Source organism: Hypanus sabinus, chromosome 6 (assembly GCF_030144855.1).
Source record: "Hypanus sabinus isolate sHypSab1 chromosome 6, sHypSab1.hap1, whole genome shotgun sequence".
NCBI classification, from domain to species: domain Eukaryota; kingdom Metazoa; phylum Chordata; class Chondrichthyes; order Myliobatiformes; family Dasyatidae; genus Hypanus; species Hypanus sabinus.
Window position 1 is genome coordinate 27,804,239 of NC_082711.1, and position 144,179 is coordinate 27,948,417.

General features: G+C 40.3%; 1 protein-coding gene across 1 annotated transcript; it reads left to right on the forward strand.

Annotated features, from left to right (window-relative positions):
* Window positions 1–1,428: 1,428 nt before the first annotated feature.
* On the forward strand, window positions 1,429–101,161 carry dnajb6b (DnaJ heat shock protein family (Hsp40) member B6b). The gene is made up of 11 exons (XM_059971879.1): window positions 1,429–1,584; window positions 24,859–24,949; window positions 34,087–34,196; window positions 38,172–38,231; window positions 39,898–40,002; window positions 41,230–41,346; window positions 43,101–43,242; window positions 44,263–44,333; window positions 84,999–85,202; window positions 89,020–89,109; window positions 99,748–101,161. The coding sequence occupies exons 2-10, from the start codon at window positions 24,885–24,887 to the stop codon at window positions 89,100–89,102; spliced, it is 957 nt and encodes a 318-aa protein (XP_059827862.1). The 5' UTR covers window positions 1,429–1,584; window positions 24,859–24,884; the 3' UTR covers window positions 89,103–89,109; window positions 99,748–101,161.
* The last annotated feature ends 43,018 nt before the right edge of the window (window positions 101,162–144,179 follow it).

A 144,179-nucleotide genomic window follows, 5' to 3' on the forward strand; every position in this document is an offset into this window, starting at 1 on the left:
GCAGGTTAAAGACGTCACACAGATAAGGGAGTTTTGCTATCCACTCATCACGGAAGTGTGCTGCCAGTGGTGACTTTTTTCCTGAAAGATATCTCTGCAGCGGCTCTCTTAACTCAAAAACCCTGGCCAGGGCTCTCCCCCTTGATAGCCACCTGACTTCAGTGTGTAAGAGAAGGCGTTTGTGCATCCTTTTCCTCGCAAAGCTGCTCAAACTAACGTGAGTTAAGGGCTTTTGCTTTGATGTGATTGATAACTTCAACAACGTCACTAATATGCTGTTAAGATCAGGTGACATTTTTCAGCTAACTAGCATTTCCCTGTGTATGACACAGTGTGTAGTGAAACCAGACAGCTGTCTAGTCATAGCTGCAGCCCCATCTGTGCATATTCCAACACAGAATGACCAGTCCAGATTGCCTGACGTGTAGTAATTCAAAGACTTGAATAGTTCTGCCCCAGTTGTGTTAGTTGGCAGCGGCAGTGCACACAACATATCCTCGTGCACATCGTCTTGAAATATATATCGCAAATAAACCAGCAGTATTGCCTTGTTGTCCACATTGGTAGACTCATCAACGTGGGTAGCATACCATGGTGACTCGCTAAGCCGTTCCAACAGCTGTGCTTCGATGTCCTCTGCTAGGTCATCGATTCCCCTTGAAACTGTGGTAGCCGAAAGAGAAACCTGTGCCATCTTGTTAGCTGCAGCTTCTCCCAACAGTTCACAGAGCATGTCCCTGGCAGCAGGTGAATCAATTCTTCACCAACAGTGAAAGGCTTCTAGCCTTAGCAACACCGCTAGCCACTACGACGCTCTCAGAGCAGCAGCATTTGCGGAGGTGGTGGCTCTCAGCACTTGCTTCTGTCCCGCTTGTTCACGTTTTTTCCACTCAAAAAACTCAACGGGTTTGTCTTGTAAGTGCAGGGTGCTTGGACTCAAGGTGCCAAAGTAATTTTGAGGGCTTCATTGCCTCATTAGACAACTTGTCTCCATATGTCACACACAGAGGGCTTGGAGCATGTGGGTCACCAGTCAAATTAAAGCCATTATTTTATGTACGACTTGTCGTATTTTCTGTTGAAGGAAGGTTTTTTTTCCCCTTTGCAGTCTCTGCATTATCATCATCTTTAGGCCTTTTATGTCCCCTACCACCTCTTCCCAAGAAACTCAAGCGCCGTTTGTTTTTTACCCACCGAGTAGTTAGTGGATCTCCAACTTCCTCTCAGGGTGACCCAAGACGGAGAAGTGAACAGAAAGGGAAGGGGATGCTTCACTCTAATGAGCACATGAACAATGCAAGGAGACTAACACAGACCTACGATGAATGGGAGGTGATAAATGAACGAACGCTTTTCTCGCAATTTCTAGAAGTTTCCCTCACAACGTCACGGAGTGGCAGCGGCCCGGTGACAACGAGCTGACGTAATAAGAGAGGCGGAAGTGAGCGCAGAGGTTGCGTGTTTTCCCTCCCTCCCTCCCTCCTCTCTGGTTGCTGCTCAGCGGATGTTTTAGATCGGTCTGGAGGTGGCAGCGAGTGGAGGTTGAAGCGGTTGACTGTGGATAGGAGGGCACGGGCTCAGGAGGTGAGAGGATGACCGGGGCCCGGGCTCCGGGCTCCGCCATGGCGGACTGCGCGGCCGACGAGCCGCAGCGAAACAGCGGCCTGGGAGAACAAAATGGGGGTGACGGGTGCACTGGGGAAGCCGAGTCTTCACCTTCCCCGTCCGTGTAGGAGGTTTTGGGGGCGGTGGTAGGCACCCGAGAGGGGTTGGTGGGTGGCGAGAATCGCGGGCGGCGCGGCCTCTCGCTCGGTGTGTGCCGACCCTCGTCTTCCTAGCGGCGGCGGGCTCATGTGCCAGTTGAACTGTACCCTACCCTTCCACCGGGCACTGCGATTTCAGGGTTTGGCCTTGGCCTCCGACGGATGATCCCTGTCATAATGCTGTTTGCAGCGGTCTTATGACTGTGGTAAACTATCACCGCTTGATCCCCACCAGTCCGATCCATTCTGCTTCCATCTGGTACAGGCAGGCAGGAACACAGATTCCTTGTGTTTCCTCTCACCACCATATAATAAATAGTCACTTACTTATTTGTGTATCGAGTTTTGATCTGGTTTTAGATACAATCGGTGTATTTCGCCCGCGGTTGCCTAGTCAACGCGTTACTATTGCATAATGGTTCAGAACTGGTTAGTTGTTCAGAAGTCAGCATTCCACATTTGTTTCTTTCTGATTCATTAGTTCAGGAATGTAGTTATATAGAAAGTTGGTACAGTGTGTTCCTACGACTGTTAAAAGATCCAGGGCCACAACCATCTGAATTTTTAAAGCCTTGATAGTAATGGGATATGATTCGTTGATTTGTAAAATCGAACAATGGTTTGGTTCTAATAAATTGTGTGCTTCAGCTGATAACTTTAGCTGACGCACTGATATATTTTGCTTAACTTGTGAAATCTTAAAGGGCTCAAGGGAGGAGAGTATTTGTACAGAAATACTTTTTGAGATTGTAACAAACAATTCTAAATCTGTAGTTTTTAAAGAAGGTTTGAAAGCTAAGGACACAAACAAGGAAGTGTCTTTTGTACTTTGTTACATGGGGAGATGCAGTTTAGAATCATTTTGAAAGAAATTTTGAGAAAAGTGGATTGAATTGCTCCTTTAGGTATTTGAGCACTAATCTGGATCAAAATATATATAGCAGAGTGTCTTAGATGAGACTTTAAAATGAAATTGTTCCTCTTCAGTGAGATTCAAAACATATGCTTTCAAAGAACTGAGTGACAGTTATGCAGACAGATTTGTTCTTCCAGAGTAGAGATCTTAAGTATTAGAAGACCTGCATTTAAGGTAAAAAGGGGAAGGTTGATTTTGAGTGGCAGGTACCTAAAATAGGCTGCCGGGGTAGTGGTGGAGGTGTTTGAGGCTTTTAGATAGACTCGTGTAAATGCAAGGAATGGAAATATGGATTTTGTGCAGGCTTGAGACATTTAGTTTAATTTAGCATCATGTTTGGCGCCGGCATTGTGAGCTGAACAGGCTCTTCAGCTCTTAATGCCAGTGCCCGACATGACATGGACTCAGGCTCTTCTGCCCAACTCGTCTATGCCAGCCAATGTCCCAATGCAAGTTGGTTGCCTTTCCCTGTGTTTGGCCAACATTTCTAAGCCTTTCAAATCTATTACTCATTCAATTGTTTCTCAAGTATAATAATTGCACTCGTTTCTACCATTTCCTCAGTTTGCTTTTGCATATTGCCACCATTGCATATTGTGTGGCAAAACTTGCCTCTTGTGTCTCGGAGTCATTGATGGCTTTTGCCTGTACTTGCTGGAGCTTTGAAGAATGTGGGGTGGGGGAGCTCTCATTGAAACCTATTGAATATTGAATGATGCCGTTGGAGTGGTCATGGCTAGGATGTTTCCTACAGTCGGCAGTCTTGTACACCTTGAAGTACAAGGACATCCCTTTAGTAACAGAGATGAGGAATTTCTTTAGCCAGAGGGTGGTGAATCTGTGGAATTAAGATGGCTGTGAAAGCCAAGTCATTGTGTATATTTAAAACAAGTTCTTGATTAGTAAGGGTGTCAAAGATTACAGGGAAGAAAGCAGGAGAATGGGGTCGAGGGGAAAATAAATCTGCTGTGATAGAATGGTGGAGCAGACACAATGGTCCAAATTGCCTAATTCTGCTCCTATGTCTAATGTCCCCTTTGAATCTTTTTTGTCACTTTAAACACTTGGAGAAAAACTGACCATTCATATTATCTATATCCCTTACAATTTAAAAAATCCTCTAAGGTACAGAGTGGGGAATCATGGTTGGAAAAAGAGGAGAGGGAGGGAGCAGGATTACCGGAGAGACATTGTGTAATGATCAATAAACCACTTATTTGGAATCATATGACCTTGACTGTTGTCTCAGGGCTGGATGTGTCTGCACCTGCACTTCACCCCTGCCGCTGGCACTTATCTGCCAGCTGGCCCTCCTTGACCCTTGCTATTCCCAATAATCTTTGCTCCCACCAGATTTACAAACTTGCTTGCCGCTCCACTGTAGTGCCTAAGACTGTTGCTAGTACAGTACGTGTGAGAAAATGAAGAGTGGTGTTGAGGGATAATAAATCAGCCAGAATGGAATGCTAGTTCAGACTAGATAGGCCAAATGGTCTTATTCCAAAATAAAAGCTTCTGAAATTTAGACCAGCTTTGGTATGGAGTAATAGTTTGAAGTAATAGTTCAGGAGACCACTATGGCCCTGATAAATGTCATGCTTTAACAACCTTTCTGTACATTGATCTTTGAACCACAGGGTCAAACTCCTGCTTCAAGGAATTTTGCAAGTCAGTGTTTGCATATGGACTTCATCACAACATGTTTCATGGTCAAGGTTTATTTGAGAACTGAGCCTCCTCCATGTTAAGGCTTATAAATGTTGAAATTTTACCCTGGCCCTTTCTAGCTTATCACTATTATTTAAACTGGGAAAAACATCCAAACAACTTCGCAGGCATTACCAAAGTTAACACGCAGAGGATATAAGGAGACTCGGAAGGTTGTATGTCTTAAAGGCATTGAGAAAGTTTGAGGTATGGGGGAAATTTCAGAGCTTTGACACTAAAAGGTAAACCTATTAATTATGCAGTTGTATTTATCTAGCTGCTCTTTGCTGTTTTATACTGCTCTTTGCTGTGACTCATTTGGAATCACTGAAGTGAATCAGAAATGTGGATTGATTTCCTGCTTTAGCTATTTGAGTACTAATCTAGATCAACAGATTGTTGTGAGCATCACCCCTATAGCAAAAGTATCTTTTGGGGAGACTTTAAGATGAAATTATGTTCTTCACACAAATTCAAAAAATAGAACGTGGTGTCTTAAGTACATCAATAATAAATTTACTTTGAACATGATGGGAGTTGGTGAAATATTTTCATGTTCAAAGTAAATTTATTATCAAAATACGTATCAGTCACCTTGAGATTCATTTCCTTGTAGGCATTTAGAGGAAACTTAAATATGACATTGTAGCTAAGTGCAAATCCACAGTCATAGTCACAGTATAAAGCAAGTACAGCAGGCAGCTAAGCATACGGCCTTGTGGTGCAGCTGCGCTGGTGGTGATTGTGGAGGATATGTTACTTATTTTTTTGCTAATTTAATTTAACTATTTAATATATATTTATATACTTTTTTTCTGTTATGTATTGCACTATACTGCTGCCACAGGGACAGCATATTTCATAACATGCCAGTGATATTAAACCTGATTCTGACCTTCAGTCACATTTTTCCCTTTCAGACCTTTTCTGTGATTTCCTTCATTATCTTTTCCACCATCTTTTATTGTTCCTCAAGAGTGAAGCTGACTTCTGAGGCTCTTTTGTAATTGCCACTCTCCTGTTGGTCCAAGGGAGAATGCTGTCCAAAGTTTGTGGCTTACTTCAAAACCCCAGGTTCAGTCCTTGGCAGCATCTTCAGTCACCTGTCTGATGTCAACTGATTATCTTTTGGATTGCATCACATGATTTGTAAGCTGGCTTGGGTGAATGCGTCCTGCAGGAGGTGAAGTATTACCCTTGCCACCATTAGTGATCAGTGAATTCGTTGGAGATGGGCAATTATGATTTTTGGCTGGGCAGAAAGTCAGTTTGTGAAGAGGATATGAGGAGGTTAGTGGAATATTGTTAGTGTACGTAAAGATCTGGCATTTGGTGTAAAATTTGAAACTGCCCTTTTGGCAGGGAAGATATAAAAATGCTGACAGACTGCAGAACTTTTGAGTTGCAGAGAGCCTCGGAAATCCGATTGCTTGAATCACTTGGTTAGTATTAGCTGCTGTGTATAATGGCAGTGTAGCGCAGGTAGTGCAAGTGTGTCTCTTATCCTTAGACCAAGTTAAGTCCTCACTTCTGGTACTGTTTGTGCGAAGCTTGCATGTTCTCCCTGTGAACGTGTAGGCTTTGTTTTGGTGCTTCTGTTCACACCACATTTGAAATATATTCTGACTGTTGGGCTATTTACCTACTACAAACTAGCTCCAATGTGAGTGGTTGGAGAATTGTAAGGGGGAGGAGAAAGGTATTTATGATTGAATAGCCTGCAGGGAATTAAGTGGGTGAGGGAATAGCATTAAGGGCTTTGGTTTGAGAGCCAGCTTTTTCAATGGCATTTTGTAATGAAAAGTGCAAGAGGTAATATAATGTTACTGTTTTTTGCCAAGGGAATATAATAAAGGTTATGCTAGGTTGTATAGTACATTGGTGATATTATGTGAAGTACTTTGTATTGTCTCCTTACTTAAGGAAGTATGTAAATATGTTTGGATGGGAAGTGTGGAGCTATCTCTATCAAAGGAGATACTTCCCTCTAGTACCCTGCAGGTCACCTTGAGGAAGGTGTAGCATCTGCTTAGCCACCCTCCCTGATCAGGGTCATGTGAAGCAATGGAAACAGGTAGTGGACAGTTGTGAGCAGCTGATGCATGTCACAAATCCTGGTTACACGACCACTGATGCCAGCCAGCCAGTCTCTGAGGAGTATTGATAATAGCCAGGGTCGCCCATCGTGTAAACACTCTACCCAGAAGAAGGCGATGGCAAGCCATTTCTGTTTTATATATATATATATATATATATATACACATATATATAAAACACATCGCCAAGAATGGTCATGGAAAGACAATGATTGCCAGATCAAACGACACAGTGCACATAATGAACGAAAGTAAATATGTTTGAAGCAGTTTGGTGAAAGTTTGCTAGATTGCTATTGCAAGAGCCATGAAGGAAAATTTGGACAAACATGGCTTGTATTTGATGTAGCTATCGAGAAGCTTCTTTCATTAATCAAAAAAGATTTTGTGTAGGTTGTGATTGGATGGGGAGAGGATGTTTCCTCCTGTAGTAGAATCTAGGATTCGAATAATTGTTTAAGATGGATGAGGCAAAAGAATGAGGGTTGAGAATCTTGAGGAAAGTATTAAGTGATAATCTTTTCCATTTTTCTTATTTTGCTTAATGTTGCTCTGCTAATTTGCTTTAATTATTAGAATCAATGTGATTTCATCCATTGTCACCTTATTTGTGCCATACGTTAAGAGGGGTTGGGATGTGATTTAAAAAAAAATGAGTGGGATGTGGTGATATTTGATAACATGACTTTATCTGATTAGACTGTTTAGAATTCTTGAGCAGAATTTAAAATTATTTTCATAGTGGTCCTTTTTTCCTTCTGGAATTAAAGTAATTAAATCAGGAATAAATAGACCAAATCAATAAAAATAAAACTGGGTTGTTGTGTACATAGAAAATAGAACAGTATATCACAGTACTGGCCCTTCAGCCCACAATGTTATGCCAACCTTTTAACCTACTCCAAGATCAATCTAGCCCTTCCCCCCTGCATTGCTCTATTTTCTTTCCTCCATGTGCCTGTGTAAGAGACTTTTTTTCTTTTTAAATCTTTTTATTTATTTTAAACAAACATAAATGAAACATGAATACAGAGAGCTTGAGAGTGCATAATTAATAGGTTAAGGTATAAATACAAATAGATGATAATCCTTATATAATAACCTCCCAAACTCATAGTAATTATGAAAAATGGGGTAAATAAGAACCTCCCCCAAAAAAGAAAAAAAAACCTAACCAACATGGGCCATTGCATTATGTCAAATATACACAGTAGCGTCAATAACTCCGAACCTCTATCCAAATAATTAAGGATAATAAAAGTAAGGTTTAGGAAAAGTCAGTTCAGCTCGTATGAAAATGTTGAATAAATGGTCTCCAAGTTTCTTCAAATTTACTGAAGGGTCAAAGACAACACTTCTAGTCTTTTCTAAACTCAAACAAGAAATAGTTTGAGAAAACCATTGAAATATAGTTGGAGGATTAATTTCTTTCCAGTTCAATAGGATAGATCTTCTAGCCATTAATGTAACAAATGCAATCATCCGCCGGGCTGAGGGGGATAAACAACTATTATCCACCATTGGTAAACCGAAAATTGCAATTTGATATTCAGAACTGTTGAAATAGTACCGAAAATATCTTTCCAATAATTTTGCAAGCAAGGGCAAGACCAAAACATGTGGGTCAATGAAGCAACTTCAGAATGACATCTGTCACAGGTTGGATTAACATAAGAATAAAATCGAGCAAGTTTGTCCTTGGACATGTGAGCCCTATGTACAACCTTAAATTGTATTGGGGCATGTTTAGCACAAACAGAAGAAGAATTGACTAATTGTAAAATTTTCTCCCACTGCTCAGTGGGTATAAGACAGAGAAGTTCTTTTTCCCATTCCTTCTTAATTTTTTCTGATACTCCTGGTTGTATTTTCATGATCATATTTTAAATGATGGCTACTAAACCCTTCTGGCAAGGATTCAGAGCTTAAATTTTTCCGTAATGTCCATTGGACATAATTTCAGAAAAGACTGTAACATATTGTTCAAGAAATTTCTAACTTGCAAGTATCTTTTTAAAAAAAAGTTTTAGGCAAATTATATTTATTGGATAGCTGTTCAAAGGACATAAAACTGTTATCTAAAAATAGATCACAAAGACACGTTATACCTTTTGTTTTCCATAATACAAAGGCTTGATCCATAAAAGAGGGCTGAAAAAAAGTTAGATATAATAGGGCTTGATAAGATAAACTTATCTTATCACATAACCATATAACAATTACAGCACGGAAACAGGTCATCTCGGCCCTCCTACTCCGTGCCGAACTCTTAATCTCACCTAGTCCCACCTACCCACACTCAGCCCATAACCCTCCACTCCTTTCCTGTCCATATATCTATCCAGTTTTACCTTAAATGACACAACTGAACTGGCCTCTACTACTTCTACAGGAAGCTCATTCCACACAGCTATCACTCTCTGAGTAAAGAAATACCCCTTCGTGTTTCCCTTAAACTTCTGCCCCCTAACTCTCAAATCATGTCCTCTCGTTTGAATCTCCCCTACTCTCAATGGAAACGGCCTATTCACGTCAACTCTATCTATCCCTCTCAAAATTTTAAATACCTCTATCAAATCCCCCCTCAACCTTCTACGCTCCAATGAATAGAGACCTAACTTGTTCAACCTTTCTCTGTAACTTAAGTGCTGAAACCCAGGTAACATCCTAGTAAATCGTCTCTGCACTCTCTCTACTTTATTGATATCTTTCCTATAATTCAGTGACCAGAACTGTACACAATATTCCAAATTTGGCCTTACCAATGCCTTGTACAATCAAGTCAAAGAATTTACAAAATTGAAACCATATTCGTAATGTATGTTTAACTATAGGATTAGTTGTGTTTATTCAGTTTAGATAAAGCAAAAGGAAGCGAAGATTTTAAAATAGAAAACAATGAGAAATCTTGTACAGATTTACATTCTAAATTTACCCTTGCTCTGTTTAGTAGCTTTTCTGGCTACAAACTGAATTTTAATAAGAGTGAACTATTCCCATTAAATATGCAAGTTTCAATCTATAAACACTTACCATTTAAAGTTGTCACAGATCATTTTACTTATTTGGGTATTAAAATTACCAAGAAACATAAGGATTTATTTGAAGTTAATTTTTTACTTTTTATTGACCAAATCAAGCAACTTACTACCAGGTGGTCCCCATTATCTTTGTCATTGGTTGGTCGAATTAATGCTATTAAGATGATAGTATTACCCAAATTTTTATATTTATTCCAAGCATTACTAACTTTTATTCCTAATTTTTTTTGATATTATTGACTCCAAAATATCCTCGTATGTGTAGCAGAATAAAAATCCTAGATTAAGTAGAAAAAAGTTTACAGAAGCCTAAGAAGGAAGGTGGTTTGGCTTTGCCAAACCTGAGATTTTACTATTGGGCAGTTAATATTTAATATTTTGGACACAAGAATCGATTATAGCACCTTGCCCACAATGGGTAAATTTGGAATGTAAATCTGTACAAGAGACTCTTAAATGCACTTGGCATATCTGCTACCACAATCTTCAGCAGTGTGTTCTACATCACTCTGTGTAATAAAACCTACCTCTGATTTCCCCCATACTTTCAATCTCTTTAAAATTATACCCTCATGTATTATACAGTCCACCCTAGAAAAGGGCTTTGGCTGTCTTTATCAATGCCTCTTGTACACCTCTGTCAAGTCATCTCTCTTCTTACACTCCAAAGAGGAAAGCCCAATTTATTCAACCTTTCCTGATAAAACATGCTCTCTGAACCAGGCAGCATCCTCTTAAGAGCACCCTCTGTAAAGCTTCCACATTCTTCCTATGAGGAACACAGGAGCAGAACACAATACTCAGTGTTGCTCCTGATGTGGCCTCCTCTAAACTGGTGAGATCTGATGTAGATTGTGGGATTGCTTTGTCAAGCACCTTTGGCCCATCAGAAAGAAGCAGGATTTCCTGGTGGCCAACTATCTACATTCCAATCCCCATTCTAACATGCCGTCCAGGTAACCTCCAACCTGATGGTATGAATATAGATCTCGTTAATTTCTGATACTCCTCTTCTCCCCCCCCCCCCCCCCTTCAATTGACAACTCTGGCCCTTCTTTTCACCTCTTCTCACCTGTCTAATACCCCCTTTCTCTCATAGTCTACTTTCCTTTCAGATTCCTTTAGCTTATTTTATCCATGCTCCCACCCACCTGGCTTCACCTATCACTTTCTAGTTTATACTCCTTACTTTCCGCCTCATTCTGGCATCTTCCCCATTTCTGTCCAGTCCTGATGAAGGATCTCAGCCCAAAACTTTGGCTGTTTATTGATTTCCATAGATGCTACCTGCCCTGCTGAGTTTCTCTAGCATTTTGACTGGTTAATCCTGTACTCTGCCATCTAATTTTGACCTTTCAAGTTGCATTACTGCACCTTTTTGCCAACTTTTCAGCCCAGCCCTGCATCCTATCAATTGTCTGTTGTAGAAGAATTCAATCAGGCTTGTGAGGCATGACCTGGGTCTCTCAAATCAACTGACTATTCCCAATCAGACCATGCTCCTCCAAATTCTTGTAACCAGTTCTGGTTCCTTATGTCATTTGTATGAATATTCTTGAAGTCCAGCTTCGCCCAGTTTGGATTTGTCTCCTGAAATCTAATGCAATGGTCCACAGCAAAATGCTAGCAAACTACCTGGGAGTTATTGTGAATGGGCAATAAAATGTCGTATAATTGGAGACTTCCTCATTGTCTGAGCCTCACTTTTAAAAGTGAGGTAAGTGGAGTCTTATTTGCCAGCATTTGAATAGACTTCATAAAGCCACAATATCAATTAGCTTTCAGAAATAACTAAATTAAAAATAACGTCCTTCAGTGTCTTTGTAATAAGGTACTGCATTGTGGAGCAGTGTCTGATTTGTGCTTGTAATTCGAGTAACCCTCTAAAGAATTTTGCAGGTTAAAAGTGAAGGGTAAATATGACTTAGTTGTCTAAGAGTGCAGGTACCAAAACAATATTCTGCTTTTGTTTACTCTTGTGAAAACTCCAAGGAGTCTGAGGAAAGGGACTATAATTTGCTATTATTTGCTCAGGAACAGCTCCTCTGCCATCTGATTTCTGAATGGACATTGAACCCATGAACATGACCTCACTACTTTATTATCAGAATCAGGGTTATTATCACCAGCATGTGATGTTAAATTTGTTAACTTGGCAGCAGCAGTTCGGCCGGCTGGTGGCGCAATGGTATCAGCGCCAGACTCCAGAGCGAAGGCTCCCGAGTTTGAATCCAAGATGGGCCACCCCCGAGCATGCTTTCCGTCCATGCCAGGTTGAGTGTTGAGCTAGCCACTCGGCCTCATAAAAAAAAAATACAAGGGTCGAGTCAAGAATGTTCATATCGTGACCTGGCTAATCTGAAAGGAGACCAATCCTGACACCACGCGCCAGACAAGAATGGCTGACTGTCTGGTGCGACATGCTTAAAAAAAAGCAGCAGTTCAATGCAATGCATAATCTAGCAGAGAGAGTAAAAGATAATTAAAATAAAACATAATGCAATAACAAGTAAATCAATTACATATATTGAATAGATAATTAAAAATGTGCAAAAACAGAAATACTGTATATTTAAAGCAAAGTGAGGTAGTGTCTAAAGCTTCAAAGTCCATTTAGGAATTGGATGGCAGAGGGGAAGAAGTTGTTCTTGAATCACTGAGTGTGTGCCTTCAGGCTTCTGTATCTCCTACCTGATGGTAACAGTGAGAAAAAGGCAAGCCCTAGGTGCTGGAGGTCTTTAATAATGGACACTGCCTTTCTGAGACACTGCTCCCTAAAGATGTCCTGGGTAGTGCCCAAGATAGAGCTGACTAGATTTACAACCTTCTGCAGCTTCTTTTGGTCCTGTGCAGTAGCCCCTCCATACCAGACAGTGATGTAGCCTGTCAGAATGCTCTTCACGGTACAACTATAGAAGTTTTTTGCACTACTTACTTTAACTTTATAATAGACGATTGTTCTTAATGTAACTCAATTTATTCTCTATTTAATTGTGTGTACTTCTGCTGTAATAACAAATTTTACAGCATTTGCTGGTGATATTAAATATGATCCTGATATTGATAGTAGACTGGCTTGATATGTTGCCTGTTAGGTTCTTTGCCTGCTGTAAACTACCCCTAATGAGTATGATTGTGGAAGAATTAGGAGCGTGAGGATAATGGGTACAGGTGATTGAATATGATTAGCTATTAATGCCTTTCAAACCTGATTGAGTTCAAGGAAATGTGTGCAGTTCTTATCACTTAGTTTGGAAGGATGTAATTTAAGGTGGAAAAGGACAGCAGAAATTCAGAGGGATCATACTGCAACTGGAGGGCTTCAGTAATCAGAAGATGCTGGGTAGTAATCCACTCACAAACAAGGGAAAATCTGCAGATGCTGGAAATCCAAGCAACACACACAAAATGCTGAGGGAACTCAGCAGGCTGGACAGCCTCCGTCTCCAAGCCTGCCTCTTTGGCAAGGACTCTTTACCTACACTGAAGACCCCTTCTGCTGTTTTCAACCCTCCTCTGGATCTTTTTATTGCCAACTGCAAATGGGACATCAACTGTCTCAACTTCAACACTCTTCTCTCCAACTCCAACCTCATTCCTTTTGAATGCTCTGCTCTCCACTCCCTCTGTACTAACCCTAACCTCTCCATCAAACCTGCACATAAGGAGGCGGCTGTAGTAGTCTGGAATACTGACCTCTACCTTTCTGAGGCCCAGTGATAACTCAGACATCTCCTCTTACTTGCCATTTGAACAGGACCCTACTAAGGAGCACCAGGCCATTGTCTCCCACACCATCACTGACCTTATTAGCTCTGGGGTCTCCCATCCACTGTCACCAACCTCATAGTTCCCATGCTCTGCACCTTCCATTTCTACCTGCTACCCAAGATCCACAAACCTGGTTGTCCAGGAAAACCCATTGTTTCCGCTTGTCCCTGCCCCACTGAACTCATATCTGCATTCCTTGACCCTGTTTTATTTAACCCCCCCCCCACCCCCGGAGTTCAGTCCCTTCCTACCTATGTCATGACATTTCACACACTGGATCTTTTCCTTGGCCCCCATCCTGGTTTTTAATTGATGTCCAGTCCCTATATACCTCCATCCCGTATGAGGAAGGCCTCTAAGCTCCTTCTTTATGGATACTAGACCTGACTAGTTCTCCTCTACCATCACTCTCCTCTGTCTAGCAGAACTTGTCCTCACTCTTAATTTCTCCTTTGGCTCCTCCCACTTCAAACAAAAGGTGGTCATGTGCACTTGCATGGGTCCCAGCTATGCCTGTCTTTTTTTCGGCTACGTGGAACAGTCTGTGTTCCAGGCTTACACGGTGTCCATTCCCAACTTTCCCTACACTACATCAACTGCATTGGTGCTGCTTCCTGCACCCATTTGGAGCTCATCAATTTTATCCACTTTGCCTCCAACTTCTACTCTGCCCTCAAATTATGTGATCCATTTCCAACATCTCCCTCCCCTTTCTTGATCTCTCTCTCTCCACCTCTGGAGACAGCTTATCATTGCATTATAAGTCCACGGACTCTCACAGCTATCTGGACAATAGCTCTTCCCACCCTGTTACTTGTAAAAACACTATCCCCCTCTCTAAATTCCTTGGTCTCTGCCACATCTGCTCTTAGGAGACGTCCTCCTTTTTCAAAGAAAGGGGCTTCCCTTCCTCCACCCTCAACGCTGCCCATAGCAACAGCTCTTCCATTTCACACACATCTGTTCTTGCCTATCCTACTGCCACCCTACCAGGGAGAGGGTTCCTTTTGTCCTCGTTTACCACTCCACCAGCCTCTGCGTCCAGCACATAATTCTCCGCAACTTTTGCCATCTCTAACGGGATCCCGCCACCAAGCACATCTCTCCTTACCCCCCCCCCCCCCCGCTTTCCACAGGGACTCTACACGACTCCCTTTTCCATTCGTTCGTCCCTCCCCTCTCCCTCCTGGCACTTATCCTTGCAAGCAGAAAAAGTGCTACACCTGCCCCTACACCACCTCTCTCTCTACCATTCTGGGCTCCAAACAGATCTTCCAAGTGAGGCAGCAGTTGAGAATCTCTGGGGGTCATGCACTGTGTCCAGTGTTCCCGGTGTGGCCTTGTATTCTATCTGGGTAGCCTCCAACCTGATGGCATGAATATTGATTTCTTGAACTTCCGGTAATGCCACTGACCTCTCACCATTCTCCATCCCTTTTCCCTCTCTCTCCTTATCTCATTGCCTGCCCATCATCCCCCTCTGGTGCTCCAGTCCTGTATCTCTTTCACCAATTGACTTCCAAGTCTTTACTTCACCCTTCCTCCTCCCAGTCTCATCTATCACCTTGTTTCTCTCTCCCCTTCTCTCACCTTTTAAATCTACTCATCTTTTTTCTCCAGTCCTGCTAAAGAGTTTTAGCCCAACATGTCGACTGTACTTTTTTTTTTCCCATAGATGCTGCCTGGCTTGCTGAGTTCCTCCGGCATTTTGTGTTGTGATGCTAGGTATTGCTGGGATTTTTCCTTTGGAGGGTACAAGGCTGAAGAGTGACCTGGTAGAAGTATATAAAATCATTTGGGGCATAGATGGGATGAATGGCAATTACCCTTTTCCCAGGTAGGAGAGACTAAAGTTACAGGGCTTAGGTTTAAAATGAGGGTAAAGATTTAAAAGATCAGAGGGGGCAACTTTTTCCACAGTGTTGGGTTGAGCTGCCAGGAGATGCTGTTGAGGTGGGTGCAATTATATTGTTTAAAAGACATTTTAGGCTGCATCCACACTGGACAGGATAATTTTGAAAACGCCAGTTTTGTGTAAAAACGATAGGCGTCCACACTGTTTAAAAAAATATCTCTGTCCACATTGAAACGGAGGTTTTGATGAATCTCCTCCTCCTGCGCATGCGCAGGACACATCTATGGAAAACAAGCGATGTGTTTGGTGTCGAATCTCGCTGTGAAAGTGCAGTTACAGACTAGAAAAACTTAACTGATGGGCAGCTGTTGGCTCTCACGCAGGAGGACTTAAAAGTTTAAAAAAAACAAATACTGGAGCGTACGGAGGCAACCGACTGGGAGTTCACAGACAGTATGACCTGGCTGATGACGAACATTGAAAAACTGACTAACTCTGTTGCATTAATAAAGCACCTTGTTAAATGTGTAAAATATTTCTGCATCAATATTATCTTGTATTTCCATACAATGTTACATTAGGCTGTTACACATCCATTGTCAGAGAAGTACTTGCATAAATAGGTAAACCACCTTCATATGAGCAAGGACAGAAAACAGGGCAAAGTGAGTATACTTATTTATTTTTGGTAGCCTTCAACCTGATGGCATGAACATTGACTTCTCTAACTTCCATTAATGCCCCTCCTCCCCTTCTTACCCCATCCCTGACATGTTTAGTTGTTTGCCTGTTCTCCATCTCCCTCTGGTGCTCCCCCCCCCCCCCCCCTTTCTCCTGAGGTCTCCTGTCCCATGATCCTTTCCCTTCTCCAGCCCTGTATCACTTCTGCCAATTATCTTTCCAGCTTCATCCCACCCCCTCCGGTCTTCTATCATTTTGCATTCCCCCCTCCCCCCCACTACTTTCAAATCTCTTACTATCTTTCCTTTCGGTTAGTCCTGACGAAGGGTCTCGGCCCGAAACGTTGACAACGCTTCTCCCTATAGATGCTGCCTGGCCTGCTGTGTTCTACCAGCATTTTGTGTGTGTTGTTGTTTGAATTTACAGCATCTGCAGATTTCCTCGTGTTTGATACTTATTTATTCAGTAAGTTATGGGTCAAAGTTTTTGGTGAGTACATTTCTAACTTTTCTGGCTTCAGTCTTGTTGCCGTCTTCTGAAATTGTTAGTCTGCGTTCAAGAAAACAATGAAATGGCGCGCTGCAGTCTGACAGTGTTTTTAGGTTTCTCTGGTTACCCCATCCACACTGATCTGCCCAAGTGGCATTTTCAAAATTAAACGCCCTGGAAAGAGTTTCTGAAAGTTTCGGGGGATGAAAACGCCATTTTAGTGTGGATGGAAGGTAAAAACCAAGAGAAAAAGCTTCGGTTATGGATTTATCCGGTATAGTGTGGACGTAGCCTTAGACAGCTACATGCTTAAGAAAGGTTGAGGGTATGGACTATTTGCAGCAAAAATAGCTCGGGTGATTTGGGTTGAAGAAACTGTTTCCATGCTGTATAACTGAGTCTAATATCTAACGTGGAGCAAGTTCTCTGCAAAAATTGCATGCATAGACCTTAAAATATTAGACATCAGGGTTGACACACTCCCTGCTGAAGTAAAATTAACTAATATTTCCCTTTTCTATTTCCAGATTTAGATTAAATCCAAATAATATGTTGATGCTTCAAAAACAAAAATGATATAGAAAGGCAGGATAGTTGCTGATTAAATGGTGAAAACTATTGTGCTGTGTAAGTTATTCTTTCACCAGATATCACTCCGAAATGGGGTGAAATTGAAGTGGCAAAGTCCTGTTATTAAAATAACTGATCTGACCCAATTAAATTTATGCAGTACAGTAATTGGCACTTTCTAATGTCTGTGCTAGTAATGGTGCCTACCTGAGCATCATTTTTGCCTATGTTTGACCAAATGCCTCTCAATCTTTCTTATCCATGCTCCTTTCTAAATGTCTTTTAAACATTGTAATTAAGACCATCTGATGTAGGAGCAGAATTGAGCTATTTGGCCTATCAAATCTGCTCTACCATTCAATCAAGTTTGATTTTCTTCATCCTCTTTCTCCCAGTAATCTTTAAACCCTCTACTTGTCAGTCTCTGCACCCAATGACACCATTCACAGTCCTCAGACAACAAATTCTACAGATTGACCTAGATGTAGAAATTCCTCCTCATCTCAGTTCTAAATTATGAGCCCCTTCTTCTGACGCTGTGCCCTTGAATCCTAGGCTCTCCTACTAATGCAAACCTCCTCTCTGTGCACGCTGTCCAGGCCTTTTGAATATTCAGCAGATTTCAGAGACATTTGTGCCCCACCACCTCCCTAGCCTTCATCCTCCTGTACTCTACAAGTACAGGCCCAGAGGTGGAAAGCTTTTGTTTTTGTTTCCAGGATAATTTTTGTGAAAGCTTTCATTTTCATGATAATTTTTCTGAACCTCCTGGATTCTCTCCACATGCTTCCTTGGATATAGATTTCAAAATTGTTTGCAATGTTCCAAAAGTACTCACTTTTGCCACTTCCGGCTGCTTATCCACATACTCACTAACATCTGTTTGAAAGAATATGCCCTTTAGGCACCCTTTATGCTCTGGTTTTAGACAACCCATCCTTGGGAGCAAAAATTGCTTGCCTTTATCAGGTGGGTCACGCAGTGCCAGGCGTTGCCTTCATCACCTTTTTTACATGTCTCTCTTCCTACAGGGAGCTATGTTTGTATACCGAGATGTCCGTATAACAACATTCTCCAGGGTCCGGCCATTTTTTGTGTAGTGATAGTTGATGTATGGTATCCAAATCCCCAAAATCCAAAATGTTTTGAACGCTGAAATGACATCGTAAATGGAAAATTCCACAAGGTGCTTGGAAGGTAACCTTATCAAACATACTACCTGACTAAGCATTTAATAGTTGGGGGCTGTGAGGATCATATCACAAATTCGACTGACTTTGTAAAAATGATAACCAACATCCAGCTGACCCTGGAGGACGTAATGGTCAGTTTTGATGTAGTGTCCCTGTTCACGAGAGTTCCCAATTAGGACAGCTACAGTCAAGGTTTGATAAGGGTACAGCTGACCTTTCGAACACCCTTACATCAATGTACTTCCTCTGTAAGAGGAACTACTATGAACAGAAGTACAAAGTGGCCATAGGATTGCCCTTGTTGCCAGCTATTGGTATGTTTGAATTCATTGCCCTTGCGCCTCAAATGCTGCTTCAGATACCTCAATGGCACCTTCGTAATGTGGCTTCATAGTTTCCAGACACTGCAGCAGTTCCATGACTATATGAACAGCATACATCAATTTACAATGGAGCTGGAGAAGAATGGTTGATTTCCATTCTGGATGTTTTAACACTACAGAATGTCTGGCAGTTGCCTCGGACATAATGTCTATTGGAAACCCACTCATATTGACTTGTACCTCAACAATAACAGCCACTATCACGCCTTCCAAGGTAGACTGGTTCTTTCTACTATGATTAACCATGTGAAAACTAATTCAAACCTAGAGAGTCTGCATGAGGAAATAAGATGATTATGCACTATGTTCCTAACAATGGTTTCAAGGTGAGGGACATCAGTTGGCGCCCTTAAAAGGTTGACATAAAAAGCAGGAAACCTAATAATGAGGAGGAACCTATCATTACTGCCCGTCTTCCCTATATTTTCCTGGTTTCTGGAACGATCACCCAGATGCTGAAGAAACACTGGACTAATAGCATCCACAAACCCATAAAGAAGCTAATGCGGGTCAAAGATGACCTGGGACTCAGCACAGCTGGAGTTTCCAGGATTCCCTGTGAGTGCAGACCAGATGGGACGCATGGTGGAAAACCGCATCAAGGAGCACAGGAGGTGTATCTATTTGGGTTACCTGGAGAAATTGGTGGTAGCAGTCCCGACGAAGGGTCTCAGCCTGAAACGTCGACAGTGCTTCTTCCTATAGATGCTGCCTGGCCTGCTGCATTCCACCAGCATTCCACCAGCATTTTGAGAGTAATAATGGGGACCACTTAGAGCGGTGCTGAAGGACAGATATAACAAAAGAGAAGGGATCTCCTGTGTAGTGGTGAGTGTAACTATGAGGGACAAAAAGTGAATTATTTGCAAGACACTGTTCATAGAAGCATTTTACAGCATAGGGCTAAGAAGGGTCTGAAAATATAATCAATCAATTCAAAACTTGGGTCTTGTGGCTACAGGGCAGGGATACTGAAGCTGATTGATACAAAAAATCTTTATTCATCACAAGGAGAACTCTTGGAGATACTCTCAGTAGAGTACAAGTTTTTGTACTCGAGTACAAAGTTAACTCAGATGATTCAATACATTTTCAACAGCTACAATATTTGTTTCAGTATTTTCATGCATTTACAATAGGAGTTCAGTATAACTGAATTCAGTCCTCTAAGTCGGGACAGAATAATTCACATGGATGTTCTAAAAAGCTTCCTAAAACAGATCTCGGGCATCCAGAAAGAGCTAATACAAGAAAATTTGCAGATGCTGTAAATCCAAACAACGCGCACACAATGCTGGAAGAACTCAACAGGCCAGGCTGCATCTATGGGAAAAGAGTACGGTAAGCAATCGACATCTTAGTCCGAAGCATTGATTGTTTACTGTTTTCCATAGATATTGCCTAGGCTGCTGAGATCCTCCAGCATTTTATGTGTGCTATCCAGAACTAATGTGTGGGCTGACTGAATACAGAAGTATTCCAATTATTAAAGAGCATATGCATCTGTGATGGTTTTTTCCTGTTCTTGATGACTATCAGTCTGATCTGGAAGCTTCCATGTTCTCAGTCACAGTGATGGGAAAACAACCAACATTTTCTGGTTTGTTGTCAAGGAAACATCCCTCATTGGTTTGTTTGGCTGATGCATATGAGAAAGTTTCATAGTTTTATCACTTTGCAAACCATATCTGTGGAGCAGCTAGCCTCCACCTGTGGGCCAATGATCTGTAGATGACACTGTTTGTGTACAAAGCTGACCTTTCAATTCCAAATGGATCAATGCTTGTAATTTCCAAGTCCTGATGAATAATTTGTGCTTGAATTAATGCTGGTATAATTCATGTGATTACATAACTCCTGTGTCCCTAACAAGCCTTAACATTTTTTGAAATTATGAGGTCAGATCGTACAGGTTAATAAAAGGTGGAACAGCCAGAAGAAAGTGGTTTTGGGTTGAATGATCATGTTGGAGCCAGGTGAAGCCTATACAGATTACTTACCGGCTTTTGGGATTAATATGCATCATTGAACTAGCGCATTAATTGAAGTGTAACTTGAAGAAAACATAATGGGAAGCAGAGGATAGGGTGACCAGATGCTCAGAAGGTAAAGGGTGTGTGGATGAGAAGGATGGTGCTAGATTAAAAGTCTACTCTGGCTGCTGATTGGGGCAGAAGGTTTGTATAGTTTGTGATGTGAGCGAGGTCAGATTGATAGCCAAAGGAATGGGAAGGGAGATGTGACAATATTGCAATTATAGAAGGGAAGAAGTTAGAAGGGATTGAGAATGGTGGGTTTGAAAAGCCACTTTCTTAATTTCTATGAAATAGCTGAAAAGCCTGCCTGGTGATGGATTATACCATTTCTTGTATGATTTTTTCCAAGACCATTAAAATCTTGAATAGTTACATTAAAAGATAAGATGGAAAATAGTTGGAATTGAAGTAAGCAACACACAATACTGGAGGAACTCAGCAGGCTAGCATCTATGGAAAAGAGTACAGTTGACGTTTCAGGCCAAGACAGTTCATCAGGACTGGAGGGAAAAAGAGCCAGTAAGAAGGTGGGTGAGGGGAGGAGAGGAAGAAACACAAGGTGATAAGTGAAACTTGGAAGAGGGAGGGGTGAATTAAAGAGATGGGAAGTTGATTGGTGAAAGAGATACAGATCTAGAGAAGAGGGAAATCTGATACGAGAGGACAGAAGGCCATGGAAGAAAGAAAGGGGAGGAGCAACAGAGAGGTGATGGGCAGGTAAGGAGATGAGTTGAGGGAAATGGGAATGGTGAAGGTGGGGGGCATCACTGGAAGTTTGAGAAATCGATGCTCATACCATGAGGTTGGAGGCTATCCAGATGGAATATGAGGTGTTGCTCCTCCAGCCTGAGTGTGGCCTCATTGTGTTTCTTCCTCCCTTCCCCCACCTTACTTCAGGACACTTCAGTCCTGATGAAGGGTCTCAGCCTGAAATATCAACTGTACTCTTTTCCATAGATGCTACCTGGCCTGCTGAGTTCCTCCAGCATTGTATGTGTGTTGCTTGGACTTCCAGCATCTGCAGATTTTGTATTGTTTTTGGAATTGAACAAATATGGCTCATGGTCAGGAATAATTTGGTTTCTCTCAACACTGACATGCATTTAGCACAGTTTAGGTGGTATACAGAATCATAGAATGGTTATAATTTAGAAAAAGGCCATTCACCCGAAGTCTGAAGTGCCATCTAGTTATTCTATGCTTCTGCCTTATCACCATATCCTTTTAGAAATGTATAGCTATTTTCAGAACAAACTAATTGAATCTGCCATCACAACTATTTTGGCAGTCCATTCTCGACCATCACTATTAGATTGGTAAAAATGAAGTTGTCCTCGTGTCATTTTTGGTAATGCTGGCAAAGCACTTCAACGGACACTTCAGCTATTCCTATTGAATGTCTGAACAACTGGAAGACTGCACTATATGCACCAAATATTGATATCTTCACAAAATTAACTTTGACAGTAACATATGTACCATAAGCAATGTTCTATTTGCATCAAACTCCAGTGCATTTACTTCCAAAATGTTATCTGGCATGCTTGAATTCTTGCAAACCCTTTATAAATAGAACAATATGTCTTGCAGTTCTAAATTCATCCTTGGCACTTAGTCTTCCATGCTCCTATGACTAAATATCTCATTCATAGCTATCATTTATAAATAGACATAAGGTCACGATGGATGATTCACAGCCAGTTGGCCTAGTTTATGCAAGCAGACATGGGAATATTGGTAGTGTTGTAGCTCTTGTATCATTCAACAAGTAAGTAGTTTCGTCAATTTTGTGGGCAATTCATTGAATTTTTGCATCAGTTTTGAAAAATTACTTAAGTCACTAATGACACATTCCCAATTCAGTTAAGAATTCATGTAATAGCAAGTCAAAACAATATAACAGAAACAGTCTCTTCAGTCCATCTAGTCAGTGAAGAACTGTTCTGTCTAGTCCCATTAACCTGGACCTCAGTCCCAATACACTTCCCATTCATGTTCTTATCCAAGCTTATTTTAAAATGTTGCTATTGAACCCATCTCATTATTTCCTCTGGCAGCTCATTCCACACTCACCACTGAGTAAAGGAGTTTACCCTCTTGTCCCTTTAGATATTTCACCTTTCACCCTTAACCAATGATCTCTAATTCTAGTCTTATTCAGTATCAGTAGAAGAAAAAGCCTGCTTGCATTTGTCCTATCAATAGCTTTATCAAATTTCCCTTCAAGCTCCTACACTCCAGGGAATAAAGTTCTGACCTATTCAACATTTCCCTTTACTGGGGTCTTCAAGTCTCATTAACATCCTTGTAAAGTTTCTCTATATACTTTCAATCTTGTTGATAGTGGATACTGCTTCCAAATTGCTAAAGGGACTCTTTTTATTAACAGTCTTTCCTAACTTTCAAACTTCCTCATCATGTAGAAGATTGCAGAAGAGCTAGTAAGAATATAAAGTGAGGATTTTGAATATTCCTTTCTCCATGAAAACTTAGTTTTTCAACACTTATTTACCGAAAAACTCAGTTGTGCTTTTCCACATACACTTTTCACTTCGTTAGGTTCACCTGTACACCTTATTAATGCAAATCTCATCCACTCATGTGGCAACAACTCAGTGCATAAAAGCATGCAGCTTAGTCAAGAGGTTGTTGTTCAGACCAAACATCAGACAGGGGAAGAAATGTAATCTTAGTAACTTTGACCATGTTGGTATCAGATGGGGTGGTTGAGTGCTCTCCTGGAATTTTCATGCACAAGAGTCTCCAGAATTTACAGAGAATGGTGAAATTAAAAAAAAAATCCAACGGTGGCAGTTCTGTGAGCAATAATGTCTTGTTAATGAGAGAGGGGAAAGGCCAGACACTAACCATGTGTTGATATAGTGATGTGCAGAAGAGCATCTATGAATGCACATGTTGAACCTTGAAGTGCAAGGGCAGCAGACGCAACAAGCGTGCACTGCCTAATTTATTAAATGCAGGATGTACCTAATAAAGTGGCTACTAAGTGTTAAATGCATCTAAGCTCATGAAAAATTAAGGGACTCGCACATAAACCTTTGACTATTTAGAATAGCTCTGAGCAGTGCTAGAAATATCTCATTGATCTTCAATTAACTATAGTCTAGTTTTTCAAGAAGTCCTGTCTAGAAGATAAATTAATGAGCTAATTATTCTCTCCATACAATCATGAAATTTGTATTTAATTCTTAGTACATTATCCTTATTAGAAATTCTTTTTTGAGTTTCATTATTTTTGAGACTCTTGGGGAAAAATTGTTCTGGCTAACTTGATGTGCGTCACATTGTTCCTTTTAATCTAATATTTTTCACTTGTATCATTCTGCCCGACCTTTTCACATCAGTTTTGTTTTGGTGTTTTAGTCTGTGACTTGTTCTTGAAGTTAAGGTGCAAATAATAGCAATAAGGCAACTTTTACAATAGATTTGATACCTCCAAGTGTGGGGAGTAAATTTTGAGGTATTGCATATAAAAACATTTTTTTCCCTTTGTTAGCAATTGATCAGTTGGTGTTCATAGTTCAAGATAACTTTGGGGGGAAAAAAGTAGTGAGTTGATGAACCAATTGTTAGCAAACCAATTCAATAAATTCCACAGGATGATTGCTTTGAGTGATCAATTTTGGCCTCCTTGTGGTGTTAAGTTAAACTAGAATGTGATTTGAGCGGTTAGTTTTTAATGCTCGGGTGTCATTTTTGGTTTAATTTGATTGCATTCAAGTGCTGCTTAATTGATTAGGTCATATGCTTCCTGTGTTCTGCCTCAGGAGTGCTGGCCTTTGTCTTACAATCAAGGTCAACTGGAAATTAAGCTTCAGGTTTATTGCACTTCTTCCTTTATTCCTTTCTAAGTAGGAAAAAACTGGGAGTTTTTTTATTAGTATTTCATTAGACATCACATTGTGGCTTATCTGCATTATTTCTTGAACTGGAATGTTTTTTTAACCATATTCTAAATCATGTCTGGTTGCAGATGATGGTTGGGTATTTGAAAGTAAGTACGGTATATCAGTTGGGTAACTGATGATTTAAACTCGGTGTACTTAAATGTTTTTCAATACACTTGTAAATGATTGTTGCAATGCAAATTCAAATTGTTAATAGTTCAATAGATACCTTATTGCAATTCATAGTCTGATTTTGGAAACATGGCATTAGTGAACTTGAATAGTAATACAAACTTATGGCCATAATTGAACAGGATGGTTGTATAGATTTCTTAGGTGTTGCTTTTGTTTTGAAATGCGTGATCTGGAAAGAGAAGCTGAAAACGTGTCTCATTTTTTGATAATTAAAAATACATTATAAATCTGATTTCTTTGTTGTATCATTGTAGGGTTTTAAAGAACTGAGTCGTTAAAAATGGTGGACTACTACCAGGTACTAGGAGTACACAAACATGCTTCTCAAGAAGAAATTAAAAAAGCGTAAGTCTGAATTGTATGAATGCTAATTAATAACTTGGTAACAATCACAGCTGAGATTTATTCTAAGTAAGGATCTAGAAAGCAGAAAATGGTTGCTCATGATGCTGTAACGTAGATGTTTATTTCTTTAATCCAATTTTCTATTTTTTGTGCATCTAGTTCAGAGCAGAATTCTCCCATATTAATGTGGACTTCACAACCGTTTAGTATGTTTTTATCTGAACCTCCTTTTGTCATTTTGGAGTTTGAGTGCTGTGACTGTGGATTTACCAAATGTCCTTTTTTATATATATATTAAAAAAAAATATATAAAATATATATATATAAATAAATAAAAAAATCTATCCCTGACTTGGAAGCTTGCCTTCATAGGATGAAGGAATTCGCTGAGTAAAGAAACCATTCCTCATTTCTGATTGGCCAAACCCTACCCTGGAGATTTGACATCTGGACTCCAGTCTTTCGAAATACTTTTGTTTCCTCAAGCCTTTTTAAGAGTTTTAATGAGAATTAAGAATCTGTTTCTCAGGAATGTCCTAGTGAATCTTTGTAGTACTCCTTTGTAAGCAAATTTCTTTGCATCAGGAGACCAAAATACTACTACATTTGCAAACCTACTAATCATACTGACTGCATTCATATCTAAGAAAATCTGCGGATGCTAGAAATCAAAGCGGTGCACACAAAATGCTGGAGGAACTTGGCAGTCGAGACAGCATCTATGGAAAAGAGTAAACTGTTGTCGTTTCGGGCTGGGACCCTTCATGAAGGGTCACGAAGAGATCTGATGAAGGGTCTCAGCCCGATATGTCGACACTTTGTTCCATGGATGTTGCCTGGCCTGCTGAGTTCCTCCACCATTTTGAGTGTATTGCATTCAAATCTAACTCATTAATATCATAAATATCTAGGCTTCCAGGACCAGTGTTTGCTGTATACCCTTGGCCACAGACTTTTAATCAGAGAAAGCAATGCTTTGCTTCCTAATAACACAGCTCAGCATATAATAGGAACCAGCCTTGTTTCCATGGCCTCTGTCTGTATTTCTCACTGCCTCAGAGCAGGCAGTGTAATTGAAGACCCACCCATCCCAAACATTTTTTCTCTATTTCTCCCCCCCCCCCCCCCCACCCCAAACACCTCTGGGCAGAAGATACAGAAACCTGAAAGTATGTGCCACCAGGCTCAAGGACTACCTTGCGGTGTTATAAGCCTATTGAATTGTTCCCTAGTGTGTTCTGACAGACTGTTGACCCTATCTATCTTGCTATGACTTTCCCGCTTATTGTCTACCTACACTGCATTTCCTTTGTAGATATGTGCTTTATTCTGTTTTGTTGTTATTTTACCTTGTACTACCTCAAGTACACTGTGTAATGATCTGATCTGTATGAACAGTATGCAAGACAAGCTTTTCACTGTACCTTGGTACATGTAACAATAATAAAGCAATTCCAATACAGGTGGTCCCCGTTTTTCAAACGTTCGCTTTACGACAGCTCGCTGTTTCAAAAGACCTACATTAGTACCTGTTTTTGCTAACCAATGAGGATTTCCGCTTTTACGAAAAAAGGACGCCCGCTTTATATGTGTTTGTCCTGAGAAAGACTACCATGACTGTGAAGCTTTGTGTGGGCAGTTGTGTGCGTAGGCGTGTACATACTCATGTGTGTACGTGCTGATCCCCCCCCCCCCCCAATCGATTTTGGCTCACTGTCTTCCCGATTCTGATAAGTGAAACTACACCATGCATACAATATTTCTACTTTATATAGGCTGTATATTTATCATATTGTTCCTGCTTTTACTTGTATGTTCGTGTTATTTTAGGTTTTATGTGTTATTTGGTAAGTCATTTTTTGGGTCTGGGAACACTCAAAAAAATTTTCCCATATAAATTAATGGTAATTGCTTCTACACTTTACAACATTTCAGCTTACAAAGGGTTTCATAGGAACACTCTACCTTCGGATATTGGTGGAAACCTGTACAATGTTTAATCCATAAAAACACAAAATGCTGACAGAACTCAGCAGGCCAGACAGCATCAGGAGTGCACTCCTGATGAAGGGTTTCGGCCCGAAATGTCGTCACTACCTCCTCCCATAGATGCTGTCTGGCCTGCTGAGTTCCGCCAGCATTTTGTGTTTTTATTTATTTCCAGCATCTGCAGATTCACTGGTGTTGACAATATTTAATCCATTTCTTTTCCCCATAACTTTGTGCTAGGGTGACTTTTTTCATTTGATCATATTGCCACTTTTCTGCAACTTGCTATGAAAGAATTTAAACGCGAAGTATTTAGGTCAAGACTGACCCAAATGGTGTTTGACTGCAGCAGTTATTGTTAAATGCTGTAATGACATCTGTTGGCTGAAATTGGTATTACAACTTACAAGCTGCCCGACCTGCTGAGTTCATTCAGCTTTTTTGACCACAGCATCTGCAGTGTACTTTGTGTTTAAAATATTAGGATTTGGCTGCAGAGACAACATGCAGCGTGGAAAGGGGCCTTCAGCCCACCAACCCCATGCCATCCTCTAACTGTTTATATTAGTGCAGCAATAAACTTACGAAACTTCAATTTTTGAGTTGTGGAAACTGGAGCATCTGAAGGAATTCCACATAGTCATTGGGAAAGGTCTGCTCATCAGCACTGAAAACTGGAAGTGAATTTGGGTTGCCAGAAATGTCACTTTTTGTGATTTTAGATTAAATTTTACTAAGAAAGATAGTATAAAGACCATAGACCATAAGACATAGGAGCAGAATTTGGCACATCAAGTCTGCTCTGCCATCCAATCGCGGCTGATGCTTCTTTTTCCTCCCTCCACAGACCTACTCCCCAGTCTTCTCCCTGTAACAATGCACAACCATCCTTCGAAATTCCAGCGAGTACAGGCCCACAGTCGTTAAATGTTCCTCATATGCAAACAGTTTCATTCCTGGAATCAATTCTCGTGAACCTCCTCTGAACCCTCTCCGATGACAGCACATATTTTCTTAGATAAGGAGCTCAAAACTGTTCATAATACTCAAGGTGAAGCTTCACCAGTGCCTTATGAAACCTCAGCATCACGTCCATGCTCTTAATCTCTTGAAATGAATGCTAACATTGCATTTGCCTTCTTCACCACTGACTCTACCTGCAAGTTAACCTTTAGCATGTTCTGCACAAAGGACTCTTGCATCTCAGATTTTTGGATTTTCTCTCTGTTTAGAAAATAGTCTGCACGTTTATTTCTTCTACCAAAGTGCATGACAATACATTTTTCAACTATGTATTTGATTTGCCACTTTCTTGCTCATTTACCTAATCTAAGTCCTTCAGCCTTCTTGTTTCCTCGGCTCTCCCTGCCACATTTGTAGCATTCGCTGAAATATTTTGATGTTTCATCATTAATGAGGTGTCGTGCTTCTGGCACTGTAAGCAAAAATGAATTACTTGAACAGTAGACAACTTCTGTTGACTTGATTCATCAACTAGCTAAAGGTAAACCTGGAACACTAGGACTACCTCCTCTTCTTCATTTGAAAGCCTTCTGCAGGGTAGTAATCCATCCAGCCAAACTATTCTTACTTAGAAGTGGTAATGCAGTAAGAAATACCCAAGGTGACTTAAAAACTTGGTCAAAGTAGCAAATTGCCACAGTGTGATTTGCCTCCTCTTCAATGAGATATACTGATATATCAGTCCCTTCCTAGATGTGGATTTGTGTTTTAGAACTTTGGTAGAGATATCATCTTTTCCTGACATGGCTTTTTAAACATTTTAACAATTAACAGCAGCAGTAAGGTTGGTGTCGATAGCTGATTGGGGTAGAGAGTAGCATCACAATGTATCATGGTTAAGGGGGCCTTTGTAGTGTTCCATTTAGTGGCTGCTACCTTTCTTTCTGTCCTTGTTAAGTTTTTTCTGCTTGCTTTCACTGGATAGCATTTTGGGTGGATGGTGTTGCAGAACCCACATAGAGCAATGCTTCCTCTATGAAAACATTCTAAATTCAAAACAGGAGTCAAGAAATGAATCTCTCAGCCTTTCCCAGGCCAGAATCTCCAACATTAAGGCCTTGGATTCTGTTGGGCAGACCGTGTCTTAGACATGCCTGACACCACTCTTGAAATGTATTCCAGGCTCTGTTGCTGGAAGTTGTCAGCTGAATAGAGAAGCTGCAAGCATGTGCTGAAAGCCTCCTTGTTCATTACTGATTCTTGGGAGTGTCTGACCTTGGTGGAGAAAAAAACATTGGTATTGTGAACCTGCAATCTGAGTTGCGAGCACCCTATGTAAACAGGAAGGAGTGTAACATCTGATACTACATCCACACTAGACTGGATAATTTTGAAAATGCCAGTTTCGAGTAAAAACAATAGGCGTCCGCACTATGCGTTTTTGGAAATATCTCTATCCACACTGAAACGGAGATTTTAGCGAATCTTCTCCTCCTGTGCATGTGCAGGACACATCTACCGAAAACAAGCGACATGTTTGGTGTTGAATCTTGTCGTAAAAGTGCGCGTTTGTGTAGTTACAGACTAGAAAAACTTAAAATGACAGACAGCTGTTGGCTCTCACGCAGGAGAACTTAAATGTAAAAAAAAACATACTGGAGTGTACGGCGGCAACCGATGGAGTTCAATGACAAATTGACCCGGCTGGCGAGGAACATTGGAAAAACTGACTAATTCTGTTGCATTAATAAAGCACCTTGTTAAATGTATAAAACATGTCTGCTTCAGTGTTGTCTTGTATTTCCATACAATGTTACATTAGGCTGTTACACATCTATTGTCAGAAGTATTTGCATAAATAGGTAAACCACCTTCATATGAGCAAGGACAGAATACAGGGCAAAGTGAATACAGTATACTTATTTATTCAGTAAGTTATGGGTCAAAGTATTTGGTGAGTACATTTCTAATTCTTCTGGCTTCAGTCTCTTTGCCGTCTGTTCTGAAATTGTTCAGTTGCGTTCAGGAAAACAATGAAATAGCGCATTGCCGTCTGATAGCATTTTCAGAAGTCTCTGGTTACGCTGTCCACACTGATCTGCCCGAGCAGCGTTTTCAAAAATAACCCATCCTGGAACGCGTTTCTGAAAAGCTCAGTTTTCGGGGGATGAAAATGCTGTTTTAGTGTGGACAGAGGGTAAAAATGAAGAGAAAAAGCTTCTGTTATGGATTTATCCGGCATAGTGTGGATGTAGCCGGAGACTTTGTCCCATTTGGTACCTCTAGCTTCATCTGTGTAAGAGTTTGTGGTTTCTACATTAACCTCATCGGCCACCTCAGAACTTACAAAATTCGAGGCAGCAAGTCATGCTCAGTCCTGAGGGACTAGTTTAGATCTATGCATAGTGGCAGAGGGAATGGAGTAGAATACTGAAGAAATAGTTTGTTTCAAAGTATACAACACTGAAATTTTGCAATTTTCTGGGTGGCCATGAAACCAAGAAAGAAAGGCAACATGATAATCAACCCCTAAATCCTACCACCCTGCAAAAAAAAAATACGGAACAAGCATATCAGCCCCCAATTCCTTCCCCTACACCCAAAACAGATCAGGCACCTCAGCCCTCAAATCCATCCAACCACACAAAAGAAACAAATAAAGGGTCTCTTACTCTCCTTTTACTTAGACTTTATCTTATTTTTACCAAGAATGAGCAAGCAGTCAAATTATATGCAGAATGAAACATCTGGCAAGACATAGGTCTACCTTTACCCTCATTAGGGAAAAAATTTGTGTTTTTTTTTTGAGGTAAGATGATCAGGTCTTGCGGGCTGTTCAGACTATTGGTGAATAGATATTTAAGTTGCACTAAATACTTAAGCACATATTCTGTCAAATAAGACAGTTTCAGAAAAGTAACTTCTGCCAATTCATTTCCCTTCAGAGCAAACAATGAAGCAGTCTTGCTGGGATTTTTCATGGTATTTTGCTGTAGAATCACCTTTCCAATCCTGCAATAAACTCCATGAATTTTATTGGCTAAAATTTATTTACATTGTCTGGCAGTTCAGAAGAGAACCACTAATTAGGTGCCCTTCATGGATTAGTAGGCTCCAATGTCAGTGCTAATAAAGTTCAAAGGTTCATTTATTATTAAAGTATACAACTCTGAAATTCTTCAGGTTGCCATGAAACCGAGAAAGAAAAGAATGGCAACACGATCATCAACCCCAAAATTCCCCTCCCTGCACAAAAAGACCAGTTCAGGTGAAAAACACAGAATATAAAGAAACTATTAAGACTGGGGGGAAAAATAGTCCAAGTCCATATCCAAATGCAGAAAACCTGAGTAACATTCTGTGGGCAAAGCTGCAGGCTCTGCCTGCTTTGGTAGCATAGTAGAGTGATCCTCAGTGATCAAAAGGCAAGCAGCTGGTGTGCACCTACTTTCACCTCGATGTTTCAATCTCCCTCCGTTGCTTTAATCGACCAGTGATGGAAGCTGTAATTGGCGAAATGGAGTCAAACATCGCTGGCAGCCTTCCCACCATGAGGTTTGTGCATGTTGCCTCTGCCTCCCAGAATCCTCTTGGAGACAGCAGAGTGCTGAAGCACCCAAACAATCTCCAACTAAAGTGAACTGCATGGTGGTAGATTGTTAAGCTTGAGTTATTTGAGTGGCACTTGTGCAGACAAATTGAGAGTATTCCACCATAATCTTGAGTTGTGGCTTGTAGTTAATGAGGGGATTTATGTTGAGTGGTGATTTTTGTATACCTGTCAGTCAGTATGGCATTGGTGAAACACTACAATGTTTTGCAGGCAGCTGATGAAATGTCTAAATAAACTTCTGAACTTCTCTCATTGCAATCTGGAGCCTGTAATTTCCCTATAAGTAATGTACTTTCAAACCATCTTAATAAACTAATGATTTCACCAGCTTCTGAAGGACTCAACAGACTTAACTCTCAGGTGTGCAGGTCTGGCACCTTTAAGTGGTCAGAGTATACTGTCATGGCCAGGAAAGAGGGAGGAAGGGAGGACTCCAAGACAGACTAAAACAGTCTGTAAAACTTCCTCTATCCAGTGTCTTGTTAGCAAAGATTCAGTCACTGGAGAACAAGATTGCAGCATCAGAAGAAAATAAGGATTTGCTGTCTTGTGTTTCCTGGAGTCATGGCTTGCTGTGGATGCACTGGATATGTCAGTGAGTGCTGAGGGCTTCACAATACACTACAGACTGGACTATTGATTAGAAAAGTGTGAAATGGGGGGGTGGGGGTTCTCTGTTTCATGATAAAATCTTTGTGGTGTTCGGAACTTGGAGTCTCGTTCCATTCTTGTTCCCCTGACCTGACCTATCTTATGACTAAGTGCTGACTGTTCTACTTGTCAAGAGAGTTCTCCTTCATTCGTGATTCTGACCAGTTTACCTACTGCCAAAGGAGTGTAGCAAGTAGCAAACAAGAAACAATCTATCCCAATGCTTTTCAAATTATTGTTGAGGACTTCAATCAGGCTTGATGGAAGAAATCTTTGCCCAATTATCAACATGTCACCTGCAGCACAAGGGTTCCAAACACTCAACCACTGTTTATTACGATTAAGGATGCCTGTTGTTCCATGCCTGGACTACATTTTGGGAAATCTGACCATTGGTTGTCTTCCTGCCTGCATACTGGCAGTCTAAAGGGCAAGACTCAGATGAGGAGAGCAGAGAGGTGATTGTGGAAGGCAGAGCAGCAGCTATGGCATGGACTATGTTCAAGGACTCATCAGGAGATCTGAATGGATATTCCATGGTTGTCATGGACTTCAAGAACAGTTATAGACAAGTATGTCCCCACAAAATCATTGAGGCTTCTCCATCCAGAGGCACTGGATCAACAAAGAGATCCACAATCTGCTTTAGGGCCATATCAGGTACTAAGTAAAATACATGAGATCCAGGTACGCTCTCCAGAAAGGCATTTTGTATGCAAAATAGTAATTTCAGACTAAACGTGAATCTCTGAGTGAAAATCTTTGTCTCAATTTGAATGTGCAATGTACAGATTATAGTAATTTGTAATAAATAGTATGTGCAGTAAGATATACAGCATAATAGTCAATATAGGATAGAAATACAATTGTATCAGCATGAATCAGTCAGTCTGATGGCCTGGTGGAAGAAGCTGTCCTGGAGCATTTTGATCCTACTATTACAGAGACAGGCGCGAAAAAAAGGGCCCGAAGGATCACTGGCGACCTGAGTCACCCCAACCATAAACTGTTACAACTGCTACCATCTGGGAACCGGTACCACAGCATTAAAGCCAGGATCAAAATGCATTGTATTGCTGTTGTAATTCTGGTGGGGGATTTTCAGATTTCCTGATAAATTGCATGGAAATATAAAAGCCGGGTGTTGCCACTGGAAATGCAGTGTTTTTTTTACACTTTAATTCTTTGCATACTGAATTCTAATTTTGTCTTTTTAATGACTTTGGCTCCCAGTCTACCTGAAAGGCATGTCCAATCTTGTGTGTGGCAGTTGGCTAGAACTCTGACCTGTACAAACCATAATCGTAGGATAAAATAAATGGTACATAGCCGAATTAAATTTACAAGAGTTGGCTCCATTGCCCATAGTTGTAATCCTTTCAGCTTTATAATGCTGCAAATATGATCAGATTTGGTATTCAGAGTACATTAGGTTTGATCATATGGATAGATAACACACTGCTGCAGTGAGTAGTGCTAAATGCATGCACCCAACTGCAAATAAATTTGATAATGCAGTAACAAAATATCTGTTGTAACAGCATTGTTGAATAAAGTGCAATCAAAATGGGGATGGCTAAATTCTTGGGATTTCTGGCAAACTGCCATCCAAAAGGCCACTGCAACAATAAAATGGTGATGTATAACACATTATTGAGTCACTGAGATAAATTATACCTCAAGAAATTATTCACTGCAACTAATTACTTTGGTTATTGGTAATTTAGACATTTTCCTATTTCTAACTGAAAATTCTGTAAAAATGCCTGCTGTAATAATGGAAGTCAGATTTGGTGTGTACAATTTTAATGAAATGATCCTGTTATTGCATGTATTATTTTGTTTATCTACCTGTATGTTGGCTTACAAGGAATTTTCTGCATATTATTTATACTTAACTGAATGCTACATTTTTGGATAGATATCGCAAACTGGCACTGAAATGGCACCCTGATAAGAATCCTGACAATAAGGATGAAGCGGAATCAAAATTTAAGCAACTTTCAGAAGCCTATGAAGTTCTTTCTGATTGTAAGTTTTATTGAATGGAATACTTCATCTGAAATGTTACTTGAGCTATTGTTTTTAAAGCAATTTAAGGTCAACATGGAAGGATGTCGATTATTCTTGAAATGTAGCTTTAAATGTTCCCATCTGGAATGAAACTAACATTTATGAAAGCTTTCGAAAAATTCAAATTTCATACCAAAAATATTTTGGAAATATTACATTTTTTAATGACAACTAGTTTTAATGCTCATGATTTCTGATTTCTAGGGTATTATTTTGTAGCATTCTGCAGTGGTCAAGGAAACTTACCTGATGTCCCAAATTTAAAAAAAGACGAGTCAAGATTGGTACACTTCTAGATATTGTAGCTTCTACCAATTAATTTGCAAGCAATGTCACTGTTGTCTCTGGTCTGTATTTCTAACACTCTGTTAGATCACTGTGTGAATACCTTTATGCCTTTTCAGAATGCTCTGAAGCATTCACCAGTAACATTTTGCATCTTTAATAGACTGTTGCTTGTGAGTACATGTTCTTTCAGCTATTTTGTGTAGTCATATTCTTGAAATTTGGCCCTGTGGCTATTTCTTCACTCAAACTGGCATCCAGCTGCTTTATGTTTGTCTATTGACTTGAAGTAACTTATATGAATTTGCAAGTATTATTCAACAGTAAATGAGAAAGTAGCCTTACTCAAAGTGGTTTAGATTACGTTCCTTCACGGAACTCTTGCCTGGAAGTGAAAATATAACTGATGAATCAATTGAAAGTAATGATGAAGGCTACTTTTGATCTGAATATATATGTGAAAATGTGCATTATAAGCATGCAGAAAGAAAAAAGTCCAAATTTTCATGCTTATTGTTTACAAAAAGGCTTTTTAAAATTTTGTGGTGTTTCTATGACTTATAGAAACACAGAAACCAACAGCACAATACAGGCCCTTCGGACCACATCTATGCTGAACATGTCCTTACCCGAGAAACTGCCCTCTCGTGCTAGCCATTTCAGCCCTGGGAAAAAGCCTCTGACTATCCACACAATTAATGCGTCTCATCATCTTATACACTGTTATCAGGTCATCTGTCATCCTCTGTCGCTCCAAAGAAAAAAAGGGCAAGAGTTCACTCAACCTATTTCTCATAAGGCATGCACCCCAATCCAGGCAACATCCTTGAAAATCTCCTCTGCACACTTTCTATGGCTTCCACAATCCTTCCTGTAGTGAGGCGACCAGAACTGAGCACAGTACTCCAAGTGTGGTCTGACCAGGGTATAGCTATAGCATTAACTCTCAGCTCCTAAACTCAATCCCACGATTGATGAAGGCCAATGCACCGTATGCTTTCTTAACCACAGAGTTGACCTGCGCTGCAGCCTTGAGTGTCCTATGTAGTCGGATCCTAAGATCCCTCTGATCCTCCACACTGCCAATAGTCTGACCATTAATACTATTTTCTGTCGTCATATTTGACCTACCAAAAGGAACCACCTCACATTTACCTGGGTTGAACTCCATCTGCCACTTCTCAGCCCATTTTTGCATCCTATCAGTATCCCGCTGTAACCTTTGATAGCCCTCCACACTATCCACAACATGTCCAACCTTTGTGTCATCAGTAAATTTACTAACCCATCCCTCCACTTCATCCACATCATTTATAAAAATCACGAAGAATAGGGGTCCCAGAACAGATCTTTAAGGCACACCACTGGTGACTGACCTCCATGCAGAATATGACCCGTCTACAACCACTCTTTGCCTTCTGTGGGTAAGCCAGTTCTGGATCTACAAAGCAATGTCCCCTTGGATCCCATGCCTCCTTACTTTCTCAATAAGCCTTGTATGGGGTACCTTGTCAAATGCCTTGCTGAAATCCATATACACTACATCTACTGCTCTACCACCATCATCCTACTGATTAGATTATCTTTGCAAAGTCTTGCTAAGATTTGATGTACTGAGGTAAGCTTCTTGTACATCAGGGGAGTATTGTGTGTGTCTGCAGTGTGGTAGAACTGAGGCAGCTCTACAAGTTGCACTAGTGACCTGAGTTCAATCCAGACACGTACTACTGAAGTGAGAATTGCATGGGTTTCCTTGCACATAATCAAAGATGTACTAGTTGATGAATTGATTGGCAACTATAAGTTGTCCCTTGTCTGTTAGTGAATAGTAGAACCTGGAGGGAGTTGATAGGAATGTGGGGAGAATAGGTTTTAACGGAAATTAGTGGGGGAATGGGATTGCTGTGAGCTGGCGTAGACCTGGAAAATGGCATGCTGTATTGTATGGAAATACAGAAGTCAGTGTTAATGGTAAAAGTATGTTTTTTTTCCCTTGGGTTTTAAAATTTGTACTTTAGCTGAATAGTATTTGTTTCAAAATTAATTTACAGTCTAAAGTTTGGTACAGTTTATCAGCAGTGGTGTTTTATGATTTCAAAGTTTTAAGTAAATGATCAAAGTACATACATGCCACCATATACAACCCTGAAATTCATTTTTTGCAGGCATTCATAGTAAGTACAAAGAAGCAATAGAATCAATGAAAGACAGCATCCAACAAGACAGAAACGATTGTACAAAAGCGAACTAATTGCCAATACAAAGTAATAAATAAGTAAATATTGAGAACATGCTATGAAGAATCCTTGAAAGTGAGTGCATAGATGTTGGGATCAGCTCAGTGATGAGTTGAGTGAAGTCCAGTGTCCCAAAATATTCTACTTGGCTTTTACTGTTATTTTCATTTTTATAGGCATCCGTTAGTCTCGAGAGACCATGGGTTTGCACCTTGGAAAGTTTCTAGGGCACAAGCCTGGGCAGGGTTGTATGGGAGACTGGCAGTTGCCCATGCTGCAAGTCTCCCCTCTCCACACTACCGATGTTGTCCAAGGGAAGGGCAAGGGCCGATGCAGCTTGGCACCAGTGTTGTCACAGAGCAATGTGTGGTTAAGTGCCTTGCTCAAGGACACAATATACTGAGGCTCGAACTAGCAGCATTCAGATCATTAGACCAATGCCTTAACCACTTGGCCACGTGCTAACTTACTGTTATTAGTAGTAAATTAATTACAGCAGTCTTTGCTTATTTTCCTATATCTGCAGGCATTATTTTTCAGGAAAGTAGATATTCACATTGCCCATTAACTAACTCTGGTAGAGCTGTATGCATTTGATTTGCAGTTTGATTAGTGTCTTCTAACTTCTCTTGAGTCAAACTATGCTCTAACTTTCAAAGATTTTTGAAAAACATGGCAAAAGGGAATGCTTATATTGATAACTACCCATAAAGTAACACTTAGCCATTGGTGAAGAGATGGGTCATTCCAGAGCAGAATCTCTAGATTCTGATCAGTTGCTAGGGTATTCAGAACTATTCAAAAAGCAAGGGATGCAAAAGTGGGTATTAGCTGATTACTGACTTTCGAAAAAATGTTAACAATTATTAAAGAAGTAATAACAATGTAGTTGGGCAATATTAATCTAATCCATTAAGGCTTCTAATAAGGGAAAAGAATGTAATGGGGGGGGAAGGCAGGAAAGTGACTTTGAGGATTGTTGGATTAACAATGATATTCAATAGTAGAGAAAGCTTGAGGGACAGAATAACCTATTTTTCATGGTCTTAGCATATTTCTATGATAAGACATCTTGTCTTATCCAGACATCCAGCTAGAGCTACATTTTGTATCTCGACCGATACATCCAATTATATAGATTTAAAGTTTTTAAAAGTCTGATATTCAGGTATGCAAACCGAAAACCTCAGTTAAACTCTGCATCTATGTGCAAATCTAGTAGACATTTGATAGCTAAACTGGAACCATTGTCTACAGACAGCAGAGCTCAGCTTGATTTTAAAAAAAAAACAAGTATTAAAGTATCAAAACAATTTGTGGCTGATTTAAAAAAAAATCATCTGTATAAAAATACTTTGCATCAAAATCAACTTAATACTTTTGATATTAAAGTTATTTTTTCTTAACACAGCTTCAAAGCGTGACATCTATGATCGATATGGCAAAGAAGGTTTGACTAATGCTGGTGGAGGTAAGTTTAAAAATAGTTTTTTAAAAAAAAAGACAAATTACTATCTCCAGTCCAAATAGAGATTCTCAATCCAAGATGTTGACAATCCATTTCCTTCCAAAGTTGCTGCCTGACCTGCTATGTTCCTCCAGCATTTTGCTCATTGTTGCCAGATATTTAATGTGGTACAGACGTTATTATAGCTCGTGAGGACTTCATTTTTCTTTGGAATAGCTTCTTATTTGACCTCAAATTTACTTTCTGGGTGAAGGTGCAATACTTGTTTATTCCTTACAAACCATGTGGGGACTTGCACTTGATAGTTCAAACAGTCAGAAACATTACAGATGCATTACATTACTCTGTATTAACAAGGCCAACAAAATGAAGTGAATCTTCAGGGAGTGTGGACATATTGACAGGTGGGCACAGAACTGTACAATTTTAGAGCAGAGGCTGTGGTGCAGCATTCTACTTAGTGGGACTTCTGTGCTGCCTGGTTGAAATATGAGTTGGTGCAAACATCTGAAGATTTGCCAGTTATAGCCTCTGAATTATCTGTTGAAAATTAAGCATTAGTTGAGAGCAGTTGTATAGATTCCCTGTTAAGGAAAAGGTTAAGTGAAAGGCTTTATGAACATGAGAGGCAACAGCACAATGCTGGAGGAAGTCAGCAGGTCAGTGGAGAGAAATAGCCATTTCCTTTGTAGATGTCACCTGACTTGAATTCCTCCGGTGCTTTCTTGGAATGTTTTGGTTTTGTTTTACTGTTTACAAGTCTGCAATGATTATAAATATTTGAATATCAAAATGTTGACATTCATTCATTCATTCAGGACTGTTGTCACAAGCTTTCTTGTAGCTTCAGCAGTCATTTTTGTGAGGGGAGTACTATGTGCTGCTCTGGGCCTATGTGAATTTGAATTGGAAATGTTTTACTGAATTACTCAAATCTAAATTGGGGAGTTATTACTTCAAAATTCTTTTCAGAAATTGTAAGTGTGAGTGAAAGATGATTGGAAAAATTGGATTAAAATATTCTTAATAGAAATTTAGATATGAAGGAATGAGATTTCACTTGTGCAAGAACATTTTCAGGTGATAGCAGTTGATAGTTATGCTGTAAAAATGCAACTAAACATAATACATTCTGTGGTTTAGTAAGAATTATACACTGGAACTGCTTTCAAATGTGGATTTGCGCTAATTGTGATTCAGAAGTGAATGCTGTTTTTGAGCAATGAGGACAACCTTTTATTTAGAAGTGAGGTTAAGAAAGACAATGGCATGCATGTTCTTGTTTTTTAATGCATGAGAAGTCCAGGCCAAATTGTATACAACAGCCACCTGCGCACTACACAAAAATTTATAAAGTCTTACTGTAATTTAAATTTAAGCTCTTTAATTGCTTGAAGAAACTTGAAATAAAAATAGTGATTAACATATTATACCATGAATCACAAATGAGAGAAAATCTGCAACTGCTGGAAATCCAAGCAACACACACAAAGTGCTGGAGGAACTGAGCAGGCCAAGCAGCATCTGTGGAAAAGAGTAGATAGTCGATGTCTTGGCCCAAAACGTGGACTGTTTACTCCTTTCCTTGGATAGTACCATGAAGTTTTTGTGTATAATTTCTGATAACTTTTTACATTTTCTTCTGTTCTCCATTTTAAAACTAATGCAGGTGGTCGTCATGGTGAAGGCTTTGACTTCGGCTTCACATTCCGCAATCCTGAAGATGTTTTCAGGGAATTCTTCGGAGGAAGAGATCCATTTGCAGATTTCTTCTGTAAGTTATTTTTCATTATGAATCATTGGGATGCCAGCATTATACTTCACACAACACTTTGCACATGAAAGGTAGAATTTCCCTGAGAAATTGTAACTTTCAAGCAGTGTTGGCTTTTAGACTTTAGAGCTGTATGTGAGGCTTCTGTATTGCAATCAAGTAACTGTTAATTGAAGAAAATTCTTCTACCGGATCTTGTGCATGGATTTGTTTTGACTGGTGGAATATTTCATTAATGCATAACAAATTCCAATCTTTCATTAATGCATAACAAATTCCAATCATTTTGTTCAAGTCTAAATGTGTTGGAAACGTATCTAATTTTAATAGAGAGCTTGTAGCTCCATTTGACAGTTTGATCAAGTTTATCTAGTGTGGCTGGTGTACAAAACTAACTTATAATATTCTTCTGGGGTGTTACTTTTATCTTCCTTACCTGAAACATTGAAACGTTAAAAGGTGGTGGGGAACCATGGTAGCAAAGCAATTAGAACGACACTATTACAGATTGAGGGTGTCTGAATTCTGAGTTCAATTCTGATGCCTTTTGTAAGGAGTCTCTGTACATCCTCTTTTCAGAATGTATGGGTTTTCCCTGGGTGCTCCAGTTTCCACCCACAGTCCAAAGAGACACTGGGTAGGTTAACTTGGTCATTGTAAATTGTCCTGTGATTAGATTAGGGTTAATTGGGGTTGTTTCGGGCTGCTGGGAAAGTGTGGCTCAAAGGGCTGGAAGGGTTGTCTCGATTGACTTTGAATAAATGAATCCTCCTGAGTCTGTAATAGCATTCAATAATCTGTCTTTGATTCTTTACCTTGGTGAGTATCCCCTCTACCTACCAAGTTATACAACATCCTGAAATTTTAAAAAATCATCTTGTCATTGTCTCTTTTTGTGCTCCCTGGATTTCCTTATCCAACTGTATTGTGGGAGTAACTTTAACTAAAGGACCTGACATTTCAAGGTTCCTTATGAAGAGCACTTATGGTACGACAATAAATGATTTTGCCCACATCCTAAAAAAATTTAACTTGGGTTGAGCACTGATGCAAAATGTTTTTTGTTCTTGGAAAAGAGATTTAAGATTTGCTGGAATTGTTCACGCCATGCTTTCAGGAAAATTAATGCTTTATAAATGAATATGTAGTAAAGCATCAAATTCCAGAACTGTAATTATAACTATAAAGAGCACAATTGTTTCATTTTGTGGCTGTCTTGTTTAACAGCGGATGATCCCTTTGAAAGTTTTTTTGGACAACGACGTCGAAGGGGAGTTGAAAGAAGCAGGGGTGGAGGAGGGCCTTTCTTCTCTCCCTTTGGTGGATTTCCTGCTTTTGATACTGGTAAATATAAAATGTCAAGTTTTTGATTGTATAACCATTGCTCATGAGTTATGAACCTTGAAACGATTACTGATATGTAATGCTTCAGAGCTTACAAATTTGTAGTTAAAACCACTTTATAGTTTAAACACAAGTATCTGTATGTAAGAAAAAACGCTGACTTCATTAGCAATTGGCTGGCTACTTTTGACGAAGTTATTGTTTTGAAACTGATGTACACTACTGATATCTACTTTGGAAAATCAAACTTCTTGTTTTTGCTCAGGAATGGAGATTTGACTTGAAGGAATTGTTGACTGCAGGGCTAATCTAGCTGAATAAGTGTATGGGGACTGAAACACTACTTGACCAGTGACTATGTATCATTAAATCCTCTTAATCGGGTTCTTGGCTGTTAAACTAATTAGTGGAGCATATTGAAGGGCAAGTGAGGATATTGTAACAGGTTTTAAATGGAATGCAAATTCTGCCTATTTTTGGGTATAAATGGTTTTGAATTTGACATGAATTTTTTTCTGTACAGTATGTTTCAACTTGGCAAAAATGAACAAAATTATGAAGATATTTCTTCATTGTCTAATACAGAAATGAGTTGGAAGTGATTCACTTTTTCCTGCAAATTCTTAATTATTTTGGTTGCTTCTGCATTTGAGTAGTTTATTATTTTGTTAAAAATATGATGCAATGGAATTAAGTGTCTGTGGCCCAGAAACAGATTTTTCTGTATAATTCATCCATTTTGTTCAGTGCCTCAGTGACTTGGAACATCATTTATATGATTGCTCATTGACTGTGATGATACCAATAAATGTCTCTTGATAACCACCTGACCCAAAATTTTTGAAGGGAATTGCCTCCTAGAGCTGCCAAACCAATTATTTGATAATTTGTATGGCTTTGAGGGTAGTTAAGTTGTCTTTGAGGGCGAGGCCTGCAAGTGGATTAGGGCTGATAGACTTTTAACTTAATACATTTGGTTGTGAGCTAACATGTTGTGATCATTGTTTGTTAACATAAATGTACTGTGGGGAAAGTGGACCAAAAATGATAAATTCAGATTTGTATTCTTTTTAATAGTGAAGTAATACCATTAGACTTATCTGTTGAATTGCATAAGCAATCATTCTTTTCAAGTCTTTATCAATTTATCAAAGTAGTTGAGATTTAGTTGGATATTTGACACTTCAAGTCTGATTGCCATGATGATGCCCCTTTCCTGCTTTTTCTCTCCAACATCTCTTTATCCTGAAGAACTATATCCAACTTGTTGAATATATCTAATGATTTGGCTTTAGCTGCTTTCTTTGGTAAATTCCATGCACACACTAGTCTCAAAAATTTTTTTGTGTTAATCCCCTCTGGGATTCTCTCACTGTTCCTACATTTAGACTTCCGGTCCTATTGTAATTCTGTTGGTTTGAGAGCTTCTAAACTCTTAACTAGAAGCCTCATTCATCCAATCTCTGTATGTCTGCATCCCAGGATGGTGAACCTTTAGAAGTGCTTGCTCTATATTTCTCCTGAAGACTTGAAGTTGTACATAATACTGCTGGTAGAAATTGCATACAATCTATTCCGTTTTATAATTATTTCTGTTAGTATATGTCTCCCATGACTGAAAAGAGGCAGAATAATTTTTTCAAAACCTTTCGTTCCATGATCATTTAGCTTGCACTTAATGTTGCATCAACTTGCAAAGAAAATTTGATTTTTAGTGAATTTAAAGAAATTATTATATTGAATTGTTTCTATAGGTTTTACTTCATTCAGTTCATTTGGAAATCTCGGAACAGCATCATTTTCCTCCTCTTCATTTGGTGGTAGTGGAATGGGTAACTTCCGATCAGTATCAACATCCACAAAATTTATTAATGGCAGGAAAGTCACCACTAAGAGGTATTCTAAATTTTGTTACTCAGCATAAAATATCTGTTTAAATTTTCTGATAAGATGTACTGAGCTTATTCTTCTAACAAATTCTACATTTCCTCTTCTAAAGTTGCTTTATTTAATTTGGTAGAAATTCAGCTGGGGCAACTGATCTATCAATCCTGTTCCTTTGGCATGTTATTTTCTTATGGGCTTGCATTTGTACATAAGTAGACTTTATTAGCACATAAAGGCATAGACCATACACCCCTCAACTGTTTCTCTATTTAATAAGATCATTGCTTCTACATCAGATGCATTTAATTGTTCAAATTCCATACCCTTCCTTTAGTGTGCTCATTAGAGTACATTTCAAAATATTTTTGTGCTGTAAATTCCTTTTGTAAATGTAAAGAAATTCTTTTCACTGTTTCCTTATCACATGCTCAAACTAAATGGATTTCAAAATCCTCTGCATTACTGATTTCAGGCCAGCTGATCTGTACTGTACTGTTTTCCCTCCTTGACCATTAGTTTTAAACTTTTCCAAACAAATGGGGCCATTTTTTCTTTAAAAAAATAAATAAATCTGAAATTTTGTTAGACCATTACTAATGCTAACTGTATTGAGTCTTCGAAGTACAGGAGCTGCAAAGCTTTTGGTGCCTTTAGCCTCTCTCATATCACTAATATTTAACTTCCTGAATATTATGCTGCTTGGTCCTTTCTCTATTTGGAATTATTTTTGTTCTCCAAGCAAGTATTTGGATGTTTTCATAGTGATGATTGAGGCACTTGGCACTTGTTCCATGTTAGAATTTCCCTGGCTTTCCAAGAGTGCTGATTAACCCTGTTCTATTATACAAAGCAGAATCTAATACAGCCTGATTTCTGGTCAGTTGAACTATGGTGGGGTTTTGCAAATATTTCCTCTATCTATTCATTCCCTACTTTGAAATCATTTACTTTATTTTCAGATCAGCCACTCCTGTATGTTAGTTTTTCAAATTTATCTTTGAAGTTGATGCCTGACTTTTAAATTTTCAGGATTATAGAAAACGGCCAAGAAAGAGTGGAAGTAGAGGAAGATGGCCAATTAAAATCTTTAACGATAAATGGTAAGGAGCAGCTACTTCGGTTGGATAACAAGTAAATGTTCCCTCATATTTAACAATTGAAAATGGAGAGCATTCATGGGGAAAAGGTTTTTGGGAAAACCCAGAAGGAATTTTACATTATTTGTTATGTTTAGTTTAAATTAGTTCTGCTGCTCATGGCACCAATAATTCAATGATGTTTATGCCATACTTGGAGTTTACTTTGACGGGACCACAAAATAGGACCATCTAGTATTCTTTTGAATTGTTACAAATTTATTGATGCACTTTCTTGTATAAGTTTCCATTGAACATATTTACCTTGTGAATTTAAGAAAATTTGTCCACTCCAAATTTCTCGAGTTAAATGAACGCAGTTTAGTGTCGAACTTGCTGAACCTGTTAAATTTTCTAACGCTCTTTTGTACTTGTCAGTAATTATAATTAAGAATATTTAATGACATAGTTGCAATTTTGCTTTAAATTGTCTTTTTGTGGTTTTAGTTTGCATGTATGCCACATTAATTATGTTTTGGGACCTATTAGTGTTTATGCTGTTAATATCTGATCACATTGACAATTTAATATGTTGATGCTGGCAGAATGAAATCTTGATATTTGTTAACAAATGACATGAAAATGTTTGTGGCACAACCATTAAAAGGGCATGGAAAAATATAATGCGTCTATGTGGTGATTTGGTTTATTTGCAAATTTGCACATTTTATTTGTAGCTGTTTTAATGTGCAGTGCTTTCTTATAATCACAATATGGCTTAAAAGTCTTAATTGCCTTGTGGAATAATTCCTACTGAATTATTAGGCATGGCAAGATAACCGTCAGTTAAAATCCATTGTCTGTGGAGAGAATTTAAAGTTTGAAGAATTCAATGAAAATAAAATAAAATTTGAACAGAAGTATAAACATTTGATAACTAGTCATATTGTATTTAATTTCATTAATGGCTTTCTAGTGCAATCTTGGAAGAAAAGCATTATATAATAATATGCTTTTAACATTATTAGAGGTATTTCTTTGTTTAGCCAGCATTGGTCTCCTGCATAACAAAATATATGTTGCTTAGATGCCAGTTTCAGATTGGTTTCAAATGCTTGCTGTACTTGTACTGAATGTACATTATTTTCAGTAGCAGTGGCCAATGTTAATTCAGTGCTACAAGTCAAAAACCTGAACATAAATGACAAGTAGGCCTTAAGCTCATTTCCTTACAGCTTCCTTGACAACATGTTCAGCAAGTGCCACTTTCTGCCCAAAATGAATGAGCTAATTAAGTTAGTTCTCTTGAATTGTGTTGGCGATTAAAGATGACAAATAAATTACTTTCATTTGGCTAGTTGGCAATGAACCATTCCAGTTATTAGTAATAATCAAAATACTACCTAAACACTTGTTCAAATGCTGGGAAGCCTTTCATGTTTCCATGGCTATTGGTGTAAAGGAGTACTTGGAGACATCAATGTTTCTGATCAGGTTCTAATTTTAATGTTTCCTTTTTCTGAATTCCCTTTCACAATTTCGCTCTTAACCTTTTTATCTCTTTAATTATGTTCTCAATATCACTCAATTTTTTGAGGAAATACAAGTGTATTCAAGGATAACCTGTTAATTATGATTTAATCTTTTTAACAAAGGACCCAAATCTCTTAATCCATTGTGATAGCTCAGGGATTTTAAGATGGGTATAAATTTAATGATTGCCACCACACCTAAACTTTTACAGGCCTCTTATCGTCTGTTCTTAATGTATTTTAACCAGAGTATTGTTTATTGTCATGCTTTGTTTTGTATTGCTTCAGCCTGTCTACGTATCCTAATAAACTATTTGCTTTTGTTGTGGCCTAACAGCATTGGTTGTGGAGTTCGATGCACTGAATTATTGCACACATTTTCTTTCATCAATTTAACGTTTATAAGTAGTGTGACATGTATGTTCAATGTTGACTGGTTTGGGGTGCAACCTTGTAACTGAACAAGATTACAATTTTTAAGGTGTTGGAGCATTGACCGATTTTGATGATCTCTACAAATGGTAAACAATATTAACATTGCCCTTGTCTAATCATGTGAAGGATAATGATCCAAACATTTCAGGATTTCACTTGCCACTATTCCAGCTTCACTAATCTTTCCACCAATCCACAACTGATTGAGGTACTTCATCATGTTGAAGTTTAAATGCAGTGCCTAATTGTGATGTTATCTGTGAATATGAAAAATGGATTTGGCATGTTGGATAGGGAGGGTAAGGTCTCACCAGATCAGTAATACAAGACTGCATTTTCTTTATCAAAGTTGTGTTTGTTTTTTTTTGGGACCTCTGTCAATGTTGAGAATTGGTAAAGAGCATCCCTGATATACTCCAAACTTTCTTCCCACTGACACTAGATTAATAAGCCTACAATAGTGCTTTGTTTTTTGAATATTGAAGCGCCACCAAAATGATTCTATAGATGCTCGATGAAGTCCTTATGATCCTCACCAATATAACTTAGTTTGTTATTATGGCCATGATTATGCCAAAATCCAGATATGGACTATTCTTTATACTGATCTTTTGGCTGTTCAGAGGACTTGAGCACTTATCAGGTAGTTAATAAAACATCAGCATGTTAATAAAAAATCCTTTTTATTCACTGTGGTTAATAAGTTAGCTTGACTTAACAGTACTGTTTTTGAAACTGAGAATTTTTCATTTGGATAATTTTGAAATTTTATTTCATATTCCATAGCACTGTTTTAATGTCATTGGATTTATCCATTTGTCCAAGACTGTTGAATTTTTGGTGACTTCAGTCCTATGAAATCCAACTTTTTGTGAATCAACTAAATTAAATCACTTTGGTAATGTGTTTGCACATCATTGAGAAAGTTTTATCTTTGATCATGAGTTAATTATGAAGCTGTTTAATGTTACTCAAAACTATTTAAACTTTAAGTGATCCTTTCACTCAACTTTCCCTCCTTGCTTCATGGTACAATTTGAGTCCATTTTTATGCGCGAGGAGATGAGATCTTGTGCTTATTATAAAATGCTACTGACAGTACTTTAATGTAGCTTCATGTGATGCTTTGCTCATAATTAAGATCATTATAATTGATCTCTGTGTACACATTCCTGTTTGTTTCTGACTGAGGCACTCTTAAACATGTAGCCAACAATTACTAAAATTTGCTATTGTATCATTGTAAAGGAAATGCTAACATAAGCTACATTGAATACAACTCGAGCAAAATTTTAATTTGCTACTTTTTAAGAAGTTGCCTCGCAAAAATGAGGACTGAACTTGTTCGTACTTGTGTGCACCCAAGCCAGCCTTGTAATTATCTTGGCCTTGGTGTCTATTCCATGGGAGATTCATGGATTTGCATTCTTTGTGCAGGTAGTCACAGGTTCTGAGCTGTTTTGTACCAAGCTTGATTCCATACTGCACATGCAATTTCATTACTCCACCACCAATACCCAGCAAAACATTACCTTGCCTTTCCTGATCTTCACCTGTTTTTTTAAAAAAAGGTTCTGTATTCAGGTTCATTCAGAAATGCTTCTATTTGTGGGTTTGCTCAACACTTAAAATTAAGGTGCATTAATGGGATGAAGCAGTTACTTGTCAATCTTTCATCGTAAACCTGCATACAAACTGATGTGGTAGAATCAGACACAGGAAGTATGGAAGCAATATTGGGAAACATGTTGGGTTTTAGAATTAATGTGATTGTAAGAGAAAGGCGCTTTAACCAATGAAAGAATCTTATATGAATACCAAATAAAATACTTTGATAATAGAGCAGATAGTTTCAACCTAGTTTATAGAGTTAAAACAGCAAGTGTACAGGCCCATTGAAGCTAATCTCCTTCAACCTATGTGGCCCATGAAAGTAACCTTTCTGTCAATATATCTGTCCAAATGTCTTAAATGTACTCCTAACACCTCTGGTAACTCATCTAAATATCCACTGTCGGGTCCCCTCTGAATCTTTCCCCACTCAGATCCCCCTTAAATATTTCCACACTCACTTATGCCCTCTAATTTTTGACTCCCCTGGGCTGGGAAAAATATTGTGACTATCCTATCAATGACCTTCATAATTTTATAAATCTCTATATCACCCTTCAGCCTCTGCTGCAAGAAAGATGGTATTAGTTTATGTAGTCTCCTTGTAACCTAAGCACCATTCTTTTCTGCACACACTAGTTTAATCTAGTTGCCAAAATGTCTCACTTTGTACTTGAGTTAAATTCAGTTGATTTAGATCCTGTTGAAAGCTTAGAAAACCTCTTCACTGACCACTCTATCACCAGTTTTGTTGCCCTCGAAGCTTGCTTATCACACCACCTACATTCTATTTCAAATCCTTGTGACTAACAACAAAGAAATCCAGTATCATTCATTCATTGGCAAGTATATTCTGAAGCTACTTTTGGATATAGTCGATATTTTGTTGTATCTGGCCCCTATACATTTCATCTGGTGGTATTAATAGGTAGCTTCCAATTTTCCTTCATTATAGATTGGAATTGCCTTAGAACTTAATGTTTCTGAAATAACCTTTATGGAAGAATACTAAGAGGTTCTAAATCTATCTAAATTAAACAGCATTATGAATTAACTGTGAATTTAATGTTTCTGAAATATTGTAAATACATCTGCCTGTTACATAAACAGTTTAAATTGAATGTCTTTCCACATTGATATCAAGCAGCAGTTTGTGTACCTGCAAATTTTAGCGCGCGCTCTATTGCAACACAGCACAAACCATAGAGCTTCAAAGAATATCTTGTAGCCTAATGTGAAATGCCACTTAAGTGCTTTTTTTTTGTTTTTTTTATTTGACAAGAATATAGCATTTAGATTGGGTCACTGTACAGACAGCACATTAAAAGTTAGTACTGTACAAAATCATTCCACTCATTATCTTTTGAGCCTTTGTTTCAGCAATCCAAATCTCCAACCCACAACTGTACAGCTTAGTGTGGTTTTTGACTGTTTCTGTTACCTGGCATTTAAAAAAAAATGGTAATGATTCTGATAGTGTTTTATGCACCAAACAAACTATAAATTCCCCCAGCTCCTTCTCTCTCACAAATAGCTGCTTTAAAATGGTGACCTCTTATTGGAGAACTATAAATGTATGAAATCAATTGACTGGAAAAGACCAGCTAGTGCATCTAATCTGTAATGTTCAGTAATCAAGCTACAAGGCAGAATGAATTTAAACATGCTTACTGCATGAGTGCACAATTTTTTTTAACATCGGTACTCTTTTGAAAAGACTTTACTGATAACTAAGGTAATTGGATGCCTAGTAATTTGTACTTCCATATATTTGCAAGCTATTTCAACATGACCTGATTATTATTTAAAATACTTTAAATTAAAAAAGGGCTGGCTGATTACATATCAGAAAGTAGCAGTATCAGTCATAGAGCTGTACAGCACAGCAAAGTGCCCTTTGGACCAACTTGTCTATGCCGACTATAATGCCCATCTACACTAATCCCTTTTGATTGCATTTTGGCTGTATCCCTCAACTTCCTTTCCTATCCAAGTACATGTCTAAATACATTTTTAAAATTTGTCTTTACTACCACCCAATAGAAAAAAAACTTGCTTTTCAGTGTTTCTAAACCTTTCTCCCTTTTCACTGTAAACTTGCACTCAAATTTTGGATTCAAATGTCCGGGGGGGGGGGTGGTGGGGGGAGAAAATGGACAGGATTGATTATCTGTCACATTTATGCCTCTTGTTCTTAAAAGCCTTGAAGTCTACCGCTGACCCTGTGCCATTCCTGAGAGAACAATCTCTCCTTGTAGCTATAGCTGACCATTCCATGCAACACCTTAGTGAATCTCTTCTGCACTCTTTCTAATGCTACCACATTTTTAATGTGACATCTATCTAGAGCTGTACACAGGATTTTTAAGTAGTCTAGTCAAAAATTTGTAGATCTGCAACATTGGTAAACTGTTTTATCACCTACCAAAGTACAGTTTAAAAAAAAATCACTGTTTTGTGTGCCATCCCTACAGATCATTTAACCTATCTCATACTCAGTGCTTTAGCCTATGGAGACAAGCATTCAAAAGGCTGCCTTCACTACCCTAAACATCTCAATTGGCGTTTTCAAGGAATTTTATGAACTTGCACGTCAATGTCACTCTGTACTTCTGAGGTTGCTGCTGTTATAATAATTTGTAATGTATGTCCTGCCACCATTTGACATCCCACTATGTATTACTTCATTTAAATCCCTTCTGCCACTATTCTGCTCAACTTTCTAGCTGATATGTGTGCCTCCGTATTCTTAGATAGATACTTTATTGATCCCAAAGGAAATTGGTGTCACAATAGTTAAGTGCATAGATATAAATATTAGATGAGAGGTAAAAAGAATTAAAATTAATTTGCTGCAAACAGTCTTGCAGATGGGAGTCATCACTTCTCCAGCTGTAGGTTGACCCTAATTGCTGCGGAAGGTAAGAATGGCCTTGTATAGTGTTCTTTGGAGCAGTGCGGTTGGTCTTAGTCAATTGCTAAAAGTGTTCCCGTTCAGCCAAGGTGGCATGCAGAGGGTGAGAAACAGCATCCAGAATTGCCAGGATTTTTCACCGGGTCCTTTGTTCAAGATTGAAGACTAGAACAAAGCCAGCCTTTCTAATCAATTCATTGAGCCTGTTGGCATCGGCTGTGTTGATGCCTTTGCCCTAGCTCATCACCACATAGAAGTTTGTACTGACGACAACAGACTGGTAGAACATGTGAATGAGAGGCTTGCATACTCCAAAGGACCTCCGTCTCCTCAGCAGGTAGAGGTGACTCTGGCCCTTGCACATAGCCTCTGTGTTGCTGCTCCACTCAAGTTTGTCATCCTGGTGCATTGCATTCCAAGGTGGTTGTAGGTCCTCACCATCAATAATAATGGAGTAATGCAGGCTTTATCTTCCTGAAGGCCATTACAATCTCCTTTGTCTTACTGATGTTGAACTGCAGATTATTCAGCTTGCACCATTTGACAAAGTCCTCCACCAGGGCCCTGTATTCATCCTCCCATCCTCCCCTAATACATCCAACTATTGCTGAACCATTGGAGAATTTCAGCAGATGACATGATTCTGTATGTGGAGTCTCAGGTATACAGGGTAAACAGGAAGGAAGCTAATTTGGTCCCCAGTGGGACCCGTGTGCTGGTTACAGCCATGTCTTTCACACAGCTCTGAAGCCACGCAGACTGTGGCCTGCCCGTCAGGTAGTCCATTATCCAGGATACAATGGAAGTGCCGGTCTGCATTGAATGGAGCTTTTCCTTCAGCAATGAGGGCTGTATGATAGTGAAGGCACTCATTAAAAAAAAACATGGTCCTCACAGTGCTGCCCTGTTTATCCATATGGGGGTAGGCTCTGTTCAGCTGGGTAGACAACATTCTTCAAAATTTTGCCTACTAATTTTGTGTTGTCAGCAGCTTTACTATCAGCACCAAGAGCCTCACTGCAATTTTATATATCACAGACTACAAAGGTCCTGCCACCAATCCCTGTTTAACACCTCTAACTTGATTTCCAGTTAGAATAGCCATAGTTATCCTCTATCACTGAGCTAATTTTGGGTCTAGATTGCCTGCATACTTTGTTCTTTAACCTCCTCGATCAGTGTACCATGTAGAGTTTTGTCGAAAGCCCATATGTACTATATTTCCTGTTCTAGCTTCATCAATTTTTTTTTTGTTATCTTACCAAAAAGGTGGTCAGGTTTGTGAGATGTTTGGCTCAAAACTAGGCCAACTCCCCAAATTTTTCACCAAGATTCTGCAGTATATCAGAGCTATTAGCTTGGAATTTGGATCTTATTTGTAAGTTCTAGTTTTTTTTGAAAAGTTTTTTTGGATAGTTTGTGTATTTGAACTTTTTAGGGGCCAGAGGGATTAAGGTACATTAGGAAAAAGCTGGATTGGGGTATTGAATTAGGATGATTATCTATGATGGTTTTGAATAGAGGGGATGTTTGAAGGGCTGAATGGCCTTCTCTTGCTCTTGTTTTTGTCTATCTGGTTATTATTCAAGGGGGGGGGGATAAGACTTCAAATACCGAAAACCTAAAATAACAAATGGCGATTATCAGTAGGTCAGGTAGCATCTGAACTTTATACAGTTCTGGTAAATGCTCATCTACCTCAATCATTAATCTTGCATCTCCCTCTAGAAATGTTGCCTGACCTGAATATTTCCAGTATTTTTTGTTTTATCTCAGATTTCAAGACGTTGTAGTACTTTGCTTCTTGGCTGCCACTTATAGTATATTATTTGATTTCCCAAATGAGTACTTTTCCTACTCTTCCAACTTCTTTCAGGTTATGGAACCCGATGTAAAGCAACAAGAGTTGTCGGGTCTGCTGAGTTCCTCTAGCATTTTGTGTATGTTGCGAGAATTATCCGTAGTATTCTAACTAAACTTTTGTACAAGCACAGTGCATTTAGTGTAATTGTACAGTGAATTAATATTTTCAAAAGAAAAGGTACCTCTTGTAGTTTTGTGCCAAAGGTCATGAACTTTAGATGAATGCAATAGCATTTAAGAACTATCATTTTGCAAGCAATCTCTAGTGCATTTGATTTATCCCTCCGCCTTCCATTCTGTACAGCACCAACACCCACTTTATTACGCTGCTAATCAAATTTCAGTCCCAGTTGGACATTTTCCTTTTATACTAACTCGATACTACTTTTTTTTCTCTCTAGAGGGTATCGGATCACTGAACAGTTTTTGAGATCCAGTTCTTATTTCATGGATTGTGTCTTAGACATTTAACTTTACTGACTTACAACCAAAAGAAATGAATTTTCATCTTTAACGTTTCAACTTTACTTTCTTTTCACGCAGCTTCAGTGAAATTATAATGCTGCATCAGTTTTTTTTTTAAAAAAGCACAATTGTATTTGTATACCTATTTTTTTCCCCCAGAGCATTTTCAGTTCAATACTTTGTCACAAACAAGAGAAAATATGCAGATGCTGGCCTGAAACGTTGACTGTACGCCTCTCCATAGATGCTGTCTGGCTTACTGAGTTCTTTCTAGAATTTCGTGCCTATACTTTGTCATGCAGGGTTTGAATTCAGAACTATTGAGTTCGTCGTCCATCATTCAAACCAAATCCTTTTTAATAAAAATCAAAAGCCCTAATATAGCAGGAGCCATAGTTCATGAGCAATCTCTGTAGTGCATTTGATCTATCCCGTTCATTTTTAATTCTGCACAGCACTAACATCCATTTTGTTTGTTAATTTTCTATCCAACTTGGGACAATTTCCTTTTTCTGGAGGATTTCAGATCACAGAACAGCTTTTGAAATCCACATTCACTAGAGATTTGGTTCCTTTTCTATTCAAATGATCCCTTTTTGGGGGGGGGGTGCAGTGGTGTTGAAGTTCAGATTGAGTCAGCTATGGTACTTTGAATGGAGAAGCAAGCTTGTATTCCCCATACCTTATTTTCTTATGACGTGAATATGAAGCCCAAAACCTTTTGAGAGTTTTCAATCCTGTCAGCACAGCCAACAAAGTGAATATTTAAAAAATGTTTGTTATTAACAAACTTCATATGAAATGTGTTTGAACAATAAGCTCAATAGTTATCACCTACTAAATTTAAATCCATTTCTTGATTGTCTACTGGTTTCTCAACCATGAGGTAATGTTAAATTGGAATCAGGTTTATTATCACTGGCATGAAATTTGTTACTTTGTGGCTACAGTACAGTGCAATACATAAAAATTACTATAGGTTACAATAAAAAAAATAAATCAGTAGTGCAAAAAGAGAGCAAAATAGTGAAACACAAAATGCTGGAGGAACTCTGCCTCATGAACACTGCGTCACTGTTTTGCAATCAAGAAAATCTGCAGATGCTGGAATCCAAGCAACACACACAAGATGCTGGAGCAACTCAACGGGCCAGGCAGTATCTATGGAAAAGAGTACAGTCGTCATTTCAGGTGGAGACCCTTCAGTTGGATGCAGCAGAGATTACAGAAGAGAGCAGTGAGAGAGGGTTCATTGAACTCCCATTGAAGGGAAGATTTCAATAACTTCAGAGTAGGCAGCCCTGGAAGAGGCTTCACAGCATAGTAATCCAAACACAAACGAGAAAATCTGCAGATGCTGGAAATCCAAGCAGCACATGCAAAGTGTTGAAGGAACTCAGCAGATCAGGCAGCATCTGTGGGGGAAAAAAGCATGTGAAGGGTCTCTGCCTGACATGTTGACTGTACTCTTGTCTGTAGATACTGCCTGGCCGGCTGAGTTCCTCCAGCATCTTGTGTGTGTTGCTTGGATTTCCAGCATCTATAGATTTTCTCATTTGCAAAGTAGTGAGGCAGTGTTCATGGGTTCATGAACCTTCAGGTAATCTGGTGGTGGATGGAAAGAAGCTGTTCCAGAATGTTGCCTGTCTGCAGGTTCCTGTACCTCTTCTCTGATTGTAGTAATGGGAAGAAAGCATGTCCAGGATGGTTAGGGTCCTCAATAATGGATGCTGCTCTCTTGAGCCTTTGCTATTTGAAGATGTTCTCAATGCTGGGTAGGCAAGTGCCCATGATGGAACTGGTTGAGTTACAACCGTCTGTAGTTTTTTCCACTTCACTTCCATACCAGATGGAAATTAACCAGTTGCATTGCTTTCCAAGTTGTATTTGTAGAAATTTATTAGTGTTTGTTGATGTGCAAAATATCCTAATGAAATGTAGACCATAAGATATTAGGGTAGAATTAAGCCATTTGGTCCATCGAGTCTGCTTCACTATTCTATCATATCCCTCTCAACCCCATTCTCCTGCCTGCTCCCTGTAACTTTTGATGCCTCGACTAACCAAGAAAACTATCGATCCTCGCTTTAAATATACTCAATGACGGCCTCCACAGCAGTCCACAGATTCACCGTCTACTGGATAGAGGAATTTATCATCATCTGTTCCAAAAGGACATCTTGCTTTTGAGGCTGTGTCCTCTGATCCTAGACTGAACCACTCTAGGAAGGAAGCATTTTCTTCACATTCACCCTATCTTGGCCTTTCAATATTTGAAGGTTTCACTGAGATTCCCTCTCATTCCAGAGTCATCAAATGCTTCTCATACAGTAATCCTTTCTTTTCCAGAAACATTCTCCTTTACTTTGTCTGGACCCTCTCAATTGCCATCACATCTTTTAGATAAGGGGCCCCATACTGCTGACAATACTCCAAGCACGGTCTCTATATATATATATATAAAGTCTCTATATAACATTCTTTTTTCTTATATTCTAGTCCTCTCAAAATGCATGCTAACATTGCATTTGCCTTCCTCACCAGTGACTCAACCTGCAAGTTAACTTTTAGAAAACCCTGCATGAGGGCACCCAGGTCCCCTTGCACTTCTATTTTTTTTTGAATTGGCTCCCTGTTTAGAAAATGGTCTATGCCTTTATGCCTTCTACTGAAGTGCATGACCACACACTTCCCAAGACTACATTACAACTGCTACTACTTTGCCCATTCTCCCAATCTGTCAAAGTCCTGCAGGTTCCCTGTTTTCTCAACATTACCGGCCACAACGTTGCCAATTTCATCATTCAAATTGTTGACATATAACATGAAAAGCAGTCTGAATACTGACCCCTGTGGAACATCACGGGTCACCAGCACCCAGGCAGCATAGCCCCCCTCTATTTTGACTCTGCCTCCTACCAGTCAGCCAATCTTGTATCCGTTCTAGTATCTTTCCACTAATACCATGGCTCTTGTTAGGTAGCCTCATGTGTGTTAAGTAGCCTCTTGTCAAAGGCCTTATGAAAATCCAAGTACATTGTGACAACCATGGATCCAAATCCATTGACTCTACATAGTCTATCCTGCCTGTTATTTCCTCAAAGAATTCCAACAGATTTGTCAGGATAGATTTCCCCTTAAGGAAGCCATGCTGACTTTGGCTTATTTTAGTATGCACCTCCAAGAATCCCAAAGCCTCATTTTTGATAATGGACTTCATAATCTTCCCAGTCACTGAAGTCAGACTAACTGGCCTAAGATTTACTTATGCCTTCCTACTTCCTTGTAGCTGCTGGCTTGGCTCTTTGATTGCATTAATATTTTTGGCCTAGGATAGATATTCAGAGATGTTGACACCTACAACTTGAACTTGCTCATCTTCCCACTGCTGATCCCTCAATGAGGATTGGTGATAAGATCACAAGACATAAGACATTAGACTATTTGGCCCATCGAGCCTTCTCCGCCTTTCTATCATGGCTGATTTATTTATCCTTCTCAACCCCATTTGTCTATCTTCTCTTGACCTTTAATGCCCTTACTAATGAAAAACCTTATCAGCCTCCACTTTCAATATATTTTATTTTAAATATAAAGTGTGGGACATGCCTGTCTGACCCAAAGAGCCACACCACCCAACCTATTTAACACTAACCTAATCACAGAACAATTTACAATAACCATTTAACCTACTAACCGGTACATTTTTGGACAGTGGGTGGAAACCGGAGCACCTAGAGGAAACCCACACACTCACAGGGAAGAACGTACAAACAGTAGCAGAAATCGTGTTACTGTGTAAATTACCGAATGACCTTCAGTTTTCCACTTCTGATGTCTGTTGCTGTATACTTTTGTATGTGCTCCTGAACTTTGTCAGAAAACAACACCAGGCCTTTGTTTCTGTTTAGTGTTCAAAATTTTTCTGAATTTTACCCAATGCTACTTTATCAATATTCTTGCTAAAGCTGAGTGGCTTTTTTTTTTACCATCTTTTCAGTTAACCTGATGTGGCTTGCCTTAATTTCTTTTTACAAAGTATAAAATTATGCAGTTAGATGTTTGGTTTCATTATTATAGCTGTAATCTTATTTTGGTGATGGGTGATTCTGCTGACAATAGACAAAAGACTAAATACAACTTAACTATTAATATAAGCACTGTCTTGTGATAACTATGAGGAGAAAATGTTGAAGTTTGCTTATAGGGTTGACCTTGTGCCTGATTTTAATAGATTTGTCTCTGATGAAGAAAATTGTATGTGAAAAGGTGTATGCTGTAACATGTGTCCACCACCAGGGGATGCACTGCTTCTAAATTTAGGTCATTCTGGTGTACTCTGTTTATTTTCAGAGTTTGTTTCTTTTTTAATTAAACAAAAACATTATACACTCACAATATCAAAATTAATAGACTTGCAAAGATTATGCACCTTCCAGAGACCAAAAATAAAGTTGCCATTTTTTTTTCTCAGATGTTCCGGACTAACCATGTGTACCTAACAATTAGTTGTAATGAATTTGAAAAATAAGTAAAAAGTGGAGGTGTGGGAAAGGAGGCAAAACAGGTACTCTCAAGACCATTAATTTAGATCCATGTGGTGCTATATTTCATTAGAAGTTTGAGAGGATTTGGTATGTGACCAAAGATCAGCAAATTTCTACCAATATACTTTGGAGAGCAACCTGACTGGTGCATCATAGTCTGGTATGGAGGTTCTGGTGCACAGGCTAAACAAAAAGCTGCAGAGTGTTGTAGACTTAACCATCATGGGCACTAGCCTCTCCCACCATCAAAGATATCTTCAAAAGGCAATGACTCAAGAAATCAGCATCCATCATTAAGGATCCTCACCATCCAGAACATGCCCTCTTCTCATCCCTACCATAACAAAGGAGGTACCGGAACCTGAAGATGTGCACTCATCATTTTAGGAATAGCTCCTTCCCCTTCACCATCAGATTTTCAAATGTCCCATGAGCACTACCTCACTATTCTGCACTTTAAAAAAAAACTTTTATATATCTTAATGTAAATTATAGTAATTTTGAATGCATTGCACTGTACTGCTGCATTGCATGTCAGTAGCAGTAAATCTGATTCTGATTGTCATGAATGATAGTTGTAAACTGAACATCTGACAAAAGCAACATCCTCACTGTTGGTGATAGCAAGTTCTCAGACTAAGCTTGGATGTTCATAACTATGTGCAGCCAGAACTTCTGATTGAATGGTCCAGTTTGGTTTTCTTGTGTTATCACCTCAATTGTTAAAATCTACTGGGTGCCAAAAGGCTTTGGTTGAGTGGATACAGATGATGCTTCCATTTGTTGGAGAGTCTGGGACCGGATGTTGCAGCCTCAGATCCTATATGTCCCTTTAAAACTGATGAAACGTAATTTCTCCAGCCAGGGGATGGCAACTCTGTGGCATTTGTTACCAAGGAGGACAATGGAAGCTGAATCATTGGGTGTGCTTAAGGCAGAGATTGGTAGGTTCATGATTGCTGAAAGTTTACACGGAGAAGGTGCAAGAATGGGACTGAGGGAATTAAAATCAGCAATGATTGAATGACAGCAGACTCAATGGGCCGAATAGTCTTATTCTGCACATTATGATAGCAAGAAAGAGCAGAGAGTCCTGTAATGAGCAATGGCTACTGGAACAAACAATGTAGTTGTATCACTGAAGACCTGTGTTGGCTGCACTTTTAGCCAAGTTGTTTCAGTTGTGTCTACCTGACGACGTGGAAAATATTCCAGGTACATCCTTTTGCCCCCAAAAAAACCAGGGAAAGCCTGTTTTGTCTCATAATAGTGTCTTTCTTACAATTATGTTGTGCATGGGAGTAACATGGCCCTACCAGTGTGGTTAACGGAGTGATGTTGGAGCTTCAAAACTAGAGATATTGACATAGAGAGGCCATTGAAACATGATCACTATCCTCCCAACAATGTCCTTTCCCTGACATGGCCCCAAAGTATTGGCATCAGCAGAAGCATTGCTGCAAGAAAATCAAATGTTGAAACAATCAAGGTCGACAGAGGTAGCTTTTCATTCAGTGACTTGTGAGCAATCTGTTAACTCCCTGCCAAGAAGAGGTGCAGCAAAGAGCAAACCAAACAGCTTGATTGACACCTGGACAGCATTAATTTTCTCCCTCCATTTTAGGGTCGACAAAGCTAGCAGACAGGCAAGACCTGCAGGTTTCCCTTCCAAGTTGCATACCATCCTGACTTGAAAACAGTCACATGGAGGTTACACACTACAGCTACCCTGTGCATTGGCAGGGGCACCATCAAGCACGTGCTCAGAGTTTCACCAACCAACCAAAGTGATAATTGTTCAGAGTGTAATAAATTGGGCTATCTGTTTTTTTTTTGAGCAGTGTGTATATGTTATTCATCAGCGAATGTGAAACCTCCATCTATGCTTTTTTTGATTGTTCTGGTGAACAATTAATTTCCTTAGGAGATTATGGCATGACATTTGAATTCTCTCAGCAACATTCAGACTCCAGCACTATCAAACTCAGTAGTCAGACAATTAAAAAGTACACAAACAGGAGAAAATCTGTAGATGCTGGAAGTCCAAAGCAGTACACACAAAATGCTGGAGCAACTTAGCAGGTCAGGCAGAATCTATGAAAATGAATAAGCAGTCAATGTTTCGAGCAGAGACCCTTCGTCAGGACAGATTTGAAAAAAATTATGCCTTCTTGGGATGGCCCAGTATGATTTACAATGAATAAGGATTACACTTACATGGTAGTTACAGTCAAAAATGCAGACATTTATGATAGTAGAAATAATCTAATTTACTACCAAGACCTAATAATTAATAAAAAAAATAGGGCTTTTACTGATGTCAGCAACTTCTTGCAGAAATTGACACATTCAGTCGTGGTCATGCACTTTAGCTGTGGCAAGAACAGAGGCCTTGAGCTCCATGTTGGCATTTTGGTCAAAAGCTTCCTAAATGTCCATGGCACTTACCCTGTCATCACCATTGTTTCTCTTTTTACCTTTCTGAGGTGGAATGGTCTTCAAAGTTCAAAGTAAGTTTGTTATCAAAGCATCTATATGTTACCATATACTACCTTGAGATTCATTTTCTTGCAGACATTTATAGGAAAAAAAAAGCAATTGAACTTATGAAAACCTGTGCTTATACAGGCGAAGACTAATAAACAGCTAATGTGCCAAAAAAGACAAATTGTGCAAATTTAAAAAACTGCCAGTACAGCTGCAATGTCATAGCTCCAACAGTCTGGGTTAATTTCTGACTTCCGATGCAGTGGCGAATTCACAGAATTTACTCGTGACTACATCAGTTTCCTTTGGGTGTCAGGTTTCTTTGCATGTCCCAAAGACGCGCAGGTCAGTAGGTTAATAGGGATGGCACGGAAGTGTACTAGTTAGCACAATGCTTGACAGTATCAGCGACTCAAGTTCAATTCCTGCTGCTGCCTGTAAGAAATTTGTAAGTTCCTCTGGGTGCTCCAGTTTCCACCCACAGTTCAAAGACACAGCAGATGGCAGGTTAATTGCTCATTGTGAACTGTCCCGTGATTAGGCTAGGGTTAAATTTGGGATTGCTGGGCCTATTCTGCACTGTATCTCAGTAAATAAATAAATTACTGTTTTATATCAGTGTAACGTGTAGGTGAGGATCTGGGTGACGTGGATGGAAATGTGGGGGGAGTATGTGATAGGAATTAATGTGGGATTGGTATGGTTCTCATGGCCTGTTTCTATGGTGTATGACTATGACCTGGAGACTCTTAATATTGCAGATAGATTTATTACTAGTTTACATATTAATATTGAACGTTTTTTTGACCATTTTGGTGGAAATGTATGAGAAATTCTCTAAGCTAGGCAGGGTCTTACAATAGATAATAAGTGCAGAAAGAAATCAATAGTGTTCATCTTGTAATCAAGCTTGCACAGGAATGTCTTAATGAGCTTTCATACAGCTAATTATTCTGAAGTGATGTGGCTATTGTTATTGTGGTACTAACACCAGCCAGTTTATGATCAGCACCATCTTCTAAACAGCAGCATACTGAATCTATTTTAGTGTGAATCTTTCAGCAAGTGTACCAGTAAAAATTATGTTTACTTTAAATAGCATTGTTATAGTATTAATTTACTTTAAACAGTACTAATCACGGACAAATCTTTCTTATAAATATTACCAGTCATATGTATGGATCGCAATAGCATTTGTTTAGTTAAGGATTTGAATATCTTTTTATTGGAAGCAATACATTACATCTGTATTAACGTTACATTTCACACTGTAGCAGTGAAGAATTTCTACTTTGTAAGAAAGTGATTAACTTACAATCTATTGTTTGCAATAATAAGCATTACTCCAACTATTTGTACCAACTTATAGTTATGCTGCCTACTGTTGTAAATGCTTCACGCTAAATTAAACTGTTAACGGTTCTTTCCTACTGGATGAATTTTAGGAGATGCTAACACTCTGACCTTTGTAAAGCTGGTACATTTGAGAGTAGAGAGCAGAAATAATTTATTCCTAAAATAATTGGTTTTTGAGCCACTGAGAGCTCACACCATGGTAACGTAGTGGTTAGTGTGACGCTATTACAGCTCAGCGCATTCTGGAGTTCAGAGTAAAATTCCATCTGTGTGGAATTTGTACGTTCTCCTCATGAACCACATGGGTGTTCTCCATGTGCTCTGGTTCCTTCTACAGTCCAAAGACGTGCTAGTTAGTAGGATAAATGGTCATTGTAAACTGTATTTGATAAGGCTACTGTTAAACAGGTCGATTGCTGGGCCAGAAGGGCCTGTTCCGCACTGTATCTCTAAATAAATAAAATGGATTTACCATGTGCTCTTTGACTCTCTTCAACCATAAATAATAATGTCCTGTGCTCAGATTTGACTTCTAGTTTCTCAAAACAAATAATCGATAGCAGACATAAGTGGTGTAAAATAAGATATCAGATGGGTCCTATCATGCAGAAATTGTCACTTGTATTTTTGGTGGTTGGCTGGAGGCAGCTTCACTTATAAGTCAGATGCTACTGGATTCAAGTCCTATTTCTAGAATCACTTTTGTAAGACCCATTTGCATATTAGACATGCCCTCAAATTTGTATAAAACATTGTATATTTAAGAGGAGCAAAGTATTTATTGAAACAACAGTGGCAATAGTTCAAAAATACTTAATTTTTCTGTTGAGTCATGTGTGGACATCTATTGTATACCAAATAAATGTATTTGCTTTCACCTCCCCCCCCCCCCAGACTATACTGAAATATTATGTAATAAAATGCAGTACACACCCATTTCAGATAGCACTTATGAACAAAGAACAGTTAACGCTGTACGCCTGTGGCCCGTAACATTGAAAGACAATTTCCCCTGAAACATTTTTATTTCTCACTACACAGGCCATCTGATCTGAAGAGTAGTTCGGGTATTTTCTGAGTCTTTTTTCAGTTTTCCTGAAATTCGCATTATTAATCTTTTGTTCAGAATTCGGATGTTTTATGGACATTAAAAGTTCTATTTAAATTCAGACTTTATTCCTTCATTGATGTTGTGAAGAGTAAAATATTATTTAGTTGATGTTTTTTATATTTATGTCATTGCAGACAGAGGTAAGCATAGGGTTAAATTATGTGACTCCATTACAGAGTAGTAATTTTAAAGCTTATAGCTCTCAAGACTTTGCCACTGATTTCAATGTCCTTATAATGAACTTTATTCCTGCAATACAGTGTCAACTCTCAGACCCATCCAAAAGTTCTTCACATACTGTGGACTCTTGAAGTTTGATTGTTTTGTAAGTGAAAGCAGGTTATTTTGGGCATAGGCAAACTCAAGATAATCCAAAACTCCACATGATATTCTCTTTTCCCGAATGATCTAAATTTTAATTGCAGGATGAGTATTCTGCACTAATTATCAAATCAAGATTTTTCAAATAAATGTGTCACCATGCAGCCAACTTGCTTGCGGGGCATTACTCATTCATAGAATAATTGGCCTTTCTGTGGTTTATGATTCTTTACAAATTCCATTCACAAGGTTGGGCTACATTGCATCATTTTAATAAACTCATCAATAATTAATCATGCATTCCTACTAATTATCCTGGCCTGTCACTTTATTAGTCATTCTGATGTAGTCTAGTAGTTTTTTCACACTTACAACTTAAAATAATGGCTTATTTACCCAGTGGTTAAACTTAATCTCTAACTTCCAATTTCCTAGCTACTCCACTCCCATTCGAGACACACTGCCACACAAATACAAAATTCTAAGCAAGCATTTTCCCCTTTCCCCTCCCCCCACCTTCCATACCCGCATATAGGATAATAACTGGCATCCCCTCCCACTCTTAATAAGATAAATGATCAATAAAGGTAGATTCCAAAAAAGGCAAGTGGATTTGGACCAGGTTAACGAAGGTGTGAGCCATTGCAAATTGGCAGGTCCAGTGACACTGAATCTCCAGTAACTAGATTGATAAAACACAAGAGGGATCATTTTTCCACTACCCATATATGAGCATTCTAACTTAGAATAATTTGCAATTCACAGTAAATTTATGTCTTTGTATTTTTTAGATATTTTAACCCTATGAAAAAGATACTGCCTGTCTACCCTATGCCTCTCATAATCTCAGAAACCTCTATCCAATCTCCTCTCAACCTCTGCTGCTTCAGAGAAAGTAACCTAAATTTGTCTGATCCCAATCCCACAGGCAGCATCCTGGAAAACCTCTTCTGTACCCTTGCCAGTTCCTCTATATCCTCCCTATAATGGGGTGACCAGAACAGAATGAATTTCCCTAGAAACAGTTTAACTAGAGGCTTATAAAGCTGCAACACATCTTCCCCACTCCTGAAGTCAATTCCTTGACGAATAGAGGCAAGTATGCCATATGCCTCCTCTACCTCACTTCCAGGGAACCATGAGCTTGGACCCCAAGTTCCCTCTACTCATTAACACTGTTACGGGTCTTGCCATTAACAGTGCATTGTCACTTTGCATTTGATCGCCCAAAGTGAAACACTTCACACTTCGACAGATTACTCTCCATCTGCCATTTCTCCAGCTGATCTACATACCACTGTGTGCTTTGCCAGTCTTCATTGCTGTCCACAATGCCACTAATCATCATATCGTCTGCAAACTTACCAACCCACTCATCTGCATTTTCATCCACATCCCAGGAGACTGGGGGTGAGAGGAAAATTGGATCAGCCATGATGAAATTGTGGAGCAGACTCGATGGGCCAAATGGCCTTATTCTGCTTCTATATCTTATGGACTTATGGTCTAATTTAAAGCAAAAGTGCTACTCTTTGAAACAGTGTGTTATATTTACATCCAGTTACAAGGACAAGCAGAGCTTAGGTTTAACATCTCATTTGAAACGTACCACCTCTGAAAATATAAGGCTGCCACAGAGGTGGCAATCTAAGTTTTAATGGTACTTGAAGACACAGTTAGAACTGTGGGGGCTGCTAACTGAGCCACAGCTGACGTATGAATTGGACTAGAATCAGGTTTATTATCACTGATAAAATATATCTCGTGAACTTTGTTGTTTTGTGCAGCAGTATATAAAATATACTATAAAATTCAATAAGAAATATATTGAAAAAATTAAATACTGTAAATAGCATAAATTGAGAGTAAAAATAATGAGGTAGTTTTCATGGGTTCATTATCCATTCAGAAATGAAGAAGCTATTCCTAAAATGCTGAGTTTGTGCCTTCAGGCTCCTGAACTCCCTCTCTGATGGTAGTAACATGAAGAGAGCGTGTCCTGGGTGGTTGCAGTCCTCAATGATGATGCCACTTTTTTGAGGCATTGCCTTTGGAAGATGTCCTCAAGGGTGAGGAAGCTAGTGCCCCTGGAAGAGCTGGCTGAGATAACAACATGTTATGATACAGTTGAAACAGATCTTATGTGCAGTTAGCACGTTCAAAGTAAAAATAAAGTTTGGGCCAAGACAAGACCTATTCTGGTCTTGGATCATTCAGACTAACTACTTAGTAATTCCAAAATATTTTAAATTAGATGAAGTTTGAGTCCTCAGAATTGAGATATATGGAAATTGCCAAAATATAATTATTCTAAAATTGCTTTTTAGTTGAAAGTAGCTAGACTGTAAGAACATCTAATTGCAACATTGGTCATAAACTTTACAGAAACCCATTTAACTAATAGCTCCATTCTTTAATTGCTAAGCTTGTTCTATATAACAGTCTTCTTAAATGGATATCATTGACCTTTTATGATATCATGAGTGTATTTTAAAGTGACCACCATTATTACTAGTTTGAAATGTCTGTGGATGAGTTGGTAATTTTTTTTTAGCAAGGAGGGTAGTTGGGCAAGCTTGAAGATTGACATACACACAACCCCCGGGTTAAATAAACAATGAGGGCTGTGAATATGAACATTCGCTTATTGTATTTTCCTCTGAAAGAATTATCATATTCCACATCCAGTGCCTGGTTTCAACGGCCCTATGAAAGTATCATTGAATTGTTATATTGTTTAATATACAAGTATCACAGAACATAGAACAGTGTAGTACAGGAACAGACCCTTCAGCCCATGCTGTGCTGAGCCAATTAAACTAATAATGGAATGACCAATTAATCCTTTCCATCTACATAATGTCCATCTGTCTAATTTTCTGCTCATTCATGTCCCAAGTGTCAATTTGCTTTGTCAGTTTTCAAAGTAAATTTCTTAAGTGGCTCCTGCAGTGAAAGGGCAGTTTTGTTCCTAAAGACAGTCGTGTCTGAATATTTGTGGGGATGTTATTTGTAAACAGCTGTCTTTTGAATTATGTAGTTGTTATCTCATTACATAACTCCAGAGGATGTTTACATTTCTGTAACTAACTTTCCTATCTCAAAACATTCTTTAAAAGTTTATGGAAATATATGTGTAAAAGTTGGATTTCCATAACACGGTCTTCCAAAACCCAAAGTTTAACTGTATTCTACATAACATGCTTTTGTTCTTGGATTGCCAATTCCTTCTGATTGTTGGGAAGTTTTCTGGATTTGGACATTAATTTCCGTAAGATCATAAGATATAGAGGCAGATTTACACCATTTGGCCCATCAAGTCTGCTTCACCATTTCATCGTGGCTGTTCCATTTTTCCTCTCAGCCCCAATCTCTTACCTTCTCTCCATATTCCTTCATGCCCTGACCAGTCAACCTCTGCCTTAAATATACAAAAACTTGGGCTCCACAGCCACCTGTGACAATGAATTCACAGATTCACCACTCTCTGGCTAAAGAAATTCATAGACTCATAGAGAAATACAGCAGAGAAACAGGCCCTTCAGCCCATCTAGTCTATGCCAACACCATTTAAATTGCCTACTCCCATTAACCTGCACCAGGATCATAGCCCACCATATCCCTAATATCCATGTACCTATCCAAACTTAAACATTGAAGTTGAGTTCACATGCACCACTTATGCTGGCATCTCATTCCACACTCTCATGACTCTCTGAGTGAAGAAGTTTCCCTCATATTCCCCTTAAACTTCTCACCTTTCACCCTTAAGCCATGTCCTCTGGTTGTAATTCCACCCAATCTCAGTGGCAAAAGCCTCCTTGCATTTACTCTATGCCTCTCATAATTTTGTATACCTCTATCAAATCTCTCAGTCTTCTACATTCTAAAAAATACAGTCCTAACCTACTCAATCTTTTCTTATAACTCAGGACTTCCAGACCCAGCAACATCCTTGTAATTTTTCTATACTTTTTCAACCATGTTTACATCTTTCCTGTAGGTAGGTGACCAAAATTGCACACAGTGCTCCAAATTAGGCCTTACCTATGTCTTATACAACTTCAACATAATATCCCATCTTCTCAGTACATTGATTTATGAAGGCCAATGTGCTAAAAGCTTTCTTTATGACCCTATCTACCTGTGACGTCATTTTCAATGAATTATGTATCTGTATTCCCGGATCCCTTTGTTCTACCACACTCCTCAGTGCCCCACTGTTCACTGTGTAAGACCTATCCTCGTTGATCCTATTGAAGTGCAAAACCTTGCACTTGTCTCATCTCCATTCTAAGAGAACACCCTTCTATTCTGAGCTTGTGTCCTCTGATCCTAGACTCTCCCACCATAGGAAACATCCTTTCCACATGTACTCTATCGAGGCCTTTCAACATTTGTAGGTCACCCCTCATTCTTCTGAATTCTAGTGAATACAGGCCCAGAGCCATCAAACACTTCATATGACAAGCCATTTAATCCTGGAACTATTTTCGTGAACCTTCTTAGAACCCTCTCTAGTTTCAGCAGATCCTTTCTTAGATAAGGGGCCCAAAACTGCTCACAATACTCCAAATTAGTCCTCACCAGTGCTTTATAAAATCTCAACATTTCATCCTTGCTTTTAAATACTAGTTTTCTTGAAATGAACACTGACATTGCTGCAAGTAACCCCAGGACAGTAGGTTTTGACAGACGTCACAACAATATTTAGAATGACCTCTAACTGATATATATTTAATATAATTTCAGTAATAACACATTTAATAATGTTAAACAAAGCAATTAATGTGCTACCTTTGGCATTGTAATCTATATTGTTGTAGTTTTGGGCATTTTGAATATTTGCGGTATTTGACATGCACCCATGTAAACAGACCAGCTTTTCCAATCAAGCTAATAGTCCCCAAACTATTAGGATTACAATAAATAAATATTGGAATATGTATAAGTGAACATAGATGGACCACATGGCCACATGGCCGTGTTAGTTGCTTTATTCTCTAGTAAAAAAAGACTGCTTGAGGTCTAAGGGTGTGATTGCATGGATACAGAGAAGATGTCGTATTTACATTTTGAATAGCACAGACACTGAGGAGATGGTTCCACTTCGAGGAAACCAGAACCAGTAGAATGAAATGTGGCCACCACTAACTTATTCAATGAACATAGAGAAAACACCAATTCCATGAGAGTGTTTAGAATATTGAGATTCTTAACACAGGGAATAATTGAGACATTATTATTGATGCATCTACAGATGACCATAAAGAGGGAAGAAGCAATGGAAGGCCGAGTTTCTCCAGCATTCTGTGTGTGTGTTACTCTGGAATTTCAGTACCTGCAGAATTACTAGTATTTAGCACATGAATAACATGTTTGTCTAGGCTACCAGGTGACAGATAACATTTCATGCCAGTCATTATTAACTCAATTGAGTTTCACAAGAATTTGTCAGTCTTTGTCATTATCTGTCATCAATGATCCAACCTCCTGTACATAATAAAGAGGCAACTGAGTATACTTTTGTGGTTTTCTGCTGCTGCCGCCCATCCGCTTCAAGGTTAGACATGTTGGGCATTCAGACTCGCTCTTCTGCACACCACTGTTGTAACACATGATTATTTGAGTTCCTGTCACCTTGTCAGCTTAAATCAGCCTGCCCATTCTACTCTGACCTCTCATTAATAAGATGTTTTTTTGCCCACAGAATGGCAGCTCACTGGATGTGTTTTGATTATTGTACTATTCTCTGTAAACTCTAGAGAATTTTGTGCATGAAATTCCCAGGAGATTTTGTGCATGACCACTCTATATGGCACCAAAAATCATTCTACAGTCAAAGTCACTTAGATCACATTTCTTCCCCATTATGATGTTTGGTCTGAACAACTAAACCTCTTGACCATGGTTGCATGCTTCTTACTTTTTACTTATATTGTCACCGAACAATTGATACTAGAGTGTACAATCATCACAGCGATATTTGATTCTGCGCTTCGCGCTCCCTGAAGTACAAATCAAAGTAAATATAATAAAAATTTAAACTATAAATAATAATTAGAAAACAGAAAAGGGAAAGTAAGGTAGTGCAAGTCAGGTCTGGATATTTGGAAGGTACGGCCCAGATATGTATTGAGTTGCTGCCACATGATTGGCTGATTAGATATTTCCCTTAACGAACAAGTGTGAAGTAGCGACTGAGTGTATAATTCATATGGAATTCATATCAGTCTTTATTCAGTCCATTCATTAAATGTTTTTTTAATGAACTGGGTAGTGTTTTTGTCACAAAAATGCCCAAGGGCAATTTGACTTTGGATACTTCAAATTACGCCTTTATTCAGCTGAGTGGCAAGGGGAATTTGGGCACCTGGGACTGATAAGTCGTCACTTCACAATTGCTGTAGCAGTGGGAAACACTGAGCTATTTCCCTTGAGCTATGCATTCTTGTTGGTATTAGCATGGTGTTTGCAAAGATGGGATCAAGATCCCTTGCACAAACCAAGTACCAGCTTCGCTTCATTTTCATTGGAACTGTTAAAATGTGAATGCAGTTAGTAAGAAATTAAATCATCACAGACTTTCACTAATTTTGAAGCTAACTCATTTTCTACAGTTTTGCATTTATTTTATATTTTTGCTCTAGATATATTTAATGATTAGATCTTAGAATAGTACAGTACACGTCCTTTGGCCCACAGTGTTGTGCTATTTTAACCTACTCCCAAGATGAATCTAATGCTTCCCTCTCACATTGCCCTCCATTTTTCTTTCATCCCTGTGCCTATCTTAAATGACCCTGATTTATATATGCCTATACCACCATCCGAGTAATGCATTCTACACATCTACCACTCTCTGTACCAAAAACCTACTTCTAACATCCACCCTACGCTTTCCTCCAATCACCTTAAGATTATGCCTGCTTGTATTAGCCATTTCCTCCCGGGAAAAGAAGTTGCTGGCTGTGCACTTCACCAAAACCTCGCATTTTATATACCTTTATCAAGTCTCCCCTCTTTCTCCTTCACTCCAAAGAGAAAAGCCCAATCCTCGTAATCCGGGCTGCATCTTGGTAAATCTCATCTGCACCCTCTCTGCACCTTCCTATAATGAGGCTACCACAACTGAACACAATACTCCAAGTGTGGTCTAACTAGGGCTCGTACAGAGCTATTTGATTACCCTTCGGCTCTTGATTTTGGTACACCAACTAGTGAAAGCCAACACACCATATCAACTAACCATGCTATCAACTTGCGTGGCAACTTTGAGGTATCCATGGATATGGACCCCAAGATTCCTCTGTTTCTCCACACTGCTCTGAATCCTGACACACTTTACTCTGCCTTCAAGTTTGACCATTCAAAGTGTATCACTTCACACTTTTCTGGAGTGAACACCACCTACCACATCTTTGCATCCTATCAATGTTCCATTGCAACCTACAACAACTTTCTACACTACCCCCACACCACCAATCTTCATGTCACCTGCAAATTATTAGCTTATATTTCTTATTACTACAAACTTTCACTCTCTGGTTCCTTGGAAATGGAAAATTTCCATCTCTTTTTCCCTCCTCTGAAACTGTTCCACCTCGCTTCTCCCATCCCAATAACATTTTGTTTCATGTTGCTATGGAAAAGTTAATTTGAGACAGCTTTGAGCTCAAGCAACTTCAGAAAGCAAGTAACACAAATGACTGCAGAATTACATACTTACACTGACAGGAGCCTTTTCTTAGGGCAACCACAGCAACCGCATTGGAATCAGGCAAACTATATAATGCAGTTGTTGGTTTAGAAATTGCAAGGTCTCGACCCTGTTAAGTACATCCCTGTTATAACTGAAGCTTTTCTGACAAACTCATTTCCAGTAATGAAAAGGCATTTGTAAAAAGTGTCTGGTTGCAGGAAATATGTGAAACCTCTGAGTTTATGATTAGAATTTTATGTCTGTCCGATATTGTGTTTCTGAACAAACCTTATCAAGGAATCAAAATTAGACAAGTAAGGTTTTTAGTCTGTGAGTCCCAAATGTGTGTGAAGTGCATCTCATTGATATATCAGAACCAACCATAGTGCATAAATGGGCCTTTGGTTATGTATTCACAATGTCGTCTTTTATCCATGAGCTATTACATTTCCATTAGCACTTGGGTGATTGTTTTATCGGAGCTCATAAACTTCTCTTGTTTTACTGCCGTTACTCAGAAACAATTCGTGAATGTGTTAAGTGAATATATTTTCAGTATTCATGAGTTAGTAATCTCATCTCTACTTTAAGAGATGTGCACGTGACCATGGTATAAATGCACGAGCCATAATCTCCAGTGCATTTGTTAAACCAGTGACCATTCCAATGTAATCAGAAAATACTGGAAGCATGAAGGACATCAGGCATGTTTTACAAACTTGTTCCCTACTGTTCTGTGCATTTGTAGGGATGGTTCTGGGGACAGAGCGAGGAATTAAGGATTAGGTTAAGGTTTAGGTATTGGTAGGTAGAAAATTAATGGTCAGCCTCTGATGCACACTCCGCGTTTGAAGGCCAGTGCTATGCAAGGATGTGATGAAGGGTATCTGTGGTTGTAAGTTTGGGTGGCAGACCAGCGAGGACAAGAGCTGGTGAATATTCCAACAAGGTCAGCAAGTCATTGGTGGGTTCTGAGATTGGAGTTCCATGAGGGGAGAAGACGTAAGGCTCAGTGACCCCCTTGGTATGTGAGTCCAGAGCTTGAGGCCTAGTGTTTGGGGTCCCATCATCAGCAAGTCTGGAGTTTGATATCCTCTTCCAGGATCTTCATTCATTGTCTTCGGCGGGTCGTGAGCTCAATGGTGAAGACTGAGGTTTGAAAGTCGCTTGGAAATCAAGGCCCATTGATCCAATTTCTGGATCTGCAATCTGTGTGTCCACAGGGAATATCGAAGGCCCAATGTCTGCAAGTTTGTAGGTGTACTGGATGCTGGAGACCTGGAGATAGTTTGTCCTGGGGATGGACGACTGTCTGAGGGAGGTAAGGGGCTTGTTTTGTTGCTGTTCTGTTGTTGTTGCTTGTGTTTTCTGCAAACATGCTGGCAGCAGACACTTAAGGGCTGCCCCCAGAACATCCTTAGGTTTTGTTGGTCGTTATCACAAATGATGCATTTCCCCCAGTGTTTCAATGTCCATGTAATAAATAAATGAAGCTGAACCTGAATCTTTAGAGTCTGGTCAAACCAGTATGCAAAATAACCTGACTGATTATTGCTGTTAGCTTCTTCTCTCAGATCATTAGCTTTCTGAATTTCTTGCCATATCATATTCGAAGTATCACTGGATAATTTGTGCTGTACTCTACAATACTTTGTTTATCAATGTCTAGATTTAATTCTTACTTTCCTATGTTATCGTGTATTATATGTGTGTAATGTGAAATACTACACTTTACACACTGGTCCGGAGAAACATTGTCTCGTTTGACAGCATGTATACAGGTGCCCCCCCGCCTCCCCCTTACAAAGGTAGAGCATTCCTATGAAACTTTTCTTAAGCCAAAATGGCGTAAAGTGAAGAACCATTAACTTAGATGGGAAAACTTTTCGTAAAAGCGAAAATCCTCTTTGTAATGTGAAAACAGGTTACCGGTACTAATGTAGGTCTTTTGTAAAAGCAAAGTGGCGTAAAGCGAACATTCATAAAGCGGGGGACACCTGTACAGTTAAATGACAATAAACTTGACTTCAGCTCAGCTCTGTACACCTGCTTGTTAATGCAGATATCAAATGGCAGCAACTCAATGCACAAATGCGTGCAGACACGGTCAAGAAGCTAATTTGTTTAGATCAAACACCAGAATGTGGAAGAACCGTGACCCAAGTGACTTTGACCATGGAATGACTGTTGGTGCCAGATGGGATGGTTTGAACATCTCAGAACCTGCTGATCTCCTGGGAATTTCACTCACAATGGTTTAGATTTTGTAAAAAAACCGAAAAAAATCCACTAAATGGCAGCAAAGTGGCGAAGATGCCTTGTTAATGAGAGAGGAGAATGGCCAGACTGGTTCAAGCTGACAGTAAGCCGACAGTAATGCAAGTAACCATGCATTACAACAGTGGTGTGTAGAAAAGCTTTTCTGAATGCACAATACATTGAAACTTGAAGTGGATGGGTTATAGCAACAGAAGACCATGAACTTAGCATCTGTAGCCACTTTATTAGGTACCTCCCAAATGAAGTGGCCACTGAGTATACATTAACAGATGCATAAAAAGCGAAACAAACACTTGTTTATTTTTGGAGGGATAGAATTTAGAAACATGGAAAGGGTGTACAGAGTGGAATTCTTTCCTCTTGAGAACCAAACTAAAAGCTGTGGGATGACTTAACCGAGGCCTTTAAAATTATACTAGGTTTTGATGGAGCAAATGTTTCTTCTTGGGAGAAAAAGCGTAAATAAAGGCCATCGACAAGATGATTATTAATGAACCTTGGAGTATTGCGAGCAGTATTGGGCCCCTTATTTAAGAAAGGATGAGCTGACATTGGAGCGGATTCAGAGGATGCTCTCGAGAATGATTCCTGGAATGAAAGGCTTATCGTATGAGGAGTGATAGATGGCTCTGGGATTTTACTCGCTGGAATTTAGAAGAATGAAGGGGAATCTCACTAAAACCTATCAAAAATGTTGAAAGGCCTAGATTTGGAGAGTAAATTTCCCATGGTGGGGAATCTAGGACCAGAGTTCACAGCCTCAGAATTGAGAGAAGTCCAATTACAATGGAGATGAGGAAGAATTTCTTTAGCCAGAAGGTGGTGAATCTGTGGAATTTGTTGCCACAGGCAGCTGTGGAGGGCAGATCCTTGGGTGTATTTAAGGTGGAAGTTGATAGGTTCTTCATTAGTCAGGGCTTGGAAGTTCACAGGGAGAAGGCAGGAGAATGAGGTTGAGTAGGAAATTGAAGCAGGCTTGATGGGCCAAGTGGACTAATTCTGCTCCAATGTCTTAAGGGATCCAATAATGAATTCAGAAGTCGTCACCCAAAAAGCGGTGAGAATATGGGATTTGCTACCAGCGGAAATGGTGAGAGTAAGTAAGTAATATAGATGCACTTAAGAAAAGGCTGAATAGCCCAGTGATGGAAAAGAAAGAAAGATGTTTTGGAAATAGACAGTTGCCAAAGATTGGTGTATACACACTAGCTTGGATGGGTTGCGTCAAAAGGCCAGTTCGTCTTCCATATATAATCCTCTCTAAAGAAGGGGTCCCAAGGCAAAGATAGGTTAAATTGTCCAAGTCTTTTTCTAAGGTATAAATGCCAGTGTATACGTCAGTGCATAGATTTAAGATGTTGAGGCAGGGAAGTTAATGGAGATGAATGAAGCAACTTTTTTTACGCACAGGGTGGTGGATGCTGTCAGGAAAGGTGGCAATGACAACCTTTAAGGAGCATTTTTTGAGCATGTGAACAGGGAGGGGCATAGACCATGTACGGGCAGATGGGATTAGTTTGGATTGGCATCATGGTCAACACAGACAATGTGGGCCGAAATCCCTATGACGTAGTGTTCTATGTTTTCACTCTGTTTTGCAGCTTTCAATCTACCATTTAGGAATAATCATCCATAAAAGAGGCAGCCATTTGGAAGAGAGAAGCACTAATCCTCTTAATTAGCTATGACCTGCATTTAAGATACTATTAGACAATTGAAATAGCCATGAGAAGGTGAAGTGAATCGATTGCTAATTGCTTACCATCCTTGATAGGACGTCTCAAATTGCTAGTTATAACAGACACATGATCTGCTCAGTGAAAATATCTGCTTGATAATAGAAAATTTTTATGTTACTCGAGCACCAAGCAAACTGAAACAAGAAGTGCTTTCCGTTTAAGTTACCTCCATGCTTTGACTTGGATCAATCTACTGAATATTTATCACACCTGATGTCCGATTCCTTCTCCTGAATCTGAGGCGAAAATAAATAGTGTTTTTGTTCACTAAAACTGTTAATTGTTTCAATACCCAAGCACCTTTTTTTTAACATATGTAAATATGTTTGGGTGGTGGGGTGGAGAAACATCTCTAACAAAGGAGGTGTTAGGTGCTATTTCCCTCTGCTTAGCCTCCTGATCAGAGTCGCGTGAAGTCACGGAAGCCAGTGATGGATGGATGGTTGTATGAGTAGCTGGTGCATATAACAAATCCTGGTTATTCGGCCACTTAACACCACGCAGACAGTCTCTGAAGAGTACTGATAATGTCTGGGGTCACACATCTTGTAAGGACACTGCACAGAAGAAGGCAATGGTAAACAACTTCTGTGTAAAAATTTGCCAAAGACAATTATGGTCATGGAAAGGCCATAATTGCCTACGTCATATGACACAGCACATAATGCAATAATGAATGAAATATCATGAGGAACATTAAGAAGAGTTGAAAATAAAACAAAACCGGATGGCAAATACCTCTGCTTAAGATGATATGACAGGAACAGATCGTCTCCAGGTTATGAATGGCCTATTATGCATTTGGGACACCGACAGGATGGATGTACCGATGGTTACAGGGCTGCTGGCATCTTCTACCATGTGAGAACTCAGTTAGCAGCTATATCTGAATAGTTGAGTTAAACGCCCCACTTCAACTGCATGTAACCCTTGGCTGGCTTGTGCTTTAATTTAACTATATTGCTGATTGGCTGCATTTCCAACTAGCTAAACTGTTTAGGTTATGAACAGTTCTCAAAAATGGAGAGATCCTGGTGTAACCTGGGAACGACCGGCAGTGGTATCATATTAGTAAATTGATCATTTCCTGTGGCCTTATCATGACGGCAACTGCGGGAACTATTTTAACTGGTTAATTTTGATCTCATTTCAATTGGTGGCTGGGTGGTTGCTAAGGAAATGTTTGCTCTCTGTGACATTTGCTGCAGTACATGCTCGAATAACTGTAGCTGTAAATACTGAGCACCCTTTCACAGACCACTTAGGGAGAAAATGTTGCCAGCACTCACTGTGATTTATTAACATTGTACTCCACTACATTTACAGGCAAAATGAAAACCCTAAATATTTAACTAATTTAGCCTTTACAAATATCATTAGCCAATGTTATGAATTCAGCCTATTGTATAGACAGAGAATGTCCACCTAATCTAGTTTTAAAAACTTCAAAATATTGATTGACTGCACAGAGACAACATTAGTGGCCGGGTGAGTGATTGTATGGGTAAACCTATCAAAGGCCAAAGAGGGATTAAAATTAATAAAATATTTGTCACCTCTTCTATGGCCAAGTCATGGGTAACCAACTTCATGGGCTTACCCTCATAAGATGGGATAATATTGATGGTTCCTGTCACCCATGGGCTAGTTTCCAAACAGGAACCATAGCCTCCAGGAGAGAAAAGGGCCATTTTGAAAAAAATATAGAAAATTCTTCAATCAATAAAAAACTATAAAATTCTCAGCAGCTAGCTCAATGTGACATATTAGTACAGGTAGAATACTGCAGTGTCTGAATGCAAAAAGGGCCTATGAGTAAATGACATGAATTACAACAAAGCTCATCAAAGTAATTAAGTTCTAATTGTTAGGTTCCATTATAGATGAAATCTGAAATGTATGAATGTGGTGCCTTCCCTGTGTTTCATTGGAAACTTGATTGGAACAGCTCCAAAATAATTATTTGTGTTTATAATAGTCCTCCCTCACCTTTCAGAAAATGCAAAATTGCCTTTGTAATCTCTGTGTGCTCTATATTTTAATTTAAATGTCATATGACATAAGATAAGTCGCTATTGTTTTGCTAAGAATACAAGTGCAGTTTTAATAGACAACTGAATTATTACTTGTCTTGAAATTTTTGAGCAATATGAAATTGTATCTCATTAGTATGCTGCCTTTCAAGTTAAAGCTATGTCTCTAAGGTTAATTAGTAGTAGATTGCTATGCAAAGGTTGTGTGGGATTTTATTCATAATCTAGTCAATCCTATTTAATAGTATATCTGACAATTTCATATCTTATTTGCATATATTTTCTAGACACCAGAGCAACATGTATTCATTATCATGTGTAATATTCATCCGATGCATCAGTTACAAAGTACTTGAAACACTTAGAAATTATCTTTCTATATTTAATGAGAGCAAAGTTCAGCCTGATGATTTCTTAAAATAAGCATCAGTTTCCCTAAAGTGTAGAGTTAGGATTTAATTGTTGTTTCTCAGTACAGATACTTGGTTTTAAAAGCTTTTCTGCATCCTTGTCACATTGATAGGTAAGATACCAAGTTAATAGGAACAACTCCCCCAGTAGGTTCGATAGTTATGAATTTCCATTTTATTGCATTGTAAAACCTTCAAACAATTTTTTTCCTTCCCTCTTAAAGAGGCTGAATCTCTGCAGTATATGGATGTAGAGACCACCTTTTAATTTCCACAGGAGTTAAATTAGGTAATGCTTGACCCACAGCCTTGTGTAATGGGCATCCCAATTGACCCTGACCTTGCCTTCATCCTCGTCCCCTATCTCAACTGTCATTAACGTTCTCTGTACTTGTCTGCATGCCAAGTATTTCTAATGTGGGTTGCTGGAGTCGGATCTGGAACAGTTGTTCTTCTCGTTCATTAAGATTGATTGACTTAGTGTGGCAAGAGTATTGTAGTTTACAGAGTCAAAGTAGGTGGATAAACAATTTTAAGTACTAGGCAAGCCACAATCTCAGTGAAAGACGGCATTGATTTAAGTAACAAAATGAGCTACTGGTAATCCTTTGTTTCCAACCTGAGGTCAATAATAGTTTGTTGTGATGTAGGGTCCTTGACATGAAATGTTAACTCATTTTTACTTTGCACAGAAGCTGTCTGACTTAATGCAAGCGTTACAGCATTTTCTTTCTTTGGTTATCATGGCCAATAATAGCATCCTGAACTGATCAGTTATCCAGGTACAAGGATTGAATCTTCCTGATCGTATATATATATATGGACATTTGGGGACATTTGGGCCCTTATTTGGGGAATAAGAACATGGGTGAAAGGAAAATAGAGAGTCATGGGGGAGAGAAGGATTAAATTTATCTTAGAGTAGGTTAAAAGTTCTGCACAATATTATGGTCCAATGTATATTGTTCACCTCAGCTGTTCGATGTATTAGGAAACCACACAGATTATTTTTAATAATCTATTTAGCCTGCTGATTTAGTTCTTCTGTGGTATTACTTATGTTAATAATGTGAAGTCCTGAAAAGTCCATGCAGCAGAACCATATTTCTGTCAAGAAAATTTTGGCATCAATAATAAGTGAAAGAAAAATGTTGCAGTAGAGGCGGGGGGGGGGGGGGGTGGGGGTGTGGTGGTGTGAATTTCATTCTGTAAATTGTCATGTGGGCGCCACAGTTGTGTGACGCTATTACAGCTTGGGGCGTCGGAGTTCAGAATTCATTTCTGGCACTGTCTGTAAGAAGTCTCTGCCCTCGCCGTGGAATGCAAGAGCTTTTCCTGGGTGCTTCAGTTTCCTCCCACAGTCCAAAGACTGTACTAGGTAGGTTAATTGGTCATTGTAAATTACCCCAAGATTAGGTTAGGGTTAATTGGTATTGTTGTGGGTTGCTGAGGCAGTGTGGCTCAAAAGACCAGAAGGGCCTACTCCATGCTGTTACCGCTAAATTAATGAATACATAAATCTTCCATCAACAAACCAGTTGTTATTTGCTGTGCATTTTCTTCCTGTAACTAGTTGCTAGAATCTAGCAAGCGTCTAGTGATAGTTGTCTACCAAACAAAGTACATAAAGGAAGCAGACATTCTCGAGAAACACTACAATGTACCAAATAATGTTTATGTATCTCCTTCGTGGGTAAGGATAAACCAAACACAGAGATTCTGGACTGGATGAGCAAAGCAATATAAAAAAAGGATAGAGAGTCATTGGGAAGGAAATTTTTGAGGAATAGGTTGTTGGTAACTAAGGACTTCAAAGATGGGACAATTCTTTGGCAGAAGGAATGACTGTTATAGTTCAAGATTCAAGATTGTTTATCATCATTCTTCAATACACAAGTGTCAAGGAGAACAAAATGATTGTTACTGTGGATCTGATGCAGCAGAAAAATATAGAGCAGAGACCAAGAGAAACTTAATTGTACACGTGGTGATACCTTGTTAAGTGCAGGTGAACTGCTTGGTGGAGATATAATCAAAGGAAGAGAAAGTAAGTGCTGAGTTAAAAACATGTACAGGAGAAATCAAGCAGTGTAGCTACTCAAAGTCTGAAACGTATAGAAAACGTTGTACATAGTCAACAGGTTAGGAAATATCTGTGAGGAGATAAGGATAAACTTTTGGTTGATAACCTGAAAAAGAACTGGCCATAAATGATACTAACTGAGAAGGGAGGTTATCTGAAATTGCTGACATATTATTGTCATGTGGGCTGTTGTCTGCCAAGCCAAAAGATGCATTGCTTGTGTTGGAGCCAATGTTGGGTTTCACTGGAACAGTATTACCAGCTGCAGACTGAAAAGTTTGGAGGAGGAGTAGGTTACAGATTTAAAGAGATAGGCAGCTGCAATCTCTGGGTAATCCTGCAGTCAGAATGAAGGTGTTCTTCAAAATGGTCACCCAATCTATAATTGCTTTCTCCAAAGTAGAGGATACTCATTATGAGCAATGGACACAGTACACTACTTTGACAGGGGTGCAAGTGAATTGGTTTGCCTTAGTGAATTAGAAGGGAAGAGGTTAAAGGGCAGGTATTGCCTAGTGCTGTGAGAAGAGTGGGTTTTGGAGGTGATGGAGGAGTCAATCATACAAGTAGAAATAACACTGACTTTATTGATTTTTGAAAGGAATCAAGTTTTATCAATTAGTTTACATCAGACACATGCACAAACAAGAAGAACTCCAAGTGCATAATTTGGACCTCACAAGCATGATACATCATAATCTGGATCCAAGAATATATCCTTTTGAAAAGTGCTGCCTAATTTGCATTTAAATCAATTAGCATCATTGGTTTCTATGCCCTGCTCTTAGAGTGTTTTATAAATATAACACTCATTGAAATAACTTTAAATTTCCTTGTTTCAAGTACAGCTACCTTATTTAGCTCTGGACAAAATAAGCCAGTTTCATTATTTTATCTTCTCATTTTAATTTCCCAAAAACAATCAAACTTTTCAGATTTTTCATTTTTTGTGTGCCTTTGCATATTTTGTGTGCATCTTGCATATTCCTGGATGTTTCAACCCTAAGTGCATCATGTTTAATTTCTCTTCATTGAATTTCTTCTGCCACCTATCTGCATTATTCCCAAGTGCAATTTATTTCTCCTGCAACTTTTCCCATTCGACTCTGACTCACGTTCTCACTTAGTTTTGAGTTATCAGCAAAGTTGGAAATGTTATGTAAAAGGAAAACAAAGATATACTAGAATGCTCTGCATGCCGGGCTCTATCTGGGGAGAGAGAAACAGCTGACATTCAGGTCTTTGTTCAGATCACCAGAGATATAATCTGAAACATTGGTCCTGTTTTTGTGAGGATTTTTGTGCCCAGTTCTGGAACTCTCTCCTAGCAAAAAAAACTAAGCCTGAGACTGAAATTTTCAAAACTGTTATTAATAGGTTTTCCTTGGGCAGTGTTATTCAAGGTTACATACTGTACAAGGCAAGGCATGATCTCGTGTAATAAAACAGCATTCTGAAAATACTCATTGGGTCATTATGAAATAGGTCAGTTGACTTTGCATCACAACTGATTAGTTGAAACAGGGTGTGAGATAAAACGTAGAAAAGCACAGCGCACAATGTCTGTGCCAAGCATGGTGACAACTCAAGCTCATCCCTTCTACCTGCACATGATCCACTCTCCATTGCCTGTATATAAACTAATGGTTCAAGATGACACTGCTGAAGCTCAGCAACTATTTGCAGGTGGCCAATGAAGCAAAGCAAGTGACTAAATGCTTTATTAATCATACTTTCTCTGTTAAATGATTACTGCAAACAATAGGCTGTAACCTCCCTTTGGTCTTGGAGGTGATTCAATGCGGCAGAACCACAGCGAGGTGAGGCAATGGGAAAGACCTGAGGTTTGGTTGATTTAAGCACTGGGCCAAATTGGAAAGATTGGGTACAGGCCAGATTGAGGTGGTGGAGTCCAGGCCCAAGAGCTTATCCAAGCGACTAGAGCTCAACGTTTGGACACTGAGTTAGTGCTGTGTCAGATTGAAAATGTCAGGATGTCAGGGGCCGAAGTGAGGGATAGCTGGTTTAGTTCACTGCTCTATAACATTTACTCAGCTCAGTGCAGAAGTGAGGGTCTGTGGCTTTGTGTCTGTGGACTTCTGTGAACTTCTGAAAGCTATTTGCTTGTTTTTATGGACTTTATGCTTGCTTTATGATTTCAGTGCATTGGGTGTTTGATGGTCTTTTTTTTAATGGGTTTCTCTTGGGTTCTTTGTTTTGTGGCAGCCTACAAGGGGATGAATCTCAAGGTTGTATAATGTATACGTACTTTGATAACAAATGTACTTTGAACTTCGTGCCTAACAAAAAACCTCTCCAATGCCACTTTTGTATCTGTTCCACTGCTATCCCCATCAGGGCGCTCGAGACATCCACATCTCTGTTTTACAAAAAAATGCCCCACGTCCCCTTTAAACCTTGCTATTCTCACCTTCTAGTATTTGATACAGAGAAAAAGGAGGAGCAAAAAGTTAACATATTTTTTAGTTTTCTGCTGTCCATGACTTTAGCCATTGTGCTTGTGATTCATTTAATATTTCCATTTGATTAATATCAAGTAGCATCTATGATTTCTGAAAAATACTAAGAGTCTTAAGTAGTGTGTATTTATTTATTTTGCTAAATGTACATTAGCTTATGTCGATGCTTCATGGTTCCGCAATAATTAAAATGAAGTTCAGAAAGTATATCAGGACAATTAGTGATATAAACTGAAATGATTCCACAACCTGTGGACTCACTTTCAAGCACTCTGCAACTCATGTCATCTTACTTCTTTATTTGACTGTTTAGTTATCTGCCTGTCTATTTGACTGTATTTGCAGTTAGTCTTCTTTTGCACATTAGCCATTTGTCTTTGTGTTTAGTTGTTAGACCATAAGATATTGGAGCAGAATTAGGCCATTCGGCCCATCGAGTCTGCTCCACCATTCCATCTTGGCTGATTCCGGATCCCACTCAATCCATACACCTGCCTTCTTGCCATATCCTTTGACGCCCTGACCAATCAGGAAACTATCAGCTTCTGCTTTAAATATACCTATGGACTCGGCCTCCACTGCAGTCTGTGGCAGAGCATTCCACAGATTCACTACTCTCTGGCTAAAAAAAAATTCCTCCTAACCTCTGTTCTAAAAGGTCATGCCTCAATTTTGAGGCTGTGTCCTCCTAGTTCTGGATACCATAGAAAACATCCTCTCCACATTCACCTTATCTAGTCCTTTCAACATTCAGTAGGTTTCAATGAGATCCTAAATTCCAGTGAGTACAGGCCCAAAGCTGCCAAATGCTCTGCATATGTTAACCCTTTCATTCCCAGAATCATCCTCGTGAACCTCCTCTGGACTCTCTCCAATGACAACACATTCTTTCAGAGATATGAGGCCCAAAACTGTTGACAGTACTCCCAAGTGTGACTTGACTATTGCCTTATAAAGCCTCAGCATGGTCTCCTTGCTTTTATATTCTATTCCCCTTGAAATAATTGCCAACATTGCATTTGCCTTCTTTACCACAGAGTCAACCTATGTTATTAACCTTCTGATAGTCTTTCATGAGGACTCCTAAGTCCCTCTGCACCTGTGATGTTTGAACCTTCTCCCCACTTAGATAATAGTCCACACTATTGTTCCTTTTACCAAAAAGCATTATCATACATTTCCCAACACTGTATTCCATCTGCCACATTTTTGCCCATTTTTCCAACTTGTCTATCCTGCTGCAATCGCATTACTTCCTCAGCACTATCTACCCCTACACCTAGCTTTGTATCATCCAAAAACTTTGCCACAAAGTCATCAATTCCATTATCTAAATCATTGACAAACAATGTGAAAAGCAGCAGTCCCAATACTGACCCCTGAGGAACGCCATTAGTCACTGGCAATCAACCAGAAAAGGCCCCCTTTATTCCCACTCGCAGCCTCCTTCCTGTCAGCCATTCCTCTGTCCACGCCAGTATATTTCCTGTAACGCCATAGGATTTTATCTTGTTAAGCAGCCTCATCTGTGGCACCTTATCAAATGTCTTCTGAAAATCCAAGTAAATGACATCCACTGCCTCTCCTTTGACCACCCTGCTTGTTACTTCCTTGAAGAACTCCAACAGATTTGTCGGGCAAGATTTCCCTTTACAGAAACCATAATGCTTTGATTTATTTTATCATTAGCCTCCAAGTATCTCATCTTTAATAATAGAGTCCAACACTTTCCCAACTATTGAGGTTAGGTTAACTGCCCTGTAATTTCCTTTCTTTTGCCTTCCTCCCTTCTTAAAGAGTGGAGTGACTCTTCCAGGCCTCTGGGACCATTCCAGAATCAAGTGATTCTTGAAAGGTCATGACCAATGCATCCGTTATCTCTTCAGCAACCTCTCTCAGGACTCTGGGATGTAGTCCGCCTGGCCCGGGTGACTTAACCACCTTAAGACCTTCCAGTTTGCCTAGTGCTTCTTCCTTTGTAGTAATAATGGCTCTCATAGATCTTTGGCGCACTGCTAGTGTTTTTCACAGTGAAGACTGATGCAAAGTACCCATTAAGTTCATTTGCCATTTCTTTGCCCCCATTAATGCCTCACTAGCATCATTTTCCAATGGTCCAATATAAACTCACACCTCCCTTTTGTTCTTTATGTAACTGAAAGACTTTTAGTACCCTCCTTTATATTACTGGCTAGTTTGTCCTCATGTTTCAGCTTTTCCCTTCATGTAGCCTTTTTAGTTGTCTTTTGTTGGATTTTGAAAACTTCCCAATCATTCAACTTCTCACTCACTTTTTGCTACCTTATGTGCTCTTTCCTTAACTTTTATGCAGTCCTTAACTTCCCTTGACAGCCACAATTTCTGATCCCTGCCATTTGAGAACTTTTTCCTCTATGGGACGTATCTATCCTGCACTTTGTGAACTATTTCCAGAGGCATCAGCCACTTCAGCTCTGCCATCATCTCTGCCAGTATCCTCCTCCAATCCAGCTGGGCAAGCTCCCCTCTCTTGCCTTTGTAATTTTATTCCATTGCGATACTGATATATGGGACTGATGCTTCTCCCTCGATCTTCTGGGTTCTGTTGTGAATACCTGTAAGAAAATGAATCTCAGAGTAGTATATTGTCACATACATAAACTTACTTTGAACTTTGGTTAATGTTTGCAGTATATTGCACTCATTTTGGAAATATCAAGTGGAATTAGTACAGTGTCTGTCTCCTCTTTAAACTGAATTATAAAATAAGCAATTGATGAAAGATTGAATGCACTGTACTGACCAGGCTGGAAATTATATAAAACAAATGCAGCACCGATATCAAGAAGACATTACAGTATGTACCTCCTTTAGTGATACCAGGGTATTTCAAATAAACTTTACAGTCAAAGATAATCCATGAACTTTGTTGTACTGTGGAAAATACAATATTCAGTTTGTATACAGCAAGATGTTACAAAATCCAATGAGATAATATCCAAAATATTTCATTATTTGTGATGTTGGTTGTGGAATAAATATTGGCAGGATCCTGCAAGAATTTCTCTTCCTGGAATAATTCCACAGGATCTTTTGGGTCCACATGAGAAAGCCATTTAAATTTAATTTCTCATCTGAAACTTTGCTCCTGCCACGGTATTGCACTGAACTATCAACGTCGATTTTATAGTCATCTTTGAATCAAATGCGTATCTTAACATTTTGACTCAGGTGTAAAGTCAAATAAGAAATGCAATGTGACTTTTTGTTTTAGAAAGTGCTAGAGAATTCTACATTGATGGAATTGCATTGATGAATTTGTACTGTGCATTCTCTTTTAGGAGTTGAAGATGAGCATGCCTTAGCATTGGAGCTCAGAAAGCGTGGACAGCAGGCCTTACCAAGTCATTTGTCTCACACCAACTCTTCACGCCAGCATTCCATGTCCTACCCAAAACATGACTACCAGTATCATATTGTAGATGATGATGATGTCGGCTCAGCAACAGTGGTCACCAGTGGAGTGGACAGTTCCAACATAGCAGGTAGGACACAAGATAAGAGATGAGAGAGAAGAACTTTGGGCTCTATCCAAAATGGAAAAGCAGTGTTCAAGATGAACTCAACCACAGTTGTTCACTATCCACCTTCTTTGACAGCTTAGTTCTGACCTTGCTCTTTCTGGTAAGCTCAGAGCACTCATTATCAAACAGGACCATCAGTTCTCGTAACAGTACTAATTTAAGCTCAAAAGATCACTATTTTTGAACTCTGAGTAAAGGGACTGTTCCCTTTAAATATGTAAATATGGTGTGATAAGTGCTGGTGTAGGCCTTGGAGAAATCTGTGGCATAGATTCTGAAGTGCCTTTGAAATATAAAACTTAGCATAGATGTTCAAAAAAAAAAGGTCATTTGTGCTATGTTCTGCAATTTTTATTTGATTTATGATCACATTTCTGAAAAATCATATCAATGGTTCAAAGGTACAATTTAATGTCAGAGAAATGTATACAATATGCATCCTGAAATGCCTTTTCTTTGCAAACATCCACAAAAACAGAGGAGTGCCCCAGAGAATGAACGACAGTTAAATGTTAGAACCCCAAAGCTCCCCCCAGCTCCCCTCCCTTCCATGCATTAGTGGCAGTGAGCAACAATCCCTCCTCTCACCACCGGCAAAAAGAAGCATCGGCACCCTCCACTGAGCACTCAAGTGTGAGCAAAGCAATAGCAAAGACACAGACTTGCAGTTACCCCAAAGATTTTGTGTTTCACCCGGTATTTGACATACCACAGGCTCTCTCTCTCCCTAACAAAAGAGGAAGAGGTGTCTCCATTTTCCCAGCAAGCGAGGAGACATAACAAGCAACTCGCTGGTTTACGATGTTAAAAGTCCGTTACGTTGCTTTTCTCGAACTCTGTGCCTGAAGATCGCAAAGATCTCATGTCTCCAGGCACACAGTTATAGATAACTCGACATATGGGTCTCCTGTCATGACACCGACCCTCAATCTGCCCGCCTCCAAAGCCCCAAAATCCTAGGCTTCTGAATCTGAGCCGGACTCTTAGGCCGAGCCTTTGGTGTGCGGAACACCAGTGGCCAATCTCTCCTAAGGTTCCATTTAATTGTGCTTACTGTTTTCTGGAACTGTTGTAGTTTTCCTGATTCTTGTTTCCATTCAAAATCATCATAATGCTGACTATAAGGAAGTTGGATGGATCTGCTGACCCTGTGGAGCAAATTCTATCTGGAAGTCAGTGACTAGTGGTGTTCTGCAGGAATCCCTATTCTTTGTGATTTTTTTTATAATAAGGAAGTCTAAAGGTGGGTTAGTAGGTTTGCAGATGACACGAAAGTTGGAGATGTTGTGGATAGTAGAAGTTGTTGCAGGTTACAGGATGCAAGTCTGAGCAGACTAGTGGCAGATGGAGTTGAATCAGGAAAGAAGTGAAGTGATACTCTTTGGAAGATCTGTTGGTAAGTAGGTTTGCTGTGTTCTGAGAATTGAGGTAAAAAGCCGATTAAAAGGTAATTTTTATATCATGATTGAGGATTACTTCAAAATTTACAATTTTCTTTGCAGTTTTCAAATTAGCTTCTTGCTTCAGAGGGAATTTCAAATCAATACAATCTGTGATTCTAAAATTTATCTTTGTCCCCCAGGACCAGTGAATCTGTGAAATAAGAGAAGGCCAGATGTTTTCTTTAGCTAAGGAAAACAAAACACCAGTGGGTCCTTTGGAGAAGAGTGCATGCACATGTGTTTGAATTTACCCTATTCACGTGGATAATTAAACTGTGTACTTTAGAACAATATCAACCTTACTTCTGGATATTGCACTACATTTAGGCAGACCCAGCCTTTGAGCTGTAAACCCATCTCTCTACAACTGTAGAGGCTGGCTTCAAGTTGTTCAACTCTAAAGATGCACTGTAAAATTGATGCGGAAAGGAAGTTTTCTATAGTGGGATAGTCTAGGATCAGTGAGCACAGCCTCAAAATACAAGGATGTTCCCTTGGAACAGAGATGGGGATGAATTTCTTTAGTGAGAGGGTGGTGAATCTGTGTAAATCATATGGGGGGAAGGCAGGAAAATGGGGTTGGGAGGCAAAATAAATCAGTCGTGATCAAATGACGGAACTGTCTCCTTGGGCCGAATGGCTTAATTCTTATGTTTTTATATTTTTGTAACTCAGTCCAGTTTTTATCTAGTTCAGGTTTGTTATCTCTATGTTTCTCTCTCCCTCCCATTCCTACCACCTCCCTCCTCTACCACCCCCCCCAAGTCCTCTGATAAGTTCAGTTTTACCCTGCTTATACTTTCCTCAGAAGTACAATTTGATACTTGCTAGCCAGTTCAGCTGGCACCCTCACTTCCTATGTTACTGCATTTCTCCTGGTTTCTGCTCTCATGCACCTTCCCCTTTGTTCTGTATAACCTTCCTATTTTCACTGCAGTATAAAGGTACAGTGGATTCCGGTTAATTGGGCCAACAGTTAGTCAGGGCAGCTGCTTATTTGGGACAACAGAACAAAAACTAATTGAGAAAATAGCCAGAATTCCCTTTGTTTATTTGGGACACTATGCTGCTTAATTGGGACAGGAGATAGTTGCTGAACAATTTCAGTCGTGTGCACTTGTGTGGCTGTTAGACAGCACATTGTGCTTAGAGCCACAGTTTTAAAATAGTACCAGTAGCGCGTGTTTCTGTTCGAAAAGCAGCGATGTTTTTTTAATCACTGGTAGTTGGTGAAAATTAAGCAGCAAGACACATTCAGAACTGTTTTGCGCACTGTGGTTTCAAGCATTGAGGCTTGGAGATGTCAGAAATGGCTGGGAGTGAAAATGAAACAACTTCATTACTTCAGCAAGTTTGGAACTGCAAAGAATTTGAAGATTATTACAATCATCTTGAATATTGCAATGAAAATGAACATTTGGAGGATGCAGTCATTGAAAGAATTGTATGAAAGCAGTTCATTTTCTGCACTAGGTGTCTGATCTGATTTTTGCTTTTACAGTCCATCAGAAGAACACTGGTTGCATTCCTCCATCAATAACCATTATGAACTACTACACAGTTTTATAGTATTGTGATGGTATTGGTGGTATTCTAATTTGTTTTGTATTTATAGATGCCGCCTGGCCTGCTGTGTTCCACCAGCATTTTGTGTGTGTTGTTTGAATTTCCAGCATCTGCAGATTTCCTCGTGTTTATTTTGTATTTGTAATTTGGTATTCAGTTAAATGGTTGTTTGTCTTTTTTATACTTTTTTAACTATTTCCTTGAAACTTCGAATAATTGGGGCAGCCACTTAATTGGTTCAAAATGTACTGGTCCTGATGTGTCCCAATTAACTGGACTCCATTGTGTTTTAAGATCTCTAGCTTTTCTGAATTCTGATGAAAAGATGACTCAAACTGGTAATTCTGTTCTTGTCACCATTGATATTGCCTGAGTTTTTCCCCGTCTTGGGTTAAGCGGCTGTTAATGTCTACACAAGTAAAATATATTCAGGTTTTAGGTTAAGAACAAGGAACCAAATGCCCTATGTTTTATACTTTATATAACTTATTGTTTCTGTTGGTCACTTACAACTTGGCCAAGTTGCATAGTGTAGTAGTAATTGTAATTACGTGAGTAAGGCCATACCTTAGGTGATCAGTGACCTAACTCTGTTTCCCATAATACTTACCATAAGACAACTGGCCTCTGATTTAAAATTAACAAGTGACTCAGTTGCAGAAGAGACCCCTGAATGTCTGCCACCCTTTTTCTGCTAAACTGCACTACCGCGTAATATAATTTTAAAGTCTTTGACAGGCAGGTTAATGAAATGATGTTGTGTTTCGCAGGCCAAAGAGAAGGAGGGAAGAGAAGGAAGCAACGACACAAGGAAGAGCTGAAGAAAAAGAGGCAAACAAAAGTGAAGCATTAGTTCTAAGGTGCAGTGGGTGATATCTGATATCCACCAGAATAGTTACTTTCCTTTTAATTAATATAACTTTACTGTAACACAGAGCATGAGTGTTTTTTTTCTGTTTTTGTTGGGGGTTTTGTCATACTGTCTAAAAATAATGGAATGTTTCTGTGATCTGGTACCTCCACCTGGTAACTCTAGGTCATAGAATTTCCATTCTAATCTTATAATCACGTGTCTTGGTAAAGGTTCAAGGAAGCCACTTTACAGTAGTTTTTTATCTAATGATATTCCTTTTTCTCCTTGGAGAAAAAAATAATTTGCACTTACACAGCACTCCCATTCATGGAGAGCACTTGAAGCATTGCAGGAAGTCAGGTAAAGTCCTGATGAAGGGTCTAGGCCTGAAATAATGACTGTTTATTCCCCTCTGATGGCGCTGCCTGACCTGCTGAGTTCCTTCAGTACTTTGTGTGTGTTAGTCAAGTAACAATGTGTGGTTAAACAAAGGAAACACGAATTATATAAAAACACAAAATGCTGGCAGAACTCAGCAGGCCAGACAGCATCTATGGGAGGAGGTAGTGATGATGTTTTGGGCTGAAACCCTTCATCAGGAGTGAAGTAACATGGGATGGTCGAGGGGGGATAAGTGGGGGGAGGGATAAAGTAGAGAGCTGGGAAGTGATAGGCTGAAGGGAAATGGACTGGGGGAAGGTGGAGAATTATGGGAAATAAAAGAAAAAGAAAGGTAGGGCTGGGGGGAGATTATAGTGAGGGGGGAAAAAGAGAGAGAAAGAGAACCAGACTAAAATTATAGATAGGGATGGGGTAAGGGGGGGGGGGGCAGGGGTATCAACGGAGGTCTGTGAGTTGAACGTTCATGCTGGCAGGTAGGAGGCTACCTAGGCGGGAGATAAGGTATTGCTCCATCAACCTGTGTGTGGCCTCATCTTGACGGTACAGGAGGCCATGGACAGACGTATCGGATTATATTGGTTATTAGCAGGATGATGGCATGGATTGGCAGAGGGCTTCCACAGAGTGAGAATTTTTTATAGAGGTGGGAAGGGCAGGGGCTGTGCAGCGGGTGGAAGGGTGAGGTTGATGGCGGTTCCAAGGATAAAGAGCAGAAATGTTCTGGAGAGATTTGAACACTATTTTAACATCTGAGGCCCTGTTTTTAAGGGCGGGTTATGGATTGGACAGAGATTTGTTATTGCTTGTGCACCAGGGATTTGGACAAGTTTAAACATGATGGGATCTGGAGGTAACTCAGAAAACCATGTGGGCAAATGGACAGTTGCTTGTTCTTCCCTCCATTACATATATAGGCATTATTCCAAGTTGTTCCATTGATGAGATGACATGATGTGGTATTAAGGGTAGAAGAGAACGTAGTAGTTCAAGAAGCAGATTTAGAAAAATATATTTTTTCCATATTGGTATTATGTGGAAAGACACTTCCTGTAACTGACAATATGGAATTAGGTTAAATAAGTTCTTAGCACAGATCAATCCTCCATTCCCTGAGCAAATTCTAGTCGCTGAATACTAAGACATTCAAACCGTCCAAGCACGTTTATATAGAAAAGTCAGTCAAGCTTTTAATTGTTGGCAGCTGTTTGATCACTGGGATTAAGACGGTGGTGAGAGGAAATCAGATGTAAGCAGATTAATTTCTCACATTTATATGTTGGCTCCGTCCTCTCTTTTGTTCCTCATTCACCATGATGTGGGTTCAAATCCTACAGCGTGAATTTTAGCACAGTTTGGAGGTAGAGCTGAGGGTATGCTGTTCTGTCAGAAGTGCCATTTTTTTGACGTGCTGTTCGTCTGCCTCTCAATTTACACAGAAGACCTCAGCATAATTTTGCAGTCTTGAGATGTCCACGGTGCCTCTGATGGTATATGTACAATATGTCATTAAAGTAAATGATTGCATTGCAGATCATGCAACCATGCCATCTTCCACCACATTTTCTACAACGTAACAATAACCACACTTAAAAACTATTCAGTGCATCTGAAGTTCTTTGGGACATCCTAATTTATGGAAGGTGCTATATAAATGCAAGTTTGTTCTTTTTTTCATGTTCAACCATCTTTTAACACCAGGATCTGTAACCCTATAAGGGATACACTTGTCTAAGAGGGATTAAGATATGAGGAGGGACAGTGCTTATCTCTGCCTTCATGAGAGGATCACAGGGAAAACTTTTGGGAAAAGGAAACGCATGTAACCTATATACATAAATCCAAGATCAGATTGAATTAATGAATAGTTTGGGAGTACATCACAAAAATGTTTCTTCTGTAACTTTATGCATTTGTGTAACTCTTAAAGGACAGTTCAGAAGATCATATATATGCAACTTAGTGAGTGATACTCCAGAAAACCCAAGAATAAATTTCAATAGAAAGGGTTGCTCTCTACAGAACCCATCAGGCTTGTGTCATACATTTCCTGTTCACAGGTGCAGAACTGAAAGCAGCTGTTCTCTCAGTTACATATGGATATTCAAATACTAAGCCAAGATTGCAGCACCAGGTCTTTCAGTATTGTGACGTGCTGCAGAATTTCATAACTATGTGTTTAATATTCACTGATAACATACAGGTTAGCACATGTTTTTAAAATGCCTTTGTGCACTCTTTTAATTGTCTTTAAAGCTGTCTAATGAAAGACTAACTGTTAAAAAATAATTCTAACAAAGTCTTGTATGATTGGACTGTTAAGAGTTTATCCCTCTCTTACTGTAGACCACTGTATATCTCTTGGGTTAATCAAATGATTAGCCATATGTAATCCATTAATGATCCTGCCTAGGGACCCAACACATCTTTGTCTTTCTGCCCTACTTGTTTCATTTTTTATTAGCTGAAATCTTAAATGTTATTAGATTTTAGTTTCAGAATGGAATCAGCTGTTTTGCCAGTTCATACCAGTTTTAATGGCAAACTTTGGCAGTAACACGGCAACGGCATCCTAAAGGAGTTTGCACAATTAAAATTGCAAATATTTTTCTGTGCCATTGCAGCTTTCTCTCAATGTGACAGATGTTCTCTGATAGCAAGGCAGATAAGTAACAGTCTAAGTAGCCTCCTGCTGTATTTTACTGCAAAATGTCTACCTGCATATTTTGTTGGCCACCACTTACAGGCTCTGCAAAGTTCGAAGTAAATGTATTATCAAACTACATATATGTTATTATATTCTGCTCTGAGGTTCATTTTCGTGCAGGCATTCACGGAACACAGAAATACAATAGAATCAATGAAAAACTGCACCCAAAGACTGACGAGCAACGAATGTGCAAAAGACAGACTGTGCAAAGACAAAAAAATAATTTATTTGCTTATTTTTTATTAATTATAGAACATGAGTTGTAGAGTCCTTGAAAGTGAGTCCATAGTTTGTGGAATCAGTTCAGTGTTCAGGTGAGTGACGTTATCCACGTTGGCATAGAAGCCTGACGGTTGAAGGGTAAAACCTGTTGCTGAACCTGCTGGTGTGGAACCTGAGCCTCCTGAACTCAATATTCATAAATACTTAATGCAGGCCTGTTTAAAGCAGGCATTCATATTTGTTCTTTTGGCAAGAGTAAATACTGTCTCCCTTCTGTTATCCTTTGGATTGCTTGGCTAGGAAATGTCATTGTGGCAAATACTATGTTATTATTGTCCTGATGAAAACAAACTGGTTTAGAAGTAAAGATTTTGTTGTATATACTTCTTATCAATTTATGACAATATTTATTCCATTGATTTTGGGCTAGTATTTTCAGAAATTTATTCCATTTTATTCTAATTATAGGTAACATAATTAAATTTAATTCTGTTCATTTGAGCCACAGTGACCTAGAGACACAATGTTTATTCATCCTTGGTATCTAGTATTGCTGCAGGCAACGCAGGGACTACTTAATATTTCAGTGTAATCATTAGCTAAGGCTTGTGCACCAAATAGAATAAGAAAAGTTGATTTATGTTGTATTATTGGAAACACCAATTGAACCTGCAAGGGATATAGGTTGCCCCGGGTAATGAATGGGTTCCGCTTTGACAGACGTTCATTAGTCCATTTTGTACATAATCAGAACCAAGTTTAATATCACTGACATATGTTGTGAAATTTTTTGTCTTTGTGGCAGCAATATAATGTAATGCATAATAATAGGAAAAAAATGTGAATTACAGTAAGAATATATATTAAGTAGTAAAATTAAATAAGTAGTGTAAAAATAGAAATAAAAAATTAGTGAGGTAGTGTTCATGGGTTCAATGTCCATTTAGAAATCAGACTGCAGAGGGGAAAAAGCTGTTCTGGAATCACTGATTGTATGCCTTCAGGTTTCTGTACCTCCTTCCTGACGGTAACAATGAGAACAAGGCATGATCTGAGAGATAAGTCAGGAAATACATAAAGATCACTTGATATGTTAACCATACCTCCATAGAATTGGAATGAATGGCATCAAAAACACTTGCGGCTGATAAGAAAGAAGAAGTACTAAGAGGAGGAAGTGTGTGTGTGAGAGAGAGAAAATTCTGCCATTCATAGGAATGAACATATGTACTAAATATGTTGGACTTTGGAATGTAATAATATTATGGGCAACTGTAACCGGGAGATGGCCTGTCCTTCAGCTCACTTCCCACCCCAGCCCAGGGAAGTTCCTCAGCAACTTGGCATGCTGAAATCACGCCAATGATGGGTATTATTTCTGCAAGTGTGGTTGTCTCATCTGCAGACTGCAGGCCTACTTTTACTCTTCAGATATCTATCATATTTGTGGCCTTCTGGTAGTCACCACCAATAACGACAGAAATGCCAGCTTCAAAGCTCAGAATAATACTTGTTCAGGGACACTTTATACCTGCTTAGCAGATGCCATTATGCAGTCATTGATAACATATAGTCTTGTACATGGGAGGCCTCTATAGTAGGAAGCAATTGCATATTTTTGTCATTTTTGAATCTCTTGGAATTAACCTTTGATACTTGTAACATGAACAAAGTCACTGGAGAGATGCTGAAACGAATGAATATAGAAATGTTTTATTCACCAAAAATAAATGGTAGGCATCATATTGAGACCCTTTCAGAGGAAGAGGCCTCCTGACCCAATGTTACATGACTTTTTTATATGCTAAAGATCAAAGTTAACATTACATATAGTTTTTGCACACTTCCTTCTTTGCACCCACACTCCAGACTCCAAAAATGAATGTTAATCAGCATTGTTTGGTTTGCAATCAACTGCAGTTTACAGCTCCAAGAAGGCAATTGTTCAGGGCCTGCATTTTAAATTCAATCTACAATCTGCGTTCATGTCTGAAGATTTGTTGCTGATGAAATTAGTATTTGTTATGTACCCTTAAATGCCCTAATAATACTAACCTCAGCATTCTTCCCCACTTTCATTTTTATTCTATTCATTCATTCCTGTTTCATTTCTCTGGAAGTAGTTGACAATTATTGCCCATTCCTTGGTCCTCAGAGAAGACGAAGATGGAATGTTTTCTTAGGCAATTGATGGATGACCCTGGATATGATAGCATCTTTTATGAGACTCCTGAATAGATACATGCAGCTTAGGAAAATAGAGGGCTATGGGTAATCGTAGGTAATTTCTAAAGTAAGTACATGTTCGGCACAACATTGTGGGCCGAAGAGCCTGTATTGTGCTGTACATTTTCTATGTTTCAAATAATTTCGTAATCAGTGTCTATAACAGGAAAGGTCTGAGCAACTTCTTCCAAAGTCTTCTCTTTTTTTAAAAATTTATTTTTTTGTTGAAGTTTATCATCAAACAAACATTTCCATAAGATGTATTTCAGAAACTGTACATATATATCATATTTGTCACAAATCTCCACGTAATAATTATCTGAGGTATACACTTACAGAAAGGAGAGGAGAGAAAGAATAATCAAAATAAGAAAACTATATACAAAGTAAGGAGTGATTTTTTTTACAACATATTCATTGACTTGTGAGAATAAAATCAGGCCCATGAGGTGTTATGTAGTTTAACCATTTTTCCCAGTATGAATCAAATTATTCCAACTTATGATTAACAGATGCTGTTAACTTCTCCATTTTATAAACGTCCGTTGTAATTTCCATCCATATATTTAAAGTTGGGCTCTCCTGTGATAACCATTTCCTAGTAAGAGCCTTTTTACCAGCCCACCAGCAGTATATTCATTAAATATTTATCTCTTTTCACCCATTCGTGAGGTATATACCAAAATATATGGTCTTACTCTAAGGGTATTTCACATTTAAAGATGTCTTGTAGGACATTGTGTATCCCACTCCAATAGTCTTTGATAATGGGGTATTCCCAGGAAATATGATAATGGTTTGCATTTTGATTTCCACAGCTTCTCCAGCAAACGGGAGTGTTACTATCATAATGAGATTTTTGAGAGGGTGTATTAAAATATCTTATTAAGTTTTTCCACCTGAACTCCCTCCATTTCTGTGAACTGGTACACTTCCATTGATACCTCCATATTATTATCCATTCTTCCTCAGATATAATCATCCCTCCTTCCTTCTCCCATTTTGTTTTAATGTATGAAGTCAAATGTGTTTTAAGATTTGACAAACCCTTATACGCATTTGAAATGATTCTACTACCATTGTCTGAATTATATGCTTTTCTAAATAGCTCTATCAGACATGTACTTGCCTTGGTTACATTTTTAACCATCCTATTAACATACTGTTGCATCTGTAAATATCGATAAAAGTGTTGTTTTTCTAACAACTGTTTCCCTTTGAGCATTTTAAAACTGAACAGTGTTCCTTCTTTCATTATATTGCAAATAGCTGTTATTCCTTTAGCTGTCCAGTCCGTAAATCTAGCATCCAGTTTATTCGGCGTAAGATCTGAGTCATATGCACACCATTTAAGAATTGCAATGTCTCTCTCTAGTTTATATTCTTTTATAATAGTTTTCCATATTTTAAGAGTCCATTTCATCCATGGGTTATCAATAGTATTTATGTAACTTTGTAGATTATTATCAGCTAAAATTGCCTGTATGGGAATGGAAAGTATCCTCTCCTCACTGGTTTTCCATTGAGTGTCTTATGATGGGTTACACCATATCACAGCTCTCAACTGTGCTGCAAAATAATAATCTCTAAGAGAAGGTATGCTCCATCCCCCCCCTTTTCCTTGGCTAATTGCAAAGTTTTGAAACGAACTCTAGGCCTTTTACCTTGCCATATATATCGTGATAGCATCTTGTTCCATTCATTAAATTGATTTTGGTTAATCTCTATTGGTAAGGTCTGAAAGAGATATAGTAGTCTGGGCAGTATATTCATTTTAATAGATTCAATCCTTGAACTGAGACCAAGAAAAGGAGTTAGGTTCCATCTTGTTATATTTTCCTTAATTTTTTTACATATAGGCTGATAATTGCATTCTGATAATTTTGCCAAACATTTTGGCATAATGATGCCCAAATATTTGACAGACTCTGTTTGCCATGCCCAAGGATATCTACTTTCAATTTCTCTTGCTGGGCTATAGTTATATGAAAGTAGTTGGGTTTTATCTATTTTGATCTTGTATCTTGATAATTGGCCATATTGTTCAAAGGACTGCATCAATTTAGGTAAAGAGTATGTTGGGTTGCCCTAGATAGATCAGAATGTCATCCGTGTAACAGGCCAATTTATGCTCTATCCCTTTAATAGTAATTCCCCTGATATCTTCATTTTGTCTGATGTATTGAGCTAATGGTTCCAGCTATAATGTGAAGCATAGCGGTGACCATGTACAACCTTATCTTGTGCCCCTTTCTAGGGAAAACTATTAGATAAATATCCATTGATTTTAATCCTAGCAGTAGGATTGTCATATAGTGCCTGTAATTATAGTTTTAATAATTGTGTCATGTAGACCAAATCTATGTAAAATTCTGTAAAGAAAATTCCAATTAACCGAATCAAATGCCTTTTCAGTGTCCACGCTTATCACTATTGCTTCAATTTCATTTTTTATATGATCCATAATGTGAAGTGTCCTTCATATATTGTCTTGTGTTTGGCGTTGTTGTATAAAACCTGTATGATCATTATGTATCAATGTGGGTAGAAAACCTTCTAATCATTTGGCCATGATGGAGGTAAATATTCTATAATCCACATTAAGAACAGATATTGGTCTAAATGACCCACATTCCATTTTATCCTTGCCTTCTTTCGGTATAGCTGAGATTATCGCCTCCTTTCAGCTGAGTGGCAATTGCTCCTTTCTTAGAGCCCAGTTCAGTGTGGGGAGTAAGACAGGAATTAACTCATTTTTAAATTCTTTATACCACTCTGCCGTATATCCATCTGATCCTGGTGACTTTTTAGTTCAGTTTTTTTAGTTTAGTTTTTAGTTCAGCATCAGTTATGTCAGCAGTCATCGTTCTATTTTGTTCTTTGCTTAAAGTGGTTTCAAAGTCTTCTCATGCCTAAAATTCTCAACATGCAAAACTCAGCACTTGGAACAAAAATCAAGATTTCTGTTTTGATGTTGGGCAGAATTTAAATTTGTTGGTAAACTAGTGCATCTTGATTAAATCAGAAAGTTTCAAAGCTATCTTGGGTAAAAGTGGCCTTATTTTCAGTGGCCAGGTTTGGCTATTCAGCTCAAGAAGGAGTGTACTTTCTTTAATTATTTAGGTTCTGCTCTTTATTAATTCAGTTCCATTCTCTAAATACAATAATTGACCATTCCATGTTTCTTAGGGGAAAAACATGAGAATGTCTATTTTCTGGAACATGACTGAGAGATTAAATTAGGCATCAACTATATTGTTTGGAGCTGAAGTCATGTCTAGGTCAGATATGGTGGTCTCCCTTTGTGGGTTTTACAATCTTAACTAAATGTCTTTCTGGCACTAAGCCACAAGTTGTATTGGGTTTATTAAATGATATATTAAATGATATGATGGCATGTGAGCTTGAAACATCCAAGTTATTATTTTACAACTGAAATGAGGGTACCAACATGCTTCACATTAATGGCACCAGGATTTCAAGGTGGCTTTGACATGGTGGCAACACATGGGGCCTTGCCTATTGAAGATTTTCTTTCCAACACTTTATTAAGAAGATCTCCGTTCAGATAAGTCCATGAATTGAAGACATGAAGACAAGTCCACCTTTGAAATACATTTTTTATACTGTATATCAAATAGATAATTCCCTACATGATAAAAAACAAATTAGAATGAAGTGGATTTAAGATTGTTAACAAGAGAAAAAGAAGTTAGAGTAAAGGCATCTCTTTCCCTGAACTTTCCTGTATCTTCTTCCAACCCTTCATGATTTCTATAACTGCATCCGTGTATGTCATACCTTAACTGGATGCTAAGCCCTGAAATTCCTTCCCTCAATTTCTCTTCCCATCTACCTCACCATTTTTGTTCTGAGAAACAGAATCCACAGGTTTGATCAACACCCACAAAATGCTGGTGGAATGCAGCAGGCCAGGCAACATCTATAGGAAAGGTGATTGGCAAAAGAGTACAGAGCTAGAGGCGGGTGGGGGGGGGGGCATTAATGTAAGATAGAGAAATCAATGTTCATGCCATCAGGTTGGAGGCTACCCAGACAGAATATAAGGTGTTGTTCCTCCAACCTGAGTGTGGCTTCATCTTGACAGTAGAGGAGTCTGTCTGGGTAACTTCCAACCTGATGGCATGAACATTGATTTCTCTAACTTATGTTTATGCCCCTCCTCCCCTTCTTACCCCATCCCTGATTTATTTATTTCCCCCCTTTTTTTTCTCTCTCTCTCTCTGTCCATCACTCTGCCTGTTCTCCATCTCCCTCTGGTGCTTCCCTCCCCCTTTCTTTCTCCCTAGGCCTCCCGTCCCACGATCCTTTCTCTTCTCCAGCTCTGTATCCCTTTTACCAATCACCTTTCCAGCTCTTAGCTTCACCCCACCCCTTACTGTCTTCTCCTGTCATTTAGGATTTTCCCCTCCCTCTCCTGCTTTCAAATCTCTTGCTATCTTTTCTTTCAGTTAGTCCTGACAAAGGGTCTTGGCCTGAAACGTCAACAGCGCTTCTTCCAATAGATGCTGCCTGGCCTGTTGCGTTCCACCAGCATTTTGTGTGTGTTGCTTGAGTTTCCAGCATCTGCAGACTTCCTTGTGTTTCCATAGGTTTGATAATGTGTTTAAGTTCTCCTTTGGTGGCTCAATGCCAAGATGCTTTTGATAGCCAATATGAAATGCCTGAGGGCATTTCACTTGCTTAAGAATGCTGTAGTAAGTACAAATTATTGTTGTGCATTCCCATATCAGCAGTAGCATCTGTGCAAAACAGATTTTGTACACAGGGTGTTGCAGGTAACATGCAAAATTGTTTCCAAGTTCTGAGTAGGTGCCAGGTTCCACTCGAGTCCCATTCTGCTCCGCTTCTAGGGCAGGCCGCACCTCAACATAAAATTCACAGGTTCAGTTAAGATGTATCTTTAACATACACCCACCTGCTAAGATGCCCCAGGAAGCACTGGAATAAATCTAAGATGGGTCTGAAACTAGTAACAATGGTTCAAGTTTAAACCAGTAGGATTTCAGGAGAAATGCTTTGTGAAAGTCATAATTTAATTTCTTGTCAAAATATGGTTTTGTGCAGGTCAAGGCAGTCGAGGTCAATCGAGATGTGGTTGGAGCTCCCACAGGTGAAAGAGAAGCCTCCCTAAAAATATTCTAAAGACAAGTAAATGAATCTTAAATAAATTGCAGGGTGTTGATAAAGTAGATCATCTTTAAGTAATGATGTGTGGTGATTTCCTGTCTATTTATGCTGTAATCCTTTTGCTTATTGCTTTATTTTTAATCACACTGTAAATGGTCCTATTGTGTTTGAAATGACTGCATCTGAAGAGCAAAGTAAGTAGAAATTCCAACTGGCAAAGTTTGAATGAATACCTAGTGCAGATTTTATGTGTACTATTGTATGCGTGCAATAGAAGGAAAATACATTAAAAATCTTGCTTGGAACGTGGGAATTTTCATCATGGTTGGTCACAAAGGTGGTGGTGGGTCACTTTTCTGAACCTGTTCAATGAACATGCTGTCAGAACAGAGGGTACCAAGATACAGAAAAAAATAGAAGAATGTCCTTCTTCTCAAATGGTCAGAAAATTATTTACAATGAATAAATTTCTCTTCAAAGTGTTCCAACACAACAGCTAATTTATGTGCAGGGTCCCACAAACAGAAATTCAAGAAATCGCAGGAAATCTCTTCTCTGACAGTAACAATCAAGCATAGTGGCACCTACTTCTCTGCAAATAGTGCTATGGGATCATTTCAGTCTGTTTAAATAGTTAAATGGGGCTAGAGTTTAATATCCTCAGCAAAAAGTCTACAGCTCACACAGGGCAACACCTGCTCAATATAATGAATCAGTTTCTTTCAACCCATTGAATGCTGCCAGTTCAACTTTAGTACTAGTAAAGTTAAAATGTTGCACACAGAAATGCATACACACGTGGTTTATGTTTTAAAAATAAGCTTTATATTTCAGAATAGCGACCCTGCTATTGCTCATGATTTACTGTTACCTGTACCTCCTATTTGCATTATTGTAAAGTTGTTATTTCACTATATCTTTTGTTATACCATGGCTGTTCATTTAGTTGCCTTTTTCTCCTCTACTTTGTTTACCAAAATGCTTCTGTTTTGCCAGAAGTTGATCACTTGGACATGTGATTTGTTCTTGTGCAGGCAAATTAAAAGTTTCATTATTTGTGGGATATTTTAGGTAAAGCTTAATTTGGTGGCATTCTGTGTTGCACATAGTTAAAGATAAGATAGTGTAAACAGCAAATTTACTGTGTTATATATCAATACTGAAATGCTGCAAGAGGGAGTTTGTGTTACTGTATACCTCCTACTTCTGGTTTTTATTATGCATTTGGTATGACTGTGCCTTCTGCTTATTAATATATTGAATTCTTGCTGGTAAGTTTGATTGCTGATCCTTGTAACCTCAGCAAAGAGGGGTTTGCCCTATTGTCCTAAAAATAAAACCTCACAACTTTTTCTGTTGTAGTTATTTAAGAAACGACACCACAAGATCAAAGTGATGCAAGTTTCTTTTCTCAAACTTTCTCTAGTCAAAAGTTTGACCTTACAAAAGTGCTCAGTTTACAGTGTCCAGACAAGGATCTAGGAAAAATGCTGAAAATTTTAACCTAAGTGTCTGCTTAGGGGTCTGACTCCCCACGACTGCTTTTGGCTTCCACAGGGCAGGTCAGGATTCAAGTAACTTGCCTTGTTTCAGATGTAAGTTGTTTATTTAAGTATAAACAGGACTCATATTTCACATATTCTCCAGGTTTTTAGGTATAACTGGAGTTGGTCAGTTTACTCCATTTAAACAAGGAATGGGGGGAAATGAAGCCCATGATTTTTTAATAGAAGCCCCACCTACACTAGACTTACAAAATGATTTTGATCATAAGACATAGGAAAAGAATTAGGTCATTTGACCCATCAATCTACTCCAGCATTCAATCAGGGCTGTTTTTCTTTCCAACCCCATTCTCCCTGTAACCTTTGATGCCCTTACTAATCAAGAACCTGTCCATCTCTGCCTTAAATACACCTAATGACTTGGTCTCCGTAGCCCTCTTTGGCAACAAATTCTACAGCTTCACCATCCCCAACTGAAGAAATTCCTTCTCAACTCAGTTTTAAACCCATTATTTTGCGCTGGTTCTCATGGATTCTAGATTTTCCTTATATTGGAAACATCTTCTTCACATTCAGTTTATCTTGGCCTTTCAGTATCTGGAGATCCATCCCCTCATCCTTCTGAACATCACTGAGTATAGACCCAGAGACATTAAACACTCCTTTCATTCATTCTTGATCCAATAACTCCTGAGAACAAAATTCAGATGATCTGTAGTGCACATCAGTGCCAGGTGGAGGGCTTACCAGTTGAAAGTTGAAGTAACAAGCTCAGAATGACGTTGCCCAAATCCCACCGCCCAGTGATTATGTGACCTTGTCTGCATGCATTGTGCAAGAACTTGTGTTGTTGGCAACCAAGGAGAAGTTTATCTTTGGTTGTTAGCACTAAATGTGCATGAGTTTAGCTCTGCACATCAGATTCATTTATATCACTGGCACTGAACACAGGGAAATAGGTACTGCGAGCAGCCAATACTCATGCATATGTTTAGCACTAACAGGCAGAGTTGAATTTTGCTCCTGAAGTGTTTAAAATGTAGTAGAATCCAGATTTAACAAGCCATTTTATGATGCAAATGCTCTCTGTTGGCCCAGTGGAGATGCCAATGAACGGTAGCCACAGCTGTGAAAAAGGTAGGAAAGTTGCTCCGATCATTTCTCCCCTACTACTGTAACAAAAGGTCAGCCGGCAGCCCTGACCCTGGTGTGCTGTGCGCCAGCAGTTCTGTGCTACAACATTAATGAGCTGACCCTGGTGTGCTGTGTGCCAAGAGCTGTTTAATAAGACGTTAATGAGCCGAGCTCAAATTATGGCACGAGGCCAGCTCTGTGCACTACAGGCAAGTGCGGCGTCTGAGCAGTAGTGGATTTGAGACAAGTGGACTGCAAGAGAATGTTGCTCAGTATTTGAGTAAAAGACAAATGGAAAAGACAAAAGTCTTTTAAGAATAATACAGGAAATAGAGCAGATGCAAAGAACTGAGACCAAACAAGTCTGACTAGAAATAGACTAACAGACACATTAAGAGTAAAATAGAAATGATATATGACCTCTGCCAGTCCTTCAGGGAGACAAGACTCACAAGGTTGACGTAACATTATGCACAAACGGATGATAACTCTGCCCAAAAGATTTTCTTCTATAACTACATTAGTAGAAAGTGTGATGGAGAAGCAATAATCCTAAATTAGGCAAATAGCTGGATGGACAGAAAATAAAGATTTAAAAGCTCAGTTTTATTTGTCACATGTGTATCAAAACATACATTGAAATGCGTTGTTTGCATCAAATCAAATCCGCTGGGGGCTGCCCACAAGTGTCACCATACTTCCCATGTCAACATAACATGTCCACAGTTGATTAACCCTAACTCTAACCGTATGCTTTTGCAGTGTGGGAGGAAACCAGAACACGTGGAGGAAATCTATACAATAATGGGGAGAATGTCCAAACTCCTTACAGACAGCAGCAGGTATCAAACCCTGATCAGTGATCACAGGCACCGTAAAGCAGCTGCGCAAACTGCTACGCTTCCGATAGTAATTATTCTGAATGCTTGCTTGTTTCTTCAAAGATTCATAAGGATGTACTTGAACAACTTGCCATTCCAAAATATAATATAATCCATTGGTTTGAAATGACATGTATGTCTGAAGTAAACTGAATGGATTTAAAACAGCTAATTCAGGGATAAAAGGTATTTAGCCCAGATTTTAGAGAGCAACCGGTGGAGAAATTTATGAAGCACTGATAATAATTCTGGGAGAGTCAGTGAAGGTTCTGGAGAGTCAAAGGAGGAATCAGGTGATGAACATGTGTTCTTGAAAGTTGATAAACTGACAAAGTCCATAAGACATGTGAGCAGAATTGGGCCTTATGACTCATCGAATCTGCTCTGCCATTCCATCATGGCTGATTAATTAAGCTCAATGCCATTCTCCTGCCTTGCCCCTGTACATTTGATATGCTTACTAATCAAGTACCTGTCAACCTCCGCTTTAAATATACCCAGTGACTTGGCCCCCACAGCCATATATGACAATGAATTTCACAGATTCACCACACTGGCTAAAGAAATTCCTCCTCATCTCTGTTCCAAATGGATGTCCCTCAATTCTGAGGCTGTGCCCTCTGATCTTAGAGTCCCCTTAGGATACATCCTCTTCACATCCCCTCTATAAAGGCCTTTAAATGCACAATAGGTTTCAATGAGACCCCCCTTCAGTTCATGCCCAGAGCCATCGAATAATCCTTATACATTGACACTTTAATTCCCAGAATCAATCATGAACCTCCTCTGCACCCTCTCCAATGCCAGCACAATTTTTCTTAGATAAGTGACACAAAACTGCTCACAATACTCCAATTGTGGTCTGACCAATGCCTTATAAAGTCTCAGCATTACATCCTTGCTTTTACTGTATATTCTATAGTCCATGATAAATGCACTAGTACTTTACAAGTTTTAAGATAATCATTTGTTGAGGCTGAACAATAATCCACACAGCAATTTAGCAGTCAACATGGAACTGCTGTGCCTGACTAAACTTCATTTCCAGAGTAAGGCGTGGCACCCCACACATGGTCTGATCAGCAGCAAACAGACAGACAACTTACATACTTCACCAGTGGTGCTGAGATCCCCGAAGAGATGAATGAGGGAAACACAGCAAACCCAATAGACAGCATAACCAGCAAAACACCGGTCTTATGTAGTCAGTTCAGAAAAATCAGTGGAACTTCAATCAAATTGGAGGAACTCAGCAGGTCAAGGGAGGAAGGGAATTGTTGATTCAGCTCAAAACTCTGCTTGGTGAGTCTTCTAGTAAGATGGTGGTGCATCAGACGCAGTGACCTCTTGGAGACCAACCAAAGGTGATGTTTTTTTTTAATGACTTTTTAATGACCACAGGACAATGCTGGATATTAAGAACGTCTTATACTGCAGGTCTACCCCATAAGTGAGCTGCTTGTTGGTGGAGGAACAGGACTTAGTGCGGACTGTATTACTGTCTGCTGTAGGAAGGTATCAGAGTCAGTGCGTGAAGGCGGTGGACAGTTTAACTGCGAGTGATTGTCTTGGATGTTTCTCTTGCGATATCATGACCCTGTTGGACATATATAATGTAAAATGCTGCAAGTCCATTTCCCTTGTTTATTGGTGAGGCAGTTGGCGGGAAAGCTGCATGGCCCTGGTTGTAGCAAGGACAAGGCCTCAAGCTGCGGTCTTGCCTGTTGCAGGAGAGGAGAGGAGAGGTGTAGTGTGGTGTCCATGCTATGTTGGGGAGTGGTACCAATGGTTGGTACTGCCCTCCAGTGTTCAATTGATGGAATGACAAGCTGCTTTACACGAGTGTGCGTGTGTGTGTGTGTGTGTGTGTGTGTGTGTGTATGTTTGTCTGCATACTGCTTATTCTTGTTGATAACACCATTGTACCATCAACTTACAGGATATGTCACTCAGGGACGTTTTAGTGTGACTTTTTTACTGCTATCTTACAAATGCTATATGTGCCTTGTGCTGTGAATGACTGTTGATATTGTGGTTTGCATCTTGGCCCCAGAGGAACGCTGTTTCATTTGGCTGTATTCATGGAAATTCATGTATGGTTGAGTGATGACACTGGACAACAATTTTTTTGTAAGTATTGCTTCCTCAGATTTTTTTTGTTTATGATAGACTGCTTGAAGCTGAACACAAATATAATTTCAGATTACTTATATCAAATAGGAATTTGGAGAAACAAGAAATTGACTTTTATTGAATAAGATGTGTTTAATTACATAAAGGTGCTGTTGCTTTGCAAAAGTTCAACTAAGCTAAAATGTTTTGTTGATGATTTTCATCTCTACTCAGTGTCTGAGGCTTCTTGCTGAAGTGTCCAACAATCAGCCAGCATTGATGGATCCCAGTTGCCCTGATACCATTTCTCCATGACTGCAGTGTCCTGGTGAAACCCTTCACCATGCTCATCACTGACAGTGCCAAGATTTGCAGAGAAGAAGGCTAAGTGAGAATGCAGAAAATGGATCTTCTGTGACATGTTGCACTTCATGGTTTTGTCTACTTGAAGCATGTCATCAATCAGCTTCACGTAGTTTGTTGAGAAAATTTTCAACCACATCCTTGAATGCCTCCATGCGATTTTCCCCAGTCCCACTAGAAGTTCTTCAAATTGCCTGTCATTGATGACCTGTTTTATTTGTGGACCAACAAGAATGTCTTCCTCAATCTTTGCATCAGTTATTCTGACTTGAATTATGAATTGAAATAACAATATAGGTGATTTTAAAACAATGGCATGCAATAGAGAAATTTCATGGTGATTTTCACGATCAGCAGCACAAAATCCATACGATACATCCAAAGATATTCAGAAAGCAAAATCTTAGTTGTCCAGTGTAATTAAACTTGAACTTCAACCCTGTGATACCACATTTTGTAATCACTGGAGGCTGTGTAGACAGTAGTGTAGGTTTTATAGTGTTAGGGGGTCAGATAGACTTGGGCTTTGCTCCTGGATGTTTCTCTTGCAATTGTTTGACCCTGTTGGATATTGATAATGTAAAATCAATGTCAAGAGAACATGGCATTAAACTGCATGAAAATAACTCTGAGATATTTCAAACTAAGCAATGAGGACAGGACAAGATAGTGGAGGAACTGAGGAATGTGGGGATATTGCAAAATATGGACACTGAGGTGAAATATCAATCATGATGTAAGTGAATGTCAGAGAAGGTTACATAACCTATTGTGATCTATATAATTACCTCAGAACTTGACGAGCTTATTTTTGACGTTTTCCATGTATGTGTTGTCTGCATTTCCTTCTTAGTCCACTGGAGGGCTTCAAGCTCTGTCTGAAAACATGGTTCTGTGCGCTTATAACAAAGGTTCAGATTTAAACAGACTGGTCTGCAAATCTGTCAGATTGTATTCTCATCTGGAAAGCATATGATGGATTTAGATTAGTGTTCTGCACTGTCAGATGAAAATAAAAAAGGTGCAGATGCTGTATATCTGAAATTAAAACAGACAAGGCAAAGAACATTCCGCAAGTTAGGCAGCATCTGTGGAGAAAAAAACATTTCTGATCGAAGATTGTTTGTTATAGCTGAGAGAGAGAACAACAGCAAGAAGTTAGTCTTAAGTTGGGGAGGGGTGAATGGGACAGAAGGAAACCTAAGATAGGGCGAGACTCAATCTACCTGCCATAAAGGACATATCAAAGTTGAAAGTATATTTATTATCAAAGTATGTGGCATTCATCTCCTTGAGATTCATCACCTCACAGGCAGCAACAAAACAAGAAACCCAAAAGAACCTATTTTAAAAAATCCAGCTAACACCCAATACGCAGAGAGAGAAAAAATACAAATCATGCAATAAATAAAAGCATTCAGAATGGAAGTGAGTCCCTAGACACGAAGCCCGGAACTGGCCCACAGACTCAGCCTCAGTTTGTCACATGGTGGAGCCCGCAGACACGAAGTCTGGAGCTGGCCCACAACCTCAGCCTCAATGCAGTGGTTAGTGGGTCAGAACTGGCCCGACCCTCGACTCTGGTCCCGACACTCAGCCTTTTCAGTTCATCTGTCTGACGTTTAAATTGCCCAAACTCTAGGTCGTTCCCCGCACTAGGACCTGAGCCCTGTTACATTGATATGTTCTGGGCCTGGACCCTGCCACCATGTCTTGGCAGTACCCAATCTTTCCAAACTGGCCCAACGCTTACATCAATCAAACCTTGCTCACGGTTTAGGTGGACAGGCTCCAAATATATTTATAGAGAGGTGCTGCAAAAGGCCAGCAACATCATGCAGGACCCCGCCTCACTCGGTTTGTTCCACACGTCATGACCACCAGACTCAAAGTTACTTTCACCAAGCAGTAAGGCTGATCAACACCTCCACCCTCTATACCTCCTACCACCACTACTTTATCATCTCCTGTAAGAGTCACCTTATGTACAGATACTCATATAACAAATTACAGCACGGAAACAGGCCACCTCGGCCCTTCTAGTCTGTGCCGAACGCTTATTCTCACCTGGTCCCACCGACCTGCACTCAACCCATAACCCTCCATTCCTTTCCTGTCCATATACAGATCCAATTTTACTTTAAATGACAATATCGAACCAGCCTCTACCACTTCTACTGGAAGCTCATTCCACACAGCTACCACTCTCTGAGTAAAGAAATTCCCCCTCGTGTTACCCCTAAACTTTTGCCCCCTAACTCTCTACTCATATCCTCTTGTTTGAATCTCCCTTACCCTCAATGGAAAAAGCCTATCCATGTCAACTCTATGTAGCCCCCTCATAATGTTAAATACCTCTATCAAGTCCCCCCTCAACCTTCTACGCTCCAAAGAATAAAGACCTAACTTGTTCAACCTTTCTCTGTAACTTAGGTGCTGAAACCCAGGTAACATTCTAGTAAATCTGTATCTTTTACTGTGTTCTTCATCTTAATGTGTTTTATTTGTGCTGCATCAAATCCAGAGAAACAATTATTTCAATCTCCTTTACACATGTGTACTGGAAATGACGTCAAACAATCTTGAGTCCTGAATCAAGAAGATAGGTTGTGGTGGTCAGCTACGGTGGATTCCCTTAATGGAGAGTGCCTGTGCAGGACTTCGTTTAATGTAGAGAGGCTGATGCATGGGCATCCATCACACAGTTGTTGGCAGATCATAGCATAGAATGCAAGATGTCTGGGGATTCTTCAACAACAATGCAGCCTTCCTCCGCCTTCACTGGCATTGTGATGTGCTATTATCTTATTCCAGCACCACTGTTTATATCTTGGTTAGATTGCCCTTGGTCTGGAACCTCCCCGCCTTTGGTGACCCTTCCAGAAGCTGAACTCCAAACGGTATCACTCCCAACATCTCAGGATTTCACAAGTCTCTCCACCACGACACGGTGACAATCCTCGGAGAAGATGGCAGAGTAGATGCTGAGATGTTTCCACTGATGAAAAAACCTTGAATGATGGGATGAAGTTAGAAGATTAATAGTTATGAATAGGAACTTCTCACAGTGAGCAGTGACTTCCTGGAACTGTTTACCCCAGAGGCTTGTGGAGGCTTTATCACTGAAGGTACTTAAAGAAGACTAGGGAAGCCTAGGAAGAGAAGTTGCAGCCTGAGCCCTGATCTGCTGAGCATGTCCGGCTACCCTACATTTCACAATAGTTATGTTACTTTGTGTTACTGACCTCAATTCATTGTTTTGTTTATTTTCTCTCTCAATAGCTTCCATCATTAACCCATTAGCTCAATGACTACCACAACCAATCTCCCTGGCACCCATTTCATAATGGACAACAATAATAGATGGTGGGGTACAATGAAGTGGCCTAACGCTGTTTTAATTATGTTGTTATGAAATACTAAGCCAGGTGTATTTTTCCTTTTGCTCTTTCAAAAATCACAGTCTGTGGTTTTGTGTCCACACTCAAAAACAAATACACTCAAAAACTAATACAGTTGTACCGTGGAGAGCATTCTGACAGGCTGCATCACTGCCTGGTATGGAGGGGCTACTGCACAGGACCAAAAGCTGCAGATGGTTGTAAATCTAGTCATTTCCATCTTGGGCACTAGCCTACAAAGTACCCAGGACATCTTTAGGGAGCAGTGTCTCAGAAAGGCAGCATCCATTATTAAGGACCTCCAGCACCCAGGGCATGCCCTTTTCTCACTCTTACCATCAGGTAGGAGGCACAGAAGCCTGAAGGCACACGCTCAGCAATTCAGGAACAACTTCTTCCCCCTGCCATCCGATTCCTAAATGAACTTTGAATCTTTGGACACTATCTCACTTTTGTTTAATATACAGTATTTCTGTTTTTGCACATTAAAAATATTCAATATACATAATTGATTTACTTGTTTATTTATTAATATTTTTATTTTATTATTTTTTTCTGCTAGGTTATGCATTGCATTGACAAATTTAAGAAATTTAACAAATTTCACGTCACATGCCTGTGATAATTCTGATTCTGATTCTGTACTATTTTATGGCAGAATTTAATGAACTGAGGAGAGATTGTCCAGCTGCCTAAGCTTACAACTCTAGACCCTTAGGAAGCCCTCTAGATTATACAAATGGTAATAAAATTGCCTTCCTACCACATCCCCACCTTCCCAACAGCCTATAATTGGAGGACCAAGCTCAGACAGCATAGTGCCAGATCTGAGAGCTGTGATTTCTGAAAGAGGGTTCACTCAATTTGAAGTCAGTACTTGGTCACCACTATGGAACTGCCAGTGTGTAAGAGTCAATTAACAGATGGATTCAAGATCACAAATTGCAGAAGATGAAACGGCTACAGCTGCAATGCCAGCATCAAGGACATCTTCAAAAGGCAGTGCCACAAGAGGGTGGCATCCAACATGAAGGATCCCCACCATTTGGGGCGTGCCCTCTTTTCGCTCCTAACATCGGGGTAGAGATACAGGAGCCTGAAGACCCACACTCAATGTTTTAGGGCCAGCTTCTTTCCCTCCACCCTCAGATTTCTGAATAGTCCATGAACACTACCCCATTATTCCTATTTGTACTCTATATATTTTTGTAACTTATTCTAATTTTTACATCTTGGACTGTACTGTTGCCACAGAACAGTAAGTTTCATGACATTCTTGGGTTTTTCTCACATTCCAAGGGTTAATGAGTTGTAGGCATGCTATGTTGGTGCCTGTGGAGTGGTGACACCTCTGGGTCGCCCGCACTTTCTTCGTTGTCTTGATTTGGTGCAAACGATACATTTGACTGTATGTTTTAATGTACCTGTGGCAAGTAAAGCTAACCTTTCTTTCTTCTCTCTGACAGCTCATTCCACATAGGTACCACAGTTGTACCTCAAGTTCCTATCAACTCTTTCCCCTCTCCCCTATGTTCTCTGGTTTTTGATTCCCCAACCCTGGGAAAAAAAGACTGAGTGCATTCATGCTATCTGTGCCCCATGACTTTCAACACCTCTTTAAGTTCACCAATTAGTCCCCTATGCGCTAAAGGATTACATTAGATATCTTAAATAACACCCTCTTATTATTGGATAAATACTCCAGATTCCCAATGGGTTTATGGCTGTCATGTGTGTATCAGAGACCATGTATTATTTTGGGTTGGGTTTCATTCTGGGGCCAACAGTCGGCACACTTATTGGCCTCTTGGATATGTATTCCAGAAAAGGATTAGTGGCTATGATGTTGTTACGATGTGTTTGGCAAGAAATAATCTGAATTCCGTCTGCCATTTACACTTCGTTAAAGTAATCGCGTTCAGAAATACAGTCCCAGAAGAAGACAAGTAGTGCACAAGTACAAGTGCTTGCACTGTCTAACGTTATCAAGAAAACTGTTACGTGACACCTGGCAGTAAAGAGCACTCAGAACTACAGGCGCATGTTCAAGATCCTATTATCTTGGACACACAAAGCTAAAAGCAGAGCCTTTCAAATATCATAACCATGCCACGCACACTAGATAAGTTTCGTTCTCCACAACACGCATAATAAGAGTCAAATAATTAGACTTGTTCCAACTTGCAATGGAGTCCTGGCCTTGGGGCTGTAGGTAAAATATACGTGGTTGCTACCAAATCCAATAAAGAATTCAAGAGGAACTTCATTGTCCAGGTAATACTAGAGCTTGGAACTCAATGTTTTGTGAACAGTTAATGCTTCCTCCCATCTGTCATTAGATTTCTGAACAGATCATCAACCCATGAATGCTATCTACGTACATATATCTGTCTATAAATATGTTTTGCAATATACTGCTCTGTAAAACAACAAATTTCATGACATATGCATGTCAGTGGTAATAAACCTGATTCTGATTCAGATTCTGATTCTGGTGTTGCTGGTGCATGCATAGGTATTTTTAGGAGAGGTGAGTACACAAGAGAAAGGAATGGGAGCTTTTGTCAGTAGAACTTAGAGGATCAAACAGTGCGGCATAGTACAGACCCTTCAGCCCATGATGTTGTGCCCAGCTTATAACCTACTGCCGCATCAATCTAATGCTTCATAGCCCTCAATTTTTCTATCATCCATGTGCCTTAAATGTCCCTAATGTAAATGCCTCTACTACCACTCCCAGCAGGGTATCCACAGACCCTCTACTCTGTGCCTTCGTACATGGAGCTTAGAAAAATAGAGGGCTATGGGTAAGCCTAGTAATTTCTGAGGTAGGAACATGTTCAGCACAACTTTGTGGGCCAAAGGGCCTGTAGTGTGCTGTAGGGTTTCTATATCTCCTCTCCACCCTCTCTAAAGCTTCCATATCCTTCCTATAATGAGTGTCCAGAACTGGACACAATACTCCCAAGTATGGTCCACCCAGAGTTTCTGAAAGCAGTAGCCAACTTGCTTCTCTTTCAACTGACTCTGCTGTCCTCAACTGATCGTTATCAGACTCAGTCTCCACTGTGTAGGAGAGTGGTCCAGTTCCACTCTTAATCTTTCCAAGTACCCACTTTTGATGACCTCTGTAGTCCCTCACCAGGACTGTTTGTCCAGGAGTTAAACATCAAACATAAAAAGCAAAGGATAAGATTCTGGGCATTACCGACCATGAGGAAGGCAGCATACTGGGAATTGCTGTACCAGTAGTTCATGGAGCTAGATAATTGACACTGAGATATCAATTCAATTCACACTTCAGTGGTTGGGGAATTTAAGTTCCATTAATTAAATAAATCTGGAATTGAAAGGCGGTATCAGCAGTGGCAATCATGAAACTGCTAAATTGTTGTAAACCCCAATTGGCTCCTAATGTTGCCCTTACCCATCCTGGTTCCCATGTGACTACAGACCCATATCAATATGGTTGGCCTTAAGTGTCCTATGCAATGGTTTAGTCATCCAGTGAAAGCTTGCACTGATGTTGTATACACTCAGCCGCTGCTTTATTGGGTACCTCCCGCACCTACTAGAGTGGCCACTATACTTCTGGTCTTCAGCTGCTGTAGTTCATCCACTTCAAGGTTTGACATATTGTGTGTTCAGCGATGCTCTTCTGCACACCACTGTTGCAGTTACTGTCGCCTTCCTGTCAGCTTGAACCAGTCTGGCCATTCTCCTCTGACCTCTCGCATTAACAAGGCGTGTTCACCCACAGATCCGCCACCCACTGATTGTTTTTTTGTTTTTTGCATTGTATTTTGTAAACTCTAGAGATTGTTGTGTGAAAATCCCAGGAGATCAGTTTCTGAGATACTCAAACCACCCCATTCAGCACCAATAATTTTTCCACAGTCAAAGTCACTTAGATCACATTTCTTCCTCATTCTGATAATTGGTCTGAACAATAACTGAACCTCTTAAGCATGTCTGTATGCTTTTATACATTGAATTGCTGCCACATGATCGGCCAATTAGATACTTGCATTAATGTACAGGTGTACCTAATAAAGTGGCCACTGAGTATAAGTAAATGGACCACAAACACCAGCTTGCAATTAATTCCATGTCACACAAAACAATTAAAAAATCATTCTGTAATGTAAGTGAAATCTTGAGTCACAAAAGACTGGAAATGTCATTGCTGATTAACTGGGCTCTGAAAACTTGCACTTGTTCCTCAATCACAATTTATTTACTTGTACACAAGGAGAACAGTCTGGCCCCTTCACCAAACTGTAATAACAAGGAAATGCTAGTTGGATACAGATATTGACCAATTAGTAACCTTATCGATGTACAAGGTCCTGAATTACAAAATCCATCAACACTCACACTATGATAATACAGGTGTTAATACCCAATGGAATCTATACACTAGAGGCCAATAATACTTCAGAATTAGTAAGTTAACTGATCAATAGTAAACTTCATTTTGTCATCTTGTCTTGGTGTGTCAAGTAGCTCCGGTCCCAAACTCTGCAAAGGGAAGCTATACTCTTCAAAGACCTTTCTCGCTTGGGTTGACTGCACATTATCAGTAACCTATCCTTGCCTGGACATTATCTTATCTCTTGCTTTTTCACAACTTCCACAAGATCTATGGTTGATGGAGCCATTATCTACACCTCCTCGATTTCTTGCACATCTTCTCTTAGCCCTGCTCTACCCGAGACAGAGCAGGTATAGAGTTTCCTGCTCCTTGTCTTTCATCCCACCAGCCTACACATCCAGCACATCATTCTTCAAAACTTCCACCAGCTGCACTGGCCATATCGTCCCTCCCCACCCCTTTCTGCAGGGACCACTCTCCCATGTGACTCCCTGGTTTACTTATCCCACCCCACCCTTCCCCTGCAACCACAGGAGGTGTAACACCTGTCCCTACACCCTCCTCCATCACTACCATCCAGGGTCCTAAACAGCACCTCCAGATGAGGCAGATGTTCACATACATCTCCTCCAACTTTGTTCATTACATCCACTGCTCTTGATATGGCCTCCTTGACATTAGTGAGACCAAGGGCAGAATAAGTGACAGCTTTGCTGAGCACTTGCATGTGTCTGTCATGGCCATCGGGAAAACTTGGTTGCAATCCATTTTCATCCCTCTCCCCATTCCCACCACAACATGCCAGTCCTCAGCCTCCTTCACTGCCAGGATGAGACTAAGTGCAAAGTAAAGGAGAAACAGCTCATATTCTGCCTGGGTTTTCTACAGACAGAGTGCATGAACAATGAATTCTCCAATTTCAGGTAAACAGCTCCCTCTCTGTCCCTTTTCTCCTTCCTTCTGATCTTCCCAGTTCCTCCTACACCCACCTCATCCCACATCACCCTGTTTTTTGTCCCTCCTCCACCTACTCCATCTCCCATCACCCACAGACTCCTCCCACTGGGCCCCGTCCCCACAGCAAATTTTTATTGGTAAGATGTGGAACCCGAAGATAATTTTCCTGGGTTTTACCATTCATGTGAGACTATATTACACTGCTTTATTTCTTCATGGCTGAACTCCAGATCTCTATGGCTATCTAGTCTTACTGCCTTTTCACCTCAAAGGCTTGAGAAGCTCACGTCCTCTCACAGATGTAAGAAGACACTTGTCCAGCCCTCCTGTCCTGCCAAGACTTCCAGAGCAATATCAGCTTTGGAGCCTCATTCTTCCATGTTGCAGTCAGGTGATGCTTTATTCCTTTAAGTAACAAAAGGAAAACCTACTCATTTGGAGAGTGAGTGACGAAGGTAAGAAATAAGAGCCAGACATGGGATGCCTCAAACTTGCTCTGTAATTCAATGATCATGATATATTCCATCACAGAAGTCTGCCTTGTGTTTTGATCCCCAGATCTCAATTCCCTTGGTGCCCAAAAATCTCGAATAGATTTGGGATTCCAGTTTATTTATCACACGTACAGATACACCTGGGGGCAGCCTGCACGTGTTGCCACACATTTCAGTGTCAGCATAGCATACCCACAATGCTCCACAGATCAACACAACACAACCAACAAAACAAGCCCTGTTCCTGCCTCACACGGACCAATGCACATATGCAGTCCTTTAACCCCAAGACATACTGTCTTCTTTAGCCTCTAGCCTCCAGCAGGCTCAATACACTCAATGTCTGAACATTTACACAGCCCTCTCCATAAGAAAATGTCTCATTTTAGTCATAAATGGCCCAAATATTTCCCGGTGACTATACCTCCTGGCTCTAGACTATCAAGCTGGAAGGAATAGTGTCTTTGAACCCACCATCTCAAACCCCCTGTCAGAGACCTGTGTATCTTCAGAATTGTTTAGGTCCTCAAGAACTCCAATATTTTGTTAATCCCGTGGCAGGTAAGGTCAGAGGAGTGATGGATTTGTTATCAGCTTCTTCCTGGGGATAAGAAAGAGCTTACTGCAACTTCATTCTAAATATGGTGTTCAAGTGCGTTGTCTAGGTGACTGATGCACAGCTCCAGAATGATGGCAGGATCATTCATTTCTCCAGGAGTCTGATGAAACAGTTTGCTGCACAGCTAACATTTGACACCATCACCAGTGTCCCCAGAGTGCTGAATGTAGATGACCGTGCCTTATTGAGGTGAAAATGTGCTCTATAAGTCAGTCCTGTGGTGTACATTAACTACAGGGGCTCCACTTCCCACTCCTTGGACCATTCTCTCTTATTACCTGTCAACTACTTGAGTTCAGTGTATGAATCCTGCTCCTCAGCTAGTCCCCTGTTCCTGGTCTGAAACAGAATTACAAGGAAAGCTTTAGAGTATATTATATCTGCAAACTTCATCACTGTTGATTAATTCAAAAGAAAAACATCGAAACATAGAAACACAGAAAACCTACAGCACAATACAGGCCCTTCAGTCCACAAAGCTGTGCCGGACATGTCTCTACCTTAGAACTACCTAGGCTTTACCCATAGCCCTCTATTTTTCTAAGCCCCATGTACCCATCCAGGAGTTTCTTAAAAGTCCCTATCATTTCCGCTTCCACCACTGCCACCAGCAGCCCATTCCACACATTCACCACTGTCTGCGTAAAAAACTTACCCCTGACATCCCCTCTGTACCTACTTCCAAGCACCTTAAAACTAGCCATTTCAGCCCTGGGGAAAAGCCTCTGACTATCCACACAATCAATGCCTCTCATCTTGCACACCTCTATCAGGTCACCTCTCAACCTCTGTCGCTCCAAGGAGAAAAGGCCGAGTTCACTCAACCTATTCTCATAAGGCATGCTCCCCAATCCAGGCAACATCCTTGTAAATCTCCTCTGCACCCTTTCTATGGTTTCCATGTCCTTCCTATAGTGAGGAGACCAGAATTGAGCACAGTACTCCAAGTGGGGTCTGACCAGGGTCCTATATACCTTTCGGCTCTTAAACTCAATCCCATGATTGATGAAGGCCAATGCACTGTATGCCTTCTTAACCAGAGAGCCAACCTGCATAGCAGCTTTGAGTGCACTATGGACTCGGGCCCCAAGATCCCTCTGATCCTCCACACTGCCAAGTGTCTTACCATTAATACTATATTCTGCCATCATATTTGACCCACTAAAGTGATATACACAGCATAGTAAGAATAAGATATACATAGTATATATTATCAGTAGCTCAGAGTGCAAAGATTACTGAACGTTTTTGACTTTATGTCCAGAGATATAGAATCATATAGTGTAGAAGGAGGCCATTCAGTACATCACCTACTTACTTTGAAGTGCTAACCTGTAATCCCAATCCGCTTTCCCTGGAGTCTTGGCCAGAAATGTCGACTCTATTCCTTTCCATAGATGCTGCCTGATCTGCTGAGTTCCTTCAACATTTTGGGTGTGTTACTCTGGATTTCCAGCATCTGCAAAATATTGTTTGTCCTCCAATCCTTTTCCAGTTCCCTTGGCAAAGTTATATTCATCTATTTTTGACTTTGCTTTGGACAATGTGTTCCCCATCAAGGCAAATGTTGACAAAAGATCATTCTTATCTTGCCCCCTTTTTAATTTCCCTCCCACCAATTATCCGAAAGCTGACTAGACCAGGTAGAAAAATAAAGTATACCTTTAAAGATTCTAAAATAAAACAATATGGAAACCACCAATACTTTGCTGAAATCAAAGCATCAGAAGTTTGTTAAGCAATGGTCCTAGATTATGCAGGCTCTAGATCAGTGGTTCCCAATCTTTTTTATGCATGGACCCCTACCATTACATTCTTGATTGATCAGGGTATGAAGAAATATGGGGGGTGGGATGGGGTGGGGTGGGAGGCAAGAGATGGGGCTGAGAGGAAAAATGGATCAGCCATGATGAAATGGCTGAGCAGACTCCATGGGCCAAATGGCCTAATTCTTCTCCTATATCTTATGGTCTTATTAACCATGCACCACAGGTTGGGAACCCCTTCTCTGGATCTTGGATTTGAGATTCCTTCAAGCTGGGAATGTGAGATTTTATCAAATGCCTTATTAATAAATGAATTGCTGCTCTGTTCCTCTCTCCACAGAGTCTATGTAATCTGTTGAGTGTTTCCAGGACTTCTGTCATTCTGGTATCTGTAGTTTGTTTTGATTCTGGATGAATGAATACTTTCTGTTCTGGTGTTTTGGAAGATTGGATTTTGAGCACTGAGCTAGCAATATTTCAGCACCGATTTCACTGATCTGATTACTTACACACAAAGATAAACCAGAAATCTAGTCTTTCCCTGGTGTTGGAGGTCTGTGTATGTGCACGGGTGGGAGGGAGGACAGGAGCTTCCTTTATTGTTGTTGCCACACAAAATACTCTGCAGATGCTGGGGTCAAAGCAACATGCACAACACGCTGGAGGAACTCAGCAGGTCGGGCAACATCTGTGGAAATGAACGGTCAACGTTTCAAGCCAAGACCCTTCATCAGGACTAAAGAGGGAGGGGGCAGGAGCCCTGTAAAGAAGGTGGGGGGAGGGTGGGAAGGAGAAGGCTGGTAGGTGCCAGGTGAAAATCCAGTAAGGGGTGGGGGAGGGGAAGCAGGGAGGGGATAGGCAGGAAAGGTGAAGAAGTAATGTAAGAGGAAAGCACATGGGTAGTAAAAAGAGGTGGAACAATGAGGAAGGTGATAGGCAGCTGGAGGAGGAGACAGAGGGAAACTGGGATGAGTTCTGTGCCCACCATGTCGCTGAACTCTTCTTCTGTCACCTACGTCTCCAAGCCTACTACTTTAACAAGGGTTCCCCTCCCCCTATTGATGACCCCTTCTCCCGTCTTCAACACTCCTCCTCCTCCTGGACACCCCCACCGGGCCTTCTACCTGCACTCGATCTTTTCATCTCCAACTGTCGCTGAGACATCAACTGTCTCAACTTCACCACTCCTCACTCCTGTTCCAACCTCACTCCCTCTGAACGCACTGCCCTCCACTCTCTCCACACTAATCCTAACCTCACCATCAAACCCGCAGACAAAGGTGGTGCCGTAGTTGTCTGGCGGACGGACCTCTACCTCACTGAGGCCAAACAGCAGCTCTCTGACACCTCCTTACTCACCCCTAGAACAGGACCCCACCAAAAAACATCAAACCATTCTCTCCCATACCATCACCCCCCTTATCAACTCCGGAGACCTTCCAAAAAACTCATTTCCCACACCCCGCATTGCTCGGTTTTACCTCCTCCCCAAGATCCACAACCCTGACTGTCCCAGTAGACCCATAATTTCAGCCTATTCCTGCCCCACCGAAATTGTATCTGCCTACCTGGACTCCATTATGTCACCCATAGTTTAGTCCCTCCCCACCTACATCAGGGATACATCCCATGCCCTCCACCTCTTCAATAACTTCCAGTTCCCTGGTCCCAACCGCTTCGTTTTCACTTTGGATGAAAATCATTATATACTTCCATTCCCCACCAAGAAGGCCTCAAAGCCCTCCACTACTTTCTGGACAATAGACCTCACCAGCTCCCCACCACCACCACACTCCTCTGGTTGGCGGAATGGGTACTCACACTTAATAACTTCTCTTTTGGCTCTTCCCACTTTCTTCAGAGCAAGGGTGTAGCTATGGGCACTCGCATGGTTCCCAGCTATGCCTGCCTCTTCGTGGGTTATGTGGAACAGTCTATGATACAGACCTATACTAGTACTGCTCCCCAACTTTTCCTTCGCTACACTGACGACTACATTGGTGCTGCTTCCTGCACCCATGCTGAGCTCATCAATTTCATCAACTTTGCCTCTAACTTCCACCCAGCCCTCAAATTCACTTGGTGCATCTCAGACACTTCTCTCCCCTTTCTCGATTTCTCGGTCTCCGTCTCTGGAGACAGATTGTCCACTGAGATCTTCTATAAACCCACTGACTCCCATAACTACCTTGACTATAGCTCTTCCCACCCTGCCACATGCAAAAAATGCTATTCCCTATTCCCAGTTCCTCCGTCTCCACCACATCTGCTCCTAGGATGAGGCTTTCAGTTCCAGGACTTCTCAAATATCCTCTTTCTTGGTTTCCCTTCTGCCGTCATCAATGATGCCCTCACCCGCATCTCCTCCATTTTCCGCACTGCCTTCACCTCATCCTCCCATCACCACAACAGGGACAGAGTTCCCCTTGTCCTCACCTACCACCCCACCAGCCTCCAGATCCAGAACATTATCCTCCGCAACTTCCGCCACCCTCAACAGGACCCCACCACTAAGCACACCTTTGGCTCTCCACCCCTCTCTGCTTTCTGTAGAGATTGTTCCCTCCATGACTCCCTGGTCCACATGTCCCTCCCCACAGATCTCCCACTTGGCACTGATCCCTGCAAGCGTAACTGCTACACTTGTTACCCTACACATCCTCTGTTACCACCATTCAGGGCCACAAACAGTCCTTCCAGGTGAGGCAACACTTCACTCGTGAGTCTGTTGGGGGTCATCTATTGCATCCGGTGCTCCTGGTGTGACCTCCTCTACATCGGCGAGTCGCGACTCAGACTGGGGGACTGCTTCGTCGAGCACCTCCGCTCCGTCCGCAACAACAGACAGGATCTCCCGGTTGCCACCCACTTCAACTCTGCTTCACATTCCCATTCGGATATGTCCATACATGGTCTCCTCTACTGTCATGATGAGGCCAAACTCAGTTTGGAGGAGCAACACCTCATATACCGTCTGGGTAGTCTCCAGCCCCTTGCATGAACATCGAATTCTCCAACTTCCGGTAATTCCCTCTCTCTCCCTTCCCCCATCCCATCCCCATAGCCTCCTCCTCCAGTTGCCTATCACCTCCCTCATGGCTCCGCTTCCTTCTACTACCCATGTGCTTTCCCCTTACATTACTTCTTCACCTCTCCTGCCTGTCCCCTCCCTGCTTCCCCTCCCCCACCCCTTGATCTTTCCCCTTACAGGATTTTCACCTGGCACCTACCAGCCTTCTCCTTCCCACCCTCCCCCCAACCTTCTTTATAGGGCCCCTGCCCCTCCCCCTTTAGTCCCGATGAAGGGTCTCGGCCCGAAACGTTGACTGTTTGTTTCCACGGATGCTGCTCAACCTGCTGAGTTCCTCCAGAGTGTTGTGCATGTAAATTTATCGTTACAAAAGGTTCAGAGCTGGCAGACAATAAAGTGCAGATGCAGGCCGTAACGAGGTAGATTGTGAAGTCATGAGACCATCCTATCATACTAGGGAGAAAAATCCTACAATTACAAGCTTAACACTATTGTCAAATTGTCTGACTGAAGACATCCTTGCACCCTATAGGGTTAGGGTTCCTAGGGTAGTAAAGAAAGAGGTGTATGTAAGTCGTAAATAAGTCAGTGATCTTGGCATTTGAGATATTTTGAATGAAGATCTCAAACATCAGTGTGGACTGAGCTGTATAGCAAGGAAAGGTAAATTGTGCAGCTAGGAGCTCCCCATTCACCATACATATCGTTTCTGCCAATTTCCACATCTATCATCTTCCCCTTGACAATTTATTTGCCCTATTATCCTGACATGTCAGTCGTGAGTCATTTATCAGGAGTGAAATAGTGAGATACGTCACTGAGCCGTTTAACTCCTTTGCAGAGCCTAACTATCTCCGAGACTCAGGAAGCCAGGCTGTGAACAAGAAATGGCTCCCAGAAGGATTGATTTTCTGCTCCTCTTTCATTACCACAGTGAAAGTTTTTAAAGTAAATTTAGGAGAAGCAGCACATCCGAGCCAGTTCTGGGACTGTGCTGTCAGGTTTAATGTTGTCCAGCCACATGAGACTGAGAATGAAGCATAGGTTGTTAGAGTGAGTTCAGGCATGGCAGGAGCCTGCATCACCTTCCACAAGAGTGATACAGGAGTAACAAATCACAAGATCTCTCTCTTCATCAGTGGCCATCATCCAGATGTACAATTACATATCAATTAAATAAAGGCACACAGGTGGAAGGTGAGGTTAACTCTTGTATTCACGTTGAGAGAGAGAGATATCAATGTGCATATGTAGTTATCAGTCCATAATCAATGCCAAGGAGAGTCATTGCTATAAAAGAAATAGATCATTACATTATACTTCCTCCCCCTTTAAATTAATGTGATATACTATAAAACTGTATATGCAACAAAACATTCAACTTCCCTTTAACAATCCATACTCAAATGTGCTTTCACAATAACCGTCCATAACTAACTTCATAATATTAAAGTCTTTTGGGTGGTGCTCTGTTTCCTTCAGGATAGCACTTTGGATCTGTGGAGGGGCATCAGGTTTGGCAGGTGTCTTGTCAAAGACAACTTTCTCTGTTGCAGTTGTCACATCGCTGTCTGTAACATAGTCATTACCAAGAGATAGGTCCAGTGACCGTAATGTGTCCACCTTGTTGGATGCAGTCGACTCAGGTGTGTTCTTCAGCTGAGCATCCATAACCTGGTCCACATGACATCTCCATGTCTGATCTCCAACAACCACTGTGTACGTCAGCGATCCAGTTCTTATAGCTACCCTACTGAGTGCTCACTTGACTTCCTCATAATTACGCACTAGGATTTCCTGTCCAACCTCGAAGCTCCTTGCTGGTTCACTTAGCAACTGGCTGAACTGTTTATTCTGCAATTCCCTCCATAGATCTAATTTTAGGAGGTCTATGCGAGATCCCAGATTCCTGTTCATGGACAGCATTGCAAGAGTTTGATTTGTCGTCGCATGAACAGAGTTCCGATACACAAAAAGGAAGTTGTCCACCATGTGCTGCGGAGAAATATCCTCCTTGTCCACTGCTTTAATGGACTTCTTGAAGGTTTGGACAAACTTTTCAGCTACCCCATTCATTGCTGGGTGGTGAGGAGCTGGGTTGAAATGTCTGATGCCATTTTTCTTCATGAACAGTCTGAACTCTTCTGATGTGTATTGGGGTCTGTTGTCACTCACAATTTGTTCTGGCAATCCATTTCTGGCAAAGGTAGTCCTCAGAGCGGAGACAGTCTTCTCTGATGTGGTTGACTTCACTGGTATAACCTCCGGCCACATCAAATGAGCATCCACAGCAATCAGAAACATGGAGTCCATGAATGGCCCAGCAAAGTCAAGATGTACCCTTTGCCATGGTGACAATGGCCACTCCCACAGGTGTAGCAATGTCTGTGGGGGAGCATTTTAAACTTTGTGGCATCCCAAACAGCTTTTGGTCAAGTCTTCAATCTGCCTATCTATTCCTGGCCACCACAAATAGCTCCAGGCGAGACTCCTCATCTTGACAGGACCCAGGTGTCTTTCGTGCAGATTTTCTAACACTCTGGTGTGCAGTTTAGAGGGAACCACACCAAGAGATCCACACATCAGACATGATATACCGACAGTTGGTCTCATCTCGCTGAGAACTCTGGAGATAGGATTACCATGAGGTGGCCATCCTTGTATGGTGACGTCATAGACTTTCAACAATGTCAGGTCATTCCTTGATTCTCTTTGTATTTCAGAATTTGTATTCAGCAACTGGTCCAGGAATGCCACGGTGGAACACCTCTGCTAGTTCATAGAATGAATACTTTTCTTCCAGCAGTGGAAGACGTGACAAGCTGTCTGCATTGTTGTGTTGTTTGGTACCATTGAAATCTATGTCATAAGAGTGGGCTCTTAGGTAGAGTGCCCGACTTTGCAACTGGGTAGCAGTCATCACTGGGATTCTTTTCCTGGGATTGAAAATGGACTCAAGGGGCTGATGGTCTTTCACTAGAGTAAACTTTAGTCCATAGAGGTAGTGGCTGAACTTCTTTATTCCCCCTGCTAGACTAAGGGCCCCTTGGTCAATTTGTGCATAGTTGTGTTCTGCATTCATCATAATGTGTGACCAAATGGCTCCAATGCCATAAGGGGATGCATCATGTGCCAGTCTGATTGGTAGGGATGGGTCATACTGAATGAGCTGTTCATCTGATGTTATTAGTCTCTTTGTTTCCATGAATGCCCTTTCACATCTTTCTGACCATTCCCTCTTTACTCCTGTCTGTAACAGTACATTCAATGGGTGCAGCACTGTAGCAATGTTTAGGAGAAAGCCATGGTTGTAGTTTAAAAGCCCCAAGTATGACCTGAGTTGTGACACATTTTCTGGTTTGGCTGCCTGCAGCACTGCTTCAGTCTTCTCTTGTGACTTACGTAAGCCATGCTTGTCAATGACATGTCCACAATATGAGATTTCATTCTCGAAAAACCCACATTTCCTGCTCTTTGCACGCAGACCATACTCACTCAACCTGGTAAGCACTTATCAGGGTTCTGGAGGTGCTCTTAATTATTCTTACCAGTCATGAAGATGTCATCAAGGTAACGTTGTGTTCCTGGGACATCTTGAAGCACTTGGTCCATTGCTCTTTGCCAAATTGCTGGAGCTGATGCAACGCCAAAGACAATATTATGAAAGCGGAACAGTCCCTTGTGAGTGTTGATTGTAAGGAACTTCCTGATTGGCTCCTCAATCTCGATTTGCAGATAGGCTTGAGACAAGTCAATCTTTGGAAACCTCTCCCCAACTGCCAAAGTTGCAAAGATGTCCTCTATTTGTGGCAGGGAATACTGCACAGTATGCAGCAAAGGGTCGATGCTCACTTTGAAGTCCTTGCAGATGTAAACGGCTCCGGTCTTCTCTTTCTTGATCACCGGCCCAATGGGCATGACCCAATCGCCCCACTCAACCTTGAAGAGAATGCCAGACACCTCCAAGCTCTGAAGTTCAGCATCTACTTTAGGATGTAGTGCATAAGGCACTGGATGAACTTTATGGAGTCTTGATGTTGCTGCTTCATCCAATTCAATTCTGGTCTGCATGCCTTTGAGTTTTCCAGTATCCTTCTCAAACACCTTTTTATTAGCCTTAAGCAGCTGTGACAGTCTCTGATTAGTGCTCCCATTTGGCCTGCAGCTGCCTGTTGACAACACATTGAGAGCTTTGATCGTGTGCCAACCTAGTTCATTTTTTCTTGGCCATTCATGTTCAAAAAGTACTGGCTCTTCACTTTTCAACACATAAAGCTCTGGCTACTGTTTTCGCCCCTGTATATCACATTCCCTTTCATTTTGTCTTTGGGAGACACTTTTCGCCTCCCAAGCATCACTGAGGTCTTTTCTAATTGTAGCTTAGAAAACAATCTGTCATAGTCAGCCTCAGGAATTATGCACAAGCTCATTCTGTTTCCAGCTCCATTTTCAGCTTTACACCAGACACATTTTCTGTGATCCATATGATTCTGTGATCGGCTTCAGTAATGCTATTCAGTTCTAGGCAAGACAGCTCACCTTTGTCAGTCTCTGTACTTGGACTCCATTTCATATTCAGTCACTTTATGCATTTATTTAGATTTCTGTTTGAAACTTTTCACTCTATGTGCTCTTTCTCTTTTGTCTGACTTGCACTCTCTATGTGGTCTTGTCTGTAACTATTTTCTGTAAACTTTTTCTTGGAACCAACAGTCACTTGCATCACTTGCCACATCAATAATATTTTTGTTTTTTGCACCATTCAGGGACATCTTGTGCGTTTCACATTGTGAACTCTTTTACGCACCCGTCTCTGTAAATGTCCTGAATAGTCGGAAGTTCACATCTACGAACGCGCTGGGCTGTCCACACCACTCTCTGCGGAGTCCTGCGATGGAGGGAAGTACAGTTTCCATACTAGGCAGTGATGCAGCCAGTCAGGATGCTCTCAATTGTGCCCCTATAGAGAGTCCTTAGGATTCGGGGACTAATGCCAAACTTCTTCAACTGCCGGAGGTGAAAGAGGTGGTGTTATGCATTTTACACCACACAGCTGGTATGTACAGACCGTGTGAGATCCTCGGTGATGTTTATGCCGAGGAACTTAAAGCTGTTCATCCTCTCAACCCTAGATCCGTTGATGCCAATAGAGGTTAGCCTGTCTCCATTCATCCTGTAGTCCAAACCAGCTCCTTTGTTTTTGCGATGTTGAGGGAGAAGTTGTTTTCTTGACACCACTGTTTGAGGGTGGTGATTTCTTCTCTGTAGACTGCATCATTATTATTTGAGATTAGGCCAATCAATGTAGTATTGTCAGCAAATTTAATTAGCAGAATTGAGCTGTGGGTGGTGACACAGTCTCTCCCCTTAGATCTCAAGCTCTTCAATCCTGGCAATGTCCTTGTGAATGGTACATCCACAGCTTTGCTAAAAAGTTGTCTGTGACTTTGATTTCAATCTTCAGCAAAGTGATGGAATGTGTTGACTGCTATTGACAGTGAATAGTTATGTTGCAACAAAGAAAATAACCTGTCCACTAATTCCAGGGATTTCACCAGGGCCCCTGGTCCAAACATGAACTAAAACACTAAATTCTAGAGGTGAAGTGAGAGTGACTGCCCTTGCATCTTGGGCTGCCTTTGAATGAATATGACATCGAGGACCCTGGGTAAGACTGATGTCAATTTGTTTCATGAAAAAGGCTGGATCTGTTCCTTACATCGAGGTGCTGGGAGTCAATTACTTTTATACCAGGATGTCACAACAGGTGCTCCTTGGGAAATGTTCCCTGGCCCAACTACCTTCAGAAGTTTTAACGCTATCCATCGTTAGACTTCAATAAACTGAAGGAAAGGAACTGAAGAAGCAACAAAAGGTGTTTTGGCTGAAGGAGCTGCCCTGGGAAACTCTAACAGTGACTTTCTGAAAATGGGATGATTCATTCCTGACAATCACAACTAATCTCCTTTATCTGTTGTAAAGTTGTGTAGAGCTGTGGCTATTGCATCATCTGTCGATTGGTTATGTTGGAAGTTGAACTCTGGTTCTCCAGTTATTGGACTGGATTCCATTCAATGCCTATTTACTTCACTTTAGTCAAAACCCCTTCAAAGTAAATTTATTATCAAAGTACACATGTATTACTATATTGCCATGAAATTTGTTAATTTTGATGCAGCAGTACAATGCAATATATGATATATGTAATATAAATGAACAACAAATGTATATTAAATTGTAAAGTTAAAATATGTACTTCAGAAACAGAAATTTTAAAAAAAGTATTCAGATGTTGTTTATGGATTCAATGTCAGTTTAGAAATTGGATGGCAAAGAGGAAGAAGCTGTTCCTGAATCACTGAGTGTGTGTCCACAGGCTACTATACTTCCTTCTTGAGGGTAGCATGAGGTGGGGATCCTTACTGATGGGCACCATCTTCCTGAGGCACCACTGCTTGAAGATGTCTTAGATACTATGGAGGCCAGTACCCAAGATGGAGCTGACTAATTTGACTAATTTTACAACTTACTGCAGTTTACTTCAATCCATTGCAGTAGCCCCTCCATACCAGATGGTGTTGCAGCCTGGCCAGAATGCTCTCCACAGTACATTTGTAGAAGTTTCTGAGTGTTTTAGGCAACAAACCAAATGTCCTCAAACTCCTAATCAAGTATAGCTACTGCCTTGCCTTCTTTATAGCTGCATCGATATGTTGGGATCAGGTGAGATCCTCAGAGATATTGGAACTTGAAATTGCTCACTCTCTGACCCCTCTATGAGGATTGTTTTGTGTTCCCTTGTTTTACCCTTCCTGAAGTCTACAGTCAGCTATTTGGTCTTACTAATGTTGAGTGCAAGGTTGTGACACCACTCAACTAGCTGGTATCTCTCACTCTTGTATGCCCTCTCATCAACATCTGAGATTCTGCCAACTATCATCAGCAAACTTATAGATAGCATTTGAGCTGGGCCTAGCCACACAGTCATGGGTGTAGTGAGAGTAGAGCAGAGGGATAAGCATACACCCTTGTGGTGGGCCAATGTTGATTATCAGCAAGAAGGAGATGTCATTTCCAATCCGCACAGACAGTGGTCTTCTGGTTAGGTAGCTGAGGATCCAGTTGCAGAGGTAGGTACAGAGGTCCAGGTTCTGATGTTTTTTGATCAGAACTGTAGGGATGATGGTGTTAAACACTGAGCTATAGTCAATAAACAACATACTGACGTAGGTATTTGTATTGTTCAGGTGATCCAAGGCTGCATGGAGACCCATTGAGATTGCATCTGCCATAGAGCTATTGTGATGATAGGCAATCTGCAGTGGGTGCAGGTCCTTGCTGAGACAGGAGTTGATTCTAGCCATGACCAACCTCTCAAAGCATTTCATCACGGTAGATATGAGTGCAACTGGACAATGGTCATTAAGGTTGCTCACTCTGCTGTTCTTGGGCACTGGTATAATTGCTGCCCTTTTGAAACAGGCGGGAACTTTTGAGTCTGTAGGTAGTTGAATCAATTCAAGGTGGTGAGTGAAGTATCCACACCGGTTCATGAGTCTGATCATTGTCGAGTAATAACTTCCTGAGGCCAGTGATGTGGGAACTAAATCTTCTGTGCTTCCTGCCTGATGGTTGTAGCAAGAAGTGAGCATGGTCTGGAGGGTGGGGGTGTCCATGATGATGGATGCTGCTTTCTTGTGGAATGCCACAGTCAAGGAAACATTGCACTCTGTTCTGGGCAGTCACTCTTATCTCAACTCTAGAACTTTGATCCATAGTTATCTCAAGTCTAATGGCCCTGACAAAGTCCAAGTAGTGATTTGGTTACTGTTGACAATGACTTCCAGCTTTGATCCATCATTGGACCATGTCTATTGGTTCTCACAAAACTCAAATTATGTGATAGTTAGTGGGTTATTTGTGAGTGCCACCTGCGGCACTATTTCCAATGGCTTCCGTCACTTTACTCTTTGAATAGATTCAAATTTCTAAGTGAATTTATTACTAAAATATCTATATGTTTATCCTCCATACCAGACGGTGATGCAGCCAGTTGGAATGTCCTGCACAGTACATCTATAGAGATTTACAAGAGTTTGGTGACATACCAAGACTGTCATGCCTTCTTTGTAATTGCATTAATATGTTGGGCCCAGGATAGATGTTCAGAAATGTTAATGCCCAGGAACTTGAAACTGCGTATCCTTTCCACTGCTGATCCTTTGATTCGGACTGGTGTGTGTTCCCATGACTTCCCCTTCCTGTGCTCTACAGTCAATTCCTTGGACTTACTGATGCAGAGTGCAAAGTTGTTGTTGCAACAGCAATCAACCAGCTGATTGATCTCACTCCTGTACATCTCCTCATCACCATCTAAAATTCTGCCAACAATAGTTGTGTCATCGGCAAATTTATAGATGGTGTTTGAGCTATGCCTTACCACAGCATGCATCCTTGAGGTGCGCCAGGGTTGATTGTTAGTGAGGTGGAGATGTTATTTCCAATCTGCAGTGATTGTGATCTCCCAGTAAGGAAGTCAACGGCCCAGTTGTAGGGGAGGGTATAGAAGCTCAGGTTTTGGAGTTTGTTGTTTAATACTGAGGGTATGATGGTGTTGAATGTATAACCGGCTGGTGGTGTAGTAGCATTAACGCTGGACTTTGAGGAGAGAGGTCCCAAGTTTGAATCCGTCTGGCTCCCTTGTACGCTCTCCATCCATGCCTGGGTTGAGTGTAAAGCTAGCAACTCAACCTCATTAAAAAAAACCCAGAGAGGGGTGGGCTCTGCCAGGTTTCAGATGCCCAAGACACGCTGTACGATGAGCAATCACCAAAACGATCAGTGGAATAAGCTTGTCATGATGGCGCCCCGATGACTCCGCCAGGCGCGCGTGTGCGCGCGCGCACACACACACACACACACAATGTAGGTATTGATATTGTCCATGTGATCCAAGGCCAATCGGAGATCCAGTGAGATTGCATCTGCTGTAGACCTGTTGTGGCAATAGTCAAATTACGACAGGTCCAGATCCTTGTTCTGGCAGGATTTGATTCTGGCCATGACCAACCTCTCAAAGCACTTCATAGATGTGAGTGCAGCTGGGCGGTAGTCATTGAGGCACTGGTGTGATTGCCTTTTTGAAGCAGGTGGGAACATCTGACTGCTTCAATAAGACATTGATGATATCCTTGAACACTCTCGCTTGTTTGTTGGCACAGGTTTTTAGTGACCCACCTGGTGCACCATCAGGGCCTGGTGAGGGCTTGCCCTCATGAAAGCTGTTCTGATGTTAGCTTCTGAGATGGAGATTACAAGGATACCAGATGCTGCAGGGATTCTCACAGGTGTAGTTTCAAAGCATACATAAACGATCACTCAGGTTGGAGGAGCAACACCTTACATTCTGTCTAGGTAGCCTCCAACCTGGTGGCATGAACACCGATTTCTCTAACTTCCAGTAATGCCCTCCCCGCCACCTCACCATTCCCCATTCCCACTTCTCTCTCTCATCTTACTTCCCCATCACCTCCCTCTGGTGCTCCTCTCCCTTTTTCTTTCTTCCTTGGCCTTCTGTCCTCTTCTATCAGATTCCCCCTTCTCCAGCCCAGTGTTTCTTTCACCAATCAACTTCCCAGCTTTTTATTTCACCCTCCTCCTCCCAGTTTCTCCTATCACCTTGAGTTTCTCCCTTCCATCCCCCACCCTCTAAATCTGACTCCTCAGCTTTTATTCTCCAGTCCTGATGAAGGGTCTCAGTCTGAAACGTCGACTGTATTCTTTTCCATAGAAGCTGCTGAGTTCCTGCAACATTTTGTGTGTGTTACTTGGATTTCCAGCATCTGCAGATTTTCTTTTATTTATAAAAGGCTCATCTGGAAGTGAAGTATCATGGCCATTCATGTTTGGTTTTGCCATGTACAAGTAATGGCCTGCAAACCCTGATCAGTCATCTGATTCCATCTCTAACTTCATTTGGAATTGTTTACTCCCTCTTAAAATAGTAGGTCTTGAAATGTTCTGGATCACTGGTCTCAAATGTCGCAGATCAAGCCCTCAGCAGACTGTAGCCCTGCTTCATCCTTGTCTTTTGGTTGGGTATGCCCACTATATTCTTGACGGCAGACACTCATCCACACAGGTCTTGATGACGTTGGTGACAACTGTAGCATTTTCATTCAGATCTGAAGGTGAATCCCGCTTGTCATCCAGTCCACCGAATCAAATCAGTCCTGTAAGCTCTTCTTGACTGCCCTTAACCATACCTTCCTGGTCCACACTACTGATGCTGTGATCTTAAATCTCTGCCTATACGCCAGGAATAGAAGTACAGCCAGGTTATTGGACTTTCCAAAGTGCAGGAATGGGATGGCATGGTAAATGTCTTTGATGTTGGTATAACAGTGGTCAAGTATGTTGGCTCCTCAGTTCAATGGGTGATACATTGGTAGTAGTTCTTTAGAGACTTCTTCAAGCTGGCCTGGTTGAAATCCCCTACAATGATAGGGAAGACGTCAGATAGTGCTGATTCATACCTGCTGATTATGTTGCTCAGCTATTCCAGGACTGAGAGAGAACAGTCACGTCTCTGCTCCACAGTAAGTCAATTATGTAACAGACTCCCCCTCCTTTACCCTTAAAAAACTCAACTGGCCGGTCTTTGCAGAGAATGATGAAGCCATCGGACTGCAGTGCTGCAAACTGAAATGGTGGAGGTGAGCCATGTTTCCATGAGGCAAAGTACGCAGCAGCCCCTGATGCCTCTTTGGTACTGCAGTCTTGCTCTGAGGAATTCGACTTTATTTTCCAGGAACTGTACATTTGCTAGCGGATAGTCAGGAGTGGGGGGCCAAAGACCTCTGCCTTTCAATTGTACCTGCAGACCAGCTTACCTTCCCTGCTTCTGTTTTCTTAAAGGGGAACTGCACTTGTGTTCTGAGGCTTGTGATTTGAGTATTGATAGATTTTTTAAATGTCTTAAAATGATGTTGCTTACTGAAGTACCCAAGGCTGTGACTATAGATTTCCAAAAGACCATAAGATATAGGAGCAGAATTAGGCCATTTGACCTATCGAGTCTGCTCCACCATTTCATCATGACTGAGTCAATTTTCCTCCCAGCCCCAATTCCCTGCCTTCTCCCTATATCCCTTCTTGCCTTGACCAATAATGAATCCATCAACTTCTGTCTTAAATATACATGAAGACTTGAACTTCACACCTGCTGTGGCAAAGAGCTCCACAGATTCACCACCCTATAGCCAAAGAAATTCCTCCTCAACTCCATTCTAAAAGGATGTCCCACTCTTCTGAGGCTGTCCCCTCTGGTTTTATACTCTCCTACCATAGGAAACATCCTCCTCATGTCCACTCTATCAAGGCCTTTCACCATTTGATAGGTTTCAATGAGGTCACCCCTCTTTCTTCTAAATTCTGGTGAATACAGGCCCAGAGCCATCAAATGCTCTTCATATGACAAGCCATTCAATCCTGGAATCATTTTCATGAACCTCCTTTAAACACTCTCTAGTTTCAGCACATTCTTTCTAAGATAAAGGTCCCAAATGCTCACAATACTCGAAGTGAGGCCTCACCAGTGCTTTATAAAGCCTCAGCATCACATCCTTGCTTTGATATTCTAGTCCTCTTGAAATGCATTTGCCTTCCTCAACCTGCAAGTTAACCTTTGGGGAGTCTTGCACAAGGATTCCCAAGTCTCTTTGCATCTCAGTTTTTTGTATTTTCTCTCCATTCAGAAAATAGTCTATCCTTTATTTTCTTCTTCCAAAGTGTGTGACCATACACTTCCCGGCACTTATTCCATCTGCCACTTCTTTGCCCATTCTCCTAATGTGTCTAAGTCCTTCTGCAGACTCCCTGTTTCCTCAAAACTACCTGCCCTTCCACCTATCTTTATATTGTCTGCAATCTTTGCAACAAAGCCATCAATTTCAGCATCCAAATCGTTGACATATAACTTAAAAAGAACTGATCCCAACACAGAGCCCTGTGGAACACCATTAGTCACCAGTAACCAACCAGAAAAGGCTCCCTTTATTCTCACTCTTTATCCACTGCTTTATCCATGCTAGAATCTTTCCTGGGCTTGGATTCATGGGCTTGAAGCTTGTTAATCAGTCTCATGTGTGGCATCTTGTCAAAGGCCTTCTGAAAATCTAAGTACACGGCATCAACTGATTCTCTTTTGTTTATGCTGCTTGCTATTTCTTCAAAGTATTGCAACGGATTTGTCAGGCAAGACTTTCCCTTGAGGAACCATGCTGATTGTGGCCTATTTTATCATGTGCTTCCAAGTACCCTAAGATCTCATCCTTAATAATCAACTCCAATATCTGCCCAACTACTGAGATTAGACTATTTGGCCTATAGTTTCCTTTCTTCGGCCTCTTTCCCTTCTTGAAGAGTAGAGCGATATTAGCAATTTTCTGGTTTTCTGGAACCATTCTGGAATTTAGTGATTTTTGAAAGATCATTACTTGAAAGATCCTTTCAGCTGTAGTAGTCCTAAATGGGAATACTTGATGATTCCCATCAGAGTTGCACGCAAAGGGTTGTCTCTTATCGGTGTCATCTTGACAGCCCACCCAATGTCTGTGGCAATGAACTCCATGGCTTCACTGCCCTCCAGCTAAAGCAATTCCTCCTCATCTCTGTTCTAAAGGGGGCGCCTTCTATTTTGAAGCTGTGCCGTCAGGTCCTAGACTACCCCTTGCTATGGGAAATATCTTCTGCATATCCACTCTGGCTTTTCAATATTCCGTTGGTTTCAATGAAATACCCCAACCCCACTTTATTCTTCTAAACTCCAATGAGTACAGGCCCAGAGCCATCACCCACTCTTCATAGACTACATTGTCCTGGAATAACTCGGCTAGATGCATAACTAGTTCTGGAGCATGTTTCTTCACCGCCATAGCTGGGATACAAGGATTTGTATCTTTGCTGATCCAGTGCTCTTGGCCCTTTCTTGATAACATGTGGAGTGAAACAAACTGGTTGGAGTCTGGCTCCTGTGACAGCGGGACCCCAAGGAAGAAGACAAGTTCAGCCCAACTAGAAATCTAGACGTGTCACTGAGTACCTCAGTAAAAATCAAAGTGTAATGCCAAACAAAGAGAGGAAACTAAACAGGACCTTGGGATGTGTGCCAGATGGGTACAGCATAAATTTGAGAAAGACTTTGTAGAAAGCTTTGGCATGAAGATCACCATCCTTGCCAACATTAGGACTTGCATACAAAGCTGTAACAAAATCTGCTTCTCCTGTATTCAGTCTCACTTGACATATAGCTCACATTTCAGTTTGTACTGCCAAGGTTTTGCATTCAGTTCACAAACTTCTGGATTTCTTCCTTGATATTTTTTAGCAAGCCCGTGTTGTTTAGCTCCCTATTTATCTGAAATCTCTCCAACAAGCTTACTTTATAGGTCCCTTGAGTTTTCAGTACCTGCATTCCAGTTCTGATAAATCTCTGTTGTTTTGTATGATGCAGCAGGAACGGAGACCAGCAAAAGTAATTGATCCAGAAATAGACAGGGTACACTGTAGAGATGTTTGTATGTCCAGACAGCTCCATTAAAAATATAGTCCGCTTCTGTCTTCACTTAGGACATTTATAAAACAGCTTAAACTTTAGAGTTTTTAATGATTTAGACGGAGAGAAACTATTGCTGTTTGTGAAAGGTAAATGACCTGGAGCATTCTGTTTCTCCCTCCTTGGATGCTGCTCCTCCTCCAGGGTATTTGCAGATTTACATTTTACTGTATTTTGCTTCAGGTGTCTTTGGGGCCATACTTAAGTTTAGAGCAACATCTTTAGTACCCAGGGTCTTAATTCAGGCTTTGCTCCTTCAAGAGAAGCTGGATTTAGCTTCCTCAGACAGTAGTTGGCACTGTGCCAATTGAAAATGTTAAGATCTGATGGTTTCTTATCAGGTAAGAGAATCAGGGTTCTGTAGGTAGGACAACTAGAGCAGAAACCACTACGAACTGTTCATCTGCTCTCCGGTCATACGTTGACCTCCTCCTGACAATGCTGGACCTCACACTGTGCCCTTGTATCTATTCTTCCCCTTACATCTCTAAACCACACCAGTGCTCAGGAATGGAGAAGTCTGCAGAAAGTGGTGGATATAGCCCAGTCCATCTCGGGAGAAGCCCTGCCCACCATTCGGTACATCTATAAGCAGTGCTGCCACAAAAAACCATCATCCGTCATCAAGAATTCCCACCACCCAAGCCATGCTCCCTTCTTGGTATGACCATCAGACAGAAGCTTCCCCACCACCCCTTCCACTTGCCCCTCCCCATCCCCTCCACCCCTTCTCCTTCCCCATCCCCTCCACCCCTTCTCCTTCCCCTCCACCCCTTCTCCTTCCCCATCCCCTCCACCCCTTCTCCTTCCCCATCCCCTCCACCCCTTCTCATTCTCCTTCCCCTTCCCGTCCACCCCTTCCCCTTCCCTTCCATTCCACCCCTTCTCCTTCTCCTTCCCTTCCACCCCTTCCTCTTCCCCTCCACCTCTTCTCCTTCCCCTTCCCCTTCCCTTCCAATCCTTCTCCTTCCCCTCCACCCCTTCTCCTTCCCCATCCCCTCCACCCCTTCCCCTTCCCTTCCAATCCTTCTCCTTCCCCTCCACCCCTTCTCCTTCCCCTTCCCTTCCACCCCTTCTCCTTCCCCATCCCCTCCACCCCTTCCCCTTCCCTTCCAATCATCCTTCGCCTCAACCCCTTCTCCTTCCCCTTCCATTCCACCCCTTCCTCTTCCCCTCCACCCCTTCTCCTTCCCCTTCCGTTCTACCCCTTCCCCTTAGCCTCCACCCCTTCCACTTCCTCTTCCCTTCCACTCCTTCTCCTTCCCCTTCCCCTCCCCCTCCACCCCTTCTCCATCCCCTTCCTCTCCACCCTTTCCCCTCCACTCCTCCTTCCCCTCCCTTTCCTATTCCCTTTCCCCTTCCCCTCTGCTCCTTCTCTTTCCTTTTCCCTCCACCCCTTCCCGTTCCCCTAACAGAAATTGGTAGCCATGAGCTTAGGTAAGTTTAAAGAAGAATCATTAAGGACCCTCACCATCCAGGCCATGCTCTCTTCTTGCTGTTGCCATTAGGAAGGAGATTGAGGATCCTTCGGTCCCACACCACCAGGTTCAGGAACAGTTATTACCCTACAACTATCAGAGTCCTGAACTTGTGTGGCCAACTTCACTCACCTGAACTCCGGACTGATTGCACAACCTAGAAGCTCACTTTCAAGAACTCTACATCTCATGTTTCAGTACTATTTATATATTTTAAAACTTTTATTTGCACAGTTTGTCTTCTTTTTGAACATTGGTTATTTATCAGTATTTGTGTGTTGTTTTTCATTGACTCTATTATATTTGTTTATTTTCCTGTAAGTCCCTGCAAGAAAATGAAACTCAAGGTAGTATAGTGACATGCAGTATATGTACTTTGATAATAAATATACTTTGACATTGATGTAATAGATAAGTGTGAACGCAATAGAAAGGGTGATTAATGGCCATCAAATACAATATGTACTTAAAGTTCAGTATGCAGCAATGGATCAGACTAGCATCAGCGCAATGCTGGTTAGATGTAGTTCAAGAAATGCTAAATAGGGAGAACTGAAGTCCGTACAACTTCCTTGTGTGCACCTGTGACAGGACAAAGTTAGGGGCAGTCCTTTCTATTTTTATTTCAAGCTTTCAGCAGCTACAGTCTTTTAGAGCAACACATAAAATGCTGGTGATATCCAGCTGGTCAGGAAGCACATGTGGAGGGAAATGGACAGTCAACATCGAACATAGAACAGTGAGGCACAATTCAGACCCTTTGGCCCACGATACTGTGCTGACCCTTTAATCTTCTCTAAGATCAATCCACAAAGCAGTCCATTTTTCTTTTGATTTTTCTTTCAACGGTTACATAAGCATGAAGAAAGAGCGACAGTGAAATTGTATGATTATACACTTCGACTGAGTCATGTTAATAATGGTACGTGCTGGACAACTTACAGTGCAGGAGATACAAACCAGATCCACTGAGATGAAAACATGTGCTTTCAAAGGCCTGCATTAAAAAGTATCTCCTATATGTAGGAGGCCCTAATGATTAATCTTGTAATCAATTGATATAATTCATCAACGTTTGAAGTCAACATCTTGCACCTGGAAAGGTGATGTTGTGGAATTGAGACCCTTCATTTGGACTACCATTTTGCAAGTTTGTACATGCCTCTCGTGAACACGTGGGTTTTCCTTTGGGTACTCTGGTTTCTTCACACAGTCCAAAGTTGTACTGTTTAATAGGTTACACGAGGAAATCTGCAGATGCTGGAAATTCAAGCAACACACACACAATGCTGGTGGAACACAGCAGGCCAGGCAGCATCTGTAGGAAGAAGCACTGTCGACATTTCGGGCCGAGACCCTTCGTCAGGACTAACTGAAAGAAAAGATTTTTCCAGCATTTTGTGTGTGTTGCTGGTTAATAGGTTAATTGGTCATTGTAAATTGTCCTGTGATTACACTAGGGTTAAATCAGTGTGTTGCATTGTGGTGTGGCTCAGTGGATTGGAAAGACCTGTTCCGTGCTGTATCTCTAAATAAATTTTAAAACATTAAAGCAACTGTGCATGCAAAATGCTTTCTAAACATTCTTACAATAAATAGTTGAATGAGTCAAGAACTTGTACCTCAAGCTAAAATCAGTTATATCAGTATTACAATGGAGTGAAGGGAATTACAGAGTCATGAGGGAGAAGCTGGCCAAAATTGATTGGAAAAGAATACTGGTAAGGATGACTCCGGAGCTGATTATCTGTTATTTGTGAAGTGGGGTGCCGTGCGCAATCATAATCGATTAAAAAAGGATGTGGGAGCACGGAGGAACATCGGGAAATCTCCAGGAAGACCTTCTTCGTTGCTGCGGCTGCTGTGAGGTCCGGGACTCTGCTGGGAAGAACAGGCCCACAGTCCTCAGGGTCGTGTTGCCGATGGCCATTGGCGGGGCCGTCTTAATACACTCAGCAGAGGATGGTGCTCAGAGAAGCTGTGCTGGAGGGGATGGTCGTCAGCCCGGAAGTGCGATGGACTCGGAGTCCGCTGCAGTCAGGTCGCTTTCAGTGTGTGCTGTGTCTGCGAGACTGGGTTCGACAGAGCTTTCATTGTGTGCTGCGTCTGTGAGGCTGAGTCGGGCAGCGCCATGGAAGTCCATAGCAGGGGTATTCCCTTCTCCCGCCAGCGTGGGATGGCGAGTCTGTCGGGACCCTGGGGACTTGTGGAAACTGTGTGCTGATTTCTTTTGAACTTATAGTCCTTTAACATCTTTGGACTATTTTTACTGTGCCCATGGTCTTTTTTTTAATCAATTATGCTATTGTTTGCACTGTTGTAACTATGTGGTTTTGTGCAGGTCTTGTAGCTTTAGTTTTTGGTCTTTGTTTTGTCTGGCGGATTTGGAGCTCCTTTCCGGCGAACGCGCTAAGACGGCAGCGCAATATTAATACGCAGCAGCCTCTCCAGACTCTGGACTGGGGATTGCTAAACGTTATGTGGATTTTCTGGTGTAGTCTGTTTTGTCATATGCTTTTGTGATATCATTCTGGAGGAACGTTGTCTCATTTTTTAACTGCATTGCATTTGTGGTTTCTAAATGACAATAAACTGAATCTGAATCTGAAGTCAGCAATGACTTGAATTTCTGGAAGCAATTCTGAAGGCACAGGATGCATACATTGCAAAGACGAACACATATTCTAAAGCAAGATGACAGAACTGTGACTAACAAGAGAAGTCAAAGCCAATATAAAAGTCAAGGAGAGGCATATAATAGAGCAAAGACTAGTGGAAAGTAAGATGATTCTTGAAGTTTTTAAAAAATCATGAAAAAGGAAAAGATGGAACATGAAGGTAAGCTAGCCAATAACATTAAAGAGGATACTAGAAGTTTCTTCAGATACATTGTTACGATACGGCAACAATGAATATAGAATTGAGACTTTTTTATAAACAAATAAAACATTTATTAAACACTGCTCAATAAAATCCAAAAGTAAACAAGCGACTAACTTAACCAGAAGTTAACTGCTATACATCAACTCGAACAGTTCTTAAAGCAATAAATGCGAACACAGTTCTTAAAGTGATAAATGCAAAAGTCTAAATGATTTACACAGTCAATTAGGAAAGACTTCCCTGAAGTAACAAATTCCTCAACTACTTGACATTACTGCTGATCCTAGGAGAAATATGCCTTGCCCAAAGGATTTACAATGAAGGAAATAAAAACAGCTTAAAGGCACTGACCTTTCCTTGGCGAATAACCCTGCTCCAGCTCTTTCTGCTCTTATAACAGGGACAATCTCAGATGCAGGTTACTATCTCTTCTGAATGAGGATTCAATAAGGCCAACCCTGTACAACCATTGACAACACCAACTTTACTCGATCCTTCGGATCTTCGTACTTCCATAAATCTTCACTCTCTGACTGGACTAAACTGGCAGCGTTTGGCGAGACTGCTGGCAATAACCTTTTTGACTTAAGGCAGAAAGTAAAACTCCACTTTAAAACAAAACTGCATCATGAGACGAATACACAGCATAAAGGAGTCACTGACGAATTAAGCCACGAACTGACCTGCGTCACAGCAAGGCTTTTCCCTTTTATACCTGTTGAAATAGGCCATCACGTGACCTCTCGCTGGCAGGAAAATTACATCGCTCCACCAGCACAAGACCATTACATCATGCCCAGCAGAGACTCAATTACATCATGGTCATGTGACAGTCACAAGATACCCATGGGGTATATAACAACATGAAGTATAAAAGAGAGATGAAAGTGGATATCGCACTGCTAGAAAATTATGCTGCAGAGGTAGTAATGTGGGGCACAGAAATGACGGATGTATTGAATAAGCATTTTGCATCAGTCTTCACTGTGAAAGACACTAGCAGTATGCTGAAAGTTCGAGAGCATCAGGGGGCAAAAGTCAGTGAACTTACCATTACTAGAGAGAAGGTTCTTGGGAAAAGGAAAGATCTTAAAGTAGATAAGTCATCTGGACTAAATGGTGTACACCCCAGGGTTCTGAAAGAGGTGGCTGAAGTAATTGTGGAGGCATTAGCAATGATCTTTCAAGAATCAATTGATAATGGCATGGTTCTCAAGCACTGAAAAATTGTAAATGTCAACCCTCTCTTCAAGATGGGAGAAAGGCAGAAGAAAGGAAATTATAGGCTAGTTAGCCTGATTTCAGTGGTTTGGAAGATGTTGGAGTCAATTGTTAAGGATATTCTTTTGGTGTATTTGGAGGTACATGATAAAATAGGCCGTAGTAAGCATGGTTTCTTCAAGGGAAAATCTTGCCTGACAAATCTGTTGGAATTCTTTGAAGAAATAACAAGCAGGATAGACAAAGAAGAATCAGTGGATGTTGTGCACTTGGATTTTCGGAATGCTTTTGACAATGTGCCACATATGTGGCTGCTTAACATGTTAAGAACCCATGGCATTACAGGAAAGATACTAGCATGGATAAAACAGTGGCTGAATGGCAGGAGGCAAAGAGTGGGGAATAAAGGGAACCTTTTCTGGTTGGCTGGCAGTGAATAGTAATGTTCCACAGGGGTCTGTGTTGGGACCGCTTCTTTTTACGTTATATGTCAATGACATGGATGACAGAACTGATGGCTTTGTGGCCAAGTTTGTTGATGATACGTAGGTAGGTGGAGAAGCAGGTAGGGGTGAAGAAGTAGAGATGCTACTGAAAGGCTTAGACAGATTAGGAGACTAGGCAAAGAATGGAATATTGGGAAGTGAACGGCCATACACTATGGTAGGAGAAATAAAAGGAAAAACTATTTTCTAAACGGAGAGGAAATTCAAAAATATGAGTTGCAAAGGGACTAGGGAGCCCTGGTACAGGATTCCCTAAAGGTTAATTTACAGGTTGAGTCGGTAGTGAGGAAGGCGAATGTGATGTTAGCATTCATTTCAAGAGGACGAGAATAGAAAAACAAGGAATAATATTGAGGCTTTATAAACTGGAATTCAGAAGAATGAGGGGTGACTTCATTGAAACCTGTTGAATGTTGGAAGGCCTCAATAGATTGGATATGGAAAAGATTGGGGGGAGTCTAAGACCAGAGGACACAGCCTCAGAATTGAGGGGTGTCCTTTTAGAAGAGGCAAGGATGTTCTTTAGCCAAAGAGTGGTAAATCTGTGATACTCATTGCCACAGGCAGCTGTGGAGGCCAAGACACTGGGTATATTTAAGGCAGAGATTGATAGATTACTGATTACTCAGGGCATGAAGGGATACAAGGAGAAGGCAGGAAATTAGGGGCAAAATGGATCTGCCATGATGAAATGGTGGAGCAGTCGATGGACCAAATGGCCTAATTATGCTCATATATCCCGTGATCTTATGGTGTCATGTTTTTAAGGAAGAAGTGACAGACATGTGACAACAGAAGGGAAGTGACCAAACTGCAGGTGCTTGTGAACATGGAGTTGAGGTTACAATCAGAGCAAGCATGATCTCATTATGTGGTGAAGAGACGAGTGTATTCCAACTTCTAATTCATATGTTTGAATGGCTGTAACATCTCACCTTTCTCTGTTTTGTTTCACGTTCCCGTTATCTGCAGTATTTGATCATTGCCAACCACCTGTGCTTTCCCAGCATTCTCCTTTAGTTCAGATTTCCACTAGTTGCTCTGTAACATTTCTCATAGTTGCTGCATTTGATTTATTTTTTTGTCCTTTCTCCTCTCCTGTTCTTCCTCTAGTTACTCCTCTTCATTAGCACCATTGCCACACTTTCTCAAGAGACCCCAACCAATGTCAACGTTTTCCCTTGGCCACCATCCTCTCACAGGGCCATTGGGAGGTGCTGATAGGCATCTGAGAGAGAGTAGATTAGAGGGGAATAAGTGATGCAATGAAATAAAAGATGGTAAAGGCAGGATGGGCCAAAAAAATCAGAAACATAGAAAACCTACAGCATATTACAGGTCCTTTGGCCCACAAAGCTGTGCTGGACATGTCCTTATCTTAGAACTACCTAGAGTTACCCATAGTCCTCTATTTTTCTAAGCTCCATGTACCTATCCCGGAGTCTCTTAAAAGACCCTATTGTTTCCACCTCCACCACTACCACTGGCAGCCCATTCCATGCACCCACCACTCTGAGTAAAAATCTTACCTCTGACATCTCCTGGCAGTCTCCCATCCAAGTACTAACCAGGCCTGAACCTGCTTAGCTTCCAAGATCAGGTGTTTTCAGGCTAGTATGGCTGTGAAGAAGAACTATAAAATGAGAAGTTCTCTTGGTGGTATTGTTCATTACCTGGAGGTTTATAAGGTGAATGATAGCTGCCGCCTAATGCTCACAACTAGATCCAGATCGAACCACTTGGTGCTTTATTTTCTGAGGAATGGAAAACAGAATTGGATGATGTGCAATTATCAGTGAACGCTAAAAGGGTGGCATGGTAATATAGTGATTAGTATCATGCCTTACAGAGCCAGCAATTAGAAGAACAGTGTTCAGTTCCCACCACGGACTGTAAGGAGCTTGTATGTTCTCCCGGTGACTGCATGGTCCTGCTCTGTGTTCTCCGGTTCCTCCTACATTCCATACAGGTTAGAGTTAATATGTTGTGGGCATCCTATGTAGGTGCCAGAAGCACAGCGACACCTGCATGTAGCAAATCAAGTGAATCTCTTTTTAAGAATGTCCCCTCTTTCAGCCTTGATGGGGCGACTGAAGTGCATTAGCCTTTGTCACTGTCCTAACCAGCTACCACAGTGATACCCTGGGCTGGATTGTTTTGACTTCGAAAACCATTTTTTTGTAGAGGTAACGCATTTTTCAAAGAGTTAATAAAATGAACTGGTAAGGCCAAAGTGTTTGATGTAATTTCCACAGATAACATTTTCATCCTCAGGGTGGTTGGAATTTGAAATGCATTGCCTGAAGGATTGACAGAGGCAGGTCCTCTCACAACATTTTAGAACTACCTGGGTGACCATTTGAATCACTGAGGCATAGAGGACTCTGGACCAAGTGTTAGTATAGATCAAATATTGACAATCATCAAGAAGCTGAAGGACCAAAGGGCCAGTGGAATTCTATGGCTCTATGAACCACTTTATGAGCTGAATCCAACAGGAGCAATCTGATGCAGTGTTTCAACTGGAACATCAACAATTCCTTCACTCCCCACCCTTGATTTGCTGCTCAACCCACTGAGCTCCCCCCGCAGATTGTTTGCTGCTCCGGATTCTAGAATTATATGTCTCCAAACTTACCGTCGTAGCCTGGCCTACATATGACGGTGGTTCCACAGCAATGTCACTGAATCTTACGTGCTGTTGAGGCAGTCTGCTGAAAAGCCACTTGGCTGTATTGTGTTACGTTCAGTTGAACACAAAATGAGAGAAGTGTAAAGCAGCTAACAACATGCAGACCGATAGCCCATACTGTTAGGTTACTGCCAATATACCTGTGTAAGATGCAACAATGACAGAATTCAAATACATTGGTAAATTGGTTTATTATTGTCACATGTACCGAGGTACAGTGAAAAGTTGTTTTGTGTGCCTTCCGTACAGATCATTGCCATTGCTTTACAGTGCCTGTGATTAGAGATTGCGGTTAAATTCCCACCTTGTCTGCAAGGAGTTAGTGTCTTCTCCCCATGACCGTGTGGCTTTCCTCCGGATGCTCCAGTTTCCTCCCACATTCCAGAGATATACAGTTAGGTTTAGGATTAGTTAAGTTTTGGGTATGCTACTTTGGCCACAGAAGTTTGGTGACACTTGTGGGCTGTTCTCAGAAATATCCTTACTGATTTGATTTGAAGCAAGACAATGAATTTCGCTGAGTTTCAATGTTCTGATGTTCATATTGAAAAGAAAACTAATCTTTTAAATTTTTATCTTCTAACATGCATTAAGGCAATACAAGGCAAAATAATAAACAGATTGCAGAATATAGTTATAGAGAAAGTGCAATGCATCCAAACAAACAAGGTGCAAAGCAACGAGATAGATTATGAATTCTAGAGCTATCTTATCATACTGCTGATGATTGAATTTGAAATCAGAAAATAAAAATCTGCTGTTGGGAAAGTTGACTATTAAAATTGGGATTATGTAACTAATCCATAATTACTTTTAAAGTTAGAGAATTATGATCACTGTTTCTAAAGTGTTCCCCAATTTCATTTCCTAGGATGAGGTCAAGTGGGATAGACAAAGTTATTCACCATCCTTATCTGGCCTGACTCTAGCCTGTACCTTGATCTATCCTTAAGTATGCTCAGAAACCGTTGACTCACTCAGCAGTTTCAAATTAGTTCAAGGAAAAGGACACTATCAGTATTGTGGATCAAGAACAAATAAATGCTGGGCCTGGCAGCAATGCCCACAATGAGTGAATGAATATTAGACAGATGCACTCTTCAGCTATGGTCCTGTAAACCCACAACATTCTGTCACAAAGGTGTGATTGCACTGGAGAGGATGTATAGGAAATAGGTAAAGATGTTGAATGTTGCTCTCTGAAAACTGGCAGACACTTGCTATCTTCAAAATGTCAAAGTCATGAGGTGATTTTGGTTACATTGTTCTCATTGCTTCAGTTCATTGGATTGACTAATAAACCAATACTAACTCCAATTCCATCTCCATTGCTGAG

Bases quoted from the DNA above. Each gene is read 5' to 3' on its own strand.
- dnajb6b (XM_059971879.1), top strand. From the start codon at position 24,885: ATGGTGGACTACTACCAGGTACTAGGAGTACACAAACATGCTTCTCAA. The intron at 40,003-41,229 runs GTAAGTTATTTT...CTTGTTTAACAG, and splicing joins TCCATTTGCAGATTTCTTCT to CGGATGATCCCTTTGAAAGT. The intron at 44,334-84,998 runs GTAAGGAGCAGC...ATTCTCTTTTAG, and splicing joins AAAATCTTTAACGATAAATG to GAGTTGAAGATGAGCATGCC.